Source organism: Drosophila teissieri, chromosome 2L (genome assembly GCF_016746235.2).
Source record: "Drosophila teissieri strain GT53w chromosome 2L, Prin_Dtei_1.1, whole genome shotgun sequence".
In the NCBI taxonomy this organism is placed as follows: domain Eukaryota; kingdom Metazoa; phylum Arthropoda; class Insecta; order Diptera; family Drosophilidae; genus Drosophila; species Drosophila teissieri.
In genome coordinates this window covers 17,016,104-17,130,080 of record NC_053029.1, presented here as the reverse complement: position 1 = coordinate 17,130,080, position 113,977 = coordinate 17,016,104, and the positions used below count along the sequence as shown (strand labels likewise).

The 113,977-nt window shown below is 41.3% G+C and overlaps 14 protein-coding genes across 20 annotated transcripts; 9 read left to right on the top strand and 5 right to left on the bottom strand.

Moving 5' to 3' along the window:
- Nucleotides 1-4,288: 4,288 nt before the first annotated feature.
- Nucleotides 4,289-10,451, bottom strand: LOC122626550. The gene is made up of 2 exons (XM_043806845.1): nucleotides 10,342-10,451; nucleotides 4,289-10,276 (listed from the first exon to the last, which is right to left on the bottom strand). Exon 2 carries the CDS (start codon nucleotides 10,250-10,252, stop codon nucleotides 4,403-4,405), a length of 5,850 nt encoding a protein of 1,949 aa, XP_043662780.1. The 5' UTR covers nucleotides 10,253-10,276; nucleotides 10,342-10,451; the 3' UTR covers nucleotides 4,289-4,402.
- A 7,510-nt stretch (nucleotides 10,452-17,961) lies between these two features.
- Nucleotides 17,962-18,327, top strand: LOC122626719. Its single transcript, XM_043807087.1, has one exon. The coding sequence runs from the start codon at nucleotides 17,994-17,996 to the stop codon at nucleotides 18,228-18,230; it is 237 nt and encodes a 78-aa protein (XP_043663022.1). The 5' UTR covers nucleotides 17,962-17,993; the 3' UTR covers nucleotides 18,231-18,327.
- Nucleotides 18,328-22,557: 4,230 nt separating this feature from the next.
- On the top strand, nucleotides 22,558-23,975 carry LOC122616228. The gene is made up of 4 exons (XM_043791608.1): nucleotides 22,558-22,747; nucleotides 22,809-23,184; nucleotides 23,490-23,664; nucleotides 23,722-23,975. The coding sequence occupies exons 1-4, from the start codon at nucleotides 22,669-22,671 to the stop codon at nucleotides 23,896-23,898; spliced, it is 807 nt and encodes a 268-aa protein (XP_043647543.1). The 5' UTR covers nucleotides 22,558-22,668; the 3' UTR covers nucleotides 23,899-23,975.
- Nucleotides 23,976-24,031: 56 nt separating this feature from the next.
- LOC122616218 lies at nucleotides 24,032-26,649 on the top strand. Its single transcript, XM_043791595.1, has 5 exons — nucleotides 24,032-24,183; nucleotides 24,241-24,336; nucleotides 24,391-24,623; nucleotides 24,678-24,800; nucleotides 24,904-26,649. The coding sequence occupies exons 1-5, from the start codon at nucleotides 24,169-24,171 to the stop codon at nucleotides 26,534-26,536; spliced, it is 2,100 nt and encodes a 699-aa protein (XP_043647530.1). The 5' UTR covers nucleotides 24,032-24,168; the 3' UTR covers nucleotides 26,537-26,649.
- Nucleotides 26,650-27,248: 599 nt separating this feature from the next.
- On the top strand, nucleotides 27,249-29,073 carry LOC122615939 (zinc finger protein weckle). The gene is made up of 4 exons (XM_043791129.1): nucleotides 27,249-27,466; nucleotides 27,530-28,417; nucleotides 28,477-28,823; nucleotides 28,897-29,073. The coding sequence occupies exons 1-4, from the start codon at nucleotides 27,341-27,343 to the stop codon at nucleotides 28,931-28,933; spliced, it is 1,398 nt and encodes a 465-aa protein (XP_043647064.1). The 5' UTR covers nucleotides 27,249-27,340; the 3' UTR covers nucleotides 28,934-29,073.
- Nucleotides 29,061-30,951, bottom strand: LOC122615950 (leucine carboxyl methyltransferase 1). 2 transcript variants are annotated; one of them, XM_043791140.1, is made up of 4 exons: nucleotides 30,552-30,951; nucleotides 29,969-30,394; nucleotides 29,589-29,905; nucleotides 29,061-29,505 (listed from the first exon to the last, which is right to left on the bottom strand). In XM_043791140.1, exons 1-4 carry the CDS (start codon nucleotides 30,795-30,797, stop codon nucleotides 29,469-29,471), a joined length of 1,026 nt encoding a protein of 341 aa, XP_043647075.1. In that variant the 5' UTR covers nucleotides 30,798-30,951; the 3' UTR covers nucleotides 29,061-29,468. The 2 variants fall into 2 exon arrangements, with proteins under 2 accessions (XP_043647075.1, XP_043647083.1); XM_043791148.1 differs by having other exon boundaries at nucleotides 29,601-29,905; nucleotides 30,552-30,949.
- Nucleotides 30,952-32,383: 1,432 nt separating this feature from the next.
- Nucleotides 32,384-39,464, top strand: LOC122611648 (neuroligin-like protein glit-1). Of its 4 annotated transcripts, none has more exons than XM_043784884.1 (8): nucleotides 32,384-32,446; nucleotides 34,744-34,916; nucleotides 34,975-35,107; nucleotides 35,586-36,014; nucleotides 36,131-37,350; nucleotides 37,419-37,730; nucleotides 37,796-38,491; nucleotides 38,600-39,464. In XM_043784884.1, the coding sequence occupies exons 2-7, from the start codon at nucleotides 34,750-34,752 to the stop codon at nucleotides 38,397-38,399; spliced, it is 2,865 nt and encodes a 954-aa protein (XP_043640819.1). In that variant the 5' UTR covers nucleotides 32,384-32,446; nucleotides 34,744-34,749; the 3' UTR covers nucleotides 38,400-38,491; nucleotides 38,600-39,464. The 4 variants fall into 4 exon arrangements, with proteins under 4 accessions (XP_043640819.1, XP_043640820.1, XP_043640822.1 ...); XM_043784885.1 differs by having other exon boundaries at nucleotides 32,441-32,565; XM_043784887.1 differs by lacking the exon at nucleotides 32,384-32,446 and adding an exon at nucleotides 32,618-32,731.
- Nucleotides 39,465-39,671: 207 nt separating this feature from the next.
- Nucleotides 39,672-43,249, bottom strand: LOC122611647 (exosome RNA helicase MTR4). The gene is made up of 2 exons (XM_043784883.1): nucleotides 42,091-43,249; nucleotides 39,672-42,032 (listed from the first exon to the last, which is right to left on the bottom strand). Exons 1-2 carry the CDS (start codon nucleotides 43,172-43,174, stop codon nucleotides 39,961-39,963), a joined length of 3,156 nt encoding a protein of 1,051 aa, XP_043640818.1. The 5' UTR covers nucleotides 43,175-43,249; the 3' UTR covers nucleotides 39,672-39,960.
- Nucleotides 43,250-44,427: 1,178 nt separating this feature from the next.
- Nucleotides 44,428-45,850, top strand: LOC122611649. Its single transcript, XM_043784888.1, has 3 exons — nucleotides 44,428-44,795; nucleotides 44,866-44,967; nucleotides 45,605-45,850. The coding sequence occupies exons 1-3, from the start codon at nucleotides 44,541-44,543 to the stop codon at nucleotides 45,749-45,751; spliced, it is 504 nt and encodes a 167-aa protein (XP_043640823.1). The 5' UTR covers nucleotides 44,428-44,540; the 3' UTR covers nucleotides 45,752-45,850.
- Nucleotides 45,851-47,453: 1,603 nt separating this feature from the next.
- On the top strand, nucleotides 47,454-68,123 carry LOC122618163 (G1/S-specific cyclin-E). 3 transcript variants are annotated; one of them, XM_043794557.1, is made up of 6 exons: nucleotides 47,454-47,704; nucleotides 54,900-55,027; nucleotides 57,868-58,216; nucleotides 64,934-66,204; nucleotides 66,270-66,495; nucleotides 66,617-68,123. In XM_043794557.1, exons 2-6 carry the CDS (start codon nucleotides 55,008-55,010, stop codon nucleotides 66,887-66,889), a joined length of 2,139 nt encoding a protein of 712 aa, XP_043650492.1. In that variant the 5' UTR covers nucleotides 47,454-47,704; nucleotides 54,900-55,007; the 3' UTR covers nucleotides 66,890-68,123. The 3 variants fall into 3 exon arrangements, with proteins under 3 accessions (XP_043650492.1, XP_043650318.1, XP_043650404.1); XM_043794383.1 differs by having other exon boundaries at nucleotides 47,454-47,874; XM_043794469.1 differs by lacking the exon at nucleotides 47,454-47,704 and adding an exon at nucleotides 49,105-49,260.
- Nucleotides 68,124-68,732: 609 nt separating this feature from the next.
- Nucleotides 68,733-107,283, top strand: LOC122620011 (voltage-dependent calcium channel subunit alpha-2/delta-3). The gene is made up of 16 exons (XM_043797277.1): nucleotides 68,733-69,242; nucleotides 72,103-72,678; nucleotides 80,051-80,132; nucleotides 89,693-89,803; nucleotides 100,102-100,575; nucleotides 100,831-101,112; nucleotides 101,168-101,875; nucleotides 101,938-102,151; nucleotides 102,210-102,415; nucleotides 102,507-102,736; nucleotides 103,381-103,485; nucleotides 103,555-103,816; nucleotides 103,890-104,375; nucleotides 104,446-104,601; nucleotides 104,662-104,818; nucleotides 104,885-107,283. The coding sequence occupies exons 2-16, from the start codon at nucleotides 72,566-72,568 to the stop codon at nucleotides 105,076-105,078; spliced, it is 3,780 nt and encodes a 1,259-aa protein (XP_043653212.1). The 5' UTR covers nucleotides 68,733-69,242; nucleotides 72,103-72,565; the 3' UTR covers nucleotides 105,079-107,283.
- On the bottom strand, nucleotides 81,859-82,804 carry LOC122611751 (phenoloxidase-activating factor 2). Its single transcript, XM_043785043.1, has 2 exons — nucleotides 82,748-82,804; nucleotides 81,859-82,683 (listed from the first exon to the last, which is right to left on the bottom strand). Exons 1-2 carry the CDS (start codon nucleotides 82,802-82,804, stop codon nucleotides 81,859-81,861), a joined length of 882 nt encoding a protein of 293 aa, XP_043640978.1.
- LOC122611749 (phenoloxidase-activating factor 2-like) lies at nucleotides 90,564-92,896 on the bottom strand. Its single transcript, XM_043785042.1, has 4 exons — nucleotides 92,869-92,896; nucleotides 92,328-92,548; nucleotides 91,038-92,174; nucleotides 90,564-90,668 (listed from the first exon to the last, which is right to left on the bottom strand). The coding sequence occupies exons 1-4, from the start codon at nucleotides 92,894-92,896 to the stop codon at nucleotides 90,564-90,566; spliced, it is 1,491 nt and encodes a 496-aa protein (XP_043640977.1).
- Nucleotides 94,488-94,998, top strand: LOC122620019. The gene has a single exon (XM_043797289.1). It carries the CDS (start codon nucleotides 94,634-94,636, stop codon nucleotides 94,811-94,813), a length of 180 nt encoding a protein of 59 aa, XP_043653224.1. The 5' UTR covers nucleotides 94,488-94,633; the 3' UTR covers nucleotides 94,814-94,998.
- Nucleotides 107,284-113,977: the final 6,694 nt, after the last annotated feature.

Below are 113,977 nucleotides of genomic sequence, written 5' to 3'. Positions count from 1 at the left end.
TTGGCCTATTTAAGAACAAAGTGATATAGTAAAAGATTTCAGTTAGCTCAACCTAACCAGAAACCCCCAATGGTGCGCTTCGATATACCAGCCTCATTATAGTTAACCGCACATTAATGAAATCTCCGACGAGAGCCTGCGTATGCGGATGATTATACACATGCGTATGTGTGGAGGAAAACAGCTGGAATTTATATACCACAAGACGAGGAGTGAATGGAGGAGTAGAGATAATCAGAAGCGGGAAGTCGATGACTTGTCCTCTTTGTTCAAAAGAGGAGGTTCCTCCAGCAGCCCTCGTCGGCGCCTGACTCTGATTGATTTGAATAAACGCGTGCATATTTATCAAATTAGCCACAAGCAGCACAGAGCGAGACATATCGCCCTGGGAAAGTTGTGGATAGGGAGGCTACACATATGTACACACAATCACTCAGCAAAAAGCTAGAGGATTTCCATTAAAAATTTATTATAAGAATTATTATTTATTTTTTATTCTAAGCGTAGCAATATTCTTAAATCAAAATAACATATAAAGGAAATGTTGGATAAATTGCATTTAACTATCAGAATGCACTTCATCCAACATTTCCTCTCTTTCTTAATGCGTAAAATTTTTTAAATTTTTTTAAGTATATTAGTCAAGTTAGTTGTGTCAAGTAGCACCTTATAACCTTTCATGATCATATTTAATCACAATAGGTAAAAAGCCAGCAAAGTACATTTTTCCGAGTGCACAGAACCATATGCAAGGCAATTTCAGAGTTCAGTCTTTCGCACAAAGTGTCATCAACTAATCAAGCATGGGTGGCAGGGCGATGGGAGAAGGGCAGGCTTGGACAGATGAAATGAAGATGAATCTTTTGTGGTCAGTAAGGGCATAAATTTCATCAAGCGGGGGCGACGCCACTTCAGCGAGGCGGTGAAAAGTGAAAACATCATAATAAATAGGCTTATCAAATTGATAAAATGTTAAGCATTCTTGCCTTGATTTTGATTTAAATGCCAGGCCATAAATCAATAGGTAAATGAATAAATATTACATCTATTGTTCACAGCGGTGGCAGCGATAATAAATAATATCCACCAAAGCAAACTCTTTCAGCGATTCCGCGCTGTCCATTAGCGCAGGGCATAAATAAACAGCCATTGTCCGGCAGCTGAAGCCATTAACTGGCTTTGTTTAGTCGGTGAAATAATAATAATAAAATGGCCTAAGCTGCTCTTTTCAGTCGCACGGAAATTTTAATATATACTTGGCGCCCTTTTAATGCATTTTCTAAGATTTTACTTTGTAACGGCAGGAGATGGATTTAATAAAAACTCGGATAAGTATAAAAGTATAAAGGCGGGAAATAAGACGTTCACGCGCACCAGGGTTAAGTCAGAATTGGGAAAGAGTTCGGGAGAGTTGACCCATAATTTTGAATAATTTTGTTATTTATTTCTTCTTTTTTGGCCAAGCAGCAGCCACAAAGGAAAGCCCACCATTAAAGAAGACCCCTGGGATACAACGAAGGGAGCCCCTTTGATGGGCATTGCATTATATTTTCATTAAAACGCCCAACATTTAATGGTCTTTTAGGGTAACTCAACTTTTAAGCAGTTTCCCATCTAATTAAGCAGTCTTATTATTATATAAGAGCGTATTTTTTTACACAAACATTAATGATTGCATTCACACATACATATAAAGCGTAATGTAAAAGTTATGCTGACGAAACAACAACAAATGAGGTCACTGCGTATACGTAATGCCAATGAAACATTTAAGACACACACGAACAGGAAAACTACAAATGGAATAAGGGAAATACCGAAAATGCCGTTTTATTGAAATTTATGGCTAAAGTTCTGCCCACTTTCCTCTTCTCGCTGCTTCGTGCAATCCACATATTTCAATTAGTTTCAATTTGGCTAAAAAGCCGCATGTACGTACATATGTATGTACATATACATATACTAACATGCATTTCAATTGTAGAATCAATTTTTGATCGCCGCAAATACGGGATAAATGGGAATTATTGTGTAGGCCCTTAAAAATTATAATAAAAACAATAATCGAATATTACGCATTCGATGCGAACGGCCAACCCCTTATTGTTTATCCATCTAGAACCGAAAATATTTATATAACTCACGCATGAGTGTGTGTGTGTGTGTATGTGTGTGTGTGTGTACGGCTATGTATGTGTATCTATGTCCCAGGCCAACATCCGTTGAGCATTCAACGACGGTCAGCTGCATTGGCCATTGGAACGGAAATGAGAACTCAACGCAGCGGAAATTTAATAACGACCAACAATTTAGCCATGGAACTGGGGAGTGGGAATGATGGGAGAATGCCAGAGGATCGTTCACACAGTCAGGACAAGAAGGACATATTTATGCGGCCATTTTGACTGACCGCATCCAGTACCCACCATCCAAACCAGCTGCGACCACGCCCTCCAATTGTTGTCCATTGACAAATGACCATTTCATATGTGAAATGGCAATTCAATTGATTTCTCTGCGCCAAACCGTTTGCAATTGAAATTAAAATAGTTCGAATATGTTTCAGCCATCGGCCACTGACCATTTCTACCACTCCCTCGGTCCCACGGTCCTCCAGTAATGAGAAGTATTTCATAAAGCCCCAGACCCGGCCACATAAATTGCTCCGTGTTTGGGCGAGAAAAACTGACAACAAATTGTCAATATTATTGACTGGGGTGCGGAGAGATGTTGTAAGCCAGAATGGCAATTTCGTAATGAAATATATTGCCTAGAACAGTTTAAGTATGTCAACGGGCATAATAATAAATTTTATAGTTTCATTTGAAGCGACGCACGACAATAAAATCGTTGTTTGGGATTGGTTTGCAAGTTATTGAGAACATTGCAGGGATTACAAAAGACAAGACAACAATCAAGCCCAACTATAGTTCCTACATTATAACTAGGTGTAATTTGTATAATAATAATGTGCCTATATTTAATATAACTGAAAAACAAAAATGTGTTGCTTTAAATTAGTTAGGGGTATTTACCTAATTAACATTATTGCGTACTGCCTACATTGAAAGCAATGTCTAACATCCAAATCAATAGTCCACATATTAAATTTACCAACTGAAATAGACTAACATTCTGTTATAACACAATTAAAAATATAAAAGTACATTAAAAATTTCTCAACTCTTGTATTTCTGGTGTATTGTGTGCAGAATATAAAAAGAAACGTATCCCACACATCAACACACATAATAAATTGCTCGTCTATCAACCAAAACGCATCGGAAGCAAGCAATTTCCTATGAAATTAATTTCCCTAATCATCAGTCGAGAAAGTCACAAGTCACCCGTTTAACTTTTTTGTGAAAAGCGAACTCATGTCAGGACCTTGCCAACCTTCTCCCGAGTGTCACTCGTTCCTGTCGTTCCAATCAAGTTTATTAAATGCCTCTGCCTGGGCTCAATTATCTTCTTGAGATTCTTTCTTTTTTTTTGAGGGCGACTGTGCTTTATAATTCATTCAGCTCAGTCGCTGATATGTGGAGGACTGGCTGAGATGACTGCCAGCTGTGTTTGTCAGATAACAAAAGAGCTCAAGACTGGGCCATCCTTTTGCCATTGTTCATTTCTTTGGCAGAGATTCGAGCGCAGAGATTTTCGAATGCGGATTCTCGGAAAATTAAGTTATGCAGATGAGAGCTGTTAGAAAAGTGTTGGCTTAACTTGTTCATAAAAATATGAAAAGTGAAGACACAAATATGATTTAATTTTCGCAGAGCAATTACAATTCTTAGGGAGCCAAATCCCAACTCGTTCAGCGTTGGAAATTCCATTTGGCAAAGCCTAAGCCAAAAAGTAAATTTTCCATTATTTTCTTTAATTTAAATGAACCTCCAGTCGCTTGGATTGTCTCTCCCATTCTGTTTCTATTCACACGGGACCACAATATAAGGAAAATTTGCATAACAAAAGGCTTTTCCAGTTGCTGCACAATGAAAACATTGCTAAGTCGATTCTTAATTTTCAATTAAAATCCAATTTATTTTTAGAAGGAGCGTTTAAAACAGTTTATCTCGCATTCTTTTTGCCAAGCGAATTATTTCCTGAGCAAGGAGTTAAACGTGATTGAGAATGTCAATGCTGACAAAGAACTTAATATTTCAATTGTAAGCTATTCTGAATCCGTTATATGGGCTGACATTCAAGAAGATTTATAACACACGCCATTTATAACAAATTAAATAAATAGCTCATATAAGCGAAGAAATCAATAACAAAAAGCTTTTTATACAATTTACAAAGATTTATTAAGTTAATTTAGTGACCAACGTGACCACATATGCACATTTTACAAAAGCCAGTTATAAATAGGAAATAATGAAATATAAAATTATCGAATAATTTAAGTAATTTTAAGTGATTTTTTGTCTTTCGCCTTCCTCTTAAACTCAAAAAGTTGCACTAGACCCAATCTATTATCCTTCTCCATATAATAGCACTCGGGGTCCAACCTTTTGGCTAGCCTCCTTAATGAGTCCTCGTCAGCTAAGTGAAGACTCAATAAAAAGCTAATCATTGCGGAATCAAATTGATCTCTCATCTCATTTATCACATCCGAGTAATTTTGACAGGTCCAACGAAACTGCAACATTTGTTCCCTGTAATAGTTGGAAACTATAATTTGTGGTTTCTTCACGCGAACTTTATTCACATAGTCCACTGAAATTTGACTCAGTTTTAAAAACTTTTGCTGCTTATCATCAAGTCTAAGTATGAGATCATAAAGTCGCTCCAGATATTGATGGGGTTTTCGTAGATGTTTTGTTTGCAGGCACCCCAACATGATGGTCCTCAAATATTGTCTATTGGCGTCCAGTAATTGATCGACGGTATTTGCGTGCTTGCAGGCCAACAAAAGTCTCGCGAATGCTGGCTCCAATAAATAGTCCAAGAAATACTCCCTTAGAACATTCATCAGGCGCATGCAGGCGTTTATCAACTTGGAGAAACATTTGAATGTGTCATAAAGGTCTTCAAAGCATTTAAATTCAATACGATTGCGAAACTGCTTCTGTTGCCTATGTACTCTTTCACAGAGCACATAGTAAACATAATGGAATCTCCACATGGCGGTGAATATAGCCTCGTACTCCTTGGATTCCCCGCCGAGTAAAGCTTTCCAATGGACCGGCATCTTCCATCGGAGTATAAGCATTGACCAACACCTGGATCCCTCGGACTGGCATTTATCTATATAGATGTCCGGAACTGGTTTGTGCAACATTTTATCTTTCATTTTGTTAAAAAGTCGTATATTGAAGGAACTCTCGGTATCACCAAGGATGGGCGCGAACGTATTGAGGAACTCATTGGTAAACTTAAGATCCGTAAGCATTATGTACTTATGGAGCTCAGAAAACAGGTGCTTCGGATTGGTCTTAATCATCCGAAGATGTTTTAGGACCTTGCTGGATACTTCCAAGTGCAGTTTTCTAACAAAATTGTGGAGTGGTTCCTGATCGCCATGCCGAAAGAACTGATCGAATGTCTCGAACAACATGCTACGAAGCTCTTTTCTAGGCAGACAAGTTTCAACGTTAATGGCCAAATACTTATCTGCATATTCCAAAGTTTTGCCGACACTTATCAGAATTTCACTTAACTGAAGGTCAAAAATACCACAGAAAAACTCTGTGATCCGGTAACGTTTTTCCCAAAATTCATCTATTTTTAAAGATTTAGTTTGTTCTATAAGGAACCTATCGAGATTATTAGAGGGCAGTCGGCCATTCAAAAGCCATTGGTGGAGATCAAATATAAATGGTTGAATTATAACTCTTAACCATTTGAGAAGTAAGTTTCTTTGAAATCCGATTCTTCGGCTTGATTCCTCATAAAGGGAGACCACAATAGACTTTGCTTTCTGAACATTGTTAAACACCTCTAGTAACCACTCAAATTGCTGCTGAAAATGTAGAGTTCTGCGATACAAGGCAAGCAGTGAGCAGGGATTCCTTTTCTGTGCATCATAAAATTGGTGGAAATTAAGAAGATACTTTTGTAGACATTTTCTAAGGGCAACAGCAGTTTCACCCTGTTCGGCAAGCATTACTAGATGTTCGTTCAGCTCCCGATAACAGTATCCCAAGTGGCCGACGGTCAACAGCAGATAGGACTCACTTATGCTCATCTGATGCTGGGGTGAACGCAATAGAAGTCTTCCTGTTAATGGCGATACCCTCAAATGGGGCGATCCGTAGCCCATCATTCCATGGAGAGCATCAGTGAATAGAGACTCTGCAGATAAATCCTGATCACCTTTATCCCGCGACTGCCACCGCAAGGAATCATATGCGGCTTGTTCCTTTCTAGTGAGCAACTGTTCCAACTTACCTTTTCCCACAATAGTCATCAAATCGGGGAAGTTCATATCCTCAGGCGCTCTACTTATGATACGTTTTAAAACCTGACTTAACCGATGTTGTATCGATGCGGTAACTATATCACCATCTGCGCAGTATTTTTTTTGGCCCGTGATCTCAATGAATTGATCCAGTTGCTCGTATAAATCGGGACCATTTGGGTCTTCAGGGGGCCATTCATATGCGGGGTTCGACTTAAAGGACTTAACTATAACGCGAGGGGCGGCAATAACATAACGTTGATGCTGCCATTTGGGTCTAGGTTTTCTACTGAACTCTACAGAAGTAGCCTTTAAAGTAATCAAATCATTCCTCTCAGTCACTTTGCATTTTCTTTTATTTATACTAAAACCTTCAGCAATGTATTTATCCTCCTCCTTTGAGTAGTTTACCTTCACATTACAATTCTTACATAAATAAAGAATTTGATTACTGTTCTTACTTGACAGCTCGGTATCAGAGCATTCGCATAATTCTGAAGTTTCCCACTTGTGTCTTACATTTCTCGAGCGCTGTTTTCCAAGTATAGCATTAGAAGGATGGTTTAAAGTCCATTCAGATATAAATGTTTCAACATTTCCTAAAGGATTTACCTTAACCACACTTTCCTCAGACAAATCAAACAAAGTACTGTCATCTGTTGTATAATTTAATACCTGGCTTTTTTGCAGCTTACTCAAATATTCATTCGATTTTCGATTCTGTAAGACGGCAGAAACACTTCTTAAGGTTAATTGCGACAAAGATTTATCAACTTCATTCAAAATGTTGATCTTGACATCACTAACTGTTTTCGTAATTTGACCTAGTATCGGTGAAAGTTTGTCTTGATCATCGGGTTGGTGACCTGAAGTTAACCTTTGACTTATATCAGAGAATCCCTCCAAGATATTAATGCTTAAATTACATGAGTGTTCTTTCGAACCTCCACTACGCCTCTCAACTAACATGAGGGAATCTTCTTCATCTTTTATAGGAATATTTATCCCGGAAATATCGGACAAAAACTTGTCCATCTTATTTAATACTTGCTGCCTAACAAGATTACTCGTTTGGGTAATTTGACTCAATGTTGGTGAAATATTTTCCCCGTAACCGAATTCATTTAATTTCTCTGGGTTATTTCTTAAATCGCATCCTTCCGTACATAGATCAATTCTAAATTTACATGAAGATGAACTTAATTCTTCCAAATGTTCAATCCCATCTGCACAGATCTTTTGTCTGCTGTTTGTATCCTTAAACATGTAAACATTATCCTTTTCATTTAGAACGTTTAGCCTACCATCTCTAACCGTTTGATTTACTTGACTAAAAATCGGTGAAATCGTTTCCAATTCATCCTGATCACAACACTCTTCACAAATATATATGTTTGAATTATGAGTTGATAAACTTAAATCTTTCGGGTCTGCAATTAGATCTGCAATATCCCTATTTTTGCTGCTTTTTACCTGCAAGCAGTTTGAAGCTTCCACTTTTATAACGTTCTGTTCAAATTCTTCAGCCGACTGCGTAATTTCACTTAATTTCGGTTTAATGTTTACATCACCACACCCCCTAGCTAAATATTGTTCAGATTTTACTGGTGTTGTCTTTAAACTCATTGCATTCTTAACTAAAGGGCTGTCCTGACAGTTATCATTGTTACGTGGAGGTAAAGTAATGTTGTCTTTGCGTAATACAGTTTTTTGATTATTTTCATACAATTTTGGCAAGGGCTTATCAAGTTTTTTTCTCGGACATAGATTTGATGTAGCCTTCTTTGGACTCACTGGCTTGTAATGGGACTTAAACGATTGGTTTTGGGGTATTATGTTGACCGAATCCTTGGGTCTACCAATATTATGGGAAAGTGCTCTTGGAAATTGCATTCGAAGCCCGTCTGTAAATCTGGAATTTCGACCGTAGTTTTTTGTCTCGTTCTTAGTTGATTCCTTAGACGGTTTTTTCGATAGTATGTGAGAAGAATTTTTAAGGGTCAGTTCCAGGGACTTGTCCACTTCTTTCAAGATATTTATTTTAATATTACTCACTGCTTGCCTTAGTTGATTCAAACTTTCATCCTCCGGCTTTGACAATACAGTTGGCGATTTTAAATTATTTTTCTGTAAGAGGCTTTTATCGTCGGCATCAATTTCTTCAGATTCAGAAAATGCTAGACATTTAATTTCTATAGCCGGCAATTGTTTTTCAACTACTTCGTTTATTTCCTCCAGTTTATTTTTATAATCTACAAATAAATCCTTCATTTTTTCAAGATTGCTTTGAGTATATTTATCAAATTTGTTTTCGGATAATTTACCAGCACTATTTTTGAGAGCAGCTAGGGGAGACTTACAAGAATGAACTGCTATAGGAATTTTACATGCTCCTTTATATAAACGTTTTATTGAACATGTAGCAGTACCATTATAAGGAAGAGGTTGAGCTCTACTAGAATCATACAACTTGAATTCCGAATTTGAAGTATCACAATAATAATCTTTTTTTTTATTCGGATCATCAGTAAACGTTGCGTTTCCAGAAATTTCCTTTTCCACACTGTATGATGCACCATGTTTATCTACACAACTCATAGAAAATGGGAAGTTTTTATGACCAATTCGATCTTTTTCAAAGGTAAATGGAAATATTACTTCTTTAGCTAAACAACTTTTAGATACCTCTATTTTGTTGGGTAATGCATCATTCATTTCACCTGTGCCATTATAAAGGCCCTCCTTTGTATAAACTACATGTTCATTAGCGCTCTTTAAGCCTTTTTCATTACTAGCAACTGAAGAAACGAGTACAAAATTATTGTCATAGCAGCCATCCAAATTGCGAATAGAATTTCCCACTGGTTCCATGTAGCAGACACTTTCTTCACAGTCAATATAATCATAAACAGCTAGAAGAACCTTATCGATAAAAGAAATGTTAACCAAATTTTCTGAAGAAATAGAAATATTGTTTTCATGAAAATTTGGTGAGATCATTTCCATTTTCAAATCATTTTTGGAAGTTTTCGGTTTGGGGGACGTATCTTTTGGTTCAGATCTTTCTTTTTCATAAGTAACCACAGTAAATCCGTCATCAATTCTGATGCCCATTAAAGGGCAGGAAATTATTTCAGTATAACTTTCAATTAAACTATAACCTTCCACATGTAATATTTCATTATGCACTTTGCGCAACTCGAGTTTTTTGTCTTGATAACATATTTCCTTATTCAAGCCCACAATCATCGGTAAGCTTTTTGTGTTTATTTCATTTCCGAACGTTTTCGATTCCAAATAAATATTCATTCCGGAGTCAGAGGATGTTTCTTTGGCAACTGGAGTTCGACTAAGTCGTTCCAGTATGCTTTGAACCTGGCCATGCATACGATCGATGAGTTCCATGCGATAAGTAAACGGCTCTTGAAGTCCGTTTAGTTTTGGTTGAACGGAATCAAATAGATCATGGAACAGTTTTAGGTACTCGCATCGCTTTATCTCATCCGGCTCTATGTCCACCAGTTCCTTATAGAGACGCATAAACAAGTCCCCCCGAGTCTCGTGAAGAGTTCTTTCCTCAGGATCCTTTCCTTGTTGCAACCGTTCGAATTGCATTCGAAAATCATTGAGGAATACCAGCTCAAAGGAACTGTTCAAGGGCGTATTGCTTTCGGCTATGAAATGTACAGACTTTTCCACATCGTGAGTAAAGTTACCAAGACTAACACTCAATTCCAAGATTCCCATATGAAGGTCATAGGCCTCGGTACTGCCATCCTCTCCAGGTGGTTGCTTAAAAAAATCAGCCATTTCTTCATCTAGTGCAATTTTAATTGGCTGTATCTCCATTTTTCAAAACCGATATCAGTTAATCTAAGGAACAAATATAACAGCATGCATGCTTTATACAATAGTAAAACTAATTAAAAACATCTTACCACTAAAAAGGTATCGAATTTTGGCACATTTTATTTAAATTTGTGACTTAATTCCGAAACTTGATTAATATCTGACTAACAGGATTTTCAGTGCTACATGTGTGTAATCAAGCAAATGAGTTTTAGCTTCCTCCTTGTTTTCTATTCCTAGTTCCGCAGCGCCTTTCACAATAATTAACCCATAAATCTGTCACAAGATTGTCGACAACTAAAAAAGAACTAAACCAAGCCATTCAGCAAAAATTGCGATGCCTGCGCACCTTTTTCAGTTTCTGCCGGAATAGAAGCAACCGCAACCTTTTGCAACCTTTCGCAACTCCCTGCCAACTTTTCATTCATTACATAGCTCTCAACGCGCCGCGAATCTCGAGTACTTGGGGGTGGAGAGTTGGAGGTGCTGGAAATGTATGACGCTACTTTTAACCTCAGACCGTAAAAAGTTTCTGGGCTGCAGCAAAAGGAAACTATGCAAAGATAAGTGAAAAAGATTATATATGCATTGTACTAAAATTTACCGCCGACATGAGTGAAGCAGTTGAGCGAGTTAGCGTGGAGAACAGCCCCCGAATTTTCTTCCGCAAAATGGCACGAAATTTACGTGCAGGCAAGTCAAACGTAACGCAACCGGAACCGGAAAGAGCCATTTAAAAAGGCGGGGCAGCAAAAAAATGTGTGTCTGAAAGAACTCGCTCCGTTTTTTGGCAACAGGCCGCTCTCATCCTGGCCGGAATTTCAAATGACAAAGGCAACAGGCTTTCGGGTCAAACGAAGAACATTTATTTTGCATATTCGTGTGAGGAAAATTGGTTGTAGAGCCAGACAGCACTCTACTTTATAAAGTGATTTTTTTAAAAATGCAAGAACTGTTGCTTCACTAACTGATATACATGTATATATACTCGTAGTATGTACATATATATAAATGCTTGAGAATGAGCTTAGCTATGTCTGCATAATGTGTCATCTCTGACGTGTAAGATGTCAGTTTCAACATGAGTTTCCTAATGATGGTAAGGTACAGTATATCCTAATTTATAAAATATAGTGAACTAGACTCGTTAAAAAGGCAGAGATATGCATAAAATGAAACACACACAGTGCTTGCATATCTCCATCCTCACCACTCATTTAGGTGACTTACGGGTAACTTATAGTGGAGACTCTTTATTATAGCACTCTTAATTGTTTATGCAAATTTTTAAATTTATATTTTCATTCCCTTTAATATTAATTAAGATATCCTCCGCATTCGTGACCTACTTATGACACACCAAGGCTAAATATCCCTGTTCCCGGACACTACTCCCAAACACTACTCCTTTACATCGCTCTAACACTCTTTGTCCTTTGCAGGATTGGCTCTATCCTCCAGGCGACAAATTCAATGGACAGTGCACAATAGAATCGGTCTGCCTAACAAACCCAACTTGTCCGCTTGTGAACTATAACTAGGGACTCACTTATGTTGTAGTTACCGATTCATGTGCATGTTGAACAAACGACTTCACTGAACAATGCAAATAATTGTCAAACTCAGCTGGGCACAAAGAAAGTCGGCTATAGACGTAGCTGCAAAAAACTAAAGCCAACCCCTTGCAATGAAAGGAAGCATATGATTTTTATAGCTCTGCCAGCAGGCATTGTGTGCAGTTGTGCGAAAACACTGAGAACGAAAGCATTTAAAATTATAAATAAAAAGTTAAATGCTAAAGCAATATACTCCATATAGACTTTTTTATTAAATTCCAGCTACTCGATCTTATAATTAGTTTGTTTCTTTTTAAACATAAAATCATACTTTTATAATATAATACACTATTATTTCTAAGTTACAAATAAGTATGTGTTGGTGCCAATTGTATGCAGATTTTTGAAGGGGATTTAATTTATACTTTGTATTTCTCAGCGTGTAATTCGTAATACTGCAGGGGGACTGAGAAGAAAGCTCTACTGATTGTCTCAGGGAATCCGAAATTGCGGAGGTAAAATCGGATGGAAGGCATTCAAACGTGCTAAGCGGCGCTTTAATCGCGCACAAACACGGATTGGGAGTGGGAAATGTGCAGGGTAAATCGACAAGTGCCACGAGTAGAATCCAGACAGAGGATCCTGCGACAGAAAATAATAAAAAAAGGTGCACATTGTTAGCCCTTCGTCCCCTGTCATTGGCTTTTCACATTTCAATGAGCCCGGGCCGTCAGCTGGAGTCACTGCCTCCATTCCGACGAACAATGAAAGTCAATAAATTTGATTTGACATTTCCTTGGGAGACGCCCCACAGTTTTTTGCGCTGATTTGGCACATTTTCGCCCGCATTGTTTGTCGCCGAGCTGCAATTGTAATTTTATTATTATGCCTGACAAAACGTCACACATTCTGTTTTTTAATGATCTGGGCGTTTTGAGAGCCATGTTTTTATCAATTGGTACATGGGGATGGGAGTCTTGTTCTTCGGGACTTTACTTTGGCGTCATTTCAATCGGAGTTCTTTAATGTCCAAGTTGACTTTTACCCTTTCGATAATGCAATTCCATAAAGTTTTGGTTTGAAAGTGTGCAGTATAAAAAGTACTCCTTTAACCGATTCTATAACATCCTTTTGTACACCCTATCCAGGATTTTAAAACCATAAATTAAGGCAATCATAACAGAGGTCTTGCATGTATACCACATAAGATTTGTGCTCCTCGAAGCCAACTAATATAGAACTGCACACCACACAATATTAATCATCAATTTCTGGATTCGGCCGGTGTGCGAATCAAAATTTATGCACTGCAGCAAGTTTGCGATAATTGAGGCTGGAAACTGCAATTGCTGCATTAGCCGGCCAGGAAATTAATTTACAGCCACTACCAAGTTTTGATTGCCAAACATCTCCGGATATCTGCGTCGGCCAAGACTCCGGTTTAGTTTACATTTACGGAGCGCACGTGGAATGCGCTTAAAGAATCAAAACACGGACTTAGAGTCTTAATACTAATTAAAATCATGAAAGTGCAGAAGGGACAAAGGGTCGAGCAATTACGTGCCACACTTCAAGCGTCGTTTTATGGCAGACATTGAGAGCCATCCCATATCCCATATCCCATGTTTATGGCATAAGCTGCTGCTTAAATGCAACGCATCCTCATGCACTCTAATCCTGGTCGGAGATCCAGATCCAGGCAAGGCAATGGCCCGGCACATATAAAATTTAAAACCTTCTCCGTCTGTCGCTTGTAATTACATTGTAATTGCAACTGGTTGTCATCTTTCGTATCCTCTCTGTGCCACTGCAGGTTGCAATTTAATGCTTATTACATTTTGGCATTTTATGCGAGCGGTGGCTTCTGCTACGGCTGTGGCTATGTTTGCTAACTGAACTGTCTTGGCATTTGACACTTTTAAAGTGTAAAACAAATGTTCTTGGATAAAAAGCACATGTTCTCTTATTAGCATTGAGACAGCCCTTAAGGGTATTCAAGCATTGTTGTGTTACCTTGACAAACTGCCTTTGATGTTTGGCTTATTTTGAATTATAATAGCACCAGCATTGGGGATTAGTAGACCTAAGGACATTATGCTTCAATACAAATTAAGCATTTCGGCTTACGGCAAATTGTATAAAATTAAATTGCAATTTACTCAAGAGCCTTGCAATTCGAATGCATTACACGCACACGGACGAGATGTGAAGTTTGTTTTGTTTTGTGGCCAGTTGAGTTATTATGACGTTGTTTGGCATTCGAGTGCGGCCTAAATATGTGAAAATTGTGTGCTCATTTGTGGTTAATTGAATGCATATATTAAAATATCAGGGACTTCGTGTGCAGATGTCGATTAAATTGGCTTGGCGTCAATTATTAAAACCTATGTGCCAAAAATCTTTAAATGTTGAAGTTTTACAATTCTACGGGCAGATACGTAAGCCACCCACTTTAGATTAAAATTCCCTGTGCAACGCAACTCTTTCATTTCTTTAGCCACGCAGCAAATTAAAAAATTGTGCAACAATTGAAAGCACTCAAAAAGAAGGGAACATCAGCAGAAAAAAGCTGAGAAATTGTCAAGAAAATGCAGCGATGTTCATGCCACTTACAGAACGCCGGACTAGTGCAGCCAAGACAACGACCGAAGTACGGCGAGAAATTAGAAAAGGAAACCAAAAGATACTTCTCCCCAAGTGACTTGACCACGGGATACCCAGCAATCGAAGATTATTTACACAATTTCATAGTAAAAGCAGGGAAGATTTCAACAAACGAACGGCTGTGGTATTAAAGGGAACGAGTTAAATAGCCACGCGTGAATTCTTAAGCATCCCAAGTGAGAGAGTTCTATTCAGCATGGAACGAACTATGTTTCTTTAAATTTTGCAGGCTTCCTGTTCAGATCTAAAATATATTCTGTGAATGAAGTAAATCATACTCCTTTAGCCGCCTAATACAGGGCATTGTAAAGCGAAAAATTGGAATAGAAAGCCAGCGAGCAAATGCCAAGGAACACAATGAGATGAGCAAGCTGTTCAGGCTGGATGAAAGGACGAGGACCCACAAGGTGCCAGCAGGAAGGATGGGGAGTGGGACAAGTTGGAGAGGACTCCCAACCGGATCGGTGTCGGTGGCACGTGCAACACTTGCCACAGTAATTGATAGCACGCTAGAGTGATTCGTAGTGCAATTCAAGGCAGCTTTTGCCTTTTTGCACCGCTGCACGACAAATTTATTTGTTATATGTTTTTCGTTTTACTTATTTTCATTGTTGTTTGTGTGAGATTAGAGCCCGAAGTATCTGTTTAAAGAAGCAGGCGACTCTTGGGAAACTCTTAAGTAGAATTCAATTTTTTTGAAGAAACTACGACTCTGCTTCCCAGATACTATTCTAAATCCTACAGTGTATTTATCATCAGATAATCACAGTAGGTAAATATTTCTTGACCGCTGCTACAGTAGTTTGCGCTGATGATGACGAGACACTGATTACGATCAGCTCCATTGTTGTGTGCACAATCAAGTGCGCATGAATAATTCCCTCGGCAAGCAAATCCGCTATGAATTACACACACTTACGCCCACAATCCGCTGCCAGCAAGCTACTACTTTGGCTTTTGGTATGCTTTTTCCTTCATTTTTTTATGACTGCATGCTGGCTGAGATAGAGGGAAGCTGGTTGTGATTTACCGTCAACATCTTGGCAATGGAAATCATCAGAGGACTCGTCAGACTGGAAAAAATATTTCTACCAGAAGGGATGTTATACGAGTATATAGGAATTCTTGGAACGTGTTTAGAGAGTAGCAATGAAATGAACAAAATTAACCATAGAAATCCTAAGAGTTGTGTAATCACTTATAAGAAGGAGTAAGGGTATGTTTTCTATTACTTAAAGCATACTTTTGGACACTTCTAATAATGTTTTTAGAAAGTAAGTGTATTGTTGTATTAAAACTTAACTAGCAGTACAAAACATTAAGGGAACTCTCAGTGTAAATGGCAAGCCATTGTCTTTGCGTTCAGAGTGCACAAATCTATTTTAATATTTTCTTATTTGCCACTGACATTTAGGAAAAAATCACATAAATTGCTGCACACAGCCTTTTCGCCTCCAAACTGTGGAAGGGGACTCGGGGGCTGCGGGGTGGAAATGTCGACTACCTTGGCAGTTTCTTGGTTGAGTTTTCCCAGGGAGTGCGACGCAACTAAAAAGATTTTTTCCTCTACCATTATTCCCACGTACTTAAAGTTCTTTTTTCGTCCTATCAGAGCTTCCACATTCTTACACACACACACACACAATCGCAGGGATATAACAACGACGATGACGTCGACTGAGAGATATGCAGAGATATAAAGCAATTTTCTACGTAAATACTTTGTAATGGATTTAGTAAGTAGTAAAGTATGACGCGCTTGCCATCTAGAGCATGTCGGCATATATTCGTATTTGTGTGTGTGCCATGTGTGTGTTGCCAAGGCTCTGGCAGTGCTTGTGTCTGTGTTAGCCATGTTTGATATTGTAAATCTCAGCATATATATTTTTGCGCATCATATAATTGATGAAAAAGTATTACAGCGATTTTCAACGGCATTTTGTTGTCGCATACTTATGTGCGCAGACAGTAATGCCTTCGTGTGTGCCTTCGCCTTCACATAGCCTTAGTAAATGGAGCGTGGTGAGTGAATTATATTTAATGCTTTGTGTAATTTAAATATAATAAAACGCCGTACATCTTTTTTGTATATTTTTTTATCTGACAGCCAGAAATAAGTACAAAGTATGCAAGCACACAGAGACAGCCAGACAAATAATAATTTTACATACTTTGGCAGACATATAACGCAATCGTAAAATGTATTATACTCATGAGTTTCCACACATTTGAGTGTGTTGAGCCAAAGAATATGTCATAATTTTTAAGTGCCGTGTACATGCATAGTCGTATATACATGTTGGGGTCTTTTATTTGCGATGGTTGGCAAGTAAGTGATAAACAGCATCAAAGAAATACATTTTTAATAACTTAAGCGGCTTAAGTATATTCAACAATCCCTCATCTGTTCAATATCATTAGGTTTCATATCAAAATTATTACCTTAATTATTGGAGGGTATTCATTTTTTGAACAGCTTACCCATCAGTCTTTCTTTCGAATTAAAACCAATAAGAAGTCGAATTTGTAACTATTTCAAACTAGTTAAATATATTGTAAGTCTTTTGTACACCATTTTCTGTTGGTTGCGTCATCAATGAATTTTCCTTTTAGTTATCCCTTTTTAATTGCGATCGAAATACAACAACGAATAACAAGCCGCACGCCAAAATTTGTTCACCTACAGCTTGATTAAAAAACCACAAATAGCCCAATTCAAAAAAAAGGGAAGAATGGGGGAAAAAACTCACAATGAGCACTTGATTGTGGATTGGGCAGGGATACAAAGCAGTTCCAATATGACGCCACCGACATGTTGTGACAAGGAGGTCAGCCACAGGGTAATTTAAATGAAATGAACAACAAATGCACTCGCAGTCGTAAAAGAAAAACAAAGCCATATCCACTCCACAGGCGACATGTGCCGCAAATGTTGGCCAAAATAAATAGCTGCTGTGAATTCCACCGAGGAGCTGGGAGACGCATTCAAATGTATGTATGTATATACTCGTATTACTATAGGAAACCAGTTGGTCGGTTTGATTCCCGATGATTGGGGTGCCAGAACAACTGCTTCGATCCGACCCACACATATTGCTCTTCAAATTGGTCATCCACTGTAATAAAAAGCGAACGGAATTGGAAAAAAGAATGACGGGGTCAAGCTTTTATGGCGCTAACAAATTGCTTTTTATAACACAATTTGCGTAGAGATCCAAACAATAATACTCGACCATTTGTTTCTGGCAAGTAAAAAATGTACCATTTTATTCTCCTTTTAAATGCAATCGGAAGTTGATGCCAAGCAATTTAAAGCGTTGCAGTAAATCATTAATTAGTTTTGGAAAACTATGAAAAGCTTAAGGAAACTGCACTTCATAACCTAATATTAAAAGGCGCATTTTAAAGAGAAGAAACCGATATGTCTGGTACTTTTTTTCAACATTATTTAGCCATGCTTTTTAATTCTCCTATATATTTATTTTTAAGTCACTGCGAACAAAAGTCACACTTACATTTCAATGATGAGATTGGGAAATAAGGATCTCTACCAACATTTCAAGGATGCAGGACTCGATTTGGCAAACCTTACACATCGCCGCAAAATTGAAATTATTTCCGTTTACTTTACCTGGATCCGTCTGATAGTGAATACCTGGCAGTTGAGCTCCTACTGTCTGGATGAAATCACTTTCACACTTCAAACTATTCAATTTTGGATGGTGTACTGCTACAATTTGTTTATTGCTAATCAATAGTTGTAATCTGCAAATTAACGTTGGGATTCACAAAAGCGGAAATAAATAAATATTTCATATTGGCAATCATTTGCTATATATGCATATCTAAATGCCATTTTGCGGCTTCACGCTTTTATAAAAATTGAAATGTAATACTGTGGAAGTGCCACAGTACGTTTTCATCACGCTGCACACTTCATCGGACCTTGCCAGTGCCATTTTCCTTGGACCCCCGGCTGTGTGTTCTTCCTATTATAAATAACAAATCCCTAAATACACCACTCAAAATTCAATTAAAACTCTCGAAGCTCCGGCGCAGGCAGATTTCGTAAGCCCCACAGCCACAAATCCATAGGGGAGTCGGTTTCGGGTTTTGGGGAATATGATGCAGCCTGGGGGAGTGGAAATAACAAAAATCTCCCACTCCGTTGCCCCCCGAAAAACATTTTACGAAAACAACAACCATTGAGTGCTTTTCCTTTTTTTCGTTGAAATTTTTGTTTTTATTGCAAATATTTATCAAGTGTAGTGAGAGGTAAATATCTGCCCATTCCTGGGCAATAAAAAATCGCCACTGGCCATCGTCGTCGCCCAGCACTTAGCATAAATCTAAGCAATCATTTTCCCAGCTTATCGCCAGTAGACAGCGCTTATTGGCAATAAAAGAAATTAAAATGAAAACGACCAAATTACACCAGGTTTACCGAGCCGCGAGCTTCAACTTTGCTCATTTCTTATACCCACAGCGAGAAAATTGGCAAGCTACCGTCACTGTTAAAAGCGAGGAAGCACTCTTCGTGTGAGTTTTCCAAGCCCTTGTATGTATTTCGGGTTTTCGGGTCCAACGGTTGCACATGTCTGCAACGGCATACAAATGTCATTAGGAAAGGCCGCAGGCAGAGGAAAACTATGGCTACATTCAGTTAGCGATGGGATGTGAGTTTCCGCTCTTAGTATTTAACTATTCGAATAAAAATTATTTTAAATTAGGAAAAGAAATCTTTGAAATATGTAATATAGGACATATTTACAGATAACATATTTAAAGAATACTCCTATTAAAATAGAACTGCAAATAAATGAGCATGAATAATTCAAATGAACATTAAACTGCTCTAGTATCGGAAATATCAAGTAAGCTTGTTTTCTTGCTTTTAACAACATTTCAAATAATATACTCTACATCTAGCTGGCACATGAAATCCTAGGAGCGTTAGAACATTGTTTACCTATGCAACCCATCGCTAGCGATTGTCCTTTGAGTTGGCCAGTTGTCGACGTTGTTTGAGCCATTGCGGCCAGCTGTTTCCCCTGCTGGTTTTTTGTGGGCCTGTTAAGTATGCAGTTTTTTCCCCCACAGGGGTCCTCCGGCCCCTTCAAACCCCCTTGGTTCAGTGTGCGTGTTAAATGTGTGCGATTTGTCGTGGCAGCTCTTTAATGGCCAATGGGCGGTGGTTGTGGTGGTGGTGGACCCCTTATGCTTATGGGTTTTGCATGGCGGCACGTGTGGGACATGCAGATGGTGGTCGAGTAGGGGGGTGGGTGGACTTCCGGGGAGGTCCACTTCCACTTATGCGGTCCCTGGCCACCGCAAAACTAAAATTGAACAAATTCCTGACAAATTGGAATTTGGTTTAGTTTTTTCTTCGATTTTTTCTACTTGTACGGACCTTTCTTGTGCCAGCGAAATTTCCTCACATTTTTCTTGTTTTCCCTTTTGCAGCCTTTTTTTGTGAGCTCCCTGCTATTGTTTCTACAAGATTTCTCCTCAAATATGCTCTGGGCCATTATGATTATTTCTACATTGCCCGCCCGTCCTGTTGAAAAATGACACTTTACAACACTTGTAATTTGTTCTGTTTTCTGGGAGTTTTTCCTCTAGGATGAAGCATTTTTATACCCGTTACTTGAAGAGTAAAAGGGTATACGGGATTCGTTGAACAGTATGTAACAGGCAGAAGGAAGTGTTTCCGACCATATAATGTATATATATTCTTGATCAGGATCAAAAGCGGACTCGATCTGGCCATGGCTGTCTGTATGTGCCTATGAGCGTCGAGATCTTAGGAACTTTAAAAGATTCAAAGTTGAGATTAAGCATGCATCCAGCGCAAGTTTGCTGACCCATGTTGCCACGCCCACTCTATCACCCACAAACCGCCCAATACTGCCATAAACATCTTATCCTTCGCACTTTCACCAGCTGAGTAACGGGTATCAGATAGTCGAGGAACTCGACTATAGCGTTTTCTCTTGTTTTTATTTGGTTTTTGGGGTCACCAGTTCAAGAGGCACTGTGATTTGTGGGCATCAATGGTATATGTTACTGCCCCTTTCAATGCTATTTTGAAGCACGCAGAAAACTTGGCCTTCTCTAAAATTTTCAGAACTATCCTCTCAAGATTCTTATTGAAAATACTTAGGTTTTATTAAATCTGGCTGCGAAATAAAATATTTTAAAACACACTTAGTTCCAAGCTGAAAGTAAAATAAATTTAATCCTTAGTTTTGTATATGGCGTAACCATAATAAGGTTAAGCTTTTTACAACACATTAATTGCCTAGTTTTTCGATCTTGATTGGCTTTCCTAATAAGCCGAATTTGGTGAATAAATGCAACTTGATTACCATCATAAGGCCTGCAATCCAGATGACCGCAATTTAATCTGCGTGCAAACAATCGCTACTCACTGGCCAAAAAACAAACCGCAAAACCCAAATGTTTGTTATTTAGCATTCAAATTAAATTCATTATTTATAGATTTCGAATTATTACAAAAAGTCACTGGCGAAACATTTGTATAGGGCTAATTTGAATTACATGAAATGCTAAAAATCAAAAGCGAGACCAATTTTATCAGTTTCATGGGTGGTAAGTTTTGTTAAATTATTGAAATGAATGCAAATTGCATTCCAGCCAACCGAAACGTTATGAATTGTCAAATCTCAAATTGGTTTAAATTCATTTGTTAGTAATTAGCGTTAAAAACATATTTAATATTATACTAATTGTGAAACTTGTTGCTAATCAACCAACAATATAAAATGTATAAATATAGGCGCTGTTATATAAATATTGTGTTAAGCCAATTAAAATTAATATACATACTCGTATATGTATATGTGCAAATGTAAGCAGTTACAATGCCATCACAGTAACTAAACCATTATTATTAATTTGCCATTCGGGTATCAATGTTAATTTCAACATTTCTATGAAAGTCACGACTTAGGCGCCTATGCAAACCCCCTCTAATGGGCATACACCTGCCGCTCGAAAAGTAATCAGACTTTACAAACAACAAATTAAACAGCCTGTGCTTTACTCGAGTACCCTGACTATCAGATACCCGTTAATGGAAGGGCGAGAGAAATGTAAAAGTTCTTTTGCTATTAGGTAACTTTAACTTTTTGTTATCGTGAAACTCTAACAATCCGATTTAAAAAATTGTTGGCACGAAGATGAACATGAAGACTATTATAAATAACACTGAACAGATTTAAGCGTTATGGATATTTGTGGGCGTTTTAGTGGGCGTGTCACATTTTTATAACAAACTTGCGCTGCATATGCGTCAATAGAATCGGCTTAGTCTCAGGTTTTTACATAGTTCCCAAAATCTAGACAGATATTTCGGTTTATTACAAATCAACTCAAAAAGAGCTAAATAAAAAAATTACTTAAATGGGGTATATAGATGGAAAAGTATCACATACATAACATTATATAGATCTGTAGATGAAGCAACACGTTGTGGCCGCTATTATGAGCAGACAAGGGGCATTATTAAGTCACGTAGCATCGTGTGTAACTGACACTTTCTTCAATTATCGTACTTATAGTTTCCTTTCGCGTGTTGACTACTTTTTCCGCTTTTCGACTTGACTTTTTCTCAACGCCAGACTCCTTCGCCTTGCCGCCTTGCGGGTTAATTGAATTGTGGCTAAGATACGTGGTCAGGTCAAGTTGATAACTCCAGCGAAGAAGACGCCTTTGCAGCAGTGGAGGTCATCGGTCTGAGTGCCTTTGGATTTGTAAGCTTTGAGTTATGCTGTTTAAAACGTCAGTGATTAAATACCATTCGTTTATGGAGGAGTTCGTAATTATAATTATTATGTAAGTAATTAATTTGAGTTACGTTTTTTAAAGATTATATTTACATATTAAAAGCAATAAAGCACCAAAGAAGCCAAGTTCAAGCCGACAACTAGGTATATATTTCTGAGCGATTTAGAACCATTAGCAATTTGAGCACGCGCCGGTTATAAAGCAAATAAGACATCTATGCCAAATCGCATTTCGTGGATATTTTAGTCAGTGAGCGTTGTTTGCGTTGCGAGTGCGGATCGTTTGCGGATTAATTGGGTAAAAGTGAAACTTCTGGCTATTGAAAGCAATCGATCAAAATTCTAAAATACCTTTGGACGATATTTCGTTCAAAATTCGAAGCCTAAAATGCTTTTCCTCACCGCCCGAGTCGATCACACGGCCGAGCAGATTTTCAAAATTAATCAACTCAGGCAGCTGGTGGAGAGTAAGCTAAAAATGGTGTGTGTGAAATCCTCGATTCGATCACCCAGGCGAAACTGTTTCAGAGTGCGAGGATCTAAATGTGGGCACCGAGGACACGCTGCTGACCAAGTTCCTGCACTACACGCGCTGGGACACAATCAAGGCCTACCAGGCCATACACGCCTACTATGAGTTCAAGATGCGCCATCCCACCTGGGTGGCCCGCCACCCCATTGAGCACTATCGTCAGCTCTTCTACGGCACCCACTGCCGCTACGTCATGCCCCAGGTGGATCGCAATGGACGGGTGCTGGTGGTCTTCAAGACGGTGGATGGGTTCCGGGACTACCCCGACTATCTGCAGAGTCTCGTCGAGATGGACGACCTGATCTTCGAGTCGCTCCTGCTGCTCCCACATGTCCAGCAGAATGGGATAACGGTCATTTGTGATCTCCAAGGGTGGGTTATATCGTATACATTTAGATCAATTCTTTATTCCTGTTTATTCTTACACATTTGTTAGATGCTTTTATGCTAAATATTATCTTTGGTATTGTTATTATTTTTATTTGTATTTTCAAATGTTTTTAAAAATATTTTCCAGGCATAAGTTTGTACAGTTATTTTTTTAAGATTATGATGATAATGTGAATTGAACATTTCTAAGACAAATGATATAATTTGAACAATTTTATCACCGTTCATTTTCTTATCAAAAAGACTGTCTTCATGATTTAACAGTAATCTCTATTGTTACTTCCCAGGACAACCCGAAATTTTCTGCGACAATTTTCACCAGCATTTATGAAGGTGGTGAACGAAAAGAACGGAGTTCTGCCTTTCAGTCAGCGTATCGTACATATAATACAACGCGGTTTCCTGATGCACGTAACCTCCACTTTGTTTATGCCCTTCATGAACAAGGAATTCAAGGAAAAGGTAATACTGACATACACGAGGTTTCAACTGGTTAACTCTAAATGCGTCGCTTTAAAGATCTTTACCCACGACGGGCGACATCTTAGCAAGCTCCGCGAAATGGTGGGCTACGAAAGTCTACCCGCGGAATATGGAGGTCCTGCGACGAACGTCCTGGATACGAACTTGATATTCAATCACTTGAGCCAAAATGCGGAGTATCTGGAAAAGCTGCAGACTTACGGAAAGATATAGAAAAATATAAGAAACTATTGTTTACTATTTTATAAGTATTTCTGAACATAAACCACATATAATGCCTATTAATAATTATAACAAAATCTTTTGAAAAGTAACAGCACGCAATTAGTAAGTTGGCAACGCGGTTTTGGAACTATCGATATGCGATAGGCGGTAGTGCATTTGGTCAGTAAGCCGGCGGGGTTTTCTGTTATCGGCTGTAAGGTATTATTGTTGTGAAATTTAAAAACATAGTCGAGTCCATTAGACAAATAAAGTTTTTTGATGGCGTCTAACAAGGTGAGTTTACAAATTATTGCACTTAGCATGTAATAAACTGCATACTTTCATTTCCAGGAAAGCCTTATAATTGTGCTGGATGTGCGAACATGTGCCGCCGAAGAAGTGAAGCTGAAATCCGCAAAGTGTGTGGCTGAGATTCTTAAGGACAAGGTGTGGGAAATACCTTGGGAGTTCAGTGCATAATGCTAACTGAATCCATTCCAGATCGTGTGCGATAGGAAGGACTACGTGTCGTTCGTCCTGGTGGGTTGCGACACCAATGAAAAGGAACCGGATGCTGCTTCTCACCCACATGTGGTCCCCTTTGGTGATCCAAGGCTTTGCAGCTGGCAGTTATTGCTTGACTTCTTCAAGTTTGTAAATAAGACGGCCTGCGAGGAGGGAGAATGGCTAAATGGTCTTCAGGCGGCCCTGGATCTGCAGCAAACAGCAGCCTCGTTGGTAGCTTAACTTATACTTAAGCATCTTATTTTATGGAATATTCCTTGCAGCTTTAGAGTCGCCAGGCGAAGGATTCTCCTGCTCTTCGATTTCAACGACTTTCCACAGGATTACGAAAAGTTCAACGAAATCACGGACGAATTGCTTACCGAAAACATTGAGTTAATTGTGGGGTAAGAGTATTTATTTTATTCAAAGCAGTACACTGTGTAACTAGACAACAAATGTATCTTTTCTAACCAAATATTCATTCCTTTGAACGCTTAATTCATTCAGAACGCACAACATAGCCTACGTAGACAATGCCGAGACCTCTCAGCCGCAGGCCATCTTCAACTTTTCGCGCAAATGCGGCCCCGATGAGCTGAAGAACCAGAAGCACGTCCTCAGCCTCGTTCCCCGCTGCAATGCCACGTTGTGCAGCTTCAAGGAAGCACTGCATACCGTCTTCAAGGTGACCAACCGACGACCCTGGGTGTGGAACGCCAAGCTGAGCATCGGCAGCAAGATCTCCATTAGCCTGCAGGGCATTATCGCCATGAAGAACCAGACGCCTGTGAAGCTGGTAAAGGTCTGGGCGGAGAAGGACGAGATAGTGATTCGGGAGACTCGGCATTTTATCAAGGGCACCGAAGTCACGCCGCTGCCGGAAAATCTGATAACTGGTTACATGCTGGGCGGCACTCCGGTGCCATATGACGAGGCCGTGCTGGAGCCAAAGGACCCACACCCGCCTGGTCTGCACTTTTTTGGGTTCATCAAAAGGAATGCCGTACCGGATGAGTACTTCTGTGGCGAGTCCTTGTACCTTCTGGTACACCAGAAGCAGAACCAATCTGCCGCGGTGAAGTTGGACGCTCTGGTGCGCGCGCTCGTTTGTTCGGATCGAGCCATCCTATGCTGGAAAATATTCAGCACCAAGTTTAATAGACCGCAAATGGTTGTGCTGCTGCCTCGCCTAGCAGACGATACCCATCCCGCTACATTGTATATGCTGGAGGTTTCCTACACGTCTCAGCACCACTTCTGGGATTTTCCCGCACTACGAACCGCCAAGACGGAGTGCAGCGAGGAGCAGCTAGATGCCATAGACCAGTTAATCGATAGCACCGATCTGGAGTGCACACTGCGGGACACGCAGCAGCCACGTCCGTGGGCGCAGAATGATCTGCTGCCCTTCGACGCACTCCCCAGCATCTTTGAGCAGAATGTTATGGACATCCTAGAGCGCAAGGTTATCCATAATAACAACAAGGATGACGTAGCGCTTAAGGACAAGAACTTCGTGGATGTATTTTGGCGAGTGCCAGAACCCCTGGAGGAGAAGTCAAAGAGAGCGGCCGCCACTGTAAAGAAGCTATTTCCATTGCGCTACAGTCGCGCCTGGCAGGAAAAGCTCCTGGCCAAGGAGCAGGCAGAGAATGGTGTGGCAGTCAAACCGGATCCAGCTGAGAAGGAACTCCCGATGCCATCAGACGGTGTTGGCTTGATCGAACCTAGCTCCGATTTTAAACGAGTCCTGGCCAGCGTTTGCTCCATCGCTAATGCCACTGAGCGGGATGCCCGCTTTCAGGGGCTGGCTGCCGATACCCGCGTGGTGATCATCACACTGCTGGAGCGCAAGAAACAGAACATTGAGCAACTGGGCGAGATCATCACCTTGTACCGACAGAGCTGTATAGATTTCAACACCTTTTTGGAGTACGACAAGTTCGCTGAGGAGCTGAAGAAAATCACGCTGGCCAGAAATTGCAGCGGATTTTGGCAAGACGTTATGGTGGACAAACAATTGGGCCCCTTGGTCCTGGGCGAGCTAACGCTGGACGACGAATTGGCCCTCAAGGCCTATTACACCATCGAGAATTGGGCGGAAAACGAGGCGACCGAGATGGAAGACGTTGAGATGTAGTGTATCATTCCATTTTGTAAATATTAAGCAAATGTGTTAGCATCCGTTTTTGGTTTATCCAGTTTATGCAGTTCTAAGTTTAAGTTAAATTATTATAATATTAATATAAAATCATTATCTAGAAACTCATTTGCATGATTTAAAAAAGGTTTAAATCCCTGGGAAATTGCGGCTTTACTTTCATGATATTCAGTAAAAGGTGCTGTTTAACCTGAACAACGTCCATACTTCAGCGTCATCACAAATCATTATTTTTTTTTAATATTGATTTATTGATATTATTACTTTTTGGGATTATTTTTCTATGGCTCTCTACCATCCGATATATGTGGAAACCCTTTTAGTAGTTAAAGTGAGAACATTAGTTAGAACTAAAGCGTATGCATTTGGAAACCATTACATTAATTGGTTTTTCAGATTTTCCTTTTGGAAGATGCAATTTATTCTTTATTGGTGAATTGAAGAAAATTTATTGCTATGACTTTTACGAGAGATAGACGAGAACTAAATTTTTTAAATCTTAAGTTACCTATACATAAATTAATATTAATAATTAATACGTAGATTGTTAGTTCCAAACAGTCACCTTCCAAATTCAAAATGAGGACATTTTGAAAATAGCCGCAACAACTTGTTGTTTTGGATTTATCGATATCGTGAAAATCATCGGATGGCGTTTAACATTTAATCGGTTTTGGTTTCCGCACCAATCAGCTGACTTTAATCGGCGTTCGTAAAGTACAATTTAGTCAAGATCCGAGGGCATACTGTGCTAAACTGTTGGGTTTCTGTTGAGGATTAGCCATGGGAGTTCCCACGAGCGATTGGATATACTGGTGTCGCCTGTGCGCCCGCGACGACGTTGTGTACAAAGTACGCGAGCGGGACGACGATCTGGTAAAGATCATCAGCAAATGCTTTGATGTAGAGGTAGGTTATTATTCGTTGGCACAGCATCCAGAAATCTGATACATTATTTTCCCACACACGCAGATGACCCTCGAAGAACCGGAACTGGGCAGCATGTTGTGCGAGGAGTGCTACGCAGTGATTGGCCAGCTGGTCACCTTCTCGGAAAGCGTTAGCAAAGTGCAAGCAATTTTTGAGCTCCTACGACACTCGGATCCGCAGGATAGCCAGGACTTGGACGCACTGCGTCTGGAATATGGCCTTCCGCCGGCTTGCAAGCAGGAGCTTGAGTTCCTGGACATTGACGATCCGGAGGACAGGTGTTCCTTGGTCGAGGAGCTAACGATATCAGAACATTCCACATCTCCGTCTCCAGATTTCAATGTACAGCCCGTTCGGAGACGAGCTAATCTAAAACAGTGTAAATCCGAACCTGAAGTGGCACCCTTACCTAAGGCATCAATACCTGAAGTTCAAACAAATCGCGGTCGCAGGCAACAGAACGTTGTTAGTCGAAATTCGGAGATGTACAGTCCAGCCGATTTGGATGATGACGAGTCCATCCCAGACGAAGATGAGGCCCTATCACCGCCGCCTTTGAAACGGAAAAGAGGCAGACCCAAGGGTACAAGCAAACAAAAAAGGCTGAACGACAGCGAGAAATTAACTTCTCAAGAACCAGACGACAAGACATTCGAATTGAGCATGTCGCCCCAAGAGGATCGCTCCCAAAGTTCGCCTTTCGTCGACTTCACCTGCAAAGCCTGCGACGAGACCTTTATGTCCTTCATGGCTCTGCGCAGGCACAAGCACGACATGCACGGCGGTCCAAAGAGGTTCGTTTGCGACCACTGCGGAAAGGGCTTGAAGACCTTCACATCGCTGGTGGAGCACCAGCTGGTTCACACGGATGAGAAGCCCTGTATATGCCCCGTATGCAATGCTGGTTTTAAGAACAAAGCCAGGCTAAGGGTAGGTAAACGAATAATCTTGTGTCCTACTAAATCATGTCATTTTCATATTATTTCTAGGTGCACAGCCAGACACATGGTGAGCCCAAGTTTGAGTGTAATATCTGCGGCAAAAAACTGCAGACTCGGGCGATTCTTAACAAGCACAAGTATGTGCACACGGAGGAAAGACGCTTCAAGTGCGAGGTTTGCGGCAGCGGCTGCAAGAACTCCACGGCCTTGAAGATCCATCTCCTTGGACACACAGGCCTCAGACCTTATGTATGCAAATATTGCGGGAAGGCGTTCGCCAGCAACACCAACTGCCGCTCTCACAAATGGAAAAAGCACCCGGAACAGGCGGCCAAGGAGGATGAAACCGAATCTTCGCGTATACCAGTGCCAACATTGGAGGAACTTCGGGCGATGTAAGCAGCAGTCCTTCACAGTTATTACAATCATATTGTTTTACTTAATTTTGGCCTACACCTTTAATTGCAGAACTCGCGAGATGGCGAAGGTCAAGAAGGATGATTAGAGCGTAAACATTTAGTTGGTTAACAAAACTTTACACTATAGACCCGTATAATTGTTTAATTTCCAGTGCGCCGTAATGTGTATCCCCAGGTACATTTATATTTACACTTCATTAAACACTACTGCCGTTTTTGCAATTAAGTTGGTTTTTAATTAGTTTCAAGATACATTTACACTTTAAACGCACACTTAAATTGGGGAATGAATGGATGGCGTATTGATCACCTCTCAATATTTTGTGCCATAACTCGGTGATAAAATAGTAAATATTAAGCGATTAAATAATAAAAATGTAACAAGAGAAAAAATATAAGGAACAACTAAAATAATACAAGTTAGATCATTTGTGAGTGGGTCTGTGTAAGATAAATATCTAAACATGTTTTGATTTCGATGGTTTTACTATAATTATTTGCTGTTTAGTTTAACACGTTGAGAAGCAAAATATTTTGGCATGGCCTTCCAAACAGAGCAAAGAGTCAATAAATAGGGCATCCAAGTAGGTTGGCTCTTTATTCCTTCCTCCCTCACCACTCCTAGTCAATGTTCAGGGAGGACATTAACTCTTCGACGCTGCGTGGAAATATAAGAAAAGAAGTCATTTTGATTAACCGGGAATAGTAAAAGGACGCTGTCAGTTAGGTACGAATGTTTACACTGGCACGCACGTGATATCTATGTCCTGGAAGGCCACGCCCAGCCAGGCGACCACCAGGCAGTAGTGCTGGAAGAGCTGAAGCAACAGTTCACCCTCGTCCAGCATTTCCAGCCGCTCGATGCGCTGCCTCTCAGCCGCCGAGATGCTCTCGTACACCTGCACCATGTCCCAGGCACGGGCGCCAGTCCAGCCGCTGTCCTTAAAGCGGTTCCTCTGCGTATCCAGCGACAAGCATGATTCTACGCCGGCCAGGCTGCAGCCCCGTCCGCGCAGATTGTTGAGCATCACATCGCCGAAGCGGTCGTTCATGTTGACCTGCAGCGGTCAAAGAATTGTATACATGACATGGATGAGAAACAAACAGGGGCACAAGCTAACCTGCTCGTAGTTGACGAAGACGGCTGCTTGGAACTTTTGCGCAATCCATTTGAGCAGGTTCCGGCAGTTTTGCGCCTCGATATAGACCAGAACGCACTCGGCGAGGAATATGGTGGGCAGGGAGTAATCAACTTCTGCCTGCTGCAGCTTGCTGTCCACCTCGTCGAGGTTACGCAGGTCAACGCCCATCAGGTGGTAGCTGGGTCCGTGCAGATCTGTGGGACTGAGCCGCACCTCTCCATCCTCGTCGTGAATCCTGGCTAGCAGGGCCTTGTTGCGCTTGATTGTATAGCACTTGCGGGCGGTGACCGTGGGAAAGTCCAGCTCTATGAAGTTCTTCACCTGGTGGGCGGTGTCCCTCAGCCGGAAGTAGAGTGTGTCGAATCCGCAGCCCAAATTAATGATCTGGCAGTTTCCCGAGGTTTTCTGTACGGACAATGGGTGGGAGACGGTTAGGGCAAGGTCAGACTGGCATGGACATGCGCGGTGTCGAGGGCATGACGGGCACGGCCTTGATGCAGCAATGCAACAGGATGACCTTGGCACGTGCCAGACAGTTGGGAGCCGCGGCAGATGAACTGACCTTTAGAAACTTCTCGACGCACATCTCCACGCCCTTGACCCGGGCAAAGTAGCCGCGATTGATCTCCGGCGCCTTGCGCTCCTGATTGCGCACAAAGTACCCGATGTAGTCGTCCTTCCAGTAGCCCAAGCGCACCGCACATCGCTTGCAATCGCTGGCATCGTCGTTGGTGGCTATCACAGCCTCATCGCACGGATGGAACTTGTGCGTCGAGCCGGCAATTCCGGCCGACGCTGGCGGCTCCATGGCTCTGCGGTTTATGTGCTCGGTTGTTTCCAGTTGGGTCCTTATTTACAATTAGCTCCTGCGGTGACCACGAGTTCCAAAATCCTTGTTTTCCTGTTTAGAGTTTTTTCTCTCTTGAAAACAGCTGCAGAAGTCGATAGGCGATAACTGTGTGCAGTGTTGAGTAGCTCTTGGAGCCTGGCCGATAGATAGGCCGACCAATAGCTCGATTAGTGATGGTTTGGCGCGCACCTTTGAAATATGACAAAGAACAAAAGTCACAAATATTAAAATATAATGCGTATATAACAACTTTAGTAAAGTTATATTGCATTTGTTGTATCCATATACGCAGTTTTGTGTCATACTATAGAAAACTATATAATATTACTTTACAAGCAACAGATAATTTTCAGGAATAACAAGGTTTAGGTTCATAATGTCGTGCTTATCTTTCTTTTTTTCATTTAGAATCCGGGGCAAGTCCAAATCTGTATCCACATCTGTTATATATAGATTTCAATCCCAATTTGACAAGTATTCTTGTAACACGCTTTCGGGTTAACTGCCAGTTTTTGCTCCTCAGTAGTACAAATGCAGTTTCTCTTTAGCCTAATTGACTTAAGCACTTCATTAATAAAGTAAGGGTCAACATTGTAAACAAAGCGTCTCAGTGCTCAAGTGCTTTAATTGCTTCCCGCATCTTTGACATCGGAAGCTCTGCCGCTCGGGTTATAATTAAAATTAGCAGCTACGCCCAGCAACCCGCTCAATAAGCCGGGGTCAAAATGTGAACCGATCGCCAATTGGCTTCGCGGTGCGGAGCTCGAAGCGTGAATCACGACCCATCCATCCATCGTCTGGGCCGCCGTCCTATATAATAGAATTCAATTAGAAATTATGCAAAATTGTATTCCGTTTTGTCATGCAAAGATAAATCATTACTCTACTTTATCCAGAACGGCTTCCTTTGGATGACAAGACTTTAATTTGTTAATAATTACTCACTTGGCCCTTTTTTGTTTCAGTAAGTGTTAATAAAATAGAAACATTACTCTTATCATAGTATTAATTCTGATGGCTTGTTGCATAACTTTATGCATTACTTTATTCTTAAAATTATATAACCAAGTCTTACTGTAGATATTGGTTTTAAAGATCACAAAAACTTCACTAAACTGAGCTTTAAAATGGTAAATATTTAATATTTTTGAGTGTTATTTAAACAAAATTATGTGCACGATATAGTTTTCTCCATCGTATCCATATCTGTGGAAGATAATATTAAAGTTACTTTTTTATTATCATTTTTGAAGATGCTTTATAGACTTATGTTTGTGATATGTTTATTTTTAATGCTTTTGCTGATTATTTATTATTTGCGATTACTTGATTTCCCCGATCTTTTATTAGTGAGCCCCTCTAACAGGGCGCCCCGATCTGCTGCCCCACTCCGCCCCTGTGGAACCACCCGAAGCACCCACGCCAAGTCGAGTTCCGCTCCTGCTCAGCTGGCAGAGCTGGCTCTCTTCCGATTCGGATTGCGTTTGCTTTTGGGTTTGAGTTTGGGTTTGGGTTTGGGCTTGTGTTTGCTTGGCACGTCAGTTCGTCGGCAGCGTTCGAAAGAGTCGGTCGGTCGGTTGGTTGCGTTCTGGCGGTACTGCGCACAGGTGAGAGTTCGGAGCGCAGAGGCATTTAAAGCTGCGCGCGCCCAATACAACGAAAGAAACGGTTGGCCAGGTGTACGTGTATCTGTGTGCGAATCGTTGGTAACAGCCGGCCACTGAGTGTGAGTGTTAACTGAGTTTCGTGCGTTGGTGTGCGTGAGAAGTGGTTTTTTGACGGCACATTGCGCTTACCTGCCTTACCTGAGTTTCAGTCTCCGACTCAAAAACGGTCATTTCAGCTGCGTTACGTTTTTTCTCGTCTTGTATTCAGTCTTGTTTTTGGTTTTGGTTGGTGTTTTTTTGTTTGTTACCTTTTCGGGGCGTTGGCTAAGAAAGTTATTGTGAGTGAAAAACGCACAAAAGTTGAAACTAAAATGCAAGTGGTAATGGTTGGAAAATCGCGATTAGATAGTGAAATGACGGTTAGAAGCCGCAACAAGTTGCCACGGCAACGTCATCAATTGGAGCATAACTGTAAAAACAGTGAGATTAGGCCACACAGAAAGAAAATATCAACAGCATTAGCAACACAAAACATAAAGAACAAAGTATTTCAAAATAAAACGAACTCTAAATATCTATTCATATTTGAATTCTATAAAAAAAATAAAATAAACAAATGTAGAAAGATAAAAACTAACTTTAAATAATATAAACTACTCAAAAATGGTCTCTAAACCCATTCTGAACTACCGGACTACTACTATCAAATTGATTTCATAGTTCAATGCATAGTCATCTAAATATCCGTAGAACATGGTCAAAAGTGCATCCCATTCTTTTCTGTGCATTGGTAGCAACAACACCTGTGTAGTGGGCCAACACACAGATACACACACGGCCACAGAGATAGGCACGCACACAGGCGCACCTGCGCTTCACTTTCAGCGTTATCGTTGCGTTTATTGTTTGCTTTGGTGATTGCGAAAAAGCATACTTCTACAAATGATTCATCCACGGGCAACAGCAAAAGCACCAGCAACAGCAACAAACGCCATCGAAATTTCGACACGAAATCCGATCTGAAAGTTCCCATCCAGTTTCGTTATAAACGGCACAAATACTTTTGTGCAGGCGTTTGCACTTCCGTAACTTTTTTAGGAACCCTTCGAGGGTTGAGCCGTCCTATCACCGAATAACCGGGTAACTTGAGGCGTCCGCAGGCAGGTTAATGCACCCGTACATGTACGAGTCCTTGTGCCACATTTCACACACTCGCAGTCAGTACAATAGCACCAGGCTTACCCACATCTCATGCATGTTCTATGGATATTCGAATAGTCATCTCCATTTTTTTGGCCCGACCTGTACCTCTAAATACATAGTGCAACCAGGGTAACGACGGCTCTGTTGCATCGATACAACATGGACTGCATTGGCAATCAAATGCCAAGAGCAAAATTCATACACAGACAGTTTTGGAGTAGCCAGGTGTTTATATTTTCTCACTTTTTCTTTTGCGGCATTTTCACACGTAATAGGGGTTGGATTGGCCGGAAACGCCCGACACAAATATATTAATAATGAATTTTTTATTAATAATCAGTCTTTATGACTTCACTTCTTAGAATGTTCGACAGTAGTTCATTTCCTTTCCTTAAGATTGTTTGCTAGGGCCAGATCGATTTGAAGACTTGAGTCATGGTCCAGCGAATTCGGAAAGCCAATTGACCAACATTTTCTCAAACCATTCACTGGCCACCCAATGGCTCACACCATTTTACACCGATGACCTTTCTCTATTATCGGTGCAATTAACCCATTGACGCCGTTCCCAAAAGCCCAGACAAGGCACGTAACACTCAGTGTATGGGGTCTCTCCACTCGACTCCACACTGAAGTCGCATTTTATGCTGTAACTTATTTTTAGCGCGTTTTTCGAGTCAGCATTCAAACGGGTTTGTCGGTCTCTCGGCCTCTTCTAATGCCGGAATGGATTGGAGTGCCAAGAAAATTGAGCCAGCAACGTAATGGAAAACCAGTTTGGTCACTCTTACTGGAACTCAGAGCCGAGATTTGTTTTCATTCTGTTTGTTTATAGTAATTCAATGTATGTAGTTTTTGGCTGGCCGTCAACGTGATCGGAAACCATTGTTGATGTATTGACAACATGGAAAATCCATAATATGCGCGATGAACTACTTATATTATTTACATAAGGGCAAGAAAAAAGGAAAATCAAAGCGTACTCAAAAGAATAAATTTCTAAAGAGAGCAATCAAACGTTTTCAGTAATTCTGTAAGAACTCCCATTGCTCATTTTGAATACTTCTCTTTACCCCTTTTTTTACTTTTTCTAGGTCACCATGATGCACAAATTGAAATACCGCGATAAATTAAAATGGCTTCTAGCGCTTCTTGTGCTGGTCAGCACTTGTTTTATTCAGACAAAGGGACAGACAAGAGACCCCAGGTTTTATTCCCGTCCGGGCGTTGACTACCATTGGCCAAATCCAGGGGATCCGGATTACAGGTGAGTCATGGTTTCCGTTCGACTTATCAGCTCTTGTACTTACGTTTCATTCTTACAGAACCTACACGTTCAACGATCGCCGATATGGTCACTATCAGCCCAATGGCTATGGAGCCAACTATCCGGGCAGAAATCCCCCTGGCCAATATCCCCAGGGAATGCCGAATGAAGATCGCTTTCGATTCGACCCGGTAAGCAGATAATCAAATAGGTTAAATTTAACTGGAAATAAATGTTAAACTCTACCCAACCCGTGAATCCATTGAAAAACGGACTGTCCATTTTGTGATAAAAAATATACGTCATTGTGTAATAATTCAGCTGTTGAACTAATTAATCTAGCTTTGCAAAATGAGCCAAATATTCTATGTTGGGTGCAAACTCGCGCTTTATCAATTAACTTTCGTGACACAAAAAACTGACCCCCATACCAAAGAACCGTGCCGAAAGATCCGTAAGCGAACAATGCCAAGTCATTGAGAGAGGGAGTTTGTCCGATCAAAAGATCGTCCCAATATCAAAGCAATAATCTTAATTAAGTTTTCATGCCATCGCGACTTAATCAATTACACATGTCGCCCATTCACTGATCGGCTCAGAGTCTCTATTTGTTCCACCATGTGAAATGGGCTAACGATGGTCTCATATTTCCCCTATTTCCCATCGCAGAACGATCCGAATGCTCGGACCCAGTTTCCGGGAGTGCTGGCCGGATGGCGAGAGGACTTGCAGGGCAAGCAGCGCCGGGATTCGTTGACCCTGGAACGGGATGTATTCGTGACCACAAACTATGGCCAGGTGCAGGGCTTCAAGGCGTACATGTACGACAACCCAGACCCCAAGTCCTTCTATCGTCCCTACCATTCCACCGTGGACCGTGTGATGGGCGAGTGCTCGGTGTTCCTGGGCATCCCCTACGCCCTGCCGCCCACTTTCGAGGGCAGGTTCAAGCCACCCCGCGTCCATCGAGGCTGGCAGCTGCTCCAGGCCGTCGACTTCGGACCCGCCTGTCCCCAGCCTGTGCGGTATACGGGAGCCACAAAGGGAGTCATGGACATGGACGAGGATTGCCTCTACTTGAACGTGTATTCCCCAAAGGTAAGCTTGAACTTTAGCTTATTTGACCATTATTTCTAACAGCTTTAGAGGATCATAGGAATCATAAGAACCTTTAATTGAAATAACTAATAGAACATTTTTTTTTAACTTGTTAGACTGGGGCTGGTGTGGCCCAAAAGTACCCTGTAATGGTGTATATCCATGGGGGCGAGTTCATCCGTGGAGCCTCCAACCTATTCCAGGGCCATATTCTGGCCTCGTTCTACGACGTGGTGGTGGTGACCCTGAACTACCGCCTTGGTGCTCTGGGATTCCTTTCCACTGGTGATGAGAACTCGCCCGGGAACTATGGAATCCTCGATCAAGCGATGGCGCTGCGTTGGATCTATGACAATATTGAGTTCTTCAACGGTGACCGGAATGCCATCACTCTATTTGGTCCGGGAGCGGGAGGCGCCTCCGCTGGTCTCCTGATGGTGGCGCCACAGACGCGGAACATTGTGCGCCGTGTGATCGCGCAGTCCGGATCGGCTCTAGCGGATTGGGCCCTGATCCAGGACAAGTATCGCGCTCAGAACACGAGTCGCGTGCTGGGACAGCTGCTGGGCTGCTCCATCGAATCCTCATGGAAGTTGGTCAACTGCCTGCGCACTGGACGCAGTTTCTACGAGCTGGGAAACGCCGAGTTCTCCCCCCAGGTGGGTAGCTTCCCATGGGGTCCAGTTCTGGACCACAACTTTACGTTGCCCGGCGACGATTGGTACGAGGGATGGCGCGAAAAGGACTGGCGTTTCCTCACCCAAACGCCGGAAACCCTCATCCGGGCAGGAAAGTTCAACCGGAATATTCAGTACATGACGGGGGTGACCACACAGGAAGCGGCCTTTTGTGTGGCCCAAAACGAATCCTTAAGTCCGTACTATGAACTAGATGGACGCTTCTTTGATCAGAAAATAAGGGAACACGTTTTCCGCTACAACTACACCCTCAATCCGAACGGAGTTTACGAGGCTATCAAGTACATGTACACCTTCTGGCCGGATCCCAACAATAACACCATAATCCGGGACCAGTACATCAACATGCTGAGTGACCTGTACTACCGGGCACCGGTGGATCAGATGGTCAAGCTGATGTTGGAGCAGAAGGTACCGGTCTATATGTACGTGCTTAACACCACCGTGGAGGCACTGAATCTGCCACAGTGGCGGAAGTATCCACACGACACCGAGCGCTATTTCCTCACCGGAGCTCCCTTCATGGACACCGAATTCTTTCCCAAGAAGGAGCACCTGCAGCGCAACATGTGGACGGACAATGACCGCAATATGAGCCACTTCTTCATGCAGACATACTCGAATTTTGCCAGATATGGGTAAGTAACTACACGGAATGCTACTAGTACTATGCCTACATAGCTAACACAATGTGCTTAAATTCCAGCAATCCGACGCCGCAACAGGTGCTAGGCATGCATTTCCAGAGAGCCTATCAGGGAGAGATCCGGTACTTGAACATCAACACCACGTACAACTCCTCCATCCTGCTCAATTATCGGCAGACGGAGTGCGCCTTCTGGACGCAGTACTTGCCCACAGTGATCGGCGTGCTGGTGCCCACCTATCCACCCACCACGGAGTACTGGTGGGAGCCCAAGGAGCCGCTGCAGATCGCCTTCTGGAGCATGTCCGTGACCTGTTTCTTCCTCATTGTCTTGGTGGTCATCTGCTGCATCATGTGGCGCAATGCCAAGCGGTAAGATTCGGCTGAATATATCACTATACCATAACATAATCTAACATCCCAACTCCAATTTAAAGCCAATCGGATCGCTTCTATGACGAAGACGTCTTTATCAATGGGGAGGGCTTGGAACCTGAAGCGGATACGCGTGGAGTCGACAACGCCCATATGGTGACCAACCACCATGCGCTGCGCTCTAGGGATAATATCTACGAGTACCGGGACTCTCCATCCTCCAAAACCCTGGCCAGCAAGGCGCACACGGACACCACCTCGTTGCGCTCACCCAGCTCGCTGGCCATGACCCAAAAGTCCAGCAGCCAGGCGTCCCTTAAATCGGGGATCTCGCTCAAAGAAACCAATGGGCATTTGGTGAAGCAAGCTGAAAGGGCAGCCACGCCACGATCCCAGCAAAATGGTTCCACGGCAAAGGTGGCGGCTCCTGTGGAAGAGAAGCGTCTGCTGCAGCCACTTTCCAGCACGCCCGTGACGCAGCTGCAGGCGGAGCCGGCTAAAAGAGTTCCCCCCGCCGCCAGTGTCTCGGGCAGCAGTCGGAGCACCACTCCGGTGCCCTCTGCCCGCAGCACAGTGCACACCACGACAGCCACCCTGAGTTCCCAGCCAGCGGCTCAGCCGAGGAGGACCCAGCTGGTGGAGGGAGTGCCTCAGACTTCCGTATAAGTAACCGCTCTCTAAGCGCAGGATGCGCTTAGGGAGTCAGCCGAATCGTCCAATTACAGAGCCAATCAACCATCCAGGAGGAAGAACACCAGGTAGGTCGTATTCCTTATGACTTGGCTCTAATACAATACATCTTTCGCGGTATTGTTGATCTCAGTATAAACAATCACATTACTTACCAAAAATCTTTTTTCTTACAGTTCCGCCTGGGATTTTAATTAAAGTAAGTTAGTTATTTCCGAAATGTGTACGTTTTATTTTGTATTTATAATAGGTAACAGATCTTTGAGATCTCAGTTTTGAGTTATAGTTTAGGAAAACCTGTCTTTCTAATGCCTTACTTTTAGTTTACTTGTTCGTAAGTTTGATAACCCAACGAATACAAATCCATATCAATGACATTCCATAGCCTTATAATCGGCCTTCACGTGTATATATAGAATTTAAATGTACAATAAGAAGTATTTTAATCTAGGAATTGTAATGAAAACTAAAAATGTTTTTTGTAACAAATATTGAGCTTAACTTTTAAAAAACTCCCTTTTAGTGGTATTATTATCGAATGAAATTTCCAAAAGGGCATACATTTTAAATGAAATATTATAGAAATAAATAAATTTACGTAATTAAAAATAATGCATTACATTATTTAAAACCTGCTATTATTTAATACAAAATTCATAACATTGTCGCGTCCCGTATCATAAGAATATCATGTTAACCATAAGATCCTAGCCACTCCCACACATCATCAAGAGCAATACCTACAGTGCCTTAATTTCTGGTAATTGTCCTCGATGGGCTCATCACTAGTTCTCCATGAACAGTGTCCTTCATCCATGTACCCACTAAGTGTGCCTTTCATACATACATAAATGTACTCCTAGTTATATAGTTTCTATATGTTTCGTGTGTCGCATATAAGCAAAAAGACCATACAAAATCAGTGTGAACCGTCCAATAACTTTATGTTTTCAACAGTATTGTGTACATTGTTTTTCTGTATATATCTTCATGTGTTACACGATGGAAAGCATAAAGTTTTAAACACATTTTATGTTTATATGTACTTTAGATAAGATTAATGTATTTGTCCATTAATAAATATTTTTACATTACTCGATGTTGTCTTCTCATTTAATTTGAAAACATAGTTACAAATATGACCTCACTGTTTCACGAACAGAGAATGGAACCTTACCAATGTATTTATCTTGGCTTTGAAATAAAACAAATGGTATTCCTAGGTAAATTAGTGTTAGATCTCATGGTCTTATTTATTTAATCCACGGGTATGATATTAACATTCTAATAATATACAAAGGTTATCGGCTTCAAAAAAGTCCGGATTTGGCCGATATTTTAACCAAAGAATAATTGCAAGGTTCGGAAATCTTACAGTAAAGTTATTCGTTTCTGTTTTTGTTTCTCATAAGTAAATCTATAATCAAACATTAGGCTGGGAAACAGCTCAATGGATCTTAGAAACAACTTCGATTCCAATAAAATACGATTGGAATGGAAGTGGAAGTTGGGCCTTAAAATAGATTTTCCTAAAATCTTATAGATACAACGACGCGGCAAATACAATGTCGCGCTTGAGCAACCTTATTCCTTCGGAGAACTTGTTTTCCAGGTCAGTGTTGCCAATGGTTTTCGAGGCCTGACACATCTGACGCAGAAGCTCCTCCAGTCGCCTCATGCATCGGATGATGGAGCCTTCGAAGATGTCGGTCATCTTGCAGACCGCAAGAAAGCTGGAGCCCTTGCACCACGCCAGCACCACGTCCATCAGGAAGGGCTTAAATTTGTCCACGTACGTATCGGCGTCCAGATCGAGTTTGCATTCCGTGGACACCTTGGCAATGCGCCGCGCCAGATCCTGCATCGAGCGCAGTGGTCCCGATAGCTCCGTGGCGCTTTTCACGGACTCGCTGGACTTCTCGTCGCAAACAAAGCAGGAGAGGAGAGCCACGGCTTGCGGAGCGGTGAGGTCGTTAAATACTCCGTTAAAGATCATCTCGGTCATGAGGAGTTCATCCGCCGAGCTCAGTTCGCAGGCAACACGGCCCTTAAACTCAATGACGTCGCCAGGCTTGCAGTAGCCCATGCGCCGAAGCACACGCTTGCGATGCTTCAGCTCCTCCATCTGCAGCAGACTGCGGGCAGCCTTTAGCTCGGCCTTGAGGTCTTGCAGTTGCGATTGCAGCGCTACCTTGTCCTGGTACCGCCGGTGGATGCGCTCCAATTCCGGTGACTTGTGCAGCGGATGCTCCTCCAGTCGCGTCTCAAATTGGGCAATGGTATTGACAATATCGCGGAACTCTCGGTCTTTGATGTTCATGTCATCGATGGGATTGAGGACCGGTGGTCCCTTGGGGAATCGTTTCTTTGCCTCCTGGATGGTCTTCAGCACGGCTCGCCGATTGTCAGCACTGCGCAGATCGTTGGGGAAGTACACGCGAATTGAGCTGATCTGGGTGATGAGGGTGTGGGCCACCGGCACCACCTCCATGCATCCACGTTCGTTCGGTTTGCATGGCTCCGTGTCGCCGGTTTTGGCGGCCGCTTCACTGACGTGCAGTAACACATCAATGGTGACGCTGGGCTCACACTTCAAAGGGTTCTTGCGGCTTTGGTCTTGTTTCTTAAAGTTCAGCACAATCCCCCAGTCGTACTCTTGGGAGCCGGCGGCCACCTTGACCAACCTACCAGGCTGTAGAAACGGCAACAGGTATTGGGGCTTCGTTATCCACTGTCGAAACTGCTTGCCGTGCTGATCCAGCTGGGAGCGTATGTGATGGTAGGAGGCAATGTTGTGCTCGTCCTTGATAGTCAGCTTATTCAACTCCAGCGTCTTCTGCTCCACCTGGTCATGCAGCCCGGGCAGTGCAGCTTGATTCTGGAATTGATAGAAACTGCGTTCCAGCATATACTCCGGATTGATTTCCTCCACGCGAAGCAGATTTAGCACCATATTGTATGTAAGATGGAAGGCCGAATTGATTGGATCTGCCTTGCCCTGAACAATGTCACGACCAACGGCCGGCGAAACTTTTTCGTCGATCATGAGAATGACGATGCCCTTGTCATCCAATCCTCGACGACCGGCACGTCCCGCCATCTGGATGTACTCGCCAGAGCTGATCCATCGGAAGTCCTTGCCATCGAACTTACGTGGAGCCGTAAATAGCACAGTTCTAGCCGGCATGTTAAGGCCCATGGCAAAGGTTTCGGTGGCGAACAAGGCCTTGATCAGACCTTCGCCGAACAGAATCTCTATGGTCTCCTTCAGAATGGGCAGCAGACCGCCGTGATGGATGCCAATGCCTCGACGCAACAACGGCAATACGTTTTCCACCTGGGGCAGGCGACGATCCTCCTCCGAGAGCACGTCCATGGCATTGTTGAACACCTCGTCGACTAGTTTCTTTTCGTCCGGAGTGTTGAAGTCCAGCTTGGCCATCTGCATGGCATAGATCTCGCAGTCCTTCTTGCTGAACGAGAAAATAATTACCGGAGCAAAATTGCGCTCCATGATCATCTTGACGATTTTGAAGATATTTGTTTGTCCGGCATTGGTTCCTTTAATGCCACCATTGCGTCCTTTCTGATCTCCTTTCCCAGCCTCACCTGAAAAAATGGAAGTTAAACCAAGTTTGGAATAGTTTCTTTTTTATCCTTGATTTACCTGCATTGGCTAGCACTGCCATTGCAGTGGTGAAGTTGTCCTCCTTGAACTGCCCCTTTTCGTCGACGATAAGATGGATGCCATCGCCTCCGGCCGGGAAGATGTAGTGCTGCAGAGGAGTGGGACGGTAGTCAGTGTAGACCACATGACATGGCTGCTTGTGCAGGTGGCACACCCACTCTGCGAACTGCCGAGCATTGGGAATAGTGGCCGAAAGGAAGACATATCGCACGTTGTCTGGCAGAAGGATGAGCGTTTCTTCCCAAACGACGCCGCGCTCCTTGTCGCGCATGTAGTGAATCTCGTCGAAGATCACCCACCCCACCTCGCGCATGATCTCGCTTCCCCGGTACAACATATTCCGCAGAATCTCGGTGGTCATGATCAAACAGGAGGCCGATGGATTTATGGTCACATCACCGGTGACCAGACCCACGTCCTTAAATTCGTCAGTGAATTCGCGGAACTTCTGGTTGGACAGAGCCTTGATGGGAGTGGTGTATATAACCCGCTGCTTGGCGGCCAATGATTTAGCTATGGCATACTCCGCCACCACGGTCTTTCCGGCTGACGTGTGGGCGGAAACCAGGACACTCTGGCTGTTGTCGATGCACAGAATCGCCTGGCGCTGGAACGGATCGAGCACGAAGGGGTACTCCTTCGCAGGCACGCCGCTGAACGGCTGTAGGGGTATGTACTCCTGGTCGGGATGGGCGGCAACCTCGTGGGTGCATGACTTGGGCGCGTCCAATAGGTGGGTCACAATCCTGGTCCGCAGGGCTTCCAGAGCCGCAGAATCATCCAAATCGATGGTACGAGTGGGTTCATCATCTGCGTCGTCGTCATCCAACGCACCCTTTGACTCCTCCTGCCTCAGACGCTTTGTGGGCTCCTCATTGTCTTCCCCTTTATCAACTCCCTCCGATTCTTTGGAGGATTTCGCGGAAGCGGTGTCCTCCGCTTGCCGTTTGCTGCCCTTTTTGGCGCCACTGCTTCCCGAGGGCTTCTCCTCCGGATTAAATACCGGTGGCGGCACCGCCGGCGACTCTTCATCAAAACAGTCGAACAGCTCTTCTATATCCATGTCTTAATCCGTATTTACTGTCTGTTTGTCTATTTTTACGAACTATTTCAACGCACGCCGCAAAACATGTGAAGAGCCGATAACACGATAGGAATTGTTATCGATTTTACAGACCAGCGTCAGTGACGACCATGTATCTATTTTCAGGGAAAATATACTAGCTATTTTTGAAGTACTTAACATTATTTTAATTAAAACGCGTATTGTACTTTATTATTCAATTATGCTATTTCGATATCCTCAAATTTAATTTGCAGGATATACGGTCATTATAATAAATGTTGTGCATTGAACAGTCAAACATTCGGTTAGCGCAGGCTTTTTCTAAGTAGCTATATACATATTGGCCCGAAAATAACCCGCACCTTGCACCTTAAGCAGCTTCCACCAGGCAACAGAGCAGCGCCAAAATGACAAAGTAGTTAATGCTGATTATTTATTTGCTGCGGAGTGGGTAGGACACGACTGAACCAATCGGTAATAAAGCCTGCCTTTTATAGTATTCGAATTTAGCTGCACTTATAAAAATCTATCCTAGGATTCTGCGTTAATGCATTGCAATTTATAATAATGTTTATAACAACGGTTCCAAAAATCTTGTAATCTAAAAAAGGACAAATTAAATTGCACTTTTAAGAAAGAAAGCTAAGATGCAAATAAAACGAGTAAATCTGGATGTGAATTGCGATGAATGTATCACTGTCTGTAAATCGATTTACAAACCTTTTTTAATTGGGTTTTATAGAAGTAAATGGGTGATATACAAAATTTTTTTTGTATTTGCTTAGATAAAGGCGCCTGTTTTGTACTTTGGGCATCTTTTAATACCGTTGCAGAATTTAGTTGACAAGTAGAAAAGTGTATTTTGCTTCATCGAATAGTAAATAAATATAAATAAATGTATATGCTGCGAATTGTCGAAGCTAGCTTCCTTTCGTGTTGAATTTGAAATGGTATTGTCGAGATACGAGCGCGAGGTAGAAAATACCTTTTGTTTTTGTTAACATATCGATTGAAGAAAAATATAGAACAAGCCAAACTAATTTTGAAGTAAGTGAGCAAGTAATCGTGACCATGCTTGTGGCATATCGGTAGAGAATATAGCATATAAGGGGTACTGACGCTTTCTCCTGCCTGTTGCATACTTTTCAGCGGATCTAGTATACCCTCGTAGAGTAACGAGTAACGGGTACGAAAAAGAACACAGCTCGGTTGCTGGCGGAGCAGTTTCTGGTATATTTGAGAGTGCGGCCACACTGGCGGCAACAGCTGTTCTGTTTTTCCATTGTCGCTGCCCGATTAAATTATACAATTGTTGGCGTTTTCCGACGTCCATATCGCAGAGTCCACAAACAAACGGTGCAAAATGGTAGCTGGTGGTGCCTCGGAAACGGGCGGCGTGAAGCCGATGGTCATTGCGGGCCGCATGGTGCGGGAGCGGGAGCGACTCATTGGCATGTCGGCGGAGGAGCGCGCCTGGCGCAAACAGTGGCTGAAGGACCAGGAGCTGCACCATGGACCCCGCAAGGTGCCCGCCCTGGAGCTGGAGCTGAACAACCCCATCAAGCGCTTCTACCGCGCTCCCCTGGACAAGGTCTGCAATGTTTTGGAACCCGTCCTGGTGAGTTATTGTCGTGGGTATTATGTAATCACGTTTTTGACCGGAGGAGTATCCGTTCCCTCGCCTGCAGGGCTTCCAGAGGGCGTTCACTGTGCGCTACTGGACCGGAAAGGCTCTTCTCGCCCTCACCGGAATCTACGCCGGCGCCTACTACTTTAAGTACAACCAGAATGTGAGTAATGGGCCAAGGATTCAAGTTGGCTAAGCCATAAGTCATTCCATGCGAACTGATGCCTGATACCGAAGGATAATAGATCAACTAAAATTAGTTACACAAGAAAAGTGTAGTCGTAGGGAAAATAATTTCAGGTTCAAAATATGCCAATCAGAAAAGAATTTCCTCATACAATGACGGTCTAAAATTAAAAATCCAATTCTAAAACACCATTTAAAGAAATTAATATATGTTCATAATTGTATTCAAGCATGTACAAAAGCAAGGACATAAGTATTGACTCTAAAGCTATAAACCTTGAAAAACCTTAAAAAAACCGCTTAAGCTTTTATCAGTGGATATTTTATATATTTTAAATTGGAAGATTGGACTAATTTACTTTATTAGGCTCATAAAAATCTCTTAGTATATATAATGTCAACGAAAGCTGTACAAGCTATCAAAGCCATTCCAAAGTTAAGATAGTCTTGGAATTTACATTCGTTATTCGGTAAATTAAGGAAATTCGTTAAAATTCCTGAGGCCACAAGCCTATATAAGCAAGTCTATAACATAGCCTTCCTTCAACAAATTAATGCTTCATCGTTTATACTATATAACTATAGCTAAATGAACGCCTAACCTTTTATTTAAGGATTGGACCCGGAAGGGCGGCTTCCGTGTGATCCACTCGCGCAAGCAGTGCGTGCCTGGAGATGAAGGCTATCCCAAGGTCTCCGATCGATCGGCGCCATCCGATTACGCGGCTCGCGGATTCAAGGAGTCGCCTCTGAAAGCTTGAAGATCGTCCCCGAGCTGGCTTAGTGATTTTGCTTAAGTTTGAAACGTAAATTAATAATATCAAAACAAAAATCGCAATAAATATGGAAACGAAAACACAGAGGAGGAGATTGAGAGTGGATTGTGGTTTTGCCATGGCTTCGCTGCTGAAGACGAGGTTTTTCTGCTGCGCTTGCCGGATATTCTTTTTTGGCTGTTACTCTGCCAAAAAGCAACCCTAGCACTTTGGCGGTGTGCTCAATTCGCTGAAATTGTTAATTATCGGCAGCTTTCTTTTATTTGGTTTTTCGAGCTGACGAAGAAACCAGGCAGCGGTCGAAGCTCAAAGAAAATGAGATTTTCTAATCAGGTGTGGCACTTGGCATTTAATCAAATCAACAACGTCCAAAAACGTAAATAATAGTAAAATTAAGTGAAAAAGTGGGCATCAGCAGTAATTAAATCATCATTGTACTCATTGGTGTATTTTTTTTGATTAAACTAACAAACCTTTTAATTTTGAAAAATAATACATTTCGCCTAAACTTCATGTTTGTGTACGGAAATTTAATATCAATCGTGATTAAGTGAATTGATAAAAGAGTACTAAAAAGTACAGGTATATTAAGAAGTGATTAATTGAAAAATACATTTTTAAAACCTAAATCAATTAAAACTGAAAAATAATTATAAGATATAATTTTATATAAATAATGTGGATTTTTAATCTTCTGAAGAACTACCCCATTAAAATTCTGTTAATAACTATCAAAAACTAAATTAACATATGAAAATTAGCCATGAAGCGCTGCAAAGAAAAATCTTCGGTAAGGATTGGAGATTACTGATAATATACTGCTTATTTAATGGATAAAATTGTAATTCAGTAAAGTGTAATGAAATCACAACCATAGCAATAAATTTAAGTAGGCCGCGCCTCTTAAAATCAATTTGTGTGCGTTCTTTAAAGGAAACTTTGCTTGTAAAAGCAACATTTGCTTGTAAAAGCAAAATAAATATGCGAGTCTAGCAACGAAAAGTTTAAAAATTCAAAAGCGAATTTGTTGAGTGACTCAGTTATCGATTGAAAAGCGCGCCAACAAATGTAAATGTAGCTGCGAGTGATAATCGTTTAAGCATTTCCTAGAATAAAAATCTTAAGTTGAGAGTTCTTTCAGAATTTGATTACTAGATACTCGCATGATTAAAACGAAAATATAACAATTAAACAAAAAAAATATTAGCGAAGCATGCTGCTTAAATTGCGCGACCAATTCAAAGTCACTTTATTTTAAATCCCTTAATAAAATAAATAAAACACCTGACGCTTACAACTGAAATTACATAATGTAATTTCTTTTTTAAAAAACCATCAATCCGACATAAAACAAATTGCACACCTTTTATTTTTTTAAATAAAGCGCGCCATTTGGAATCACGAATAACGCCTAAGAAAAATCCGAATTCCAGATATGAGCAACAGGGAAAAATGGTGACCCGAATATACAGTGCATTAAAAGTCATGTTTAATTGTGAAATAAACTCATATACAAGGAAAATGAAAACCTAACAACTCCACATCGAAGTGTGCAATTCGAGATTCAAATAACGCGCCCAATAAAAATCCCGCGACGCGATCGGCCAAGGTGGCAACGCCGCTACCGCTGAACATCGACTCTCTTTGCGCCGTGTGGCCAGATGATTATGGCCTTTTTTTATTGTGTGACTATTTGCTCTTTCAGCGCTGGTTGAAATATCCGATCGCCGCTTCGCTCTCTCGATTTCGATCTCGTCGCAGTGCCGTTTGTCGATTATTGTGTTACTTTCGAGTCTCTGAAAAGGCCGAAAAAGTGTGCTTGCGCCTAACTTAAAATTGTGCTGGCCAACGGCGATCGCATCGAATTGGCCTTGACTGGCGTGGGGTTGAGCTGGCCGTGAAAAAGACCGCAGAACCACGAGAAAACGACCCAGAAAGGTGACAAAAAGGAGGTGAAACTGTCTTGCTGGCTGGTGTGCACTGGTGTGTGTGCGTGCGCGTGTGTGTGTGCGGCGGTGTGTGCAATTTTTTCATCAGCATTCCAGCCCGCGTGTGTTTTTCAGTGTGCAATCCCCCCGAGAATTTGCCCAAATCCTGCCCACCAGCAGGTGAGTGATCCCGGCCATTTGGCCAACTCGATTTGAAGCAGGTGCAGGGTTCAAAAGTTCGTGAACTTGCGTATTAAGCGATCTCCTTTAGGCCTTTTTTCCCCATCTACATTCTACCAGTCGAAAAAAAATGGAAAAAAAAAACGTGAGCAGCGACGTCGACGTTTTTTCCTCTCTCTCTGTTCCCCTGCCCCTTCGCTCCTCTCGCGCTCTCTTCCGCGCCTTCTCTTTGTGCGCGCAGCTGTCATCGCTGTCAGCAGCGCGCGGCGACGTTGGGTTCCCGCGCGCGGGAAATCGCCAAGTTCAATCGATTCTATTTTGCTCGAATTAAACGGGATTTTTGATTTTAGTGAAAAATCAGATTCTGCGAGCTTTAATCTTTCAATTGGTTATAGGCACGCATAGGTTTTCATTTAGCTTGTCGGATTAATTAGCTCTCGAAGTTGGTGCCAAAAATGCTCGAATGTTAATCGATGACAACAACAAAGTGGCAGCGGTTTGTTTGGTTTCAGAGCGGCGTTGCCACCTGGTTGGCCCTCAGTCATTTTGTCAGATGTTTTTGGCTTGCAGTTCATAAAAGCTACTGGAAAAGCATATTAAATTAAATATTTTAAGGGTTCTAAAGAAATAATATGTAAATAAAATTTCTCTGAATACGGGATACACTTTAAGATACATTTCTATTGATCTTGAATGATTTTAGAGCAGTATAAAAATTTTAAGAAAAAAAACAAAAAATGTTAAAATTTAAAATTTTATTCTGTGAAGGTCGTATATAAATTAAAAAGGAAATCTGACACAGAAAAATATCTCAAGTATTTCCCCTTTACCACGATATATCCCAATAAATCCGCCCTTCTGGCATCCTCGTCAGCTGTTTTTCGACCACCCAGCTGTTTGGCCGTCGAACCTCCAATTGTAGTCTGACTAGCCTGTTGGGGACTCCAATTGCAGACTCCATTCAATAAAATGCGAAGCTTGCCACCAGCGGCTTCATCGCCCCGTCTCGCTCTCTCACGCCCTGTTCTTTGCGCGGGAGATGCTCGCCCCGTCCCCGTCGCTCCCCTAGAGTACAACAAAGTTGCCCCCTGTGTTTGTTGCATTTTTTGGCGCTTCGGATCAGCTTGTTTTGGCGCGTTCCTCTTGCACACTCGCCGCAGTCGCCGTCGCAGTCGACGTCGCTGCTTGTGATACCCAGTTCCACCAATTTTTTTCGGTTCAAAGCGATCACTTTGCTGCCGCCGCTCCGCTGCTCGTGAAGTTTTTTCGTGGCCGGCGTGTGACGACGACGACGACGAAAAACTCTTGAAAATCGTTGTTCAATTCCCTTTAAGAAAAACAAGTGAAAACACCGGGGATATCGAGCATTTTTCCGCTTATTAGAAGGTAAACCCAATTGCACAATGGTCTGATTGGAAACGGCAATACGAAATTCCGAGTGGAAAAAAATTTATGACGCGTGTGTGGTGTGTGACAAGTGTGTGTGGAACGGTGAAGGAGAGAGTGGGAGAGAACGCTGCGTTTGCCGTCGTGTCTTTGCATTTTTTGCTACAAATACAACATCCTCTCATAAGAAAATTGACACGCTGTAGGATTTAACCGTTGCTTTCTGATTGGCAAGAGACGGGGTGCCCAAGTACCAATGGTTTCCCGTACAAAGTTATAGTGTTAAGAAAATTCCGATAAGAGTGCACTATAACCGAAAGTTTCCTATTCGAATTTTACTGTTATCCAATGGGAAAAAATGGGAAAATCCAATTAAATTAAGAAAAGCTTACGATCACTTATAAGAGTGCACTGAGTTTCTTATGCGTAATGGGAGTTCAGTGAACTATTGGGCTTTTCTTATTATAGAAGGATTGAAATACAGCTTATCGGCTTGCCCTGCTGTTCGGCCAACTTTCTAATCTTTCTCCCGCCCGAATTGCACTTTTTCCCGCCATTCGCATAGATTTTGGGCGGTAAAACAAAACTGCGCCAGCCCAAACGCCTAATTCGCGCCACTTTGTGTTTCTCCATTCTTTCCCCCATGCTCATTTCATTTATGTACGCTTCCTCCAATGACACACACAAGCACACACTTGGAAGAAATGCGCTTGCTAAGAGAGAGGGGAAGCTCTCTTTCTCTCGCGCTCTTCCGTTTTATTCCAATCAGAACAGCGAGTCAAGTTATTTTCCCCTTCCCAACACCAACAACAAACAAAAACGTTTTAGTACTGCGCTGCCGACGTCGACTGCGGCAGAGGCAGAGCCAGTGGCAGAGGCAGCGACGGCGGGAAAAGTTCAACGCAAAACTTGACGAACACGAAGCAGAGGTCAAAGCAAAATGGGGAAAAAGAGTAAAGAACCAAATAACGAATTATGTCAAAAGTGGCGCAAAAGTCTTTGGTACACGAAAATTGGCAGTAGAGTTAGCACTTGCCCAAAAATCCATGCTAACATACACATGTACATATACATGCATACACATATTTTTACGGCTGTATTTGTCACACAGATTATAGAATTTTAATTATTGTAAAATCATGCTGTGTATAATTTTTTTTTCTGAGTAGTAACTCTATGTACGCGGTCCCAACCGATGAGTAAGCGAGATAGACTGCTAAGTGGAGAATGGAGTTCATTGATATTTCTCTGCGATTTGCTTTCGCTTCCCCTTCTTCTCCACCTTGCTTCGCGCCATCTTCGTTCTCTTCTATCCTCTCCTCTTCTGTTTCCACTTACCTGTCGCAATTCACGTTGTTGTTTTCTTCGCAATTTTTGGTCTCTTTATTTTTTGCATTCTTTCGGCGTTTTTTGCGTGTTCGCTTTTTGCGCCATTAAACTTTCGGAGTGGGCGTGGCGGGGGTGTGTGCGGGGGTGGGCGTTGTATTGTTGATAGGGTGGATTTTTGTATACTTAATTTTTCGATTATGTCATGATCACGCCGAATATCCATCGGTTAAGTGTGGATTTCGGCAGTTTAAACCATAGGGAAATTTTCCTTTTCTTAGAAGTGATTTTGAAAAAGTAATAGCATTTAGTAATGGGTGTTCGAAATGTTGAATATATTTTCCAAATTTTGTCGACCAGGGTATGGGATACTCTTTTGTTTGACCCATCTAAACACCCATACATCACCTATTCAAATCCCCGTCAGCACCTTTCCATTCTTCTCGGGATCAAGTGCTTCCCACCTTCGAAAGCGGTAGGTCATCAAAGGATTTTCTAGATGAGAGGAGAACCCAGACTGATCTGGAATATTTTCTCATCATACATACGTAAATGGTTAAGGGAATCACACATATCAACTGGCCTGGCCATATTAGGCCGAATTCCTGGTAAAATACCATCAATATTTCTCAATTACAAGTGCGGAATGTTTTACAATATTACATGCTATCCAAAAGGATGAGTTGTGAATACTAACTCCTTAAAGAAATGGTTCATATATGTGGCCATTTTTTATGGTCCATACACATTTTTGTCGCTGCGGCAGAAGAATCCGATTCGGAATCGGAATGAGGTGAAGCCGTATGTATGGGGGCAGGAACAACAATGATAAACAGTTTCCAGTTATTCCCAGACAAACAAAGGATAGTCCGAATGGCGAGTTGGGGAGAGGGGAACGGGGAGCGGGGAACACAGGACGCAGGCCACTTGAGCTGGCTGACTCGCTGTGGGCATCCTTTTAGACGCTGCTAAATATAAACTAAATAGTCAATTGAGCGCGTCCCGATGTCCTAACGGCTACTTCAAGGCCGTCGGTTCCTGGAACTGGAACGCCGCCGCCGTCGCTGCCGCCGCTCCATTCAAGAACTTTGATTTGTTCTCCTCCATCGGCTTGCCCGGCTTTACTTTCACACGCCGTTTTGCCCAGGCGGCGCTCTTCAGATACGCGCACACAGATACGCAGATACTCAGATACTCGGACTCACAGATACGCTGGTGCGCGCAGTCGAGGAGACCTCGTCGAGGATCGACTTTCCTGTTTTCGTTTGAGGTACCCTGTAGTTGGGGTAGGGGTGGTGTGTGCGACTGAAGCAAAACTGCGATCTTTGGCCAATAGACCGTTAATAATTAAACGCATTTAAGGGTATGAATAAAGCATCGAAGATCTGGTATCGAAATTCCATCATCTCTGCAAAGTTATGTCAGAGAGACATTAGTTTTTTGGTACCCAGCAATACACGAATATGGATTATCATATTATTCAGATATAGAGTAAAGGAGATATGGTTTGGGTTTTCGTTTTGTGATAATATCTTCTCAATGAAGAACTCCACCAGTATGCCCAGTACTATGGAGCTCGTGGTTACACAACTCATGCAGACTTTCGGTCCTCCGAGTTCCAACTAATTGCAAGAGTTGTGGCCAAACCACAACAATGGAGAGGAGGCGGCATTGGCATGGACAACGCCACAGATGCCGAGATGCCCAGATGCATTCGTATTTATCTCGAGTATCTCAGGAATGTATCTCGCCGCTCCGCATGTGCAGAGCCCAAAATGCAGCCCAAAAGGACGCACAAAAATTGCAGGCCAGACAGTTGAAGACGCCGGATAACTCGAGACCTGTTTTCCCTCTACATATGTATACGATTATAGTATGGTATATACTCGAGATACATACATACATTTTTGTATATATTTTTGCGCTCTCCTTTGCGCATTTTGCGCATTCTTCTTTGCATTGCCTCAAGTTGCATTTCATATTGTATCTCGAGACTTGGTCCCATTTCCTTGTGGGAAATCTTCGGCACAAAGCAAATATTCCACGATGAGGCCCCTTTGCATTTGCCGAAAAATACGGTCGACTTTATTTTCGACACTCGGTTTTCCAGTTAAATGACCTTGGAGGACCCCGTCCAGGTAAACAGATTCACTCATGCATCGTGCACCTTTAATTAGGCGCTGTGTGGAAAGGAAAGGAAACCCCTGAGTTTATCCGCTCGATCCGCGGCATTATTCATATTTGTATACCTGTCGCCGCGGATTTCCCCCGAACTCGCAGCCTTCTTCACTTAATCTTCATTAGAGAAAGTTGCAGCCTGCGTGTGGGCAGTTCCTGCAATTAGTTAGGGATCTATCTTAGTCACTGGTATTTGGACAAGAAGAATGGTCCAGCGATAATACAGTCATTTGTTTGCCAAGATCCCCTGTCAACTGCTTCGTAAACCTAAAGGATATTTGTTTGCATGTATCCTTATTAATGAATATTAATTTTAAACCATTTGTGATAATTATCCCGTGATTTATAAAATAGATTACATTAATCCGAATACTTATGATCTCAGATTAATAACTAAAACGGGCATTATTTGATTTTAACTGAAAGATAAATTCCATTTTTTTCTGTTGCTTTGGTTGTTGATCTAGATGTTGATCTTATTCATAGTTGTAGGCATTGCATCTATTTAGATGATCTAAAAACTAGGGTTTTTTAGATTATATAAATATTCCAAAATGACCAGAGAGTTACAAGAATGTATAGATCTTTTTCGGAAACCTCATTGTTGTACATAGAATAGTCAGGGGGTTGAAAACTAAGAAAGCAAAAATGCTTTAAAAGGAGTTCGGGGAAGAAAGGAACCCAATTAATTAGGAGGCATATCCGCAATTAGTGTGAAAATGATGGTTGGAAACAGCAAAATATTGTGCATGAGAAAAGGCCGGAAAACGCAGAGGAAAAGCGAGGCAAAAAGTGAGGAAAATAGACAATCCGTTGCGTAAGAACAAGAAAGAAAGTAGGGGAAGAAAGTCGTTGGCTAAAAAGCATTCGCATATGGGGTAGGAAAAGGTGTCGAACTGAATGGTAGGCCGAAGGGAGGTCCATAAATCGTGGCGAATATAACGCCAGGCCCATATGTCACTTGGAAAAGGAAAATAAATGAAGCAGAGAAGAAGAGAGGAAGCGAGGAGGGAATGGGGAGGGGTGAAGGGGAAAAGGAAACGCGACAGGATACAATTAGCGAGGGGGAAGTCAATTGAAGTTACAAAAGCAACAGCAGAATGTCTCTGCCAGAATCCTTTTAGTTGGGGTAGGACCTTCAACAGCTGCCACTCCCCTTCCCCTATTTCCCTTCTCCCCTCTCCCAGCCCCAGCCCCATCCACTCCACTCACCTGCCCCGCATCGCATCGAACTCATCCTGCAGCTCTAACAGAAGGTCAGCGATCAACTCTAGCCACAACAGGTGCATCGGGGCAATAAGGACTCGGCTCCTCGATATAATTAAGCGTTGTAAACCACTAGAAAATGCGGACGTTGCGCATGCGCCGAATGCGATGCACCTGACATCGGTACACTCAAAAAAATTATTTAGTTAATAAGTAATGCATTGCGACACAGAAGAGGCTTAGACAAGTTAATGTTTACAAACTTAGGCAGTTACATATATATTTATCAGCGATATTGGCAATTAAACTTAATTGATTTAAATAATTTAATAGCACTTCCATTTTTTGAATATGCATAGAGTTCTCGTAGTGTAGAGGAAATGCAAGGGGAGCAGCTGAAGCTGAAACTGCTGCAGCAGGCATCAATCGAGACTCGTGGAAATTCTATTATTATAAAGAAGATGACCATGCCGTGACTACCTGTTAAGATGACCCAACTCTAGAGGAGTCTCCCCAACCCTCTTTCTATTTAAGTAATTTGAATATCTTAGACACACGTCGCACCCCAAAGAGGAATATTTACTTTCGTTCGTTTTGCTAAAAGCAAAAAGTTGGTGTATTCATGTTATTCGAGAAAAACTCACGTAAACAAATTTGTTTGGGGTTTTCAAAGCGAGGAAACTCCTCGACCACATGCTGTGTGTGAGTTTCTCTCAAGGATCATATGTTGTTTTTTCCACAAGGATCTGCAGATAGTGTGGGACTAACTGTTGATAAGTTTGTGAAGTCGTAAAAACTGGACAACGCGTCCCATGTGATGACCATATCCTAGACTCTCTTATCTCAATACATTTTTTATAATTTTATAATTTTTCTTACAATTGTTTATGTATTTTATTAAGTTTATACTTTGTCTCATTTATTTGCAGTTCCTTTTAAGTCATTCAGTATATTCAAAACATTTCTGCTTTTGCCGAGCAGCCTTATAACAAGATTCAGAATAAAGAACCTTGACGGCTTCTCAAGGCCGTACAATTATGGGTTTAAATGCCAAGAGGTAAGTTCATTATGAGCCTTTTATTAATTTAAAAAAATTTTTCGTTAAACAAGTACTCTATTTTTCAAAACAATCTTGTAAACATTCTTAACATAAATAAAGTCTATATTACAAAACAATAATTTTCGTTATGATTTAAGCAGTATTAAGAATTGTATGTTTCAGGTGGATTATTTTTTGTGAAGATCTTAGTTTAAGTGAACTTGCAGGCTTTTCTTGACTGCAGTTATGATCTTAGACATTTCCTTTTCCCATCAAACACTTTTCGTGACTTCCATTTCCTCCGCAGCCCCGACCAAACTAATTAGCACCCCACATGAATGCGACTCCCCAAAGGTCTATACTACCATTTGTTTCTAACGCTCGGCGACTTCCTGTGGCGACATCCGATCGACTTCCTTTTTACCACTAACTATCCTGGTAGCGCGTCTCCCTTTAATTCTGTTAACCAAAAGTGATGTTTATCTAATAGCTATTCCGTAATTATAAAGCGACAGAGCCCAACTGGTTATGCCCGAATACTCCGCGGGAAAGTAGGACCCGCAGGAGCTACAACCACTCGGGATCCTACTGTTCCAGCCTTCTGACTCAAGTGCGATAATCTAAAATGCATTTTCACTGTCAATTTCCAAAAAAGCCATCTGTTTGTAGGTGTTAAAGTCGAAGCCGCGTTGATAACCAAGTGCCGCATTCCTCAACACTCTGCATACCTTTACAGGACCTTTGCAGGACCTTTTCGAGGTCCTGCGTGTGATTAGTATATAATTGCGCGCGAAAATGTCATTAGAAAAGTGTTTAGTTGTGGGACGGTTCGGGTCAGGTCAGCTTGGTCATTCAGAGGGTTGGGTTTTGAGGGGGTTTTCTGTTTGGTCGGCTTGATAATGCTGTCACTGCAGACACACACTTTTTGTGGCTTTTTAAGTCATGTCCTGGACAGAAATTAATTGAGTTTAATATGTTTTCACCCTGCACCATACACTCTTTTTGCTTGTAGGTGCCTGCGCATGACCATAATTGCATAATTGCCCAGTCATTTGGTTTTGTCAGTTGCGTCCCCTTTTTTGCCATTCAACAACAACATCATCATCGTCACCCACTGCCACCCCCTCCGACCCACTGATCACTGCGATCACTTAAGTGATAGTCCATTTTATGGACATATTTCGTGGTCAGCTTGTGTGCGACATAATTATTGGTATGTGTTGCCAAACTATTTCCCTGCCATCTATAACGGAATTTATCAAAAATGTCACGGAAGTCACCACTCGGGCTATTCAGATTCCGTTGCATACTTTTGAGGGCATGGAGTAGTACAAGTAACACACATTTAAATGTTCTATTAAATAATTCTTACGAGTTAAGAGCAACCGCTGTAGCTCCACATGAATTCCCAGACATAACTGTTTCGTGGATACAAAGTGAACGCATAAATAACTTACTTCTAATCCGAAAGTCGCCGTTCTTTAATTTATCATGTGAGAAAGATCGATCCCTCGATAGTCCACTTATTATCCACTGGACCAGATTCCAGGAACTGCTCCTTAGAATTTCTTCACGTCATCTCCAAGATAGCCACCCTACCCCTTGCTGCCTACAGGGACTCGGATTTGAAACGGAATAAAAGGGGAAACGAAACCGAAACAAGGTATCTGGCTTTGCCGCAAAGGAAAGGAAACTTTCACCTCGAAATGACAAATTTCAGTTTGAACCCTAAACCGCGGAGATGACTGGAAACCCCTGACCCCGACACACTGAGTATGAAGAAAGAAAGCGGGAAAAACTTGCAGGCCGCGTGCACGTACGCTCCATTAGTCCTTTCTCGCCATAACTCATTTTTAAGCGATTCCATTTCCTCGTAATTTACTACGTGATTACTTTTTCTTGTTCATTAAACCCGATCGATAGTGCAGGGCAAGGATCAAAACAGGAGGCTGCAGTGCCGAGCCTCTGGCCAAGAAAGAAATGGCTAAAGCATTTGAATTTATGTGCAGCAGCCCTTTTTCGTATTATCCCTTTTTACACGAGTTCCTTGAGAAGGGTTTTTGCTCCCAAGGGTTAAATTTCGTTTTTTCTCCTCAGCTCCTGAGCTCCTCGCTCAAATTGCGAAAATTCGCGCATCGAATTGCTTAAAGTGCAGTTGCTTGCTGCGCAGCACTTGAGAGTTGCGGCGCAAGGATATAACATCTGTCCTTTGAAGCATAGAAAATTGTATTCTTCCCGTTTGCCAGCCTCTTGCATTATGCTAATGTGCATGCAAATTTGCCAAAATTGCTCAATCTCAAGGAGGAAAGGCTTTCCTCGGGCCCTCACAACGATCCCATTTCCATTTCCATTTCCCCCGATCAGTCATCTCGATTTCAATTTCCCGGATGTTAAATATTAATGTATCCGTTGGGCGCCTTAATCTCGAGCCTCGCATCGCGATTCGAATGCCGTGTCAAAATTCAATGAATTTATGTTCGTTTCGTTTGTATCTATTTTAGAACGCCCCTATGTGATTTGCAGCCTTGCCTCCGTGGCATATTGAATTTCTCTATTTTGCGAAAAAGAGGAGAAATTCGGAATAGCTGAGCCCCAGAAAATCGCACAGTGGTTTGGGCCTACAAAAATATGGGGGTCGCTTCAGATCGATTTGTTGGAAATAAATACATATAACTGTCTATGAACTGCTGCTTAAAGATATGAAATAAAATAATTTTGTTGTGCGAACTATAATATTTTAGCTAAGTATATGACAATGATTAAACCTTTGGTGTTTAAATGAAAAGTAAAATTAAACATATTTTTAATCAAAGACGTACCACTGTGCCACTGCTAATTCCACTCACTTTCTTTTGCAGTGTTTGTTCTACCAGCAGCACTGAGCCAAATGGCAGCATAGTCACAAGCGCCCCCAGCAACGGAGAAGTCAGCAGCAGCATTGTCGTCGTCGTCAGCAGCAGTAGTAACAGTAGCAGCAGTGTTAGCCCAATCCCCACCCCACAACCAAATCCAAATCCAATCCCAATCCCAAGCACATCCTCTTCAGCGTCCCAGCGAAGCGAAGAACTACCAGGAACCTCAGCAGCCTCCAGAGTCGTCGAGATGTGCTCCTGTGATAGCCAGAGCCTTGCAGCATCCACAGCAGCGACTTCCAATGGCAATAAACGTAAACGGCGTTTAAGCAGCGACTCAAACGATGATGCCAAGGTACGTAATCCATACGAATCGTACTTTAAACATAAGCCAGCCACAGCAGATAAGTTTTATGAATGAAGTGCTTTATCATGCCGTGTGACCTCGTTGATTTTTGCAATCTTATCAGGGAAGCGCCAAGAGGGCGTTGTTGACTCCCAAGCAATCTAGGAAGCCGATGATCAACTTATGTGTTGCAAGAGTGTCTATGCATTTGAATTTAATTAAATGTTCCCATTACTGACCTATTGAACTCTGGCCGTTCTCTGAATTCCCGTCCATGATTCTCTTTTATTGAAATAGAAGCGCGTAGTGGGCAAATTCATTCTAGCCTAAATTAGAGTCTATTTTAATTCAATGATTTTAAGATTCTTGAAGATTATACTCTATACTCTTTAATACGGCGTTGATTTGAACAATAGCCATTTTATATACTGATCTATTTGATTAGAGTTTCCCAAATGTTTTCATTGATCACCGATCATCGCTAAAGAACTCCTTACTTTTGTATGTTTGGCAAACGATCTTTTATTTGTACTTCCATTTGAATGCACGGCCCTTTCTGGTGGCTTCCACTCGCTTGGCTGGCGATCTTCATTTGATCTTCCGCTGCTTGAGTTCTAGCCAAATAAGCCGTTGAGCACGTAGACAGCTACTTGGCACTTTGGCGCTGGCACAATGCAAAGATGAGCCCAAAAATAAACCTACTTACTGAAAGGGCTCATTTAGCAGCATCCTTGGCAGCCTGGAAGCCTTGAAGTCAGATCTCCTCTCAAGTAGCTGCAATCACAGCGGAGAACAATGGCTTCCTCGTCTCCTGGCGGCTCCTGACGACGGGCAGCTGTGTTGGTGCAAAGGATTTTTTCCAGTGCCACATGAAATGTGGAGGGGAGAGAATATTATCCTATACGTGCAATGAACTTGCAGAAATGGTTTTCTTGTTTGTTGGTTTGGTACCCTCTGGAAGGGTATCTTCACTTATACCCGAGTATAGATCGGCTTTTTAGTTCTGGTCTTAATAAATAGCTCCGATTTGTATTTTTATGTAAACCTTATATTTATAAAACAAAAATCTAGAAACGTTCCTCATTATTTTTTTGATCAATGTAATCAATTTATAAGTTCCGTACGGATATCATGAAGTGGGCTTAAGCTGGGAATATCTCATACATTAAGATGGATAGACAAGGGTATTAAAACCGTCTGTTGCTGAAAAAAATATGTCTTCCTGGCTTCTTTTTTGCTGTTTTTATTTTTTGTTTTTGCAACGTTTCTGCGCCTGCTTCCCTGCCAAACAAATGTCATTCGCGTACGAAAAACGTGGATGGCAAGGAAATGTTTGGCCCCCTCGAGGCGAACTTCGTTGAGTAAGGGAATTCCGAAGGGTCTGTGGCAGTATGCCGGGCATATGCACGCCAGGACAAAGGAGCCGGAGCAGGAGCAGGCGCAGGCGCAGGAGACGCAGAACAAGGACAGAAGGCGTCGTCGCGCATGCGCGCACACCTTGAGTCCAAGTCCGAGTTCTCCAGGGGTGGGTTTTCCGAAGTCAAGGCGGCGGCAAATGTCCGTTAGGGCCGTGGTAAGAATTTGAAATTGCGATAGTTATAGGTTAGCTTGAGGTAGAAGAACTAGATCAAGACGGTATCAAGGGATCGGAGTGACTACCGGAATGGGACAGAGCTGAAACCGCAACACACGAACGAACCAACGGAGGGGTTGGGCAACGCCTTATCCTTTTCAAGGATCACTGGGCCGAGTTCTTCCCTTTCCTTTCGTCTCTAATTAAATATTCATCGAGACGACATTTGCTTCTGCAGAAGATTCGGCGCATGAGTAATGCTTTCCAACTGGGTTGCATTTTGCTACCCCGTTTCGGGACATGTTATCCTTATGCAAATGCGTTGCCCGATCCTGCGACGTCTGCTCATTAGATTTCCGTTAAACTTTTATGCAAATCATACGGCTCCTTCGTAGAACTCTTGTGTCATCTGCTTTCGGGACACTCGCAACGCTGCTGCTTCGGAATGCGGTCTTGAAATATTATACAATATTTGTTTTGCTGCTGGCACAGGATCAAAATTATGGTATTATTTTACCAATTTGTCAGTGTAATGTAAACCCCTTTTTCTTACTCTTTACATGGCAGGCATGAAATCGGCGAAAGTTCTTTGTCTTATTTTGGGAAACTTCCATGTTTCTTTTGTCCCGAACTCTCCGAAAGGGGAGTTGGGTTTGGGTTTGCCAGGGATTCCTTGCGATGCAATCAAGTGCGGGTCTTGATTTCTGTCAAGTCAGTATCGGGACATTGTGGGAAACTGAATTCAAGTTTCACTTTCCCAGATTGTATCCCGTTTTGGGATCATGCATCGCCTGCTTTGTAATTCAAAGTTTTTCATCCTAGAGAGGATTTTATTTAGCTGGAGGTAAACAAGAGATAAAAGTGCGCTTGGGCAGCGATCTGTTTTCAGATTAATTACATGTAAGATTCTTGTGATAAGAAACTAGTTCTTGAGCAAATAAGGTAACTAGGATAAATAAACCATATGATATTGTATTTTTAAATACTTCTAAGTGTGTGCAAACAATTAATCAAGAAACTGGTGCATTAAACTTATTTTAATGACACCGAAGTTGTTCACATATCCCCTAAAGGAAAATGTCTTTCCTGAGCATTAATCAAATTCATTTTTTCGCATACGAATTCATTCGCGGTTTGTCCTTTGTCCACTGACCCTCCTCCCGTTCCACCAATGGGTTATGCTTTAATTCGTTTTGTCATGGATCTAACCAATTGCATGATTAATTACATGTCCAAGCAATTCAGCGTCCCCTTGGGCCACCGAATTTTTCATTTCCCCGATGATAAATTCGGCAATGTCAACCAATGCCGCGAAAGTGAGGTGTTGGATTAACCCTTTCTGGACTGACCCCTGGTCAGTTGAATTGGTTGGAAATATGAGTGTTTGTTATGGTCCTTCAGGGATTTGTCCTCTGGCATGTTGTTTGCATGCCATTTATTAAAAGCGGAGCAGCGGCGATGTCCCGAAAGTGGACAGGACTAGAGCTAATTTTGAATGATCATTAGGGAAATTGTAATTTGTCAGCTTTTCGAGTCCCTCATGAAAATGAAGTATTTGAAAACAAAACCCGTGCTTGATCCTGAATTTCAAAGAAATTATATTCTCTCCAAACTGCAAACTGAGAAAATATAAACAACTACCGCACAAGGTAGAACAAAAATTAAATGTTATCAAAAGACTTGGGGGAGAATTGAAAAAAAAAACTGTAAGAAAAGAAAAATAAAAGGAAACAACAATGCAGCATATTACACGAATGCAGCGGTGAAAAAGTTACACCTGGACCCACGCGAAGGTCTGAAAACTAAAGGTGTTTCGGTTTCGAGCAGACGGCCGTCGAAAGATTACGACACATAAGCGCAGGACTTTATAGGGTAGGCAGAAGGGAGAGGGAGAGAGACACAATGGGGCACCAGGACATCGAGTATTGAGGTTGACGACGCAGCAGAGGTTGTCGCCTAACAATCGAGTCGCTTCTTGACTGCTTTTCGTTCGTACATACATATGTACCCATAACTCGAGGAACTGCATCATCTGTCCCTGGCGACCCATGGTCTCCCTCCCAGGGAGATCTCGAGAGATGTTTTGGGTGCCTTCCTTGTGGGCTGCGACTTTGAAGGAGCTGATCGAGATGTGAAGGACGCTTGCAGCAGCTGCCTCCTTGGAGTAGGGACTTAAATCCTTGAGCCAGCGGCGGCGGTGGCGGTAGCGGTGGCTTAAGGGCAACAACCCAGTTTAACCCTTGTTAAACTTGGGATGCAACCCTCCGGGTCCATAGTGGTCCAGATTCCAGCCCACTTTACAGTTCACTAATTTCTCACACTCACTCGGCCGATCTTTCTCTTGGAATCCGTCATGTCGTTGAGTAAACTGGGAATTTTCGTGCATAATCTCTCTGATTCTATAACGCTTGACCAAATCCAAACGGCAGATGCAATGTCCACGCACCAAAAGGAAAAGATGTGAGATAATAAGGCTAGAGGAGCGGAATGTCCATTGTGCAGGAAGATGGCTTCTTGGGCCATTGCACGCTTTGATTTTAATTACATTGCATCTGGGTGCCTTGACATGTGTCCATGTTCATGTCCATATCCATGTCCATTTTCATTATCGTTTTCATTCTACGATTGCCATTCCCGGTTACCTACATCATCTTCTCCTCGGAGGGTTGTTGCAGTTTGATGGCCAGAAGAATAAGAAATTAAATTTGTCATGCGTCTTGGACCTTCCTGTCTTGCCTCAAAAAAATGTATTTATCCTCGACTCCAGGAGGGGAGTTCTGCTCGGTATGATGGTCGAGAAAAGGCAAACCTACTCAGACAATTAAAATTGTCACATAAATATCCGCAATATTTTCCCCATTTTTGCCCAGGGAATTATGTGAAAATCTTGGATGGGCAGCAGGGTTGGTTGAAATTGTTAAGCTTTTACGACGTGTGAGATTGACTGCTAAGAAAGTTGATGAAATGCAGTCGGTATTTGATAGATTATATGGTGTGCACACCTTTTTCAATCAAAGGAAAGATCAATTGCAATCGTAAACCAAAGGAAATTGCGGAAAAACTGAAGCGAATTCATTTGGATCATGGACTTTATATCTTTTGTATTAGTTTATTGCTTAGTTTTACGGCCAGATATGCCAATTTTATGTATTTGTAATATACATTTTTTAAGCGTATTTCACTATAAAGTTACCCGCTTGTACTTTACAAATTTATTTGATAGCCTTTCAATCAAAATTCAAGCATTCCAAACGAACTAACACAACTTTTATTAAACAGTTTAAATAGAGAGGTCTAAAAAACAATAGTTTTGTTGAACTGACTTAAAAAACTGTTGGCAAAGTTTTTTAAGGGAAATACATTAGTAAATGTATTTTTTATGATATCAGCCATCCAACCAAATGACATCTGTGTCCCATGCTGAATACATTTTATTGTACTTAGGGACTTTCTGATTTTGGCTTCTGTTTTCCATCATCTGTCTGCAAGAACAATGGTCAAGGATCTCGATTGTTTTCGATTTTCGTTTCTATTTTCGGTTTCTTTTTTTTTGTCATTTTTGTGCCGTAATCTTATGAGTCGGTCTCCGGAGTGACTGAGGTTCCATTAGGCTCGCTCTACTTTTGGCTTTGCCACCGCCCCATCCCTCTGATCAATGCCAAAATTTTTATTTGAGTACTCGATGCAGATTTTTAATGCACCTGCACTCGAGCAAATATTAGCGAAAATAATTATATTACTATGCCAATAGCATACATTATGTACATAGGTAGTGATTTTCCAAACGTCTTGCGTCTACCTGGACGGAAATGTTGACAAAAATAATTGTAAAAAGGATCAGGAGCCACAGCCGTCAGTGGGATTTGTTGTTGGGCTGATGGTGATAAACACCCAGAGGCAAAAATGCAATGCTGCAAAGGCAAAAACAACATAAGCCGTCGTCGTCGTCTCAAGAAGTGCGGATATCTTCGGGAACCAACCCCCGAGGAAAAGAGACGGCAAGTTGGTTTGCCGATCCTGTTTTACCGCTGTTCTTGCAGCAGTAGACGAGGGAAAGCAACCCCTATTTTCGAGACCGTTGCATTCGTTGGGCAGGATAACGACGATCGGGAATCGGGGAATTCGGGGATCGGCGATCTGGAACGGAGAACGTCGAGCTCAGTTGCACAGCGCACGTCAACGCGATTGGTACTCGATCCAGTCAACAGCGGAGTTAACTAAAAAATAATAAAACAAATATACAAGATACCAAATACAAAATACCCATACGAACTGAAACCAAAATCCAAATTATTCGTTGCCAAGTAGCAAATGTTGAGACTGATAAATATATTTATACAAACCACACACAGCGAGTGCAAAGAACTAATTTAAGAACCGGATTCGCCAAGATCACCCACCAACAACAAAAACTACAAGAAACCAAAACGAAGCCAAAAATGTTTTAATGCTATAACCAAAAATCTGTTTGCACAATTATTTAATCATACCAAAGAAACAACGCAACAACTTATTTCCAAAGACTGCTACTAAATCTATAACATCAATCTAAAAAAGTGCAATAAACGACATCGTGTTGATTATATGTTGACTGTTGATTATACCAAAAATATCCAAAAGAAACAAAGAGCAAAACGAAACCCGTTCCCACGAGAAAACCAACCAAGTGCTATTGTCTTACCTCCATGCCATCTCATAGTCCTTGATCTTTTGTGTGAACTCCTGGCCTTCATTTGGTGCGGGTGCATTGGGTCCAGCGGCAGTCCATCTATCAAGGATTACCAATTTTGACAGGCGTGCCCACATAAATTTCTCCACACCTCCTTCGCTAATTAAATTCGGAGCACGTTTCTAATTCCGCCACCCGTGTGATCCTGTTCTCGACTTGAGTGTCCTCTCCACTCATTTGTTCATGTTATTATGAAGTTGGAACAGAAGCGCAAATTCATTGAAATGGTAATGGTCGTTCGCATACATCTTTCACAAATATGAACTAGTACTGTAATATCTGAAGTCAATCTTTATTTATATTGTGGTTCAGCGATCGCTAATTGCCCAATAATTCGACTACTATCTATCTATCTATTTTATTTGAATGAGATGGTTGTTTAATTAGGTTACTCATCAATTACTTTACTCTCCTTCACTTTCAGGACCCTGAACTCGGTTTTGAGCCTCCATCAGCCAAGCGGCAGCAGCGACTGCCCGCTCTGTACGGCAGCGACCAGGGCAATCTTTCGTCGGTGGCCTCTTCGGTCTACACCTCGCCCGTGGTCTCGGTTGATGGCCAGAGCACCCAGGAGCTGCTCAGCATACGTAGCTCACCGGCCGAGGAGCTCCCGGAGGCGCCACACAGTCCGCTGCCGGACAGCCCGGACAGTCCGCCGAGTCCGGATCGTGGAAGCAAGCAGACGCCAGTGGTGGTGCGCTACGCTGTGGAGCAGGTGGTGACCACTACGGTGGTCACGCAGAAGGCGGAGGACGATGAGCTTTTGGACGATAGCTGCGAGGACTACTCGTACGACGAGGATGAGGAGGATGATGTCGAGGAGGAGGACGACGACGAGGAGATCTACTCCTCCACAATTTCTCCAGCCTCCTCCGGCTGCAGTCAGCAACAGGCGGTGAACGGAGAGCGTACTCCCGGCCTTTCAAATCACCAGGAGCAGATCCAGCATCCTGTCAGTGACTTGATGGTCAATATGCGGGCGCCCATGTCGCCGGCGGTGGAGAACGGTCTGCGCCAGTGCCCACTTCCTGCGCTCGCCTGGGCTAATGCCGCCGATGTTTGGCGCCTAATGTGTCATCGGGATGAGCAGGACTCGCGTCTGCGCAGCATCTCGATGCTGGAACAGCATCCCGGATTGCAGCCACGTATGCGCGCCATCCTCTTGGACTGGTTGATCGAGGTCTGTGAAGTCTACAAGCTGCATCGTGAGACCTTCTACTTGGCCGTCGACTACCTGGATCGCTATTTGCATGTGGCGCACAAGGTGCAGAAGACACACTTGCAGTTGATCGGTATCACCTGCCTGTTTGTGGCCGCCAAGGTAGAGGAGATTTATCCGCCAAAGATCGGGGAGTTCGCTTATGTGACGGATGGTGCCTGCACAGAGCGGGACATCCTTAACCACGAGAAGATCCTGCTGCAGGCGCTCGACTGGGACATCAGCCCCATTACCATCACCGGCTGGCTTGGCGTCTATATGCAACTGAATGTGAACAACCGCACACCGGCCTCGTTCTCCCAGATTGGCAGGCAAAAGGCCGCGGAGGCGGACGATGCCTTTATCTACCCGCAATTCTCTGGCTTTGAGTTTGTGCAGACGTCACAGCTGCTAGATCTGTGCACCCTGGACGTGGGCATGGCCAACTACTCCTACTCGGTCCTGGCAGCGGCCGCCATCAGTCATACCTTCAGTCGGTAAGTTAGCTACAGGTTATTTCCCATACGAATTGGTTTTCTTACCGAATATTTTTCGATTTTAGCGAGGCGGCTTTGCGATGTTCTGGCCTGGATTGGCAGGTGATTCAACCTTGCGCTCGCTGGATGGAGCCCTTCTTCCGAGTGATCTCCCAGAAGGCCCCCTACGTGCAGCTGAACGAGCAGAATGAGCAGGTCAGCAACAAATTCGGCCTGGGCCTTATCTGCCCCAATATTGTCACCGACGACTCGCACATCATCCAAACCCACACTACAACCATGGATATGTATGTAAGTATCTAAGTATATACAAAAAATGTGCATACGTCTAAAAGAGTTACATGCTTGATATGCTCTGAGCATATAGCGTACTTCATACCGTCAGTTACTTATTGAAACTTCTCCCTTTCAGGACGAAGTGCTAATGGCCCAGGAGGCGGCGCATGCCATGCACGCTAGGATTCAAGCTTCCCCGGCCACCGCGCTGCGCGCTCCCGAGAGCCTACTGACGCCTCCCGCCTCTAGTCACAAACCGGACGAGTACCTGGGCGATGAGGGCGATGAGACGGCGGCCAGGAGCGGCATCTCTTCCACAACCACTTGCTGCACCACTGTCAGCAACAAGGGCGGCATGAGCAGCAGCAACAACTCGGTGACCAGCTGCAGCAGTAGAAGCAATCGCTGAGAGATTGGCCTCGCTGATCTTGGCCATCATCCTCTCACACTCACCACACCCGCCCAAACAGTCTTTACGTTAAGTGTTTCTTATATTTAAATTATTTTTGTTAAGTGAAAAGTTATTAGTTGCCTAATTCCTATGCTAAAAACATATTTAATTTGAAATTATCCACGCGCTCTTGATTCTCAACTCGCGCTACAATCATTTTCCTCGCTCAGTTTAATATTTAACTTTGTGTATTTATAGAAAATCAGAAATATAATTTTTAATGTACACTATCTATAATGCGCTCAAGCATATATATATATACACACACTTAGAATATAGCAGACCAGGCAAAACTAATTAACCATTAGAATATTACCTGCTAAAATGGAACATAACACTATCCAGCATTCAGTGGTGATGTTCTCACAAACTGAGTTGGGCTCCTCAAAAATGAAAAACAAAACTTTGTTCGCAATCAGACATGTCCAGCTGTCAGTCAGTCATTCGTTATCAATCACCAAGCAGCAACTAACAACACTAAACTGACAAACAGGAGAGTGGCAGCATAAGCCCAGAACACAATACTTGACTAACCAACTAAATTTAGCATGTAAGTTGAGGGAATCCAACTAACCCTTCTAATGCATTTCATTCGACCATTAATACTACTAACAATGAATCAACAAACAAGACAAGTCCACAGCTGACATGGAGTGACAAAGAAAATGGCAATGGAAGAAGTAAAGAAAAATATATTCATGAATTGAACCCCCAGAACAGACTATGTATTCATATATACATCATTGTAAAATTTTTTTAATTAGACTAATTTGCCATAATTTGCTAAGCAAATAAATCCTGTACATAAAACAAAACGCACAAAAACAAGAATTAACCGTAACTGAAACGCATATAATATATTATTATATAAGTGTACAATTCTTTATATGGCTTAAAATATTTTATGTACATTCAAAAGGCAACCATGCAGAGTAGAAAAATATTATTATTCGTTAGTTTAGGCATAAATAACATGTAAGTGTTCATACGATTAAGGCTGGAATGAAAACAAAAACAAACAAAAAACAACTAAAAGAAAAGCAAACAAAAAAATATAATCTATGTTTTATTTGTAGTTTTAAAAGCAATAATCATTTTAAAATTATGAATTTGATTTTAAATAATTTCAGAACTACGCTTATATTCATGATTTGATGTTAATAAATAAACGATCGCAAAATCATAAACTAAACAAATCAAGTGGAATTAAATGAGTAAATAAATATATTTTTGTAAATAAAACTGAAATCAATTCAAGTGTTTTATTTTTCAAGGGAAACAGTTGGCAACATAACATGGTATCCATTATGTTAAATAAAAAATATATGAAATACGCAAAAACTGGCAGTCACATAACCTTTGCCTTCATTATATACGAATGTATGGGTCATTTACTATCTGTTCATTTCAGAAGCTACTCTGTTGAATGAACCACCATTCAAATGAACCGCTTTGTATTTCAAATAAAGGCGACACTTACCAACGGTTGATCTTTATATCGTTTATATCGATAGCTCTGCTAACTGCTAACATTCTGAACCGCTAGCGAGGTGGTAGAGGTTAACAGAGGGTAACGAAGTCATCTGGCAGCACTGGCGCCAAGCAACCCCAACTGCTTTGACCAAATTCGAGTTGAGAGGAGCGATTTCGAATAGCGAGGTATCGAGGAATCGTGCCCCAAGAGCAGCTATCTGGCCCCAAGAGCGCACTCAGTTCGTGGCGAGAATCTGGCGAGTGTGGATGCGTTCCGAGCAGAAACCGCGTCCAAACGAAAATTCCATTCTGCCCAATGCAATCCGCTAAACCGATAAAACATAAAGAGCAAAAAAGTACCAACCCGAAGTGCAATATTAATTTTCACACTACAAGGCTTAAAGGGCTTTGACTGGCCCTAAGTTTGGTTTAAAGTTTCGAAGCCAGTTCGAAAATCTCTGTACCCCGCAGGATATCTTCAAAATCCAAACTTTGGAAAAAAATCCAATACAGATATCTGTGTATATGTATAATGTATGTACGTGAGCGAGTGCCTGTGGTGGTGCAATAATTGTGAGCGCCAAAAAGCCGAAGAGACGAAGCCGCGCAGCGAAATAAATCTCTCGTCTCCTCTCTCCGTTCGCGCCTCTCGTTTTCGCGTCGAGTCGCGCCGCTTTCTCCAGTTCGAAAGTCGCGTAGTAAAAAGTGTCGGCAAATCTGCGCCCTGCTGCACCACCCACCCACTCAGCCACCTTGGCCACTTTGTTTTTGGTCAAGACTTTCGCACACTCGACTTCGAAATTCGAAATTGCGAATTTGGCGCGCACCGGAGCATCAAGTAAGTGAGAAAGTGGGCGAGAGAAAGAGAGTCCTTTGGAGAGAGCCAGGGTGCCCCCGTTGATTGCACAATAAAATGTGCAAAACAAAAAGCCAAATAACTAACGAAAGCGTTGCCGAAAATCACTAAATTCCCATAAATTCGCCAAAGTTTTCATAGCTATGAGCATAAATCAAAGTTCGAGCGCAGAAGGAATGCTGCTCCAGTGTGTGCGTATGTGTATGTGTGCTCGTGGAGGTCCTTGCGTTTTGCGCGCCCAAAGAAGTTTGCTACGCCGTTTTACTATTACTACTACGCACACTCCCTCACAAACACACCAACACACACTAGCACCACTAACACTCACACTTGCAGGGGCACATGGCACATAATAACGGTTTATCGTGTACTATAGCCACGCAGCTTACGCAGCTGCGTAAAACCTCAAGGCTTGACCAATACCCCGTAACCTCTGGTTGGCCTTCCAATTCCCCAACTCCCCATAAATCCCCATCCAAGGCTCCTGCCGCTGCTCCGTTGTAAGCTGTTTACCCACATATAACAAATATACGCTGTATGCTGGGGTGTGTGTGTGTGGCAAGTCATTTTGAGGATTTTATTTTATTTTTGGGCATCACGTTTTTATGTCCCTTTTTGTCTATCACTGTCAAAGATGTCTACCTATTAAAAATCATTGGCAAAAATTTCGATCTGAGCTAAGTTACCACATTGCTTTGCAAGTAAGTCCGCGGGCAAAATAATTAGATCGAAATGGTTTCCATACAAAATCTTCCTATTTAGTTATTCCGTTTTAATATCAGTAGTTATAGTCTACTCAACCAATGGCCAACTAATATGCAAATGGTCTTTCAAAATGTGACAATAAATATGTCAAATGGCCTGTTTGAGGGCGAGCATTGAACAGATTTATAACTTATCAACATTTTATCCAGCCAGACACACAGACTTATCCCTCTTTGGTTGTACAAAGTTTTGTACGCCGTCTATTGAAATTTTCGCAGGCACATTAATTCCATTACGAAAACTCCCAAGGCCATATTGCTTTTAAGCTGCCGCTCCGTGTGGCCCAAACAAAACCAGAAAGTCAGGCCAAACATAAAACGGCAAAGGCAAACAAAACAGAGAGGCACAATGTGTGTGGGGAGGAAGTCGGGATGGGAAAGGACGAATGCGCAGGATGGGGAAATGGAAAAAAGAATGGCAGGAGCTAGCGATATATGCGATATAATAAATCTTTTGTATAACACGCAAAACTTTATGAACGTGCGCCAACTATAAACTTTCACTTTCCAACAATGGGTTCGTCCGTTTGACGTTGCCTGATGCCAACGTTGCGTATACGCCATGTTGCACATGCTTTTATTTTTATTATCACTATTACTTTGTTTCATCTTTCCCACCCTAAGCCTCTTTGGAAAGCAACTACGATGGCTTGATCTTAAGTGTGCTATTTTTCAGATAGGCAATTATTTATGCAGTTGTATTGTTCATTTAATTAATCCCAATGTATTAGAGCTATACTCGAGTATATTTTTAATGTCAAGTCATTTTATCATTTTTGGACTGCAATTAAAGATATTTAAGGTCTAAATGGAGATTATAATTAACAATAAGATATCGTCTAAATAATGTTTTCGGCATTTATAAAGTTGCTATATGTTTATGTCTTTTATAAATAGTTGTAGGATCTAATGTGAAACATTTTTGGGTTCAGAATCCTTGACTGCAACAAAGTCGTTGACTTTCAGTTGGTTCTGCATGTGGTGCCGCTTCGATGTCGCATCCCCAGCGTGAATGGCGCTCCACTTCTGTCAAACTTTTTGATGTTGAGGCAGATGAGGAAACGGGGGAGGGAATCAGAAAAGCGTGCGAAATCCGGTTATATACACACATATTTAGATGTGCGGAGGGGGAGGACGCAGAGGCGGGTTTGTGGATGTCTGAGTGCGTATTGGCCGCAATAAATTGTCTTTCTTTCTTTCTTTCTTGCGGATGTGGTTGTTGTTGGCCTGCGGAACAGGCAAAGGCTTGCAGCGTGTTTAATGAAAATTATTACGCGATATCCTTGGGGACGCACACAAGGGTTCTGGGGCCGGATGTATGGCAATGTGCGCCCTGTTAGGGGGTGGCATGCCCATACAAAAAAGGACGATTCTCTGGCGAGTCCAGGAGTACGGGTGAATGAGTGGGGCCGCCTTCTCACACTGCGCATGTACGCCAGATTCGAGTTCGAGTTCGAGATCGAATACATCACGAAGTTGCGCCTTTCTGCATCTGTGTGCGAGAGTTATGCTAGTGCATATGTGTTCGTGTGGGGCGGTGGGTGGAAACGCATTTCTAGGTCAAATCCACATGGAGCCAGGGAATCAGCCTCGGCCCTTGTCCCCACCCACAAGCAAAATCGTAAAAACATACATATATTAGTGAAATATTTCTGGTCTGTTTGTGAACCAAAATAAAACTATTTGTAAACCAGTTCTCTTTGGCTTATTTTTGAAATTAATACATATAGCAAGGCCGCAGGTCAAATTTTCGCAAAACTAATTCTTTTTTGGATAGATTAATATACCGATAGATATCGTTGTACTTTACCTCTTCAAAATTTAAACATAAGCTGACATTTGTGCGTTTTAATTACATTCATTCTTGCGGATATAACTCGGGACTTAGATAATATATTTATGTATATTTTATTTCCACATTTACATATATTTTCATATATCATTTTCATATACTAAATCTACAATTTAGTCTTTACAACCGTTAATGAATTTAAAACTTTGTAAGAGTTTTCTTTAAGCTATTGCCTTGACTTGAAACCCATTTTACCATTAAATAATAAACACTTTTTCTTTTTCAGGTTAAAACACACACTTAACCACATATCCCAGCTCAATTAACACTAGTAAACGGAAAATAATACCGGGCAAAATAGGTGTAAAACAATGTTAAACTTACCCGGAAAAAACAATACAGACTTTTGGCAACAAAAAATTTGTGACTTTCAAGCGATTATAGCAAGTATATGAAAGCGCATCGAAACTGAAATTATTATTAATAATGCAGAGAAAATGTTCCAAAAACTGTGAATAGGTGAACAAAAAATCAATTAAACCGGAAAGTATATTTCATATGTGAACTGTTCTGTGGTGTTTAACCCATGTGCCGAGCACGAAACAACAAAAAGAATTTATACATTTGGAAATTAAAAGCAATCGATAGTGAGTCTAGCCGCAAACCAGGGATTTAATCGTGAACAATCCAAAATAAATTGATCCACATAAATACGCAAACGGACAGCAAAACAAGCGAAACAAGCAAAAATGGAGAGCAAACATTGGAGCTGCTTTGTGGCCATTGTGCTGGGGGTGCTTATATTCCAAATGCACATATTTGCTGCATCCGCCGATCAGGATGAGGATATACCGCACAACGAGTAAGTATTATTCATCATCCAGCATCTGACATCCGACTGGGAGTACCAACACTTTCAATTATGTATTTTGCCAAATATTTTGCCAAATATTTTGCCAATTTCCTCGGACAGGAAATTAATTGAAAATTTGTTTATTGTGCCTGAAACGTTTTTCCCCTTCTCATTGTTTTATATATATAATGTACCCCGATTTCACGCAAACAATCCAACAAACTGCTGAACACGTATGCAAATTTAAACTGTTTTTACTCTTGACTGGGTGGCATTTGTTGCATAAATAATGGAGATAAATAATTGGTGTGTTGACGAGTGAAGTGAGATGTTTATAGATTTGAGGCTTAGAAGCAACAAAAAATCAATTTGACCAGTTCAATTAAATAAATGATAAGTGTTAAGTTTAAATAATCGGGGTTTTGTAATTTTACCCACAGCAATCTCATTAAATTGATAAACCTTTAAAATATTTGGCATTTATTGCATATCGAAAATAAAAAAAAAAATTTTTTTAATGATCCATAAAGTTTCAGTTCAGTAATTAAATTGTATATAAATATGTTCATGCATCAGGATTTTATGTGCACTAAAGTCTCTCGTGTAAAACTTTTGCCATTCGTTTGCGTTTATAGACCGATTTATTCATTTTATTTATGATTATTACTTTGTTTACCACACACAGATTGGAATAAAATCCGCTCATCCTTCTAGCTTGATCCTTATAGTTATAGTTATCGTTTTCGTACGAGAAGCATATTGACGGAAAAGCCTTAGAAATAGCCAATTTCATTAAAAATGTGCATAAATGAAAAATAATGAATGACAAAATGCCATAAATGGCATAAATGAAGGAAGTGCTTTCCCATTAAGTATACGACAAGATGTTTATAAACTTTATACATTCTGGTAGAGAAAAAATGACGGTCTGACTTTCTGATGTGGCGACGCGATACTTTTTGCCTGATGGTTCGCAGTGTGCGTATCTAATGGATATATAATAGGATTTTGCAATTAGCTTCACACGGCGGCTGGTGGGTGGTGCGGTGGTGTGGTGGTTCGGTGGTGCAGAGAAAGACAGCACACGTAACCGCAACGCTCACTTGGCTAATTAACCCAAAAACCAACTGCCATTTGCAGGGAAGGACAACTGTCGACTGATGGGAATGTCGGGGGTCGATGGGTTGGCAGAGACCAGAAACCGGAACAGACACACTAAGTGTTTTTTTGGGGGCTCTGTTTTTGTATCTAATGTCACTTTTATTTATTGAAATTAATGTTGGCATGGGGTTTTTGTGTTGAAATTCAATTACTTATTAGTTGAAGCGTTTCTGCTTTTCGGTTAGCTTTGCTGTCCAAGGAAAAATGAACGAGGACAATTCTAATAAACTAACTATTGCAGTGGATACATTGTTTATACTTTTTAGTTCCTGCTTTCTTGTAGCTACTTTATTTAAATTTAAATAAATTAAAGTCCTCTTTCTGGAGCGCTGTTATCCTCCTGTTAACCTATTAGGCAAGTATTCTAAAAGCTAATCTCCGTTTACGGCCTATTAGTTTCAACTTTTGGTTACAATTCAGGCCCTTTCATAATCAAAATCTCTTAACTTCCTGACTTCTCTACAATTCTCGTTATTTTCGGACTGCTGACATGTTGTGGCACATGCGTAAAATAAATTTCATTAATTTGAAAAACAAACTTTTGCTTTCGCTGTTGGCCGGGTTTTATTCGACTCGACTCTCCCCCTTTCTTCCCTGGCGTCCACGTTGCCGTTTGCTTTATGTCACTGCAGAAATTCAATTAAATTTATTTCAACTTTGCTGGCAGGAGGCGAAAGCAAGCAGGCCGCTCGAGTTGCCTCTGCCTTGAGGGTCCAGCTTTGACGATTATGTCTTGGCATGCCCCGATGGTGACGATGATGAAGTTGGTCCTGTTTCTGGTCCGGATTCTGGTCCTATAGCAGGCAAATGGTACTGTGCCCAATGCCTTGCTTTGACCCAAATCCCGCTGCCCATTGAAGGCGAAGTCGAAAACGTTGTTCTTCCTCGGCTGGCTCGCTTTCCCTTTGGACTGGCCTTCACGAACTGAACGGGTTTTCCATAGGCCTTCCCACTTCGCCAGCCCATTCACTTGCCTCATTTTCAGTTGTAGTTGCAGCCATCTTCCATCGCCATTTTAATGCATGCCTCGTTTGCTTAAGCATCCCCTTCCTCCCTCGTATCCTTTTTCATTCGAAGGCAGTTGCATTGACAGCGTCTTATGGGTCACGTGCCGTGGCCAGAAAACTTTAAATGGTGCAAGAGAGGACATGCTGTCCTGTGTCAACACGATTGTTACATGATTCGTTTTGTGGCACGGCCTGCAGATGAGCGATCGATTCGAGGACTCACACAACTCGGCAGCAATTAATCGAATTGAAGGACTTTCGCTATGTGCCGGAGAAGACTTTTAATGGTCCTTTTGGAACTGTTCTTAAAAAATAAGGATATAGTATATTTGGCTAATTTATAATTTATATTATTACATTTATAAAATAAAACAAGAGAGAACGCTATAGTCGAGTTCCCCGGAATTTACAAGACTAATACAGAAATGAAAAAATATCAAAACATTATTCAAAAGTGTGGACGTGGCAGTTTTGGGCGGTTTGTGGGCGTTAGAGTGGGCGTGGCAACATGTCCCTGGAGTCTGTATGCTTAATCTCAACTTTCTAGCTTTTGTAGTTCCTAAGATCTCGACGTTCATACGGACGGACAGACGGACGGACAGACGGACGGACAGTCGGACGGACAGACGGACGGACAGACGGACGGACAGACGGACGGACAGACGGACGGACAGACGGACGGACAGACGGACATGGCCAAATCGACTCGGCTACTGATCCTGATCAAGAATATTTATACTTTATATGGACGGAAACGCTTCCTTCTGCCTGTTACATACTTTTCAACGAATCTAGTATACCCTTTTACTCTACGAGTAACGGGTATAAACACTTCTTAGCTTCAGAAGCCTAAAATAGAAGTTGCACGTTCATACAAAAATCATTGTTAAAAAAACGGTTAGTTTTTCTGTTGTTGAAATTAACTGTTCTTATTGTTTAATACAATTTTAACGAACATTATTACTGAAACGTTTAAAAAAATTAAGTTTTGCATTACAGCAAGAGAGACCGCTATAGTCAAGTTACTCGAATATCAGATGCCCGTTACTTAGCTAGTGGGACGGCGAATTAGAAGGATCAATAATCTTTTTGGGACATAGAAAGAAAATGCCAAAAAAAAATACAATTAAAAAAAAAACAAACAAATTCAACTGTGGGCGTGGCAGTCGTTTGTTGGCGACTTAACAGTTTTTTGTTTTTAGAATGGGAGTGGCAAACGAGTTTTTCTTAGTGAACTATTCCTACTCTTTGCAGAACGTTGCCACGCCCATTCTAAAAACAAAAAACTGTTAAGTATTCAAAATATTAACAAAATTTTATTTCTTTTTTCCCAATTCCTATTAATATTTCAACAGAATTTTTAAATTTATTCCCCGCACCCCCACTAGTTGAGTAACGGGTATTAGAAAGTCGACTACCACAGTGATGTAATTTTAAATTTTATTAAAAAACAAGAGAGAACGCTATAGTTGAGTTCCCCGACTATCTGATACCCGTTACTCAGATGGTGAAAGTGCGCAGGAGAGTCTTCAACACTAACAGTTTTTGCGGTTTGTGGGCGTGGCAAACAGTTTTTTGGCAAATCGATAGAATTTTACAAGACTAATACAAAAATGAAAAAATATCAACACATTATTCAAAAGTGTGGGTGTGGAAGCTTTGGGCGGTTTGTGGGCGTTAGAGTGGGCGTGGCAACATGAATCGAAAAACTTGCGCTGCTTCTGTCTCTGGAGTCTGCATGCTGAATCTCAACTTTCTAGCTTTTATAGTTCCTGAGATCTCGACGTTCATACGGACGGACAGACGGACATGGCCAGATCGACTCGGCTATTGATCCTGATCAAGAATATGGTCGGAAACGCTTCCTTCTGCCTGTTACATACTTTTCAACGCATCTAGTATACCCTTTTACTTTACGAGTAACGGGTATAAATATATTAATAACTTTTTTGTGAGTTACATCGAATTTGTATTTTCTTTTTGATAGTATTTTTTTGCGCAACTGGCACATTCGCTGACTTAAACCATTTTGCATAAGACACAATTCGCTGTTCTTTCTCATGGTAGTGACAGATCTAATTACCGTGGAGGCAGCTTAAGTGAATAAATAAAGGAAAATCAACAAAAATGAAGCAAACAGAGCACTAACTACTTATGACAAATGACAGTGAAAGTGCATTAAGCTAAAGTTGAACCAGAGACACAAACAGAAGCGACTACAGTGCCATGTCTGGCGCATTATTTCGGTTTTTAATTTCCACCTACCACCAGCCGTAATTACCAGATAGTTTTATTTAAAGGGATTTTGAATTAGCGCGAAACACGACAAATTAATTACGATCTATGCAGTCTCCCCACCGAATTGTTGGCAAGAAAATCGACCAGGAAAAACGAAAGCATCCTTATCTTCATAGATTTAACTAAGCTGGCCAAAAGACATGAGTGACTCTCCGTAATTTTGTTGATTCCCAGTTTTGTCATAGATAAAAATCGAACGAGCTATGACGTATTTAGTAAAAATTAAATTAATTGAATGGGAAAATTGGTTATTTTGCCTAGGAGTAATAGTACCCAATATGTAAAAAAATTTCACTGCTGTGTACTTTTCAGGTTTAAGTTAGTTCTACTGGAATCAAATTCTATTTTCCGCATGGTATTTGCTCGAACATCTTAGTATCTCTGCACCCGTTGAGGGTTGCATTGAAGTGCGCTCTTGTGATTGCGCATTCAAGTCTGTTGGCAGCGACAGAAGGGGACTCATTTCAATTTCAATGATGCAAAATGGCAAAAACCCATTGACCTACTCTAAGGGACTACTACTACCACCGCCAGTCTATTTCCACCTGCCTCGGCATAAACTCTCCACCCGAAAAGTGAGAAACTGCTTAGACAAACGTGAAACGACCGAGCTGAACACTGAAAAACAGTGAAAAAGGCAATGGAACTGGTTCAATGGCTTTCGGTATGCATATACATATGCTACTTGAGAATGACATACGTAGTTGGTTCGTGCTCAAAAAGCTGAGACAGAATTGAAAGTCACTACGAATACACCTGAGCACCCACCGCCTCATCGTCACGAACATATACTCGTATACATATACATAGTTTTAGCCATTGTCAAGTTTCTGGCCAAGCAACAAAAATACAAAAGAGGAAGGAATATCTATCTATGTGTAGAAATGTGACTTTTTGTTTTGCCGGCCACCACAAGCACCAGAAAGAGTCCAAAGAATCTGAAAAAAGAATATCTTCTACTTCAGGCCAAGAAGATGACGTTGATGGCCTTTCATTGCAGTTTGCTGCTTTGGACCCGATTTTCAATGTATTTCTTGTTACTTCGGATGTGTGTGTATGCTTTGTTCGCCATATTTTGTGCGTATGTGTGTGTATTTCTTGCATATTTTTTATAAAACCAAAGTATAATAGAGTTTGTGCTATATTTAAAACCGAATTTTTGTTTTGGATGGCTGCCGATATATTTTTCAAAGGTTTTGAAAAGTTCCCCTTGGGCTTCAAGAAAGTTGTGTCAATATTCTGTATGTTAACTTGATTTTATTTTGAGAAAATCTAGCTAATTGTTGGTTTTCTTGTTCGCCAAGCTTGTCTTCGAAATTTTCAATGACTTAGTTGGGATCGCAACTTTAACTTTTTATTTAACATTCATATTATTCTACTCTATTTGGATCTCAACAACTTACTTACTGTCATTAACATTTATATTACATTTGTTTTAACTCGTTTGTTTCAATCACCCATCTATAGTTAACACTTCCACGGTGCGGATATCGTTTAATTGTGACCACTTGACCCTACCATCATTTTGCCAGCTCTTTGTTGTTGCCAGCCATCAGCATTATCCAATTTCAATCACTTTGTTGGCCACTTTATTTCGCTCCATTGTCTACGCTTTATTGCTGCGGGCCACGAAGATGCGGGAAGAGATGCTGCTGCTTCTGGTTTCTGCCTCCTCTGGAGTTTCCGTTTATAATACAATTTTCATATAATTTAAATTCATTTTTGGCATCGCTCGAGCCATAAAACTTTGTCTGTAGCCCGCTTGACTGCAGTTGCACATCCTTCCCATCGCAATCTGCTGCCTCCTCACCCCCGCCCAACTTTGCACCACCCGCCTTCCTTGTTGGCCGTATACCATATAATCATGCGCTTATTTTGTATCTAGATGGCAGAGAGAGAGAGAGAGAGAGAGAAAGAGAGAGAGCTCGTTGGAATGGTGGCTCGCCGTCGGCTCAACATAATCAACATTGCGTATACGCAACGTTGCTGCGGTTCAAGTTTCCTTGGCTTCGCCTACCTTCCCCTCTTTGCCACAGTATTGATATTGCAGATAATGCCATAAAATTGTCCAAATATTTTTGGGGGCATTATTCTGCAAGGTCTTTACTCTGGCTCAACTTGATTTTCTTTTTGCTCGTTGTTTCGTTCGTAATTTTTTTATAATATTCCAATTTTTATTCTCGTTTTCCTTGGTTGTATCAACACTCCGACTTCGGGTCCTCCTCCCTAATTTTCAATTTTCTGTTGCTGTAGACGTATTTTTCCCCTCCATGGACTTGTTTTATGAGCACTCGTTGGGCTGCTTTTGTTTTGCTTTTGACTTTCGCGTTTAGATTATAAATGTTTGGCAAATGTTTTCACAATAGTTGGCTGTTGGTCCTGTTGTTACCCCTTGACCCTTGAGAGTTTCCCCCGTCCCATTCGTTGGTCCTTTGTAATGAGTTTGGCTGCTGTCTTGGGTTTTTCTCAAGTGAATTGCACTACTGGTCGTCTCTTGCCCATTAGTCGATTTACCTAAATCTTATTAGCAAGCATTGTCCAAATATGTTGCCAAGTACATTTGTATTTTTACAAATATTGGTTGCATTATTTTCGCAGCCAGATATATAATGCTATCATTAAGCAATCGTAGGCTTGAACATAATGAGTTGGAAATAATTTATGCGGGATTTTAAATCGATTTTAATTGATTTAAAATCAGCCTCATGTCGATGAGTAGCAATGGTATTGTAGGCTAATGACCTGAACGCTTTTTAACGACACTTGTATTCCGTACATTAAGCAAATGTTCAAATTTACACTTAAATCCAAGTTCAATCGAACATAACGAATCGGTTAACACACACCAAATAATAATTTAACTTGTGCAAATTTAATTTTGATAAAACTCATCCATTTTATACTTACTTTTTCAGGGTTCGCAATTGGGCCTTGAAGTTCGGCGTTGACTTGTGGGAGTTTGGACGACAATTTACCAAAATGAACGAGATCAAAAGTGTAAGTAATTACGTGGGCGAAATGTCTAGAGATTCGATGGCTGTGATAATATAAGCATATGTATCTGATAATGCTGACATGTGGGTACGACCAATCGCCTGGGTTAATGGCTACGATTGTTTGGCTGGGGTTTAGCAGAAACAAATTCACTTAAGCTCTGTGGCCACTTAGTTGAACTTATCGAAAAGCAAGAATATATCGATAAAAGCTTCGAATGGCTCGGCTTAGAGGGAGCTTAACTAGCAAATGCGTCAATTTTTCGTGTGTTCCTTTGACGTTCTTATTTGGTTCCTCTGATATGGTGTGTGCTGTTTTGTTTGGATTTGCTTTGTTGCCTGCTGTTGGCCCTAATGCAATTTAAACACAAATAAGGCTAATTGGGGGGGTTAACTCGGGGGTTAAGCGGGCTGATATAAGTATACGCCACGCTGCTATTTGGATTTGGTTGACTGCGTGGCCTGCGGTAGAGGAAGATGGTTTCAGCGAGTCGCGTACTTTCGCGTTTAATCAGACGTGCCTAAGTTAGTGGACTGCTTTTACTGGCCGACTGTGTACTATACGTTGTGATTATGTGCGAGGGTATTGCGTTTATGCGGATTTGCATACAGAAGACAAGCGTTTTCTCAATACTCTACATTGTTTTATTTAGTGATTAAAGGAAAGTAATGATTTTGTTGTAGGATTTAAAGAGCTGAAAACAAAGAACCTACTGATTTTTAGTTATGCTTTCAGAATAATTAATTAGTACTAATCTTTACTTAGAAGGATCTAATATCATAATTCAATGTAATATAATTTATGAAAACTGTAACAATATTGATCATGGAAATAGCCAAGAAAATGTACATTGACTTAATACTCCGAAATAAAGCCTTAAAAATACTTTTTTTTCACAGAATAAACAAATTTCTCAGCGACATTAAAAGTGTTGATGGATTGAAATGAGCGTATGGGCCTGTTTTCCATGAAGTATAGTATGGGCTGGACTTGCTGAAGGCCCAGCCGGCCCCAAATAAGGGTATAAATATCGGGCAAATTATACAGAGAAACAGGGCAGGAGAAAGAACAAGGATCCTGGCGGGACAAGGGGACCCGAGGGAAAGGAGGGCTGCGGAGGAAGCGACAGGATTCGGAGCCAGAAAGGCAGCTAAAATGCAAATAAATTTGCTGGCTGTGACTGTCATTGAGTCTGTAATTGTCAAGTGCCTTGTTGCTGTTGCTTTGCTGTACGTGTGTGTGTGTGTGTCATTGTTGTTGTTGGTCCGGTTGTGGGTGTAGGTATGTGTATGGTGTTTGGGTGTGCGTGTGTTGCTGTGTGTGACTGCCGCTGACAACGTTTGTTTGTGTTAATTTAAAGCGCACGTCGCTTACAACGGCAAAAAATGAAAACCTCCGCCCAGATTGAATTAAATATCAAGTATTCGCCGCGTTGTTCGGTTGGCTGGCATGGTCCGCGTCTACGTGTGTGTGGGCATGTATTCCTATGTGCCTTATGAACATTATATTATACCATTTTGTGCGTGTGTAGGTTGATCTGTCCTTGCGTGGTTTTTTATCTTTGTTGTTAGTGGTTGTGTGAACGCCGTCCTTGTTAACGCCTTTTGCATCAACCTTCAACGCAATTTTTTAAATAATTATTTGTGTATTTTAAAATAATTGAAAAAAAAAACCGCTTTAGAAGTGGGATCAACTGTATTTTGGATTCAAATAATTATATAATTGTATATTAATTATCATCGGGTAAATATACTTTAACTTCCAAATGCCTATCAATCCACGGCTTATATTCAAAAACATCTGTATAAGTCCCCGGAACGTTTTCTTCATTACAACCCACGCCAAAGTTGACAATGCCAATTTGCTCGAACTGCTGGGGGTCCTCGGTCATTGGACAGAAAAGAGCTGCACCACCATCGCCGGTGCATGCATCAGTGTCCTTCTCGCCACCGGCACAAATCAACCCACGAGGCAGTGTATACTTTGGGCCCAGCCTGGTTTTTCGCAGCTTCTCCTGACATACATCCCTGGGTACGATCGGTAAATCAATTTTTTTCAGGACGCTTGCTTGGTCCTTATCGCTGAACCGATGTTTACCCCAGCCAGCCACCACACAGCGAGTGGAACTAAGCGATCTTCTCTGGGTGGGCAAGCAGATGGTATTAATCTTGAATGTGAGTGGGAAATGCTGCTCTAAGAAGAGCAGCGCCAAGTTGTTTTCTCCTTTCCGATAATCAAACAACTCATGAACAACCATTTGTTTCACAGACGCCTCTTCAATTGGATATTCTTCCGAAGGATCTGCGTACTTCCATTCTCCCGCGCTGACGATGAGATCATTCACGTCTTTATTAAATATCTGATGGGCCGCTGTGAGAACCACGTTTGGGGCAATTAAAGAGCCAACACCTACTAGGCTTTCATTGTGGATCACAGCTATGGTCCACGGAAATTCGCCTGGTTTTGCTTGACCATCGGTAACATTAGAGTCCACTTTCAAAACATTTGGATTGGCTTGTCCGCACTTCGTAGGCGATAGCAACAGCTCGGCATTCTATAGTTAAACAAGGTTATAAAGACACTAGTTAAATCTGAATTAAAACTAAGTAAATTTGCACCTCATTTTCCGCCGCTCCAAAAACAAAAAGTGCTACTATTAGTGCCCAAGCGAACATGTTAGCAGTCCGACCCTCAATTCAAACTAAAATACAATTTTTAGCTACACGTTCCAAAAGCCTATATAATCAGACGAAAGATTGGAAATAATATATGTATAATTTCGTTTTTCTGAGAAAGATTATTTGCTTTTTATGTGTATACAACAGATACGTTCAAAAATGTAGAACCATTTTTGAATGGTACGAATTTTTGACGAACTAAATGAAAAAATATGTATTAATGAAAAAGTGGCATCTTTCTTTAGGTTATATTCTTCTTCATTTTATTGCTGACACAGTTGTTTTTTGTATGGTTGTCCTTTGAAAAAAATATGTTGTTATCGAAAAAATAGGAAAAAATGAATATTAAAAAGGAAAGTGGGCAACATCGTAGGTGTGGACCGCACACAGTTTTTCTTATTTTTATTTATTCGCTTTTTCCTGTTGTTTTGCTGTAGCTGCTTTTTCTTTGCTATTTTGGGTAGCTGTTTTTTCCGTTTGGCGTTTTAAAGAAGCATAATAAAAAGTAAAACAAATGCAGCGCACACGTTCAGTTATGCGAAAGGCGTCGCAGGACAACAGGGACACCAAGGACAACAGCAATCCGAAGACAAAATGGCTGCGACGAAGGAGGAACACAGTGAGAATGGAAGGAGCGTGTGTGCGTGTGTTTGTGCGGAATGCCTGTGCGTGGCGCATATTCATTTATTTTATTTTCCGTATTCTTTTGGCTCAAAAGTGCTTAGCGCTGACTAGCTAAAAAAAGTATCTACCTAAGTCATGAAATATGTTCTTCAGACAGATACAACCTTCAACCGGATTTAATGGCCAGTGCGAATTTGGCATACCCTCTCTGCCATTGCTATTTTTTAGCACAATTTATAAAATAATGAATTATATACCACTTGTATAAAATATTTAAAAGTACTAGATCTAGTCTGCTGAAGAGTAAAAAATATTATAAATAATCCGGTTGCTAAGAATACTAAGTCAGAATGCGAAGTTAGATAATACACATTGTTTGTGAATAATTCCATTATTGACCTACGCAAGTAAATGATTGGGAATGGAATGGTACATCGTTATCGCTTATAAGCAAGTTCAAAGAAACTTTATAAAAGTGTCAGCTTTTCTGCTAGCTGAGCTTATTAATAATGTATTTCGACATCGGCTTTTAATCTATTTCATTATTGGAACTATATCAAGTCAAATATGTTGATATTTCGTGGCTTACCAAACCATATATTTGATCTGCCATAATAATTCAGTCTTTAAAATGTTGAACCGTTGAGCATTGCCTAAGATATTGCAACGGAAATTGAGGTGACAGCCGCATTACACAACCAAATAACTTGCATACGGCGGCCACTTTCTGTCAAACGTGACTGAAAAGAAAGGGGTTTATCGACAACATGGCAACGCAAATGGACAAAATGACAGGAGCACTCTCACTTTGCGTATGTGTTGTCATTATGGAAAATGATGATGTGCAGCTAACGGTGCTGCTGATCATTGTCTAACAGCTGGGCTCGCATCTCACATCACTTGCAGTGAAATATGGGTCAAATTCATGTGAAAATTGCCTTTTCTTTCTCAACTTGCTTTGCAGGCAAATAAATTTAAGCGTGCCCTCATTTCGCACGTAATACAGAACTTTTAAAACGGCGAAAAATATAAGAAAACAAAACTGGCGCGTGCTGTCGTTTTTCTTCGCCGTCCAGCCTTCGCTTTCCCTCACAATTTTCCATTTTCCCTCGTCTATTTCATTTTCCTAGTCGACTGCCACTGTAAGTGGCATGCAAATTATTGTTTTCTGCCTTTGCCAGCTTTTTAGCTCTTCTACTTGGCATTCTTCTCGACGCTTATTGAAGGTAAAAGTAAACCATCTGTAAGTCGAGTTCATGTTCGTGGGAGAAAATCTTAATCCTTAAAGCTTTTCAAACAATTAAGCAATTTTTCGGACTATTACATTTTATTTTCTAAATTGTTTTGAGGTAATATTATGATGACGTATTTTACAGCATCAAAACTAATTTATTTTAAGTTTCAGCTTAGCACAAGTAACCTTTGAAAATGTTTTATTTTTAAATTAATCTAAGTTGCGCTTATTACGAATTGTTTGTGATTTAAATTTAGTGAAATCCCCTTTCTTTGCGTCTGCATTCTGCCCGCCGTCTAAGCAATTGTAATTTCTCGTGTGCAGGGGCTGGGCTCCAAAATGCAGATTGTTGGTCATTTGTTTGGGAAAGTGGTTGCCCACTCCGCCGATACCAACTGCACATCAGCATGCAACTCCCACGCGGCGATTCTGCTCCATTTTCCAGAGTTTGGTGACAAATACAAAGGCCTTGTTAAGGGCCTTGTGGCTTAAATGGGGGCGGGTACCGTGCTTGGGCTCAGAGAGATCGAGTTGGTTTTGTGTGTTTGGCTAACTAAGTGTGTGGCGAACAGTGTTGCGGACTGCAAAGAGACTAATCGTAAATCAAGGCGACGACTAGGCGACGCACTTGAGAGGGTTGGGCATAGGGGATCCACCGGAATGGCCGAGGGCAGCTCAGCTCCTTCATGGAGCTACTCTCCACTGGCTTTTGTGCGGTCCGAAATGCATTCGGGCCGCAGACCCACACAGTCCTTGATCCTCTTCATATATATATAATATACTATATATATATGTATATACATATATGTATGTACAGATGTACGTCGGTGTATGGCCAGGTCTTGTCTATGCAAATATTTAAGTCTGTCGTTGTCGTTTGGTGGCGAAAATGCGAGCATGACATACAGCTGCCGGCAAATAAATGTTAGGTGGGCGGATACTTCTCGGAACTGCTCCTTAATGAAAGTATAAAGCAAATTAAATATTTAATTTCATCAACTCCTTAGGGGGTTTGTCCATTAAATGGACGAAGCAAATGCCAGCTGGAATGACTCAACTCCCGGTAGGTTATGTATTTCCTTAATTAACTACAGAATAACTAAAGAATGGTTTTCTAGGCAGTTTTATCCCATATTCACTAATTTAAATTAGTTTCCTAATACGTTCCAAAGTCGCACTGCTCTAAGAGTTAGAAAACACTGTCCTTTAAACTATTTATCACGAGGAAGTGAAGGTCTGCTGAAACCAACTAACTCTTTACTCTCTTTACTTAACTCGTGATTAAAAACAAGAAAAACACGCTAATTAAAACTTAAATGCACGTCGTGAGTAAAATGTAATTGAAATTATCAGTGGAAGAAACAAAGTCTATCATAGATAGAAAAACTACAAACTTTAATATGCAAAGAAAAAAAGGAGAAAAATATAAAAACATGTCTGTGCTGAGAAACTAGTTTAAGAAATCTCTACTTCAGTGAACAGGGAAACATGCGCGTTGATGCGAGACATTGTTGCTCGCTTTTCCGAAGGGTTTGGGGCCCCAAGATTCGTTGGGGCTACAAACAGGAGTTGAGGAGCGACAGCGACATCTTCATTAAAATCTAATTAGCGCATTTCCAGACCATGCCACAAAATGCCAAACCAGACCAAGGAGTTTCTCCGCTGTCGGAGCCCATCGTGGCACTTTGGAGCATTATAACTCAGACAAGAGGAAGCCAGGGCGAAAGTCAATATTCCCAACGCTACAAGTGCACTGGAGGGAATGCTTACTTTAATTATTGTCGAACACACAATGCTATATTGCTTTTGTAAGCAAAGTCAGAAACAATTAGATTCTATGGCTAAAAAATATAATAACCTTTTATATATAAATAATCTTCAGCGCAAGACGCTTTGGGGTTTTTTTCTTTAATTAACCGTTGATAACCCTAAGAATGGCCTTTTATTTGAGTTTTTTATTGAAATTCCAAACCTCTGTACGGTTTTCTCAGTAATGAATTTTATATACAGAATGTAGAGATAAGTCTTCAATAAAGTTTTCCAAATCTAAAAACAAAAACAAAGTTTGATAAGCCGAATATGTGATTGTCAAAAACACCCAGTATTATTACTCATTCTAATGAAAAATGTCTGATGTTATCAAAATGAAATTCGTGGAATTTCCGAAACATGAATTTTATTGAGTAAGTACAATAATTTATTTGTAAATGCAATCAAGTTTTGCGACCGATGCCTTCAAATTCATGGCTGTTTGTTTCAGTGCAAAAGAAGTTTAAAATTTGCATCCGAGTTCTGCCAGAGTTCAGGTCCAGGTAGCCGGCGCTGCTGTTGCATTGGCTGTTGCATTTGCTGCTGCATGCGTAAGCTGCTTAACTTAAGATGGAATTCAACAGGAGCAGAAGCCAAAGCTCAGGAATGCTCCTCTCCCGCAGCTCCGCCCCCGGATGTCCTTGCTCCAGTTAAAATTCTGCACCAGCTGCATACGCACCCGCTTGTGGGTGGTTGGGCGAGAAGGACGGTGGGTGGGGCGGTTGGCAGAGGTCCGCTGGAGGGCTCCTCCTTGCGCAACATTTTCCAGAGTCAACCGCAATATGAAAACTTTCTATGGCTGCTGCTGCTGCTGTTCTCGCTCTTCGAGTGCTACCCATATTGTATACATATTGTATATAGTTTTTTGCGCCACCACCCCCACTTGCAGCGCCTCCCCCACCACTCTCCCCGGCAGTTCGCATCGTGACAGGACACTGTTACACACACACATACACGCGTGTGTCCTTCAGGCGTGCATTGCATTTCGATGTTGCTCGCGTGGAAATTGCTTTATAAAATGTTGCCATCGCATGAAAGTTGGGTGAGGTTTTTGTGGGCGTGGCCCGTGCAGACATGGCTAATATCTTGCTAGCCCCGCAGATATATATATCTAGAAGTAGAAACTTTTTCCTTCATTGATTCTTTTTTTATTTTTTTATTTTTTGTTAAGCTTCGGCTTCTTGCTTGACATTCTTTTAATTTTCAATGCATTTTCCTAACCCCATGGATTGCCTTTTCGATTTAACCTTGCTCTACTCCTTTTTTGACCATTGGCTTTGAATTGGAAATAGTTTGCTAATGGTTTTTGCAACTGCCATAAATCATGCTTGCGGTTAAAACTTTGAAGGATCGATTACTTGTACAAAGGAAAAGTGCTTGAAATTGGATCAATTTGGATATGTAGCTAGCGTTAAACTTCTAATTTGAATTTCCCTTAAAGAGATCTTTATTAACGATTTAGAAAATTAAATTATTTCCCTAGTAAATCTAATTCCGCCATTTCAAAGCTCCTACATGTGAGTCAATTGCAGTCGGCATTTATAATGCTCAGTGGTATTACAAGTAAGACAAAGCGGGGGATAAGCTCCTTGTGCCAGTAATACAGTATTTTTTTCACAATTTTTGTGGGTGACATTTTCTTTGGCCCACCAATGCCTGCCTCAAAGAGACTTCTTCCTGCAGTTTTAGTTCTGTGGTCACACACAAGCATTCAAATGGTACATGGTGGGATTTTGGCCCAGGCCACAAGTATTTGCAGCGTATGTGTGTTCCATTCACACTTACATTTACAAGTATACACAGAGAAAAAGTTATATATATATATCAATTTCGATTTAACAAAAAGGTGTGTTTCCAGATTAATGAAAACTATGTTTAAATAATCTCTTGTTCGTTCCTAGTTCATACCATGCAAGTTAGAAAAATAAAGTGATTCCTTACAAATTGTCAAAGGGATTAATTTATATGGTCTTCACTTAAGTTAGTTAGCAAGGAAATTTGCGCAAAACAAATAAGAGCGCTTAATTGTTGCACAACATTAAAATTATATTTAATTCGAGTTAAATTTTTTGGGAATGTATATGTATTCATAGCCAAGCCGTTTCTTGTCTGCTGCTGCTGCTGGCACTGAATCAGTTAAGAAAAGTTTCCTAATTAATTCGCTTGGGACATGTACAGACGCACACAGGACTTTGCGCTCTTCTTTTCTTTCTCTTCCCGGTGCAGCAGAAATATAATTTAACTGACAGTTTGTTTGAAAAGTGACAATTTGAAATGGGCGTGGCCGACGCCCCCGTATAACTCCATTTCTAAATTGCTAATTTGTGCCACTTAAATGAATGGAAAAGTCATAAAATGCATTTGCCTGCGAAGCCCATTTATTTTCCATTTGCCTGCTACGCTGCTCTTTCGATTATGATTATGGGAATTCATCAGAGAGAAAAACTAACAGAGAAGAAAACTCGTCAGAATTTTCCATTAAAGCAGATGACAACACGTTCGATAGAAAAATCATTAAAATGGCGATGGGCATTTCCGTGTGCGTGTGTCGGCTCTAGTAACTGGTGAGGAAAATCAGAGCCACTAACTTGGCCCCTAAATGCGTGTCTCTGCTCCAGTCTTAAACTAGAATGTGTGCGTGTCTCACTTCAGTTAGCAAAAGTTCCATTTGTGAGAGTGTTGTATGAGGAAGTGCAATGAATTGTGAAATTGTATAAGAATTACATACGCAGTGGCGAATTTTTTTATAATAGTGTAGAAGTGGATGTTGGACTGCGTTTATAAATTAAAATGTATTAAATTTTAGTGGTTAATTAAACTTTATTCGATGTCTTAACTCGATCAACTTGTTTTTCATTTTATGAGCAACGGTGCTAGGCACCCTCCAGCTGGATGGCTTAAAAGAGAATGTCACCAAAACCCTGCCTTTATCTAATGAAAACCTTATTTAATTAATAAGATACATTAAAATCAATTTAGTATCAATTTAAGAGTCGCCTGAAGCCATAGAAACTGCGCCCACTTGAGTAATTTCAGGTTCAGATTGCCATTTCCGAGGTACATCAACCTTTTATGTTGGACAATAAGAAAGCGCAAAAGTTTTATGGCCCCTTAACCCTTTTTTGCTTTTGCGAACCGGCGCCCATCACTTTTATAGTTTATGCCTGTAGAATGTACTGAGAATTGTGTATCTGATGATTTCGTTTTTTCATTTACAGCGCTTCAAGGACACCGAAATCGAAGTAAAGCGCAAGGATGGTATTATCCTCCTGCGCGAATTGGCCGCCGAGGTGAAGAACTTTATGGATTTCAAGCGCAATGCTGTCATGGTAAGTGAAAATCTTCTACTCTTCCCTCGAACCCCCAAACATTCCTTCTCTTGTACACTTACCAACATTTTTGTAAAAGAGTATAGAGTCCAATAATTTGAACAATAGAAACTGAATAGATTTGTTTTAATGCCCAAAACTGCTACGCCCACACTTTGGAAAAATGTTTTGATATTTTTTACATATTTGTTAATCTTGTAACTTTCTCTTGATTTACTCGAAACTTTTTTGTTGTAAGTGGTAATTAACAATAACAGTAACAATAACAAAATCAGCAGATCTTCAATCTATTATCCAAATGAATAGCACAGCTAGTAAAGACGATTACTCTTACGTGATACGGTAATGAAGAAATTGTGTTCCGATTTTTGTTTCTACTGTACCATTCCCAAACTTTCTGTTCATCGGAAGTGCCTACAATTGACAAGTGGCTCAATCTCTCAAAAAGCTCAAGGGAATGGCGACGACCCACCAACTCTCAAATTTGAGGACGGCACTAAAAAACACAACAAAACAATAACACGCGGACACAGGACACCGTCTCCAGTGGGACACTGGCGTAAAGTGGAAAACAATAAATTGCCGTGGGGCCAGTCTGATTGCGATGGTGGTACAGGCGGTGGTGAATCAGAGGGGTCGCCGCCAAATTGAATTTAAAGTGCGCCCGCCACAAGCCCAAGTTTTTGATGGTGCCCGCAGCTGCTGCGTGTGCGTGCCGAGCAATGTCACGGGACGGAAAGCTCCGCTCCTGGCGAAAGGACTAACTGCCGGCCACGCCCACGCCCACGCCACCGAGGACATCCCCATTCTGCGGTCCTTGCGGTCTGTCTCTCTTTGTGGCACTCCACTGTGTCCACTGTGTCCACTGCGTGTCAATGAAGTCCCCCACTATCCGGGTAATTTGCACGGGCCACGATGGGTTAATAATACACAGTGAATTGTCGATAAAAAATCAATTGGTTCTGAATCACTAAGGAAAAGCAAATCCAGCTAATATCAACTAAGTTCTTGCATTAAATACACCAAAAAAGTCTAAAATTTTACAATACGCTCTTTTGAAAATATTTTGAACAAACAATGTATAATTATCTTTTATGAAAAACGGTTCTTGCAAAAACGCAGAGTATTGCAGACCGGCATAATTATCGGCCATTCACATCTTTTAATACCAACTCAAAGATTTTCCCATCCTTTAGAATGAATTCATTATACAAATTTATTCGTTTTATTTTACGTATTCGTATTCCACATTGGAATGATGTTGCCCATTGAAATCATCTGAGTCGTTGTCTTGCTGAGGGGGTTTAACAATTTGTTGATCATTTCCTTGAACTGCATAATAATTGGGCTTCTTGGGTTCTGTAAACGGGTAATAAGTAATTGGCGTACCTTTACTATTACTATTCCCTTGGGCTAGTGATGGATTAGCTTCTTGGATCTGCCATCCATTGTTTGCAATATATGGAGGGATTCTTTCATAGTTCGGTTGCGTATACTGGTCTTTTTGCGGGTTTGCATAAGGAATCCCCTCTTGCTTTTCAGGCTGGGGGCCGTTGTTTCCTTCCGTATGAATCCACTGGAGAAGGCTGGCCACATTTGTATAAACACCCGGGACGTCTGGCAATCCGCAGTTTATGCCGAAGTTCACAATGCCAGCCAGTTCATAGCGCTGCGGATTGTTTTTCATCGGGCAGGCTAGCGGAGACCCACCATCACCGAAGCATGAATCCTTTCCAGGCTCCCCGCCTGCACACATTAGGCTGTTGTCGACGACGAAATCTCCTCCGTAAAATCTTTGAAGTTTCTGCTGACAGGGACGGTTTGGGACCACCGGTAATTCCAGCTTCTTCATGATATTCATGTAGGTGGAATCTTCGAAGGACTTCTTACCCCAGCCGGTAAATATGCAGCGGCTAAAGTCAAAATTGTTTGGAGCCGTGGGCAAGCATACTGGATTTATGTGCCGGTATTTTTCAAGCGATCTGACGAGAAACACAAGCGCCACATTATTGGCCCCGGTTGTCAAATTAAAGCCAGGATGACGGACAATCGACCGAATAGGAACGTCCACATGAGGAAGCTGCTCGGTATTGGTATCCAAGTCCCATTCGCCGGCCCGCACAACAAGCTGGTTGGCGTTCATATTTTCGATCCTTTGCTTGGCCGTGATCACTATATGTGGAGCGATAAGGGCGCCACCAGCCACGTAGTTGCGGCTTGTGGCATCCAGCAGGGCCACCATCCATGGTATCTCCGCCTCCTGGGCAAAGATCGTTTCCTGACTAAATGAAAAGGTGACACCATTCGGGTTGATAAATCCGCATGACGGATTAACAATAGGCTCAAGATGGTCGACGGCTGGCTCGTTGATCTGGAATAACAAATATAATAAAGTTATAATTGATTCGAAGGTATTTAAGTTTGGTATTTAATACTAGATTTAATCTTGATAAATAAACCCTATAAATATATATTCTAGATCAGGAACACAAGCCGGGAGTGGACTATACATTCTAAAGCTTACTGTTAGGTTCTTGGGGCAGCAAATCGCTGTGGAAACACATCCTAGGTTGCGGTAATCTATTGCCGATCGAAATTCAAGTTGAAACCGGCACAAGTGACGTGGGACGCAATGGTGATCAGATGATCCACCGCAATTTCGGTAAAGATCCTGATTCTGCGACTGGACATGACCAGCGAGCAGGATGAGGGACACTATTAAAATAACTCCGTACATTAGAACCACTCAAGACAACGCTGCGAAGTAAACTAATAGCAGAATATTCAGCGGACTTTTTGATGCGATGAAAAAAGACTTCAGCCTTATCGCATTGATGTATACATTTATATATAATTATGTATGTGTTCTGATTGCATACTTAGAGTTGAGTTATGTCTTTCTGTGGGACAAAAATATAAGAGAACCCAATGCTATAAATCGCCAATTCAATATTATATATATATTCTTGTTCAGGTTCCTTAGCCGAGATTATATCTATAAATAAATTGAACCATTTACCATATTTTATACCTCTTTAATGTCACTGGCTTGCTGAAAAACTGACTCCGTTGAGTGTATTTGAAGCGAATCATTCTGATTGATTGTTTTGGAGAAGTTTGCTTTATAATAAGCTCTCGTAGGGCTTTTCACTCCTTTCAGTTCCTTTCTCTGCCTATAGTGATTCGTCTTCGATGTCAGGCAATTCGTGTGACGGAAAGTTTCCTCCTGAGCCCCCAATGGGAAATTGCTCTTAATGCCCAGCAGCATGAACTTCTTGCATTTATTTAATTTAATTATAATTAACGTTAGACTATGCCGAAATTTCTGTTAATATATCTATATATATATATATATATATATAGAAGTATGTAAATATGCATGTGTCGGTGCTTTGTATTATATGTCGCTGCTTTATATGTATTATACGAGTATTTGTCATGCTGAAGCATTATACCATGTTAATGTCAATTTAAATAAATTATGAAATGTAAAGCAATTCGCAGAATTCTCTATATTCTCTAGAATTCGTCTAGTTTCGGGCCTGAATTCGAGTGAACTTCGACGAATGGTTTTGACGATTTGGGGTGCCAGGGTCCGTTTTGCTGATCTGGCACAAGCCCATAAATACTGAGTTTGGTGTCGAAATGGGACAGTCTTTATTGGAGAGTTCAGCATGTCATTTCCTAGGAAAAGCGCTGCCCGTGGCATCGACGGTATCGATGAAGTGAACGAAAATAATTATCATGATCCGACACATGTAAATGTTTAAATGTAACACATGCTTTAGGGCTTTCCAAATTGTATTACACAAAAATCCGATTCCCAGTTATTGGCGTTTAAAAGTGGCACATAACAGCATTTTTGAGTTCCAAATGTCAAATGTTTCCTTTTTTGGTCCCAACAATGTAATATTTTCATGTTTCTCAGTGCTATGAAATTATTCACAAATTTATGGCAGGGCTGGAAAAAGTCGAATACAATTTACGGGTTATCAATTAAATTTTTTAATCAGCGCATTTTCTGACCCTCCGGCAGCACTGAGCGGGGCACAAGAAATTCAGTGTGAGGTATATACAAATAATTCTTTATTTGTTTTTAATTGGTTTTTAATTTGAAACCCGTGATCCTTATATTGATTTTATTGATAACAGTCAGAAGTTATAATTTGCCATACACCTGTTTTTTAACAATATATATATTCGGTTTTAGACTTATTGAATTCGGAGGACTATATCATATAGGAACGGTCCAAAAGTTGAAGGAAAATATCGGAAAATAAATATTTATGTAATACTATAGTATTCTTTAAAGGAACAATACAATTAAAGCTTGAACTCAAATGTGCAGCCGGTTTATTTACTTTGTAATCATCAGCGGAATAAGATAACAACGTTAATTTCTATTCTGTGCACTTGCTGATACTATAAGTGGCTATGCTTCGCTGTACATGTGGAAGCAGTTTCTGGGAGATGCCCACTTCATAGTCGCCAGATGAATCATACCGGTTTGTTGGCTTAAAGCTGACTGACGAGATATGATTACAAGAGACGTTTCTTAAGGGGTAGTTATAATTGCTAGTTGGGCTAGAGAAAACTATTTCTGTTGACCTGTTAATACAACTGAGTTAATAATAAGATTAGTTCGTATTGGAAATCTCTCTCGCAAGCAACGTGTTCTGACCTCGGAGAGATCGGTTACAATTTATAGCTTATCTCTGGGAATTTCGCATTGCATTATACATTGCATTATACTCGAATATATTCTGGACTGAAAGCTAATATAAAAGGCCAGTATCTCTTTACTATTCGCCACAAGCAGTTAACATTGAAATGGATTCGCGGACCTTTGTATTCCTCTTGCTGATTGGCTGCCTTATCGTTGGATGTTGCATGGCAATGCCTCAAGGATGTCAAGGTGGATTTTTTTCCAAAAACGGGGACCTGCATATCAACCCGTCAGAGATTAATGGATACCTGAGATGTATAGACCAAGGACATCGACATGGATAGTTTTATTATATATTATATATTAGTATATACATGTTTAGAGTGCAAAATGTTGAAATGTCTATAAGTTTTATAAAATATGCACAACTGATTCTAATTGAAATTTGGATTATTATTTGTCAATTAACAACTGCTAATGCAGGCGCATGTTACATTAGAAAATAAAAATCGGAAAACACTTCTTAAAACTAGTTTTTTGTTTATTAGGCATTCAGAATATTAAATTCTCTTAGTTCATTGAATAAAATACATATTAACAATTCAATTCCCCACTCGTGATTACAAATGATTAGGCGTTAATTATACGTTAAATTGTAATCAATCTAAATAATGGTTTTCTTGTTCATCCAAGTGAACTGTTATAATTTTTATAATGAATGTAAATAATGGTTTCCTTGTTTATTAAACTGTTATAATTTTTAAAGCTGTGGGTTCTAGTCATTTTACAAGAAATAAAAGCCATATATACATTCATATGTTTTCATATATTTCTAATTCATATATTTTTAATTCTTTAAAAAAGTCAACTTGTTTGATTTATGATTATCGAATCATTATTAGGGGTGAAAACCTTTAAAGGGTTTTCTTGCCAAACTCAGATATTTCATTGTTAAGAGGATCTGTGTTTTATTTCAAGTGATACTCCCGGACGAATATAGTTGTGAGCACATTCTATGGTACTTGAATCGCCTCTGGCTGGGATCTGCGTACTAACTAACTGCTACAGTATTTGGAGCCCCACTGGACCCCTTTGCCTGCCGTCGACAATTTGCGCTCATGTCGAACATGAAAAATAATGAAAAGCAGCTTGAGCGCGACCAGCCGAGCACCTGCAGGCCCCTACCCCCTTCACCTGAGCGATAACCTCCATCGACGTTATTATGCCAGCCCTATATGTGCAGCCTCTATCTTTCCCAGTCCCCAGTTCCCAGTCCCCATTGACACCATTGGCCTTGCAGCGCATCGCATCACATCACATCGCATCACATCACTCGGTCGGGCACCTGCAGTTGCCCTTTGTTTGGTGCGGCATTAAAATGCTAATTGCCTGTAAACATAAAGGGAACTGCAGATGCCGCAAATACTCGTACGCACACATGCACGCACGCATCTCACTTTCCACTTTGTTCGGAGGCGTATGCGTAATAATTTGTACACAGACAGACGGCAATCGCCGTTGCTAATTCGATATCTATCAACGCCTGTCAATGGCGTTTTAACTGAGCGACTAACTGAGCCACTGCAACCTGAAACCTTTAAGGACCTCACTTTTTCCTCTACCACCCCCTCCCGTACTCCCACTAATCGCGTCCTGTCGCTGACAGCATTTATTTGCATTCGTTTGCAAGCTAAAATTGACTTTAAAATTGCATTTAATGGCGGAAAAGCGTCAGTGCCACGCCCCCTGCTCTTGGTGCCATTCATTTTCGAACAGTGCTGGCACTCTGGCCTCTTTCCGAATTGATGTGATGTGTGATTGTGATATTTTCAATTTATTTAATGTACCTCTATTATCTTTGAAAACATTTTTAAATTCATTCAGTCTTTGATATTGATATTTGTAGATAGTAAAATCTTCAATCTTTTTTAAAAGAATTTATTTAGATTTCACCATTACCATATACCATACAGTATAATGAAATAATTACTTAAATTTTAATTTTTACCGACGGCTTCATTCCTCAATACACCTAATAGCCTGATGAAAACATTTCGAATTTTTCCTGTATTTGGATAACCAACAGGCATAACTTTTTGCGCAGTGCCTCTGTTTGGTTCGTTTTCCTTTTAGCCACACCACCCACTACCCAAACACACCCGTCCACTCCCCCATCCTGTGCGATGTTGACTTCTTTGCCATAATGCCACTTGCACTTTGACGTTGACATTGTGCAAGCGAGAGGGCAGACGTTGCTAGAGCGAGAGCGATGGATTGCTAGATGGAGGGCGAGTGGGGATGTCTATGGGTATTGAGTATATTGGAAGGCTGTTTGGGTTTTTTTAAATAGAAACATGCAACAACGCTGCAAAAAATGTCTTTACACTAAAAGCATTTGCCTTCCGCTAAAAAAGACGAGAGAGAAAAGAATCTTCAGAATGGCAGCACCAAATTTGTTGACACTTACTCAATGTTGTAATTGCACTTCGGATAGATTTACGGATCGTGACATTCAATAGTAGCGAACATGGCTCCGCAAAAAGTGGCTTAGAAGTGGCACACTTCACTGAGTTTTATTTAGGAGCAAGGGCACAATCTAGTTTTAAAACAAATAACATGTATGTATATTGGTTTTTAGTTGAAGAAAGCTTAGGTGGTTTTTGATATAATATGTTTACAAATAGGTCTATCATGAGTTTATTTAATTCGGTATTTCTTTCGTAAACTTTAAGCAGCTCAAAGCCCATTCTTTGTAGCAGAAGTTCTAGTCTGAAATAAAGAAGAAACCCACAGTTGCACTTTGGCTGGGAAAAAAAGGTGTTTATAATCCCCAAAGTAGAAAGCATCAAACGAAAGTGTGAATGCGTCGTCAGAGCCCAGTCATCCAGTCGCATTTGTGGTTAAAAATACCCAACAGATTTGGCCAGGACAGACAGACCGAAGCAGAACAGAGTCGACTTGAAGAGGACAGGTAACAGAACAGGTGCCACCCACTTGATGTCAGCTAGTTTTTTTCCACTGGTCTACTTATACTAATCAGGGGCTTCTATTCAAAGAACATCTGAAACCACCACCCCACGTTCTTTAAATATTAAGGTGAACTCATATTAAAACGTAATATAAATTTCTTTTTCGGCTGCAAAACTTATTGCTCCAACATTTGGCACGTCCATTCAGATGGCAAATATATTGGGAAAAAATTCGCTGAATAAGGTCGTGGGCCAGGGAAGGGAAGGTGGCTTAAACACATATCTCGCATTATCCAGTAAGAGGGGAAAAAACTGGACCGAAAAATCATTCGCCTGGATTTGGCTTTTCACTTGGCAAATGGTCAACGCGTATTCGTTTTTTCCCAGCCAGGCAGCCAGTCAGCCAGTCAGCCAGTGCTCAGTTTTTTGCACAGCACACTTTCAGGCTGTTGCTCCAGCCAACGCCCAGACCCCTTGTACTTCTGGCGAACAAATTGCGTGCAAGTAGCTGCATTTTGCTAATTCCGCCACCACCCATACACTGCACCGCTGACATTCTCCGTCTCAGTCTCAGTCTCGGTCTCGGTCTTCTAGACCCGGTTGCAGACCCAGAACCAGACCCATACCCAGACCCATACCCATTCGCAGCCATCTTTGGCGTTGTCATTGTTGGCTTTTGAATGTTAAGATGTCGACAGCTGCACAGACGAGCGACAGGGAAGCCAGCTGGTGTCAACTAAGAATCGTGTGCGAGAGGGCATTGCTCAGGGTCGGGTCGCCAAGTAAAAAACCCCACCCATTCCATCAATCTGTGCAACCCTTTTCGCCACACAGACACCTCTCCTTTTTTATTTTTCAGCCCCCTTCCTGTGCATTTCTTGGGGGCGGCACTGCCTCGACCTTTCCATAAGTGCATAATATTGTTGGAGAAAAAATGTACAACAAAAATTGTATAATACACGGCCATGTTTTGTCTGCTGAACTTATTCATGTTCCATCCCAAGTTGTATTAGACAAAGCGACTACGCATGTTGGCAATTATTTACATTGCTATGACATCGTTGGTCGGCGCAAATAACTAGGGGTTCAGATGAATGGCATCTTGGAGAGTGCTATTCATGAAGCAATGATTTCTTTCAAGTTTAGGGAAAGGGGGGAAAACCATTTTCCATTAACCATTTAAAACAAAGAATTTTAAAAACATGTAGTATTAATAAATGTAGAATGCAATTTAAAAGTTAGCTATGTGGTTATGTCACTTCTAATACCATATTCCCTGTAGTTTCAGGCAACATCGGAGTTGGAAAAATTGAATAACTACTCTGAAGGAACTTTTGCTATTTTTCCCGCCCTTTAGCCATTGAGACCAACTTTCAGCTGGTTGCAGCCAACCGAAGTCTCGAAATCCGATAGAAACTTCCTTGCCACTCACTACCAGTGTGCTCCTTTCTATTGACTCACTTTTGCAGTGTTTATTATTTAATGCCTTAACTAGCTCGCTACTCAACACCTTTTGGGCAAACTTTAAGACTCCTTAACTAATTCCAGCTCTCGGAAAGTGTGCAAATAACTTTGAGAGTTGGGGCTCCACCTGGAAAGAAGTTTTCGGTGCAACAACTTTCTATCCCACCACCACCACCACCACCACCACTACTCCCGTTCTATCTGGCATTCTTTCCCCAATACCTACCCTTGCCATTTGTCTAAGCCGCTGACACATTCCCGTGGCACCAGCGTTTGCCCACCGGCAGCCAATTTACATTGAAATCTTCTTCAGACTCGGACTGGTTCTTCCCATGCCCCGAGAACACCAGGGCTCGAGCATTTTTATTTTATTTTCCTGCTCTGCGTCCCCATTGTGCAAAAGTAGTTGAACTATTTCAATGCACCCACATGCAGCTTAGCTCGGCAGCCACTGCAGCATCTTCAGCTGCACCCAAGTTCCCATTCCCTATCCTTATTCTCCCATGTGGGAGTGGGATTGGAAGGGGCGTGGCCCATCCCCAGCGGTGTCTATAACTGCAGGTGTTTGTCCTCCTTCGGAGCAGGGATCTGCCCCCTCTGGGTCTAATTTCGCTGCAGCTAAAGTTCTTGTTTGCGTCTTATTAAAATGTATACGGTGGGCACCAGGACTAATCTGTGAAGGTAATTTGTGCCTTGACTTAGCTAGATCCTTTGCCGCTTCTCAGTCATTTATTCTGATTCCGACTGGGATATGATGGGCTACAAATTGATATAGGATCGATCTCAACTGTCTAGCTTTTATAGTTCCCGAGATCACAGCGCTCGGAATTTCCAACGAATTAAGTTTACCCTTATACTCTACAAGTACGAATAAATTTACTATCAGCAAGAGTATACATGATCATTAAAGGAAGTACATATGCCTTTCAAAACACTGTGCAGGAGTGATATTTCCGCGCGGATAACTAGCGCTTTGAATTAAACTGCACATACACAACCAACTCGAACTAAAAGTTTGTCAAATAGGAGGCGGAATGAAGCCATGCAAACTCCAGAGCTTTGTGCAATTTAAGTCGTAGCGAAAAGAATAAATTGCATAAAGCGCGGAAAGTTTTGCAACTTGCCCCTATTCTCCACCCCCTAGGGAAATATTTAAGCAGATTGATGACAGTGACTGAAACCAAACAACTCTTTTTCAGCGCCTGATGGACTCCGCCGAGCAGGCAGCCCTGTCGGAGCTGGAGGGCCAGGGGCAGGCGGAGTCGCCGATGGGCGGACAGCAGCACTACGATGCCCGGCGGATCAACGAATACAATGCCGATGGCAAGCTGGCGGACGGAGCCCGCCACATGGACATCCGGTTCATGCGGCGCTTCGAGCGCCTGCCGGTCAATCTCAGTCTAAGCTCGATTCTGGTCCCGCACGGCGTCGACTTGGATGAGCCGGACGTGAAGTCGGCGCTGCAGTGGAGCAGCCACTTGGATCCGCTCTTCCAGAACAACTTAGAGCAAGATCCGGCATTGTCGTGGCAGTACTTCGGCTCCTCCACAGGCTTCCTGCGCCGCTTCCCGGGCACCGCCTGGCCCCCGGAGGGCTCCAAGGGCAGCAAGCTCATCCACGACTTCCGCACGCACAATTGGTTCGTCCAGGCCGCCTCGTCGCCCAAGGACATTGTGAGTATATATTATGTTATATTATATTATTGTTATATTATATACTTTTATTATACCTATACAAATTATATTTATTTGGAATTAATCAAAAGAGCATATTAAATGTTTAATAAAACTAGGAAAAAGACCGTTATGTTTTGTTATTCAGACTGTTATTTTGTATTATTTAATTATACATTTATGATACTATTACTATAAGCAAAGTCAATTATGAATGATAAATCACTGACTGGACTTGTGCCTTCTCCCAATCAGATGATTCTTTTGGACGCATCGTCGAGCATGACAGAGAAGTCCTTCGACCTGGGGATGGCCACCGCCTTCAACATACTGGACACCCTTGGTGAAGATGATTTCGTGAACCTCATTACCTTCTCGGAGGTGGTAAAAACCCCAGTGCCGTGCTTCAAGGACCGCATGGTTCGGGCCACGCCCGACAACATCCAGGAGATCAAGTCCGCGGTAAAGGCCATCAAGCTGCAGGATACGGCGAACTTCACGGCGGGTCTGGAGTACGCCTTCAGTTTGCTGCACAAGGTAAACGGTTCAAATATTCATGGTTATAGCGAAATTAACGAGTACCCCGTTTTAGTACAACCAATCGGGGGCTGGGAGTCAGTGCAATCAGGCCATCATGTTGATCACGGAAAGCACCTCGGAGTCGCACAAGGACGTCATTAAGCAGTACAACTGGCCACACATGCCCGTCCGAATATTTACCTACCTGATTGGCAGCGATTCCGGAAGCAGGAGTAATCTCCACGACATGGCCTGCTCGAACAAGGGATTCTTCGTCCAGATCAACGACTACGATGAAGCTCGCCGAAAGGTGATTGACTATGCCCTGGTGATGGCTCGTCCAATGATCATGTACCAGGCGGACCATCCGGTCCACTGGAGTCCAGTGTTTGTGGCCGGTAAGTCCGGAGGACTTGGTCGCGATTCGGAGTACCAGCGACGCCTGGTGACGACAGTTTCAACTCCGGTCTTCGATAGACGGAACCATTCGGTGCGCGTTGCCAATCTGCTGGGCGTGGTGGGCACCGACGTGCCCATCGAGGAGATCCGCAAGGTGATCCCCCAGCACAAGCTGGGACCGAATGGCTATTCGTTTATCGTAGATAACAACGGACGGGTGCTCTACCATCCGGATCTGCGTCCTTTAGGCGATGCCAACCAGTACATCGACCAGCTGAAGCCCAAGTACGCCTCGGTCGACATCACGGAGTTGGAACTGCCGGAGACTGAGTTCGGCAATAATAACGAGCCCATTGAAATCAATAAGAACCTTTTAAACGAGGTGGGTAACGAAACCTATATTTTAAAACATTCGTTATCCTAAATTTGTTGTTTCTTTATTAGATGCGCGGCGACATGATAAAACCCAAGGAGGGGGAGACGGAGTTCACTGTGATGAACCACTACGATGAATCGAAGAGGGTTTCGACCAGGACGCATCGGTACTTCTACGGCCCCATCGAGGATACACCATTCACACTGGCTATTGTGCTCCCGGAGAAATACGGTAGCCACGAGTTTGTCTCCCAGCAGGAGATTCGGCATTCGCGTAACAATGGTAAGTTTTTCTTAATTACCTTTCTGTTTTTCCATCTAATACCCTTTTATCTTTTCAGTTACTGAATACTTTAAGGGAGACAACTGGCGCGTACATCCCGACTGGGTGTATTGTGAGTACAATAGCGTGAGTGACCTGGAGAAGGAAAGGGAGAGCTCCGGTGAGTACTCCTCGCGCGATCAGGAGCCCAGCTTCGGATCGCCGGAGGAGCAGGTGTTGCACTTTCTGTCTCGTGCTGGACGCCCCGGCTGGAAGTGGATGTCGGTAAGCAATCTGACTTGGGAGAACGGGTTCTCTCATGGTGGCTATCCCAGCTGGCTACTTTACTTATACGAACAATCTCGCCTTGCATCAGGTTCGACCCAAGTCGCCGCAGCCACATCACAACATGCACAGTGGCTCCAACGGCAATGCGCCCGGATCGAGCCACTTTGGATCGCAGCACCAAAGCTCTCAGGGATCTCGCAAGGCTGAGCCGTACTTTTGCGATCGAGCCCTCCTCCAGAGTTTGGTGCGCGATGCCATGGTAACTGATGGACTCGATAGGAACACGACCGGATCCTCTAGCGGGAAGGAGGATAAGCAGTAAGTTTGAATGCAATATGAAAGATATCTCTTTTTTTTTATTTTTGTTTTAATAAACCACAAATTTTTGTTTGTACAAAAGATTTTTTGTTCTTCCAAGTTAAGCTTGTGCAAGTCACTTATTATTATTAGTTTTAGGCGCAGACTTGAAATATTTTTGTAGATACATTTATTTAACATTTTAAGAATCTCTTAATTTTTTGTTAAACATTTTACTAAAGCACAAAAACCATTTTCTCTCCGCATATATTTTCCTCACTCTATTTCTTTAATGGCAAACACTTTTTCTGTTTTGCTAATCTCTGCACTGTCTCACCTGAATAACCATAATGCAAAATATTTTTCCCTACCGCAAATAATTTGAAAATGTTTATTTGAACAAATGCAATTTAAACTGATACGCACCACTCTTATATGAATAATTTCTATAGTCCCATCGCCACATTGATGGCAATCCTGAAGAGGTAAATCGAAGAGTAATTTGGTTAAAGTTGGAGTAGAATAAAAAATGCAATCGCTTTAGAGGACCAGCCACATGGAGAAGGCTTGAATGAACATCCCTTAGAAATATCTTGCGCTGGCCCCAATTGACTAGAAACTTATAGATTCCAATGAAACTTAAATGTATTTATGTTTAATCTTAGGCAAGGCTACCAGAAGTTTGTGGTCGCTACTTCGTTCGTGGCTACGAGATCGGGTCTTCTCCGGTGGATTGATCATGTAAAGCGACCCGAGGATACCCCTGAGCCGTTAGTATTCTGTTTATTTTATTAATTTGTGAAGTTATCTCAATCGATTCGTACTCCATATTCCAACAGTCACTTTAGCGAAGATAATGTTAGAGCCATGGACACATCCTGGTACAAGAGGGCCATTGACCAGCACTCGGTGGAACCAGACAGTTTTGTGTACAGCGTTCCCTTTGGATCGGGCTACGCCATCAAGTCGAACGCCACTCTGGTGACCGCCTCCCATGCCATATTCGTGGAGCATCGAGGTCACAAAGCTGCAGCCGGAGTTGTGGGTCTGCAGTTTCAGCACGATTCTTTAGCGAAGCATTTTATAAACATCACCTCAGCCGTAAGTGTCTTCTTAATTTATAATAATTATTATTATATATTCAAGAAATTTATTGCAACTTTTATCCTTTTAGTGCACTGGAATGACTGGTTGCAAGAGAACCTGTGCGTCGGACAATTTGGACTGCTATGTTCTGGACAACAGTGGATTTGTGATCATATCCGAGGAGATGGAGCACACGGGCAAGTTCTTTGGGCAGATCGATGGCACCATTATGGACTCCTTGGTGCAGGATCGCATCTACAAGAGAGTTACGGTGAACGATTATCAGGGTGTCTGCTCCGATGCGGATAATCCATATACGGCTGCGGGAGGCATTTTAAAACCCAATCGCCTGGGATCCTGGTTCTTCAATCACCTTTTGGCCCTAAGTGCCGCCTGGTTGTCTCTTATGCCTGCTTCGCTGCGGGCATGGCCGCAGGAAGAGTATACTTACGACAACGAGGATGTGGTTTTCGTGGACAACAATTACTCTGATGAATACGAGTTCGGCAATGAAAACGAATACAATATGCAGGTGGATCAGGAAATGGACGAATTCTTCACCACAGCCGACGTGGTGAGTATAAATTTGATTTTACAAACGAAATTAATAGGATCTGCAAATCATAATTTTCTAATAATCATAGGAATATACGACACCACCGCCTAGACAGCATAAACCTCACGTTGGACCAAGATTTTCACCAGACCCTCACAATGCCAGACGTTGCGATCTCCGCACGGATCTCTATATGCTTCAGCCGGAGCGCCTGAATCAGGGTGGTCAAAACAATCCACTTAAAGTAAATGAAGAGCAATGGAGAAACGAAATGGAAATGTAATGTAATAAATCTATTTTTCAGGGTAAACTAACCAACTGTCATGTGTCTGGATGCGAGCGTCCTTTCAGCGTGCAAAAGATCCCGCACAGCAATCTGATCCTGTTGGTGGTGGACACCTTGTGTCCATGTGGCTCCAAGCAACTGGACATTGAGCCCTTGGAGGAGGCGGGCGTAATCGGTAAGTAATAGTGGGATGTATATGAAGAAACCATTCTTAATGTCCAATTTTTTTTTTGATTTCTAGGAGCCTGCAGCACGAGACGCCAGGGACAGGAGCAGGAGTCCCGAAGGCGCCCCAAAAAGTGCATCAACTATCATCCGGAGGAGATCGAAATACAGCAGTGTGGGCGTGGCAGCACTCTGCTGCACATGTCTGGGTCGGTGATTGTGGCCCATCTTTTGATGGTGACCGTGACCTTTGTGCTGGCCAACGCGTGATATGAGTACTAAACGAGTTTTGAAAATTAAGTTTGCACTAAATATGTGTTGAAAGCAAAAAGCGGATGAGACCTAAAGGGCACCAGAATTTCTTTTCGAAAGAAATACGCAGTTTGAGTTTGTTGATTTGGGGTAGAAGTGAAAGCTGTTAGAAAACCTCTTGCCACTGAACCTGGTAAGAGAAAAATCAAATATTTATTAGAAGATTTGCAAACGAGCAACGTTTACTGATAACACTATCAAGTTTATACCCTTATGTTTGTAGACAATAATTTGCAGAACGATTAGACGATAAAACGGTAGCTAAACATAAATTCTGTATGTATGTGTGCAATACGATTAGCATTTAAAACATAATTGTTTAGTCCAAAGCTTTATAGATCGAACTTTTCTTTACAAATTATCAATTGATTTCATCATTCAATATGAGGCAAAATTTAAAGAAACTGTGCAAAGTCTTTAAATAAATGTAATAATGAAGGTAAAATAGTTATCAGTCGGATTATGTAAATAGTATCAAAAATATTCAAAATGAGCAAAATTCCTACCGATAAATAATTCGTTTCTTTCCTGTTTTTTTGTCGTACAACTTAAATACTAAATAAACGGAGTTACTTTTGCACTCAACTGCGTACGCACAAATATTTAGTATTATATATTTTACAACCAAAAAAATCGAATTCACTGAACAAATGTAAGACTTGAAATACCCGACAGCAATGTAAAAATAACAAAAACACATCAAGAACAAAAGCAAAACCGGAAAAAATATGTAGGCAGTTATGTATATGGCTGACATCCAAATTTGAAGAGAAACAAAACGAATACAAAAGAAAACCAAGTTAATTATTATATAAATATTTGATTAGTTTTGCAGAAAACAAATAAAAAAACAAAGTGGAGAAGGAATAATAATTTATTTTATATACATTTTTATACAAACCTCATTCATATAACAAATAGCGAAGCGCAAAAACCAAATCAACTAGTTTAATTGTTTTAATTACTTTAGACTATACAGTGTGTTCTTTGCGTTTCCTTTTGTTAACTTATTAGGTATACATAGAAATTTACATATCTATCGGAGTTCTGAAATAAAAATACATTTCTTTTCCAAACTAATAAACAACACTATATAAAAAACAAATTACATGAAACACTTACATACATATTCACACCGACACTCAGTCTCACTCACTTTAAACACAAAAAAACACTTACAAAAATATACCAAATATAAAGAAAGAATATTTTCTGTGTCTTAAACTTGTATAAAAAATGTCTTCCATTACAAATACTTAACGAAAATGAAATCCAAACAAAGTAAAACAATTTATAAATCAATACCTACTAATTAACTTACACTAAAAAATACGATTATATAAGGAAATATATATTAAAACATTTAACTCGAAAAGTCATTAACCAAGCATACACAATTTCAAAAGTTTCGCTCCGCGCCCCTTGTTTAGCTTTAAGCTGGAAGAGGGCGGGGGAAACGCAAAAAAAAGGGAAAATAAACATTCGTACACCCATTAGAAGGTTAGATAATGTAGGTAGTTAGGGCTGGCTAATGGGCGGCACCGGCAGGAAGGGGAGCATGGAAAGGAGGATCATACAAGCATTAGAAGAAATATTAGCAGAATATTTAATATATAGTGAATATGTAATAAACCTAAATTTAACATACAACCTAAACCGAGTACTCATTTGTAAGTCATAACTCATAAGAGCTGTTTGTTAAACGTTGATAATGTCGATTGATTGGACGGTGTTGCAGTACGAAGGTAAGACACCAGTGCGTATGCGTAATCTGAGCTGGAGTGCGTGCATGATTGTATGTTTAGTGGTTGTTTGCGTGTATGGCTGGGAACCTTGACTGACTTTAAGTGGCGTGGATGGGAATGTGTGGGAAACGACAATGGAAATACCTGGTAGGCCACCGAAGGCAGAACACAATACACAGTACAGTTAAGATCGCTATACAACATTTCTCCTCTTTTTTACCCACTCTGCCGGTATCTTCCGGTATCAGCTACATTCTCACTCACTCCTGTTCACCACAAATCCACTGTAAAATGGCATTCAATTCATTCGCATAACTTCAACTCGAAAGTAATAAAAGTATTTATGTATTCAACTTTTTGCAAAACTGAAATTCCATATCAAACACACAAAAAAAATTATAAATAACACGAAATTGAAATCTACTGGAATATGTAATAAAATAATAATGTTCTGCAAGATTTTCTATGTTTGTTTATTTTTATAAGGAAATCGAATGTTTGTATATGTAGTCCATAATTTTCTAAAGGAATATGAATATATTGAGAAACACGAAAAAAAGCGAAGTAATGTTTATTGGTCTTAATGAAATGGAAAACCAAAGGAAAAACAATTATACTACCATTATTAACTTACGAATTAAATCAAATTTTTTGACATGCGATTTTTGCTTTTTGGAAATCGTGCTTTTTGCTAAAACAAAACCACAAGAAAAGAAAAACAAAACGACCTATTATTAAAATATGAACACACTTTTGCTCTCTATAATCCCTATATACAAGCATCTTTCCATATGGAAAATTTATATAAAGCCATCCGAAACAAAACGAAAACAAAAAGAATCTTATATATACCATGTAATAAAAAATGTCCTTGAATATTCATCTCTCTCACCTCACACAAGAAATCCGTAAAGTTTATTTCTCATGATTTGCCGTTCCTTGCTTACCCTAATTTTTTTCATTTTAATTACCATATTCAGAGTTGAATTGAGACCGAGAAACATATTAGACAAAATCAGACAACTTAGCATACATTTATGAAATATAAATAAAAAGCAAAAACATTAACTGACTTAAATTTGAAAGTAAAGTCATCCTATCCAGTACTAATCAGTGTAAAAATTCTGTTATTGCTGTCGAACGAACACACATTAAAATTAGACTAAAATAAACCCAAAGCAACTTTTAAATTGTACAATTGTTGTTCCATTAAATTTGTCATTATGAGATTTGAAAATATAAAAGTTAAATGCAGACGAAAAGCAGTATGTAATACATATAAATACGTACACACATGTAAGTCATTAACATTTAGTACGTTCCAGAGAGCCTCAAAATGGCGGAAAATAACTATCAAAATTGTTCAAAAGGGCTTAAAATTTGGATAACAACAAATTTTATTTGTTTTACAAGCAATCTCACATTAAAATACGCTCACCAATGGCACATCTTAACCTATAGACAAGTCTTATGTTATTTTGTACGAGAAGTCTACAAAGAATTTTGCGTAATAGTTTACAAAAAGTAAAAACTATTTAACATTAGTCAAAGTAAACACACATTTGCGAAAGTCTAATTGTTAAGGGAAAATAACAAAGTAAACCGCATACTTACATAAATTAACTATAAATTAATATAAACTTGCTCATTATTCTAATTACAAACTGGAAATTATAAGTAAATGGTATACATAAATAATATAACTAAAACCATGTTAAGATTCAACATTAAACAGGAAGATGAACAACTAAAAATATTATAAATACATAATATGAACGAAGGAACAGAAAAAGCGCATAAGAAAACAGAGAATGAAGAAATAAATGACAAAAGTATTATAAAATAATTAGCCTTCGTTTTTTTATTGTGGATGGGAATTTGTTGTTGTTCAAAGCTCTATCTACCTTTTATTTGAATAGTTTATTAAAGACTTAAAAGAAAGACACCTCCATTATTAAATGACCGTTGCATCATGTAGATGGCGCCATAAGAAATGTGTCTCGATGGTGGAGCCATCTATATAAAATGTTTTGTTTTTGGTATCTTAATTTCTATACATATATTAGACAACTAATATAAATTGGAAGCAAGTCTCCAGTTGAACATTGTGAGTTGCCATTTTTGTAAGCCAGCGTCACCAGCTTGTAAAGTTCTTCAAAAAGCTTTCTCTAAAGCTGACAGTTGGTAAGGCAAATGGCTGAGCAGGTGGCGCCAGTGTATCGTTCGCCAGCCTTGTCAAACATAGCCCACCCTCAAACGAAGCAACAGCACGGAATCAAAATGCATTGCAATGCATTGGGAGCATCATTAATGACGTCCTGCACTTCCGGTACGCAATTACGCATGGCAAACACAATTCAAATGCCAAATTGCGATATAGAAGTCTGTTTTTGTGGCACGTGATCCTTCCACAAGGATAAGCTCAAATTATAAATTTGGTAATCAACTAAATTTCGCATAACTGTTTAACTTATTTATAAGGCCGACGCAAACACACCCCATCTTATTGAGAAACTTTTTAGCCAAACAAAACGGGCCTGCAACTGTGGAGAATATTTGCACTCTATGTACTGTCAACAAAATTCAAATCAAATAAACTATAAATGTCAGTGGGAGTGGGACTTGAGTTTCGGCTTGAGCTGGCTGCCATTGTGTTTGAGTTCGTGCTGAAATCGTTATCCTGTTACTTGTCATTAATTCGACCCTTCGTGCATATTGTTACTCCTGTCATTATTGCCCCGTATTGTTGCCATTTCAGCTCTGTGCGTCGAGCCGTTAAATTAGCCGCTTATCAATTATGTATTTGAATTTAATTGGCCAACTAGAAGGCTCCCGGGACTCGTTGGCAGGCCTGAGCCTGGATTGAACTTCACATAGATTTATCATTGAGCCAATAAATTTGCTTTTAAATTAGCAACATTTTATTGCATTCATATATGTACAATATGTAAATAAATAAAACACGTGTACTTTTTGAAGAGTTAAGTTGAATTGAATCTTGGGGTTTCATGGCTTGTTATATAGCTAGATTTTTAACAAAAATCTGACTTCATACCCAGAGGCTTATGAAAAATATTTACAATACAATATAGAACCTATCAATAAAAATAAGTACAACTGTGGAAATTAGTTGACGCAAAAGAGTTATATTTCTTTCTTGACATGCAAATTAAACAAATTCAAACAGCCGGCAAAAAATCAACGGTTTGCATTTTATTGGGAAACGATTTGAAGAACGACTAAAAAGAATTCTTGGCTTTTTGTGTGTGGCTGCAATTGCATTTTGTGTGATTTCGGTTATTTGTCGTGGTTATTTGCTCGACACTGGCCAGCCAGCCTGATTTATTCATTAAATAATGTGTGGGGAGCCGCCGTAACCCATATCCCTCCGTTCGGGTGCGTCCTCATGCGTCATGATTTTCTACAAATAAATTGATTTCAGTTTTCAACATTAATTTAATAGTTGTTGTTATGGGTGTGTCCAGTGGTTTGGCCAGTGTTTTCATTGTTATTGCAATTGGCCTGGTTGCTGGTGGCTGGTTGCTGGTAACTGGGATCTGTTGCTGCTGATGGTTACATTTTGTAATTTCATTTCGCATGGCTCTGCGGATTCCGGCAATTGAGCATTATGCAATGCATTTACATATATGCATGAAATCGTTTAATTGCAATTCAGGAGATATAATTTTTTCGATTTTGGTTTTAACTGTTTGCATTGTTTGCGACCAATTTGCAACAGCATTCCGCCATTTTGCATTCGCGTACCGAATGGCAGACACTTCTGATCCTCCTCCACATAATCGTAAACCAAGTAAAATTTTCCATTTACAATTTTTACGATGCTCGTCGTTAATAAAGCATAATATGTTGACCTCAGAGCTCTCAATGCTACTGCTACTGCTACTGCGCCAGCCATAATTCTGCGCTCAGTTTTGCTGCGGCTTCTGCGGATTGCTTTCGCTTTTGTTGCTTTAACCGCTAAAAGCAATTTGCAATTGCACTTGTTTATGGTTGGAACTGAGCTCCTGGCGTTAATTTGACGTATTTGGCTTAGCAAACGGAACTGATGGGATTACTTGGCCAATGGAGCTTAATGGATAACAGTATTCTTACTAAATACATACAGCAAAGTGCAATTAATATTTTATTTAACATTATTAGCCCAATAAAAATGCCTAAATTCATTTTCCTTGTGCCCAGTCAACTATTGTTGATGGCAATATACTTATTACCTATAAATAAAAATATTGCGGCTCTGCTTTAAGCGTCAGTAAAACTATTGCAGATTTAAGATTTCCTAAGTGGCTAACGGGTAATTTCAATCAAGGATCAAGCGACTGAACTCCTTTAGTCCCCGGCCATTGAGCTTTCCAAACTTCGTCCGTGCCATCTTGACATATAAGCAACCAGGGACGCAGAAACAATTTAATCAATCAGTGCGCAACTATATAATAAGGCACAAATCTGACGGAAGAGCAGCCTGCTTGCCTTTCGAAAGTTCCATTGCGTAAATTGATAAATCCTTTAATGTTGCGCCCACACACGAACACAGGAGGAACCCAGAAACCGGAGCATGGTAAAGGGTACATCCGTACAACTGTTCTCTGGGGCGCGACACAATGACATCCACACGGCCATGGGGTTAAGGGGGAAATCAACTTTCGATTTCGTCGAAATAAATCCACTTTACAGATTGAGACGGCCGTGGCACGTGAGGACATGGGGGAATTTCAATTCCTTCTAAGCACGACGATAGGGACAAACTCATTCAACGAGAGCGAAGACAAAATACGTGCACTGCGTTGGAGCTGCGTTCAAAAATAGCCCTAATAAGTTTGCTATTACAATAGGCGAAATAGGGAAAAATAAAATTATATTTTCGGTTTTAAAGTTACATTAAATTTTTAGCATCATTTATTTACAACCAAACAATATAAACCACATTTCTATACTATTTATTTATGCGCAATTATTTGACATATCACATCCTAAGCCACCCTAAGCTCATTACATGTACATATACTGATAAATCTATGGAATTGGCAGCCGAATATAATTATGCAAGTCCAATAACAAATTCATAAATATGTTTGGTTTTCGTTAAATAATTAACTAGTGAGAAACAAAGGATCACTAATATTTTGGCGAAAGCTGTATGCAGATTGGAGAGGGCAGGATGTTGTGCTCGAATAATTGAATTCATCAAAGCTAACTCGCACAATTGTGAAAATGCTCGAGCCACAACCACCGCCGATGCCTGGAGCTACCCGATTTCCCCTTTGAATTTAGTTCTGTAAACTTTCAGCTTACTGTGTGTGTAGGCTTTGTGTGCGCCTTTGATGACGGAGACAGCGGCTAAATTCGGCTAAAAGAATGGCGTACAAAAAGATTTGCGAATTGACAAAGTGCAAGTGGGTCTTGAGGCACGAACATGCCAAATGATCGGGTAGGCAGGACGCAGGACGGCAGGAGGGCAGGACGGCACCTCATAAGGGAGCACGTGTGTGCGAGTGCCTCTGCCTCTAAGGACCTCCTCGGGCAGGCAACGAAAGACACACTCGCACACAGCGACAAACAACTCGAAAATCCATGTCAGTGTCACGTAGCAGAGTGTGTCCCAAAACAGGAACAATAACAACACCACCGGCAGCCAAAAGCAGCAACAAAGCTTGATAAAACAACAAGAGGGTGCTCGAGACGATAAAGAAACGGATACTGTCAATATGACTAGACCTAGATACACTAATAGATTTCTTTGGAATAGGGACAGAGCCTAGATTTACTAATAGAGTCCAGAAGAGGTAGTAAACGGAGGGTTTTCTGCATAATGATGATAAGAAGTGAACTTGACAGCTCCTGTAGGTAACTTTTTATTTAATGAAATAGTAATTAGATATTTTATAAATGTATATTTTTCGAATAATCAAGTAACTGAATTGCCCTATCTATTGAGATATTCATACCCAATTTTATGCCCTCATTGTTTTTCCTGCTGATTGGTGTCTTTGTGTTTTTCCCATTCTGAATTCCTATTTGCCTTTATATCTAGCTCTCCTGTTCATCACAGTATCTCAAGCTTCATTGGCATACCCGGCGTCTCAAGAATATTTTCTGCTCGCGTTGCGTATACGCCACGTTGCACGCACCGTTGATTAAGTCGCTCGTTTTCCGTGCTTAATCAATTATGCGATGTTTGCAAATTCACGAAGCTTCTCGAGTTATTTTCGCTAATCACTGGAATACAATAAACTTAAGCCTCAAAACCTCTAGAGATGACGAACTTCATTCACAGAGTCCAGAATGGCTTACGGTAGCTTCAAGTGGTTTTATGGATTCTGGACAATTTTCCCAGCCCCTTCTGACCGGGTCATTTTTCATTCTGATGAAAATATTGATTTCGATTCTCCTTCACCCGCCTTCATCCGCGGTCGACGTGATGTTGATGTCTGTTTGTCAGTCTAACGATTGCTCCTTCAGTGGTTACTTAGCCCTCAATGAAAACGGGCAACTTTCCCCCGATTACATTCGTTTGCCATCGACCCATCGAACCATCAGTCCTCATCCTCGTCCTCGTCCTCGAGCCCATGCCCCTTCAAAGATTTATGAGTTGTCCGCCTCGAAGTTGGGGAGGCAAATGAAATATCGCCAGTGGGCAAATATTTGCGATACGGAAGGCGCGTGATTCGATCAGGAGCCAAACGCAACGAGGTGAGCTTGGAACCCAGTTCCACACGAACCGAGCCAAATCAATGGCCAAGCACCGAGTGCACCTGCGATGTACAGTGGGCCTAAGGGAATTGGTAACTTTCTTCGAGCACTAGCCCATTTTCAAGTCTTTGGCTAACTGCAATATATCTGTAAAATTATAAAATTAAAGAAAGAAGTACGGATTTTGTATCAACTTAAACGCGTCCACTCGAATACAATAACTCAGAAAATATTTATAATATAACATATCGTTAACAATATTTATGACTTATGAGTGTACACCACGGTGTATAGTTTAAATATTTAACATTGCTTAGCTGCTGCAATTGCGACTGCTGCCTGACAGGTAATAAGGTCATCAAAACGCTCTATGCGGTTTTGTCGACTGTTGTGTGGTCAGCATG

Bases quoted from the DNA above. Each gene is read 5' to 3' on its own strand.
- LOC122611749 (XM_043785042.1), bottom strand. From the start codon at position 92,896: ATGATTCGCTTCAAATACACTCAACGGA. The intron at 92,175-92,327 runs GTAAGCTTTAGA...TTGTTATTCCAG, and splicing joins GCTGCCCCAAGAACCTAACA to ATCAACGAGCCAGCCGTCGA. The intron at 90,669-91,037 runs GTAAAATAAAAC...ATTGACACGCAG, and splicing joins CCAATGTGGAATACGAATAC to TGGACACAGTGGACACAGTG.
- LOC122626719 (XM_043807087.1), top strand. From the start codon at position 17,994: ATGATGAGATTGGGAAATAAGGATCTCTACCAACATTTCAAGGATGCA.
- LOC122611647 (XM_043784883.1), bottom strand. From the start codon at position 43,174: ATGGATATAGAAGAGCTGTTCGACTGTTTTGATGAAGAGTCGCCGGCG. The intron at 42,033-42,090 runs GTAAATCAAGGA...CCATTTTTTCAG, and splicing joins GGCAGTGCTAGCCAATGCAG to GTGAGGCTGGGAAAGGAGAT.
- LOC122611649 (XM_043784888.1), top strand. From the start codon at position 44,541: ATGGTAGCTGGTGGTGCCTCGGAAACGGGCGGCGTGAAGCCGATGGTC. The intron at 44,796-44,865 runs GTGAGTTATTGT...CCTCGCCTGCAG, and splicing joins ATGTTTTGGAACCCGTCCTG to GGCTTCCAGAGGGCGTTCAC. The intron at 44,968-45,604 runs GTGAGTAATGGG...CTTTTATTTAAG, and splicing joins ACTTTAAGTACAACCAGAAT to GATTGGACCCGGAAGGGCGG.
- LOC122626550 (XM_043806845.1), bottom strand. From the start codon at position 10,252: ATGGAGATACAGCCAATTAAAATTGCACTAGATGAAGAAATGGCTGAT.
- LOC122615950 (XM_043791140.1), bottom strand. From the start codon at position 30,797: ATGGAGCCGCCAGCGTCGGCCGGAATTGCCGGCTCGACGCACAAGTTC. The intron at 30,395-30,551 runs GTCAGTTCATCT...TTGTCCGTACAG, and splicing joins GCGTCGAGAAGTTTCTAAAG to AAAACCTCGGGAAACTGCCA. The intron at 29,506-29,588 runs GTAAACATTCGT...ATTTCCACGCAG, and splicing joins GATATCACGTGCGTGCCAGT to CGTCGAAGAGTTAATGTCCT.
- LOC122620019 (XM_043797289.1), top strand. From the start codon at position 94,634: ATGGATTCGCGGACCTTTGTATTCCTCTTGCTGATTGGCTGCCTTATC.
- LOC122615939 (XM_043791129.1), top strand. From the start codon at position 27,341: ATGGGAGTTCCCACGAGCGATTGGATATACTGGTGTCGCCTGTGCGCC. The intron at 27,467-27,529 runs GTAGGTTATTAT...CCACACACGCAG, and splicing joins GCAAATGCTTTGATGTAGAG to ATGACCCTCGAAGAACCGGA. The intron at 28,824-28,896 runs GTAAGCAGCAGT...CTTTAATTGCAG, and splicing joins TTGGAGGAACTTCGGGCGAT to AACTCGCGAGATGGCGAAGG.
- LOC122618163 (XM_043794557.1), top strand. From the start codon at position 55,008: ATGGGTTTAAATGCCAAGAG. The intron at 55,028-57,867 runs GTAAGTTCATTA...TTTCTTTTGCAG, and splicing joins ATGGGTTTAAATGCCAAGAG to TGTTTGTTCTACCAGCAGCA. The intron at 58,217-64,933 runs GTACGTAATCCA...CTTCACTTTCAG, and splicing joins ACTCAAACGATGATGCCAAG to GACCCTGAACTCGGTTTTGA.
- LOC122616228 (XM_043791608.1), top strand. From the start codon at position 22,669: ATGCTTTTCCTCACCGCCCGAGTCGATCACACGGCCGAGCAGATTTTC. The intron at 23,185-23,489 runs GTGGGTTATATC...GTTACTTCCCAG, and splicing joins GTCATTTGTGATCTCCAAGG to GACAACCCGAAATTTTCTGC. The intron at 23,665-23,721 runs GTAATACTGACA...GTCGCTTTAAAG, and splicing joins ACAAGGAATTCAAGGAAAAG to ATCTTTACCCACGACGGGCG.
- LOC122611648 (XM_043784884.1), top strand. From the start codon at position 34,750: ATGATGCACAAATTGAAATACCGCGATAAATTAAAATGGCTTCTAGCG. The intron at 37,351-37,418 runs GTAAGTAACTAC...CTTAAATTCCAG, and splicing joins TCGAATTTTGCCAGATATGG to CAATCCGACGCCGCAACAGG. The intron at 37,731-37,795 runs GTAAGATTCGGC...TCCAATTTAAAG, and splicing joins ATGTGGCGCAATGCCAAGCG to CCAATCGGATCGCTTCTATG.
- LOC122616218 (XM_043791595.1), top strand. The intron at 24,337-24,390 runs GTGTGGGAAATA...AATCCATTCCAG, and splicing joins CTGAGATTCTTAAGGACAAG to ATCGTGTGCGATAGGAAGGA. The intron at 24,801-24,903 runs GTAAGAGTATTT...TAATTCATTCAG, and splicing joins AACATTGAGTTAATTGTGGG to AACGCACAACATAGCCTACG.
- LOC122620011 (XM_043797277.1), top strand. From the start codon at position 72,566: ATGGAGAGCAAACATTGGAGCTGCTTTGTGGCCATTGTGCTGGGGGTG. The intron at 72,679-80,050 runs GTAAGTATTATT...TTACTTTTTCAG, and splicing joins GAGGATATACCGCACAACGA to GGTTCGCAATTGGGCCTTGA. The intron at 101,113-101,167 runs GTAAACGGTTCA...ACCCCGTTTTAG, and splicing joins CCTTCAGTTTGCTGCACAAG to TACAACCAATCGGGGGCTGG.
- LOC122611751 (XM_043785043.1), bottom strand. From the start codon at position 82,804: ATGTTCGCTTGGGCACTAATAGTAGCACTTTTTGTTTTTGGAGCGGCG. The intron at 82,684-82,747 runs GTGCAAATTTAC...GTTTAACTATAG, and splicing joins TTGGAGCGGCGGAAAATGAG to AATGCCGAGCTGTTGCTATC.